Source organism: Ochlerotatus camptorhynchus, unplaced genomic scaffold, assembly GCF_037179485.1.
Source record: "Ochlerotatus camptorhynchus isolate MF236.1 unplaced genomic scaffold, CSIRO-AGI_Acam_v1.1 ptg000613l, whole genome shotgun sequence".
Lineage (NCBI taxonomy): Eukaryota > Metazoa > Arthropoda > Insecta > Diptera > Culicidae > Ochlerotatus > Ochlerotatus camptorhynchus.
Genome location: NW_027041092.1, coordinates 1 through 106073, shown reverse-complemented (window position 1 = coordinate 106073; position 106073 = coordinate 1). Strand labels below are relative to the sequence as shown.

The following is a 106073-nucleotide window of genomic DNA, read 5'->3' as shown; positions in this document are numbered from 1 at the left end:
GACATTCCAACAACCAATCGTAGAAGGTATGGAAGACAACCTGTTTCAGCGACACTCATTTTGTGTAGTTTGGTACGAGCACTGGTTAGCTGAGCAGCGTCTTGGTATCCGCTGATTACATCCTCGGCAGTGCAATCCCATCCATCACGGTTGCTCAAGGCACCATGATTATACGCTTCAACAGCGTTATTGCGATGGTATAATCGTATTGCGTTCGGAACATTCTCCATGCACCATTCGACTGTCCGGAACCTGCTTTCTACCAGCTTGGTCTCACAATCCGACAACCGCTCACCATTTCCGATCTTTGTTAGAATGGAGGAAAACTCAACATCGGTTTGTCGCATCACTTGGCGCAAAGGGAAGTAATCCAGCGTTTGCCATAGTGCTACACCACCGATGGAGTTGTTCGCGGACTTAAAAGCGGGTCTCGCATTCACCGGAGGAAGCTGTCGGAAATCGCCACACATGATTACGTCTTTTCCGCCGAACGGAAGATCGTAATCACCGGTGATGCTTTGAAGCCGCGTGTGGATTGTATTGAAAATGTTTGCTCCGATCATGCTAATTTCATCGATTATTATTAGCTTGATGTTGGCAAACGATTGTCGATACAGCTGCAGGAGTTCGAACCGGAGTTGCCCATGGTGTCTTCGATCCATGGTTATGTGGAACGCCGAATGGACAGTTGTTCCCCCGATAGCCACGGCAGCCTTTCCTGTCGATGCGCAGGCGACATAGGCGTTATTAAGTGCATTATGTTGCTGGCTAAAGCGATTATATGTCTCCATCAGGACATGGAGCGTAAACGTTTTACCGCATCCAGCCGGCCCGGTAAAGAACAACTGGAGAGGTTTTCTGCTGTCATCAAAACAATGCAGGTTGTCGATTACTTGCAGTACAAGAGCTCTCTGTTCAGCATTCGTTTTGCGAACCAGAGCACAGTAATCCTGCTTGCTCATAACGGTCGTCCGCTGTTTTATGACGGCAGATAGAGCGTTCGTGGGTAGTAAGCGGATGTCATCATCGTTGGGTTCCATCACGATGGCTCTGGTACATTCATCACCCTTTTCTGTTGCTACCGCCTCCTGTGCATCTGGAGTTTCCTCAACGCTTACCCTCAGGTACTCATCGATTATCTGCTCCAGGTTCAGATCACAGTCGTACTCTTTACGTTTCGCAAGGATTGCCTGTTCGTGCTGATCGTATAGCTGCAGGAACTTGTTTTGGTCGAGAATATCACACAGCTCATTGCGAAACGGGACGAAGAGGAGTACCATTTCACGCTTGTAGTCCGAAAGCTTCGACATGTCATAGCTACACCATTGCAACACTCGGTGAAATTTCCGAGCCCTGTAAGAGTTGCTGCTGCGTTGCTGCTGGTAGAGGGCTGCGAAATCGGCTAGACACAGATCTTCCAGGTCGTTACGAGCTTCATACTTCTGTATGATATTCAAAGTCCATACATAAGTCGAATCGTCACTGATGCTTTCGTCGTCCATTCGCTGATTTCGTTTTCTGGACTTAATTCGCTCGTGCGGCCACATCGTTGGAATGAACTGCGTCGCTCGGCTTGCTTCCGACATCGGCTGACGTAACAAATACCACGATGCTTCTTGAGCAGACATCTCCACAGAATTCAGCATCTTGATGCTGACCTTCTTCAAGAGAGCGGTGAAGTCTTGATCAGGGAACTCTTCTTGCAGCTTGATGAGATCCCGCTGGAGACAGCTCACTCCACGGTTGGTCTTATTTACGTATTCAACCACGTACGCAGCGCAGGTGTACTCGTCCAGGATGAATTGCAAGTCCATGTTCGAGCCGAGGTGGCTTGCTATCCACGGGTTGAATGGGTTTGTCCATAGTTCATTCATGGATCGCTTGAACAGGACTGTTGGACGGCGAATTGATACTCCAATGACGGCTAGATAACAATCAGGAGTGCAATTACAATCGCTAAGAAATGCTTCCAATGTATCATATGTTTTCGTTTCCAGAGCCTCTCGCATTATCTTGGCTTTCCGGGTGAGCCGATCCCTGCGGCTATCATCGGACGCAATCGGAAGCAAAACTAGTGTCCGATCCATCGGCCAGTACGGAATATTGAACCGACAGTGGTTTTCGTTCCGCTTGAAACATGTGAAAGTATGCTTATGGACCTATAATAATAAAAGGTTTAATAAATAGATAATTTTAAACTAATATTAAATACATAATAACATTGATCTTACTTGATACCCGTAAGTATTCGGCAAATCTCTGACGCTAACGGAACAGAGATCTTTAATCAGCTGTACGGTTTTTGGCATATTTTCACTGATTGCTTCCCGGGGATCCTTGTTCAGCCATAGCAAGATGTGCGCGTGAGGACTTCCACGGTGCTGAAATTCAATCCGCTTGAAATAATCGGCCACATAGTGCTTTCCGAATGGACTGTAGTGCCGCGACATCAGCAGGAGCATGATAGTGTCAACCAGCTTGTTGAAGTACACACAGCACGTGACTGGATCGTCATTGACCAGAGTTGCTCTTTGTAATGCAGTCAATTCCTGGATAGGATCTGTTAAGTCATTGCCATTGTGTCCCTCTGACAATCGATGTAGGAGCTTCAACAAATGGGGCCACTTCATCTCATTTGCACTGAGTGTGAGGAACATCGTAGGCTTTCCCAATTGTCGCATCATGGCGAACAAATCTCTCTTCCTTTGTTGCCAATACTGTACTGAATTCGGTATTGACTTGAGGAAGGATAGATTTCGATCAATGCACTGCTCCATGAATTCGCGGTCCTTAAGGTTGGCACGTGTAATATTCGCGGTCCCCATGCACTTAAAAGTGCATTGCAAGCCTTCGGAAACTCTAAGGCGAAGAACTTTCATTGCCATATACAACAAATGTTGTGGTTTGGCCCCACGCCTGTCTCGGCGACGAGTTTCACTGGATGCCATCATGAAATATGTCACCCGAACACCTGGCTTGAATTTCCGTGGATGGCCGAAATATATGGCAGGAAAAGCTAGCTCTTCACCGTGCTCGTCGTAAATCAATGACAGAGGAACCCTGTTTTGCGCGGGAGCGATCTCCAGGCATTTGTCCTCATTCCAAAGGAGCGTTTCCTGTTGCCCGAGCAGCAATTCGGTCTCGTTATCCACGGCAATGGTTTCCAGCTCAATTTGAGGATCCACTGCAGGGGTTTCAAGATCATCTATGGCGATCTGATCAATTGTGATCCCGTAGTGGCGATACAGTGGTGTCGTAATCAAATAAGAAAGCCACGCTTTAACCGTAGTTTTCTTTATAAAGCCGGACAAGTACGATGACTTATGAATTACGTGCTTTTTGATGAACACGTTGAAGGCCTGATCATCATCGAGCTGACGGGGAAGAGAGTGTACCATTTGTGCAACATCCACGGGACAATTGATCACTTGCCCGATAATAGAATAGCTGCCTGTAATTGAAAACATAGTTGATAAATTATAAGTCATCAAGCATTGCAATTTCATTTTACCTGCTGCAAATCGCAATCGGCGGATTTGCATGAATGGCAACCGAGGGGATACCAACCGTTCCGTGACGACATCAAGTGGTGGCAGTCCAGATGGCTTGTCTGGAAATGCGAAACCGTTCGATTTTGCGAAAGCCGGAACTTTTCCTCGCTTCAGATTGCTTTGGCAAGTCTGGCAAGCCAAAAATCCTTCAACGGATTGAAAAGATCCACTGTCAACCAACGCAGCCGCACCCACTTCTGTCAATGGTTTCAAATCATTGGTAAACCATAGTCTGTCGCATATGTCGCATACAGCACCGAACACGTTATCGATGAACCGCTTCGTGAACTCACGATTAGCGCGATCAAAATTTGGTGGTAAAATAGACTCTAAAAAGGAATAATAACAATAACATAATTATTTTGTATGCACGTTGACATTTTCGCCTCAATTACGTAACGAATGCACTTGAGATTACTTTTCGTCAAAAATCTATGAAGTTTAAGGTTTTACTCACCCTGACTTGAATGCTCAGGAAACGATGTATCGATTTCCATAGTCTCCAACGGCGTGGCAATATCGGCTTGTATTTCGAAACCGGAAAGCGATGGAGAGATAATGACCGTATCGGGGAAATGTTCCATGACTACAGCATCACCGGCGAAAGCAGCTTCATTGTTAAACAAAGTCGGCAGAATAAAACAATTGTCACCTGGTTCATCGACGATGCCTTGCACTCTGTTTGTTTCTTCAACAACAGAACGCGGCGGAGGAAACACTAAAACACACATTTGAAAAAGCAACATTCCTTTGTCCTAAACCCTCAAATGGTTTTAAGTACAAATAAAACCATTTGAAATTACAAATCCAACTATTTGAAGTTCAATATATTAATTTTGTCGAACCTCTTAACGGAATCCCTTTATGAAGAGCTTTTGAGTGTGTTGATTTATTTCCTTTTAATTCCGTTATTAATTGCTTATGTTTTGACAGATATTTAGTATTTCGTCTACTTCTTGCAGACTTCATCAGTGCCAAGTAGTGTTGTTAACTTTTCATCGAGTACAATCAGTAGATAAGTAAATTTGTTTCCTTTGCGTTAATTCTTGCTAAATTTTATGACCATTTCCCAAAAACCGCCATTCAAAAAGTAAAAAAAAAAATGAAAGTGGTGAGCGGGGGGTGAGCTAAAATTTTGAGAATCCGTAGAATTACTACGGCGCTATTAAAAAAATCCGTAGATATCTGGAAAATCCGTAGAATGTTATGGTCGGTCCGTAGATCCGTAGGAAACCTAAAAATCCGTAGATCTACGGATAAATCCGTAGAACTGACCACACTGGTGCCAAGTGAAGTGGTGTTGATCACTTGGCACTGATGAAGTCTGCAAGTAGTAGACGAAATACGCGTATCTGTCAAAAGATAAGCAATTAATAACGGAATTAAAAGGAAATAAATCAACACACTCAAAAGCTCTTCATATTTGAAGTTGATAAAATATTCTGTGAAAATGCATATTCTATTTCGAATATATTGCTCATAGTGTAAATATAATGTTGTACAACCAGCACATGGGCGGTCGCGAGGGGCGCGCACTTCCAGGTATGAGTGCGTGATATTTAAAATACATCGCAGTAATTTAAATACTTTGATGACAGTAATAATTTGAATTTAAATACTTTTAGCGGTATTGAAAGTAATCAACAAATAATTAATGATAATGAATGTAATTAAAAATAATTTAAATGTATTGAAAATAATTTAAATTTAAAATTCTGCTGGTATTTATGGAAATTAAGAGTGTATTTAAAGTAATGAATGCAGTAATGGCAAGATTTTAAATATTTTGTCAGCAGGCTGCGTAGTATTGATAGTCTAGTGCGTGCCCCTCGGGCGGTCGTGTATAACTACATTGCAAACCACGGAGATAGAGAATAAATCAAATGTCGCAGCCTATTTTTTCCAAACACACAGCAAAAAATAAATTTTAATATTAAATCCATTAGGATACGCTTCAATCATGTCGAAAATCTCATGTAATTTTTATGGCCACAAAAATAAACAAATGCAGTAAAAGCAGCGTAATGTCAGTTCATGTACTGTATTAATGATAATTTTGCCCTTTTTGGCAAGTATTATTACACCATATTTTTGAAACGATTGAAGTGCATCCATGTGATATCAAAATTAATTTTTTGCTGTGCAGTTTATTGTAATGACATTTTAGCTGCAAGCTTGCATGTGACAGTAAATAACCAACTCCCTTATTTACGCTAATTTTAACATCTATGCTTATGAGTGGTTAGTATTCATTCTCATCTTTTAATTCCATTCAATAAACATCAAATAAATGCAGCAAGAAATCAGCAACATTCTACTTGACATAAATTTATGTCGCGCCCGCAGCCGGTCTTGTCTGCTTCTTTGTGCAAAAATGTTCTGTCGCTGGCAGAAAACAGTTTAGAAATAAAACAGTAAGTAAAGGTTATCTTCCATTTGATTTTAAGTGGAATCGACACTGATGAAAACTGCACATTGTAGTCGAAATACGTATCTGTCATGGATACCAAAATTAATTAAGTGGAATTAAAGGGAAGATAACCTTTACTTGCTGTTTTATTTAAATCATTCCGCTAACAACCCAATTTCATTGCTTCAGTTAAGAAGCAATGACATTTTTGCCGCTTGCCAGTTCGTTTGAGTGTGTCGACACAATGGTCATTGCGAAAAGTATCAAATGTTAAGGAAAAAAAGTCAAACTCCATGACTCGTGTCACCACTGATCGAAAAATAACTATTGTCACCGGTTTTATCCAAAACGCTTTGCGCTGTTAGATAACTCGACCACGGAGCACAGCATATAGATTATGAAGTATCAAGAACATAATTAATCACACTGCACCTATTGACAGATTTGACAGATAAATACAGATAAATTTCATTTGGTGACCCATTTGTTTGTACAAAAAAACTTTTCAACATCATTAAACAAATCATTTTCGCTCATTCACTTGATGAGAATTCAGTGCTTTGGACGATGGCAGATCGATAACTAATCTATCTTCTTTTCCAATTCCCTTAGGGGCTGTTCATTAACTACGTAGACAGTTTTTGGTATTCTTGACCCCCCTCCCCATGCGTAGACAATTGTCCATACACAATTCTTAAAATTTGTATGAACCGTGAACAATTGCCAAACCCCCCCATACACTGTCTGCGTAGTTTATGAAAAGCTTCTTATAAGTGGCTGGATAAAATTTTTAAATGAACCTTTTCAATATGTATCGAATATATAAATCGATCATTTCTCAATAACTATGCATTATGAATTATTAGTAAAATGCAGCAGAATCCATGAAAAATCGAAATAAAATAATTGGATTTTCTCAGCTGAGGCAAAGTGATACTTGCGACCTATTGAAAAATCACTCCAGAATATTGAACTTCACTGTAAATAACATCCCTTCTGTTGATAATGCTTCATAACCAAGGGGGGGAGGTGGCTGTCATATACGAACAATCGTCGCCTACCTCGCATAACTGGTTCCGAACGTAAACAAGCCATATGAAACCTACAGGGCTTGTTTACGTTTGGAACCAATTTCATACAAGAATGAGCAGTAGGCTGATTGGCCATCACCTCCCCCCCCCCAGTTCATAACAAGAAATTTTATTGTCGGAGCTGTGATTTTGACATTTCCCGGAATGTCTTTTCTCGGAATAACCCGGTTTCCTGAACATTCTTTTACCAAAAACATGAAATGTAGACGGCATGAAACTGGGAAAAAGATCATTCAAAACCAATGTTGGATAAATGTTATAGTTATGCTATTGTCAGGTTTATGTCGGATTTAGTTAGGGCTGATATCAGATTACGTCAAGTTGAAGGTGGGGTAATGCTGGGTTGAAGAAAAATAAACGGTTTACAGTATATTCCATTTAGACGTTGGGCTGACATCATTTTCACATCAAAGTTTAATTAAGAACCAATGTCGACCTAATGTCAGAATAATGCTGAGAACTAAATGCGTCGTTCCGTGAAATGACAATCTTACAATAGGGTTATCATCCGAATCAACTACCCGGGAAGCGAGATATCCGTGCAATGATTTCCAGGAAATAGTATAGAATCGTATCTGATATAATCACATAATCGAATATTGTTCTCAAGTAATTTATAGGTTCGCTGATCAATTCTAGAAATTAAAATCCATACTTTCTTTTGTTTATCAATATTGAGAACAGTAAATAACTAAAGCTTGATTGCATCGAACATTTAAAACAATGTTTAAATCACACAGAAACGTTACTTTTCAAGTGCAAGAGAGGGTTCATCAAAAACAGCGATTACTAACAGCTTAAAAGTTCATTCGTGAAAGGGTTACTATAATGATCGCAATACATTCAACAAATAAAAGGTTGATATGATGCCAACGTCGATGTTTATAAATTAAATTGTAAGAAGACATTTGCCAGATTCTCCAAATCGGAATGGTATTGAACGGTAACAGAAGTAGAACTTTGCTACCATAAATACATATTTGTTACGGCGGCTAATAAATAATCAAGATTTCCTACCTCGAGTTGAAGACCCTTCGCCAGCGTCCCAAGCGATAGTTGATGACGCATTAGATACAGTTGTTTTGTTTTTGGCCCGAAAACAGCGAACTCGTTCGGCAGCAGTTTTGGGTCGCTTCGGGATGTCCTCTGCTCCTTGCCCCCTCAATCGCTTTCGAAGATTGCGCATGTACAGCGCAGAATCGTATTGCGACATGGCACAGTTTGATTTTCTCAAAAATATCCAGCTATTCCACGATCACACACAGCGAGAGCGTAATCAGAACTGATATCGATTTCCCTTTGCCTACTGAATTTATACTGTGCGTGCGCACATCTGATAGCTACAGGGAAGTAACAACATAATGAAGTAAGACGCAAAATATTCTAAGAGGGAGGGGCTTCATTGGCTATTCTGCGAGTATAAAAGAAACTGTTATCTAGCGCGCGCGTACAGTTGCAGACAAGGCTTGAAAAGGGATCGTATGTCGTCCTGTTTTGTTATGCATGTTTTTACCATCATCCACATCCAGAGGGCCAGTCACTTTCGGATGTATGGGAATGGTAGGAAACCATTTGGAAATGCATGAAAATTTTCAGTTTTTATTCATTATCGTCTTTATGAGCAGTATTAGATGCACAAAAATTGCACGAGTACATTACTATGGTGATAAGGTAAACACTCGTTGATTTATTTTCATCTGTGAAAGCATGTTTAGTCACAAATCGTGGATTTTCTGATATCCTCCATACTGCAAAAATGATTTTCCTACCAATGAAGGGGTGACATCTCTCGAATCTTCAGTATAGCTACTACTCAAATCATATGATTAATTGCGTGATCTTGTACGTTTTATGCATTAACATGTACAGCAGCAGAGATGCCAGATTTTTTTTTCAGAAGTCTGCGAAAAATGTTTTTGAATTTCAGAAATGTATAAAATTATTAAATTAGCAGAAGTTTTGCGTGTGACGGGGGGGTCATGAAATAGATGTGAAATTTGAAATGTCAGTAAAAGTCATGTTCAAGCTAAACAGACCTGCTTTTAACGAATTAAACCTAATTGGAGTTGGGAATGCATCCATTTACGCGTATACGTTCAAAGCTATTAATAAAAAGGTAACTAAATTTTAAATTTTTCCCTTCATTTCAAAAGTCTGTAAATATCTGTGAAAAAACTAAAAAGTCTGTAAATGTCTGTAACGAAAAAAAAGTCTGTGAAAAAAATAAAAGTCTGTGAATTCACAGACATGTCTGTGAATCTGGCATCTCTGACAGCAGCGACGGACGTTTCAATGTTTCATTCTAGCTTGTTTTGGTTGTTTGCGCTGTGCATGCCACAGCTGCTGCATAGAAGCCGATTTTCCCATATTCCTGCATATTGAAATTCCAGAATGAGCGATAGCGAGAATCGATGTGACTTTTGTCACTAGTGAAGTGAGAGAAGTCACGTCGTGGTGACGTGACTCTCTGTGGAAATCAAATGGAGAGTAACGTCACCACGACGTGTCTTTTCTCACTTCACTAGTGAAAAAAGTCACTTCGACTCTTGGAAAATAACCCCTACTTTATTTTTTACTACCCAAGTTAGAAGCAGCACAAAGCACCAAAGTGACTGCGATCAGTTTGCTGTTTTTGCAATCGTTCACAGCTGAAATCGGCGAAGGGAACTTGGTCGAAATCAGAATGTGAACGAAGTCAAAGCAAAAATGTGTCGTGTGTTCGATTGGCGCTCTGTCGCTGCGTCCCTGTTTGGGAATTTACGTTACATGTTCCATTTTCGGTTTTCACAAAGTGTACCCCCATATAGAAATCACAGACGTAGTCCTACGTCAAAAAAAGTAGAAGGGTCTGTGCCTAGGGGCACGAACGGAAGCTTGACGTAGGACTGCTAGTGGACGGAAACAATGTGTAGAGCATTTAGTTCTTTTAATTGATCAATTATCTATTATCTCAACTCTTTCCGTTTTTTTAATTTTGCAGGCGTACCAAATTTGTAGTAATTTTTTACAAAGAGAAAGTTGATTAAGAGAATCAATCAAAATCACTTGCACCCCTGCTTCCAAGTTTGGGTACAAGATTACAACTCTGGAGAGCATGTTTGGTCGTTGGGGGCTTGTGCTTCTGAATATGGACAAACAAGCACAGATAAATTCTATTCCAACTCTTTACTGATGTAAGCTTGATGGCCCTGAAAAGGGCCGTTTCATTGAAGAGGACATCCATGGCCACTTACGCTTGGCGTGTTTAGTGTAGGTGACAGCATCACGGACCTCATTTTCCAGGGACACCTTCAGCACACCTCGTAGATCAGACCGGAGATACGTTTGACACCACCACGGCAAGCCAGACGACGGATGGTGGTTATCTTGAAGAGCTTTGCGATGACGCTTGGCACCTCCTTTACCAGACCTTTTCCTCCTTTGCCACGACCAGTCAATTGTTGCTTGTTAGGTGTGAAGGAGTGGACTAGCCACCACCTTCCTACTGCTGCTATTGCTGTTCACCACGCCGTCCGATGCAAAAATGAGCTAATGCCATACAGCAGCACTCTTTTATATCTTTTCAGGTTAAAGCAGAATGATGTGCAACCAAGTGGTATAAAAGCTACAAAGATTCCTCCCATTATGAGTAGTTTGCTATCAAGTAACGACACTGGTTTTTTTTTCCTTTTGCGTACACGGCGAATGAGAACGACCCAAATTTGAGATTAATTCACTCATAATCATCAAAAGTGCAGGAACACAGCGATGAGTAAATTTGTCTCATGGTTTCCTGTGGAAAACCTAAAAAATCGGCCGAAAATGAGGAAATTGACGAAAACTTTATTCAGTCTCGGAGTAGTACCAATAGATTGAGGGAATCCAATCTTTACTATTCTCAAATTCGGGAATTTGTTGATGGAAAATCCTTGAAAAACCTGGGAAAACATGATGCAAATTTACTCATCGCTGAGTTCCTGCACTTTATTTCTTATTTCTGAGATAACTAAACTGAAATTTGGGTCGTTCTCATGCGCCGTGATATCACCTTGAAAGATATCGGCGCCGGTGGTTTGCGTGATTACCTCTCACCCCAGCAGGCATAACTATCTCTGATCACGCCTTCCTTCAGGAAGTAAAGCCGTTGGTCCCCGGTTGAGTTGATGGGTCGATTTGTAGGTTCCAGGAGTGGGAGCTGCCTCTCTGGCGTCGGTAGCATTGGAGTTCAGTACGGAAAACAAATCTCGTGTCACTTTTCAATAGGTCCTATCTACATTGATCAATTATCTTCATCGACACTCTCTTTCGTAAATAACTCGGCTTCACAAATGTTTCCTGCCGTCTTCGTCAAACCGGATGCTAGATTGTTGCTTCTTCCATCGAAAATATCAGGCCGTGGCGATTCAAAGTTGATCAAGGTTGATCAAAATAATTTGTACCCCTGCTTCCAGCTTGATTACATGAACATTTTGTGTGGTCGTTGGTTCTGAATATGGACAAACAGGCAGATGAATTCTATTCCAACTCTTTATTGTATTAAGCTTGGTGGCCCTGAAAAGAGCCGTTTGGTGCCAAAGATGGTGATAATTTAACCTCCAAAACCAAACAGAGTGCGTCTCTGTCACTTCAAAACGTAGATGACATCCATGGCCGCTTAATCTTGGCGTGTTTAGTGTAGGTGACAGCATCACGGATCTCATTTTTCAGGAACACCTTCAGCACACCTCGTAAACCAGACCGGAGATACGTCAGACACCGCCAAGGCGAGCCAGACGACGGATGGTGGTTATCTCGAAGAATTTGCGTTTGGTTCTGAATATGGCGATGAGTGTGCAAAATATTACGCAATTCCATCCTCCCTATTCGCACGCGCCCGTGGATCGGAGGCGAATGCCACTTCGACTTGTTTCGTCTACTTACTACTCTCTGACGACTGTGCTGGGGAAGCAGCATATGCATGTAGCTAATTGGTGGATTTGTTAGTTAATTCGACGCTTTTGGACAATGCTGGACATTTACCAGTTTTTCAATAGTTTTTATGGCAGCATTGCGATGTGTAGCCATATTTCTGATCGATTGGTGATAAAATTATTGAAATTGGACCAGGGGGTGCTGAATTATTAACGTTCAAAATCTTTCTTAATTTGTTACATGTTCCATTTTCGGTTTTCACAAAGTGTACCCCCATATAGAAATCAAAGACGTAGTCCTACGTCAAAAATCACGAGGATTTGGATTGATTTTCATGATTGGACCATTTTAACGGGTGTTCTGGATCTTCTGGAGACTAGTTCTCCCGGAGTAATCGATTTCTCGTATCGCTCATATGACATATGGCGCAGCATCATATTTGTATGTATGTATGTATATACAATCCAACTTCCACTGTCCGGCAGTGTTTTTATGGAAGAAAAATGTTTGCAACCTAATCTATTATTATCTTATACTGATCCCATTGCAAACAATTTTAGCCCGGAAGTTGAAAGGTGATAGCTCTGTTGAGATTCAGAAACCCATTGCAGAATGCCTGGTTACTCACGTCCATTCCGAGGTTACTTTCACTTACAACAAGCCCCGCATACACGTAGTACCGATATAAAATGTATATAGGTACTGCGTGTACACTTCCATCCTCAAAGCAATTTCTGCTTTGTAGATGGCACGTATTTTGTAGCATGCATTTCATATTTTTATATTAAGTTGATATGGCGCAGCATCATATTTTCACAAAAAATTCTTCGCAGAACAGTCGGTTTCCATTCTCCCGGACCCACTCCGGATTGTAGTTGATTCCGTGCGGCCATGAAGACCAAATGGAATAATGACCGCTTGAATGGCAAAAAGAGTTTTGTGCAGTTAGATGTCTCACACTTCTCCTGCTGCAGTTAGATTGAAAATCGCACTCAAATTGTGAATTTTATAGCAGAAACAATATTGGATCTTAAAAGACTCAGAAGCCGGGCGTGTGACTTTTTTTATTCTGAGACACTGTACGTACTCCAAAACTCTTGATACTTTACCAAAATTTAAGAAAACTCACCAAATTTCAAGATCATCGAGTTTTTGACTTCAGAGATACAATTCAAGCTGAACATTGCATCAGGCCCTAAGTAACATTGACAGATGCTCTTCGTCGACTTTCTCTTTGTATCCACACGGCCATGTATAGACATTCCCAAATATTTTCAGCACACAGATTAGTAAAAGAAGCTTTTATCCAGCATCTAATACGACAAACACAACAATAAACGGTTATGTGCTCAAGTTATTAACGAAAGAGAAAGTCGACGAAGAGAATCGATCAATGTTACTTTGAACCTAATGGAATGTTAAACTCGAATTACATATTTTCTGCCTGACTGATTTTTTGTTCTTTACCTTTTTGACTTTTACCCTTACCATAGGTTTTGAATGTATGCCTGAAACTGATGAACCTCTAAAATAATTAGGATTCGAACTTAGTCGTTTTCCAGGTTGCTTGGTGGTGAACCTAGGTTGGTAACTGGCGTTCAAACTATCAGTTTGACAGCTCTTAGGTTGCAACCCTGCTGAGGGTTCACTTCAAACTAAAACGGCATCAGACAATTGTAGCACAGTTTCGCTTGCTGAACTCGTTGGCGCCTTTCGTTGACAGAAGATTCCTTGAAGACGGTGCACTCATAAATCCTGTGGCTTTCCGCGCAAACCGGACACGACTGCTGTTGAACTGCATTGAAAGCCTTAATTTCCTTTTTTCGCGGTGAGTTGCTTGAGGTCATCCCTATGAGGTTCCTTTCTGCCGTACTCCGACGGTTTTCCACCGAATGCTGCACATGTCTCCAACGCTTCACACTTCCTTTTAAGAAACTTGAGAAGATCGACGAACGTTCACACTATGCTGTGCCCACTGAGACCGAATACCATCATAAAGCTTCTTCAGTACGATGCGATTCAACCAATTTCGCAAGTTGGCCCCAGGGCACAGAGTTGACGAATTATCTCGTCGGACGTTGACACTAGATTTCGTAAGCTTGCAAGATTCAAAGGCCTTATTGCCGGTTGGTCGCAGAACCCCTGAACCAGAGCGGCAACTGGTGAACTTTGGTTTGTCGAAGTGCTCAACAAGTGTATCACTTGTGCACACCTGTTTATAGTTTGCGTCGGTGATAGAGAAACTGCTAACAACAGCTGATCTGAAAATTTTCCCAGTTTGGTTAGAAGTTTCGAAACTAACGCATGTCCACAGGCCTAATAGAAAGATAGGCAGAAAAAGTGTATCATGAAGAATGGTTGCACGCAGGGTTGCTTCCACGCACTTGCTATAGATGAGTGATTTGTGTTGTTGGATGCGGGAGGAGATAGGCGGGTGTTTGACGCATAGAGTCTGTCAATTTCGCTTTCAGAGTGTTGCAGTCAGCGGTTTTATGATTGGTGAGCGCTCGCGATTCGTAGAATCGTTGATTGTGACTGCAAGTGGATCTGGCGGGTTTTGTGTGTCGAACGCTTGCTTTTTGGCCTCTTCTTGTGTCTAACATGTGCAGAGTATCATTATAACGTCTGAGATTCCTGGTTGCGTGAAATATATTTGTGAGAATATGTTTTTGAGATTTTAGTAGTCACGTTTTTTTGTAGTTTAATATTTTATTTCTTTCATGTAATTATCGTCAATAAAAGTTATTCAATAATAGATAGTTCATCCATATATTCGTACTTTGACGCAATGCGCTGTGGATTATGAGATGCTTGATGACCCTGGAGGGATCGTTTTTGCTTACTGAGCAGAAAATCATGGGTTTAGTCCCAAGCTCTCCGTCAATACTCTTAAAATTCATGATCACTAAACAAAATGAATATGTTCTTTCGATAGCCGGCTATCGAGAGATTAAATAAACAACAAATAAGCAATACATCCTTTTGGTTGCATCGCCAACTTCCAACCCTCCAACTCCGCAGCACCTATGAGGGTGTCGCTAAGTCGGTGGCCTCTCGTTAAGTAAGTACTACATCAACATTTCCTTCCCTATCCCTAGTTATGGTAAAGATGGGCGTGGCCGGGAATAGCGACAGTCATGCTTCTGTTACTCTTGTTTAGATTGGAACCAATGAAAGTAGTCTAACTGAGGATTTCAGAAGAGACGTGAGTGTCGCTAGTATCCAATCTACGAAGTATATCATAACAACGCTAATAGAGTAACTGCTAACAAGGCTTCTGGCGTCACCTTCCAGATGGGACATTAGTAATTGTAGTTTTAGAGCACTAGTTAGGTTTTTATTATCGACGCCGCTGACGAAAAGATCTTTAAAGAAGCCCTCTGCTTCCTGTCGCTTCTGAACATGGGAAAATTGTACGACGGCAACTGCATGTCGATTGGTTCAAAGTGCTGCTGACGAAGTTGGACAGCTAACCCTTCCATATTCGTTGTACTTGTCACTTGGCTGGGAAGGAGGGTTCGTTGCGTTTCGAGCAGTACACGGACTGCCTCCTTCAGCTCGTTATTAGGATCTACCACTGTAGAGTCACTGCTAGCACTTGATGGATCTTCCTTCACTTGCAGCAGTTATCAGTCCTTTCATTGTGTAGAAAAGTTGTTCGTACTCCGAACGCACACTGATCACCAAAGAAAGTTCCTCTTCCGGGACTGCTTCTTCGATTTCAGCTTGAATCCTATCGAAAGATTCCTCCATCTCGGCTAATTTCCGAAGCCGATCGTGAACTTCGAACGCCTGTGTTTCATGTTCTGCGAGCTGCCTTGCACTCGCATGTACTCTCATCAGCCTTTCGAAGGCCACGTTTCTCTTCTTGTCCATTGTCGCTGATTCACGTAGATCCGGATCACGAAGGACCAATTGTTAATCGTTCGAATGTTGCGGAAGTGGACAAGGCACGACTACCGAGAACTGACGCGAAGTTCTACCTCGCGAAACCGGGACTTTTCCGAATCTCCGAACCGAAAATGAATAAAAGTTGTGGAAAAAAAATGTCTACTCTCAAATTAACTTTGATTAGTATAATAAGTAAGACGTAGTCAATGACATTTATATAAGGTCTAAGCCAACAGGCAGCTTGCTGGTGTTAGAAGCAAAAATGTTGTAAACATTGCTAAACATCTGCGAACAGATAGATATACGTCACTGCCAACAGCTGTTTCGTGTAAAAAGATAAACATTGCAATATAATACGAACACCACTAACCATTTGCACATTTCACTAACAACAATAAGCCCTTTGGCCCAGACCTTATATAAACGTCATTGAGACTAAAGAGCCTGAATTTATAAAGAGACGACATCTTATCCATTTGACAGATCTTCTGCTCGATTGGAATAACTTTTTCTATGACTTTGACAGATAATCGATTGTTCCAATTTTGACAAGTCATCTCGTTATAAATTCAGGCTCTTTAATTGAGACGTAGTAGCAATTATAAAACAAATGATATCGGGTAGACAGGCACAGTTCCTGTTCTTGAAATCTCTCTCTCTCTCTCTCTCTCCCACAATAATTGTATTGCAGAAAAATCAGTCAGGGATGAACTCAAATCCAAAACCATAAACAACTTAATTGAAAGTGTTTACGAGGAAGTAGCCCGATTAAGCCTATGGTTTATTCTGAAGACCTGTGTGCGAAGCAGTATATAGACAACTGTTTGATCGAGAGATGAGTCGAACGAGAATAGCGTCATCAGAAATTAACGGAGAGTTCAGAACGATGACCTCACGAAGCACGTGGTTATTCTAATCGGGTCTGGGATCGGTTTAGGGTTAGGAAAGTAATTTTAATCAGTAGACCAATAAGTTAAGTAGATTTGGAATATAAGATTTAGTCATTTGCCTAATAAATGTTAAAAGTATGGTTTTGTTTGACCTAAATAAAAATGTTTATTGACTCTACGTCACGTCGTGTAGTGTTACTAGAGTTTAAAGGAAGAATTGTGAAACTTGGCAGTGCCGGGATTGTATGTCACAGTCTACAGTTCACTTGGATTTGTACTACACCTTCTAACAGTTATAGAAACGAGCGGTTGGGATTGCTGCAGCTGGCATTTAATTGTTATGAAGAAACTATTGATTACATCCTGATTTTCCTTCATTTCATTCTTCAATTTTTGACGTAGGACTACGTCTGTGATTTCTATATGGGGGTACACTTTGTGAAAACCGAAAATGGAACATGTAACGTAAATTCCCAAACAGGGACGCAGCGACAGAGCGCCAATCGAACACACGACACATTTTTGCTTTGACTTCGTTCACATTCTGATTTCGACCAAGTTCCCTTCGCCGATTTCAGCTGTGAACGATTGCAAAAACAGCAAACTGATCGCAGTCACTTTGGTGCTTTGTGCTGCTTCTAACTTGGGTAGTAAAAAATAAAGTAGGGGTTATTTTCCAAGAGTCGAAGTGACTTTTTTCACTAGTGAAGTGAGAAAAGACACGTCGTGGTGACGTTACTCTCCATTTGATTTCCACAGAGAGTCACGTCACCACGACGTGACTTCTCTCACTTCACTAGTGACAAAAGTCACATCGATTCTCGCTATCGCTCATTCTGGAATTTCAATATGCAGGAATATGGGAAAATCGGCTTCTATGCAGCAGCTGTGGCATGCACAGCGCAAACAACCAAAACAAGCTAGAATGAAACATTGAAACGTCCGTCGCTGCTGTCAGAGATGCCAGATTCACAGACATGTCTGTGAATTCACAGACTTTTATTTTTTTCACAGACTTTTTTTTCGTTACAGACATTTACAGACTTTTTAGTTTTTTCACAGATATTTACAGACTTTTGAAATGAAGGGAAAAATTTAAAATTTAGTTACCTTTTTATTAATAGCTTTGAACGTATACGCGTAAATGGATGCATTCCCAACTCCAATTAGGTTTAATTCGTTAAAAGCAGGTCTGTTTAGCTTGAACATGACTTTTACTGACATTTCAAATTTCACATCTATTTCATGACCCCCCCGTCACACGCAAAACTTCTGCTAATTTAATAATTTTATACATTTCTGAAATTCAAAAACATTTTTCGCAGACTTCTGAAAAAAAAATCTGGCATCTCTGCTGCTGTACATGTTAATGCATAAAACGTACAAGATCACGCAATTAATCATATGATTTGAGTAGTAGCTATACTGAAGATTCGAGAGATGTCACCCCTTCATTGGTAGGAAAATCATTTTTGCAGTATGGAGGATATCAGAAAATCCACGATTTGTGACTAAACATGCTTTCACAGATGAAAATAAATCAACGAGTGTTTACCTTATCACCATAGTAATGTACTCGTGCAATTTTTGTGCATCTAATACTGCTCATAAAGACGATAATGAATAAAAACTGAAAATTTTCATGCATTTCCAAATGGTTTCCTACCATTCCCATACATCCGAAAGTGACTGGCCCTCTGGATGTGGATGATGGTAAAAACATGCATAACAAAACAGGACGACATACGATCCCTTTTCAAGCCTTGTCTGCAACTGTACGCGCGCGCTAGATAACAGTTTCTTTTATACTCGCAGAATAGCCAATGAAGCCCCTCCCTCTTAGAATATTTTGCGTCTTACTTCATTATGTTGTTACTTCCCTGTAGCTATCAGATGTGCGCACGCACAGTATAAATTCAGTAGGCAAAGGGAAATCGATATCAGTTCTGATTACGCTCTCGCTGTGTGTGATCGTGGAATAGCTGGATATTTTTGAGAAAATCAAACTGTGCCATGTCGCAATACGATTCTGCGCTGTACATGCGCAATCTTCGAAAGCGATTGAGGGGGCAAGGAGCAGAGGACATCCCGAAGCGACCCAAAACTGCTGCCGAACGAGTTCGCTGTTTTCGGGCCAAAAACAAAACAACTGTATCTAATGCGTCATCAACTATCGCTTGGGACGCTGGCGAAGGGTCTTCAACTCGAGGTAGGAAATCTTGATTATTTATTAGCCGCCGTAACAAATATGTATTTATGGTAGCAAAGTTCTACTTCTGTTACCGTTCAATACCATTCCGATTTGGAGAATCTGGCAAATGTCTTCTTACAATTTAATTTATAAACATCGACGTTGGCATCATATCAACCTTTTATTTGTTGAATGTATTGCGATCATTATAGTAACCCTTTCACGAATGAACTTTTAAGCTGTTAGTAATCGCTGTTTTTGATGAACCCTCTCTTGCACTTGAAAAGTAACGTTTCTGTGTGATTTAAACATTGTTTTAAATGTTCGATGCAATCAAGCTTTAGTTATTTACTGTTCTCAATATTGATAAACAAAAGAAAGTATGGATTTTAATTTCTAGAATTGATCAGCGAACCTATAAATTACTTGAGAACAATATTCGATTATGTGATTATATCAGATACGATTCTATACTATTTCCTGGAAATCATTGCACGGATATCTCGCTTCCCGGGTAGTTGATTCGGATGATAACCCTATTGTAAGATTGTCATTTCACGGAACGACGCATTTAGTTCTCAGCATTATTCTGACATTAGGTCGACATTGGTTCTTAATTAAACTTTGATGTGAAAATGATGTCAGCCCAACGTCTAAATGGAATATACTGTAAACCGTTTATTTTTCTTCAACCCAGCATTACCCCACCTTCAACTTGACGTAATCTGATATCAGCCCTAACTAAATCCGACATAAACCTGACAATAGCATAACTATAACATTTATCCAACATTGGTTTTGAATGATCTTTTTCCCAGTTTCATGCCGTCTACATTTCATGTTTTTGGTAAAAGAATGTTCAGGAAACCGGGTTATTCCGAGAAAAGACATTCCGGGAAATGTCAAAATCACAGCTCCGACAATAAAATTTCTTGTTATGAACTGGGGGGGGGGAGGTGATGGCCAATCAGCCTACTGCTCATTCTTGTATGAAATTGGTTCCAAACGTAAACAAGCCCTGTAGGTTTCATATGGCTTGTTTACGTTCGGAACCAGTTATGCGAGGTAGGCGACGATTGTTCGTATATGACAGCCACCTCCCCCCCTTGGTTATGAAGCATTATCAACAGAAGGGATGTTATTTACAGTGAAGTTCAATATTCTGGAGTGATTTTTCAATAGGTCGCAAGTATCACTTTGCCTCAGCTGAGAAAATCCAATTATTTTATTTCGATTTTTCATGGATTCTGCTGCATTTTACTAATAATTCATAATGCATAGTTATTGAGAAATGATCGATTTATATATTCGATACATATTGAAAAGGTTCATTTAAAAATTTTATCCAGCCACTTATAAGAAGCTTTTCATAAACTACGCAGACAGTGTATGGGGGGGTTTGGCAATTGTTCACGGTTCATACAAATTTTAAGAATTGTGTATGGACAATTGTCTACGCATGGGGAGGGGGGTCAAGAATACCAAAAACTGTCTACGTAGTTAATGAACAGCCCCTAAGGGAATTGGAAAAGAAGATAGATTAGTTATCGATCTGCCATCGTCCAAAGCACTGAATTCTCATCAAGTGAATGAGCGAAAATGATTTGTTTAATGATGTTGAAAAGTTTTTTTGTACAAACAAATGGGTCACCAAATGAAATTTATCTGTATTTATCTGTCAAATCTGTCAATAGGTGCAGTGTGATTAATTATGTTCTTGATACTTCATAATCTATATGCTGTGCTCCGTGGTCGAGTTATCTAACAGCGCAAAGCGTTTTGGATAAAACCGGTGACAATAGTTATTTTTCGATCAGTGGTGACACGAGTCATGGAGTTTGACTTTTTTTCCTTAACATTTGATACTTTTCGCAATGACCATTGTGTCGACACACTCAAACGAACTGGCAAGCGGCAAAAATGTCATTGCTTCTTAACTGAAGCAATGAAATTGGGTTGTTAGCGGAATGATTTAAATAAAACAGCAAGTAAAGGTTATCTTCCCTTTAATTCCACTTAATTAATTTTGGTATCCATGACAGATACGTATTTCGACTACAATGTGCAGTTTTCATCAGTGTCGATTCCACTTAAAATCAAATGGAAGATAACCTTTACTTACTGTTTTATTTCTAAACTGTTTTCTGCCAGCGACAGAACATTTTTGCACAAAGAAGCAGACAAGACCGGCTGCGGGCGCGACATAAATTTATGTCAAGTAGAATGTTGCTGATTTCTTGCTGCATTTATTTGATGTTTATTGAATGGAATTAAAAGATGAGAATGAATACTAACCACTCATAAGCATAGATGTTAAAATTAGCGTAAATAAGGGAGTTGGTTATTTACTGTCACATGCAAGCTTGCAGCTAAAATGTCATTACAATAAACTGCACAGCAAAAAATTAATTTTGATATCACATGGATGCACTTCAATCGTTTCAAAAATATGGTGTAATAATACTTGCCAAAAAGGGCAAAATTATCATTAATACAGTACATGAACTGACATTACGCTGCTTTTACTGCATTTGTTTATTTTTGTGGCCATAAAAATTACATGAGATTTTCGACATGATTGAAGCGTATCCTAATGGATTTAATATTAAAATTTATTTTTTGCTGTGTGTTTGGAAAAAATAGGCTGCGACATTTGATTTATTCTCTATCTCCGTGGTTTGCAATGTAGTTATACACGACCGCCCGAGGGGCACGCACTAGACTATCAATACTACGCAGCCTGCTGACAAAATATTTAAAATCTTGCCATTACTGCATTCATTACTTTAAATACACTCTTAATTTCCATAAATACCAGCAGAATTTTAAATTTAAATTATTTTCAATACATTTAAATTATTTTTAATTACATTCATTATCATTAATTATTTGTTGATTACTTTCAATACCGCTAAAAGTATTTAAATTCAAATTATTACTGTCATCAAAGTATTTAAATTACTGCGATGTATTTTAAATATCACGCACTCATACCTGGAAGTGCGCGCCCCTCGCGACCGCCCATGTGCTGGTTGTACAACATTATATTTACACTATGAGCAATATATTCGAAATAGAATATGCATTTTCACAGAATATTTTATCAACTTCAAATATGAAGAGCTTTTGAGTGTGTTGATTTATTTCCTTTTAATTCCGTTATTAATTGCTTATCTTTTGACAGATACGCGTATTTCGTCTACTACTTGCAGACTTCATCAGTGCCAAGTGATCAACACCACTTCACTTGGCACCAGTGTGGTCAGTTCTACGGATTTATCCGTAGATCTACGGATTTTTAGGTTTCCTACGGATCTACGGACCGACCATAACATTCTACGGATTTTCCAGATATCTACGGATTTTTTTAATAGCGCCGTAGTAATTCTACGGATTCTCAAAATTTTAGCTCACCCCCCGCTCACCACTTTCATTTTTTTTTTTACTTTTTGAATGGCGGTTTTTGGGAAATGGTCATAAAATTTAGCAAGAATTAACGCAAAGGAAACAAATTTACTTATCTACTGATTGTACTCGATGAAAAGTTAACAACACTACTTGGCACTGATGAAGTCTGCAAGAAGTAGACGAAATACTAAATATCTGTCAAAACATAAGCAATTAATAACGGAATTAAAAGGAAATAAATCAACACACTCAAAAGCTCTTCATAAAGGGATTCCGTTAAGAGGTTCGACAAAATTAATATATTGAACTTCAAATAGTTGGATTTGTAATTTCAAATGGTTTTATTTGTACTTAAAACCATTTGAGGGTTTAGGACAAAGGAATGTTGCTTTTTCAAATGTGTGTTTTAGTGTTTCCTCCGCCGCGTTCTGTTGTTGAAGAAACAAACAGAGTGCAAGGCATCGTCGATGAACCAGGTGACAATTGTTTTATTCTGCCGACTTTGTTTAACAATGAAGCTGCTTTCGCCGGTGATGCTGTAGTCATGGAACATTTCCCCGATACGGTCATTATCTCTCCATCGCTTTCCGGTTTCGAAATACAAGCCGATATTGCCACGCCGTTGGAGACTATGGAAATCGATACATCGTTTCCTGAGCATTCAAGTCAGGGTGAGTAAAACCTTAAACTTCATAGATTTTTGACGAAAAGTAATCTCAAGTGCATTCGTTACGTAATTGAGGCGAAAATGTCAACGTGCATACAAAATAATTATGTTATTGTTATTATTCCTTTTTAGAGTCTATTTTACCACCAAATTTTGATCGCGCTAATCGTGAGTTCACGAAGCGGTTCATCGATAACGTGTTCGGTGCTGTATGCGACATATGCGACAGACTATGGTTTACCAATGATTTGAAACCATTGACAGAAGTGGGTGCGGCTGCGTTGGTTGACAGTGGATCTTTTCAATCCGTTGAAGGATTTTTGGCTTGCCAGACTTGCCAAAGCAATCTGAAGCGAGGAAAAGTTCCGGCTTTCGCAAAATCGAACGGTTTCGCATTTCCAGACAAGCCATCTGGACTGCCACCACTTGATGTCGTCACGGAACGGTTGGTATCCCCTCGGTTGCCATTCATGCAAATCCGCCGATTGCGATTTGCAGCAGGTAAAATGAAATTGCAATGCTTGATGACTTATAATTTATCAACTATGTTTTCAATTACAGGCAGCTATTCTATTATCGGGCAAGTGATCAATTGTCCCGTGGATGTTGCACAAATGGTACACTCTCTTCCCCGTCAGCTCGATGATGATCAGGCCTTCAACGTGTTCATCAAAAAGCACGTAATTCATAAGTCATCGTACTTGTCCGGCTTTATAAAGAAAACTACGGTTAAAGCGTGGCTTTCTTATTTGATTACGACACCACTGTATCGCCACTACGGGATCACAATTGATCAGATCGCCATAGATGATCTTGAAACCCCTGCAGTGGATCCTCAAATTGAGCTGGAAACCATTGCCGTGGATAACGAGACCGAATTGCTGCTCGGGCAACAGGAAACGCTCCTTTGGAATGAGGACAAATGCCTGGAGATCGCTCCCGCGCAAAACAGGGTTCCTCTGTCATTGATTTACGACGAGCACGGTGAAGAGCTAGCTTTTCCTGCCATATATTTCGGCCATCCACGGAAATTCAAGCCAGGTGTTCGGGTGACATATTTCATGATGGCATCCAGTGAAACTCGTCGCCGAGACAGGCGTGGGGCCAAACCACAACATTTGTTGTATATGGCAATGAAAGTTCTTCGCCTTAGAGTTTCCGAAGGCTTGCAATGCACTTTTAAGTGCATGGGGACCGCGAATATTACACGTGCCAACCTTAAGGACCGCGAATTCATGGAGCAGTGCATTGATCGAAATCTATCCTTCCTCAAGTCAATACCGAATTCAGTACAGTATTGGCAACAAAGGAAGAGAGATTTGTTCGCCATGATGCGACAATTGGGAAAGCCTACGATGTTCCTCACACTCAGTGCAAATGAGATGAAGTGGCCCCATTTGTTGAAGCTCCTACATCGATTGTCAGAGGGACACAATGGCAATGACTTAACAGATCCTATCCAGGAATTGACTGCATTACAAAGAGCAACTCTGGTCAATGACGATCCAGTCACGTGCTGTGTGTACTTCAACAAGCTGGTTGACACTATCATGCTCCTGCTGATGTCGCGGCACTACAGTCCATTCGGAAAGCACTATGTGGCCGATTATTTCAAGCGGATTGAATTTCAGCACCGTGGAAGTCCTCACGCGCACATCTTGCTATGGCTGAACAAGGATCCCCGGGAAGCAATCAGTGAAAATATGCCAAAAACCGTACAGCTGATTAAAGATCTCTGTTCCGTTAGCGTCAGAGATTTGCCGAATACTTACGGGTATCAAGTAAGATCAATGTTATTATGTATTTAATATTAGTTTAAAATTATCTATTTATTAAACCTTTTATTATTATAGGTCCATAAGCATACTTTCACATGTTTCAAGCGGAACGAAAACCACTGTCGGTTCAATATTCCGTACTGGCCGATGGATCGGACACTAGTTTTGCTTCCGATTGCGTCCGATGATAGCCGCAGGGATCGGCTCACCCGGAAAGCCAAGATAATGCGAGAGGCTCTGGAAACGAAAACATATGATACATTGGAAGCATTTCTTAGCGATTGTAATTGCACTCCTGATTGTTATCTAGCCGTCATTGGAGTATCAATTCGCCGTCCAACAGTCCTGTTCAAGCGATCCATGAATGAACTATGGACAAACCCATTCAACCCGTGGATAGCAAGCCACCTCGGCTCGAACATGGACTTGCAATTCATCCTGGACGAGTACACCTGCGCTGCGTACGTGGTTGAATACGTAAATAAGACCAACCGTGGAGTGAGCTGTCTCCAGCGGGATCTCATCAAGCTGCAAGAAGAGTTCCCTGATCAAGACTTCACCGCTCTCTTGAAGAAGGTCAGCATCAAGATGCTGAATTCTGTGGAGATGTCTGCTCAAGAAGCATCGTGGTATTTGTTACGTCAGCCGATGTCGGAAGCAAGCCGAGCGACGCAGTTCATTCCAACGATGTGGCCGCACGAGCGAATTAAGTCCAGAAAACGAAATCAGCGAATGGACGACGAAAGCATCAGTGACGATTCGACTTATGTATGGACTTTGAATATCATACAGAAGTATGAAGCTCGTAACGACCTGGAAGATCTGTGTCTAGCCGATTTCGCAGCCCTCTACCAGCAGCAACGCAGCAGCAACTCTTACAGGGCTCGGAAATTTCACCGAGTGTTGCAATGGTGTAGCTATGACATGTCGAAGCTTTCGGACTACAAGCGTGAAATGGTACTCCTCTTCGTCCCGTTTCGCAATGAGCTGTGTGATATTCTCGACCAAAACAAGTTCCTGCAGCTATACGATCAGCACGAACAGGCAATCCTTGCGAAACGTAAAGAGTACGACTGTGATCTGAACCTGGAGCAGATAATCGATGAGTACCTGAGGGTAAGCGTTGAGGAAACTCCAGATGCACAGGAGGCGGTAGCAACAGAAAAGGGTGATGAATGTACCAGAGCCATCGTGATGGAACCCAACGATGATGACATCCGCTTACTACCCACGAACGCTCTATCTGCCGTCATAAAACAGCGGACGACCGTTATGAGCAAGCAGGATTACTGTGCTCTGGTTCGCAAAACGAATGCTGAACAGAGAGCTCTTGTACTGCAAGTAATCGACAACCTGCATTGTTTTGATGACAGCAGAAAACCTCTCCAGTTGTTCTTTACCGGGCCGGCTGGATGCGGTAAAACGTTTACGCTCCATGTCCTGATGGAGACATATAATCGCTTTAGCCAGCAACATAATGCACTTAATAACGCCTATGTCGCCTGCGCATCGACAGGAAAGGCTGCCGTGGCTATCGGGGGAACAACTGTCCATTCGGCGTTCCACATAACCATGGATCGAAGACACCATGGGCAACTCCGGTTCGAACTCCTGCAGCTGTATCGACAATCGTTTGCCAACATCAAGCTAATAATAATCGATGAAATTAGCATGATCGGAGCAAACATTTTCAATACAATCCACACGCGGCTTCAAAGCATCACCGGTGATTACGATCTTCCGTTCGGCGGAAAAGACGTAATCATGTGTGGCGATTTCCGACAGCTTCCTCCGGTGAATGCGAGACCCGCTTTTAAGTCCGCGAACAACTCCATCGGTGGTGTAGCACTATGGCAAACGCTGGATTACTTCCCTTTGCGCCAAGTGATGCGACAAACCGATGTTGAGTTTTCCTCCATTCTAACAAAGATCGGAAATGGTGAGCGGTTGTCGGATTGTGAGACCAAGCTGGTAGAAAGCAGGTTCCGGACAGTCGAATGGTGCATGGAGAATGTTCCGAACGCAATACGATTATACCATCGCAATAACGCTGTTGAAGCGTATAATCATGGTGCCTTGAGCAACCGTGATGGATGGGATTGCACTGCCGAGGATGTAATCAGCGGATACCAAGACGCTGCTCAGCTAACCAGTGCTCGTACCAAACTACACAAAATGAGTGTCGCTGAAACAGGTTGTCTTCCATACCTTCTACGATTGGTTGTTGGAATGTCATACATGATAACGACCAACGTAGAAGTAGAGGACGGTCTCGTCAATGGAGCAATCGGCGAACTCAGGTACATTGAGCACACCGATGATGGCCCCCAGCAGTCTGCGTGTCGCTTGTGGTTCAAATTTGATAACGACGCTGTTGGTGCGAAACTTCGGGTGAAATCCAGGCCGCTTGTATTTTCAAAACCTGGCGTACTGCAACAAGACTGGACACCGATCTACAAGCGATCGGTCAACGTCAAGCTAAGCAGTGTAATCAAATGCAAGCGAATACAATTTCCCATCGTTAGTGCCTGTGCGTTGACAATTCACAAGTCACAAGGAGCTACTTTCGCGGAAATTGTTATCGATTATGACAAGAGCCAGGAGCAGCAGTTGGTATACGTCGCCATGTCACGTGTGAGTTCAGTGCAGGGGCTCTACATGACAAACTCCGCCAATTCATTCGTGTTTCATCACGGTAAGGGCAGCAACACCCCCAAGATGAAGGAACTCCGTGACGAGATGCAACGGTTAGAAAACCACAAATTGTTGACGCTCAGTGACGAGTTGATCGCGTTCTTCGATAACGCTGATCACTCTGTTATACTGATGACCCTGAACATCCAGAGCCTGAATGCGCATTCCAAGGACCTGTCGACTGACCATGTCATGACCAGAGCCGATTTCTTGGCGCTGAGTGAGACTTGGATGGACGACAATGAGTCTTCGGAAATATCAGGTAAATGAATTCTTTCAATTGTTTGACTTTATATAATTCTGCTTATTTTTTCTAGGTTACATATGCATAGCGAAATTCAAGCGAGAAAATGTGAGGGCAGGAGGCGTGGCCATTTACGAGAAGGCATCAATTTCACCAGTATCAACGTCGCACACGATTGTTCAGCTGGGTGAACGACATGATCCCATTTTCGTTGAAGCCGCAAACTATGGAGATATTTGCGCTGCGGAAATTCAAGTTGATGGGTGCAAAATGGTACTATTCAGCGTGTACGTTTCACCGAACACACCGATCAAGCTCGCCAAAGCGTTCATGGCTAGAAGCCTGACCCTCTACAAACATTTTCCAACTCCAATCATTGTAGCTGGGGACTTCAATATCGACGTCTCTAAGGCGGAGAACATCGAATTCATCGAGTTCATGGCAAACCTGTTGGATTTGAACTTGGTCTCGGATTCCCAGCAATCAACCACGTTGAAGGGCTCGTGTATAGATATGGTGTTTGCAAGGGATACTGCTCCACTTGCAACGAAAAGATACATCACGTACTTTTCGTACCATCGGCCGTTGTTCACATTGTTGTCTGCTGCAAATTAGTGAGACACGTCACACAAACGGGTTACATTTGCCAGTTGAGGGTTTCGGTCTTCCTCCGGTTAAGCTCTGTATTGTTCTGAAAATATCAATACGAGCATCACGTTGCCTTTGCCCGTTGAGTCTCTCGACGTTTCCTCCGCTTTAAACGAGCCCCTTCACAAGCAACAAAACGCCACACGTCTCTAAGGCAGAGAACATCAAATTCATCGAGTTCATTGCAAACCTGTTGAACTTGAACTTGGTCTCGGATTCCCAGCAACCAACCACGTTGAAGGGCTCGTGTATAGATATGGTGTTTGCAAAGGATACTGCTCCACTTACACAGAAAAGATATATCACGTACTTTTCGTACCATCGGTACCACTAATTTTCACACAGTCGGGTCACCTTTGCCGGTTGAGGGTTTCGGCCTTCCTCCGGTTAAGCTCTGTCTTGTTCTGAAAATATCAATACGAGCATCCTGTTGCCTTTGCCTGTTGAGTCTCTCGACGTTTCCTCCGGTACAAACGAGCCCCTTCACAAACAACAAAACGCCACATAGCTCTACTTCCTGCAGTCGCCAGCCAACCGCCTCTTCACAACCAACAAGCCGTGCTCTACTTTCTGCAATTATTTTTAATCATCAAGTAACCATAGGTAAACACTAAACCTCAATGACATTTTAGAAAATCTGATGCATTTTTATTTTCACTCATCTAGTCACAACCAACAAAGCAACGTCCCCTGTGTGGAAATAGAAACATCGCGACGATCAGCAAAATTAACAAAGCTTCTAATCCTGAAGCAACCGGGCCGAGACTTTTCCGAGTGCCCATTTGTCGTAGCGAAGTTGAGGTATCCTTCGCTGCGCCCTTGCAACCCGTCACAGCCACCGTGTCAATCCGTGTCCAGCAGCAGCCAGGCCAAGATTCTTCCAAGTGCTAATTCATCGTAGCACCTCACAACCAACAAACCGTGCCCCTACTTTCTGCAATAATTTTTATTTAATCATCAATTAACCATAGGTAAACACTAAACCTCAATGACATTTTCGAAAATCTCTGATGTATTTTTCATTTTCACTCATCTAGTCACATAACCAACAACCTTTGTGTGGAAGTAGAACCATCGTGACGATCAGCAAGAGGGACCAGCAAAACAGTAGCAACTAAGCTTCTAATCCTGAAGCAACCGGCCGAGACTCTTCTGAGTGCCCATTTCTCGTAGCGAAGTTGAGGTATCCTTCACTGCGTCCTTCCAACCCGTCGCAGCCACCTAGTCAACCCGTGTCCAGCAGCAGCCGCGCCGAGACTCTTCCGAATGTCCATTCATCGTATCGAGGTTGAGGTTTCCTTCGCTGCGGCCATCATCATCATCTTGCAAAGGCTTTAAGCCTGTACTACCATCGGCCCTTTTCAGGGCCACCAACATTTTCCAAAAGAGTTAATTTTCTGCACATGTCCCAACTAAAATTCATATCAAAAGATTTTTTTCAGGGCAATCATAGTCATACTAAAGAGTATAAACAGAAAGAACCCCGCTAAAATTCCTATTCCTACATAAAACACAAGCTCCTGCTGCAGTTAACAAAAACATATATTATATCATACCACGTAGTCCTACGTCATCATTGCGTACAACCCCATTGGGCTGTCCCTTGTAGTTTTTTCTAAACTTTAAATGGTCAAAACATAATCCCCAAAATGTTGAAAATTAGATCAAAACTGCACAAAACACAAATTACCACATAACTTCACGCCACTACGTTCAAATCACTTATGTTTACACCTGTGATCAGCTGGTCGAATGATGTGTCGAACCCATACAGTGTGCCAGGTTTTCATGTTCGAACATTTCAAAAAGGCCTATGCGTACTTTTGCCCCATGCGTTCTTTTGCCCCGAATTACTCTATATGATATGTGACGCTCCATTTATGTGCATCATACTGAACAGAAATTTACACTACTTTTTCGAACTGTGTGGTTTTATATTCTTATCACTCATGTGAATTGATATTTCGACTGAATCATGTTAGATTATATCCCCAAACGTGCCCGAAGATGGCCAATCTGGTCCTGGGTACTTTATCTAACCAGCTTGTCTTGTTTCTGCATTTTCGATTGATTTGATATACATATCGCATGATTGGTTTTAACACATCGATAGGCTTCTTGTCCCTTCGAGGCAAGTAAAGCATTTAAACACCAACAATTCACATAACCTCTCTAAAATCATGTTCCGAATTTCTCACCAACTAGAGATGTGCAATGTTGGTTTCCCTTCTCAAAAATAACCTATCATTAACACCCATTCACGAGGACCGGAAATCAGCCCACTGAACCAGAAAACGAATCTCCCCGCCTGAGGTTTGTCACCTGAAAACTCCTAGCTAATTAACACCGATTTTTTTTTTCCTATCTAAATAAACCTTCGGGCGACCTAGAAAAAAAAGCAGCTCCAAGCGCGACGCTGAAGAGTCAACCATAAGCTAATCCATTATACTGGCCCGCGAGCGAAAGATTCGACAAAAGATATCAATTTTCTCTCGTAATGGCTCATGTTGTTGGCATGGCACTTTCCTTGGGACAGGGGGAAATATTTCATTGACTGAGGGCGAGCAAAAAAAGAGACGACAAAGAAGGCCATTAGGAGCCGCACGTTGTCCAGGTGACAAATGATGACCGGTGGCTACGGCTACGGAGCCAGGACAGGGAGATGGACCTGGGTGTTCTTGCGGCAGCAGCTTAAATGACGCGGAAAGGTGCAATAGTTACGAAACAAGCCCTCTCTTTAAGCGACTAATGAGCGTGATTTTGCTGCATTGTTAATGATGAATACACGAAAAAAGAAATTCAATTAAGCACTCGGAAAAATTCCAAAATGGCTACCCGCCTCGCTGCGGAAGCAGGACAACACCATCGAGCCAAAGGGATAATTCAACGCCCTCTTGGACCGTTGCGTCGTCGTCGAACGAGGCATTGTCAGTGGCGGGTGCGTGACCGATTCTTCACTTTGTCTCGGTCGCCGCCGACTTGGATCTCAAGGGGTGAGAAAACGGACCCAGCGCAAGTACCAGACCAGTTTGGCATCGTGATTTCGTTGTCGCCGTTCACATGGCCTGCCCAGGCCAAGCCCAAAAAGTACGCAACTGTCCAATGAACGAAACTCTCATTACTCATGCGTACGAGGAAGCGAAAATGAACGAAGCAACAAAAAAAAAAAAAAAAACTGCGCACAGGTAAATATCGAACACCAAGTTGGAACTCGTTTTCGCTCGTACCTGGTTGATGTTGCAAGGTGGATTTTTAAAATTGCAACCCCAAAAAAAATGGATGCGTCGCGCAAGAGTAGTTTGTGCTCATCAAAGCGAGCAGGAATCGACACTAAATTGGCCCGAACGATTGACAGCGGGCCCGAAATTGTCACCCGAAAGCAGAAATTGTTGCGTGATTGCCAAAACCCATTCCGGTTGCCGTTGCAATTAACAGCTGGTGGGTAATCCGCTTTTTTTCGGCCAACACGACCGGTACCTTTCCATAAACTAGCCAACTTTACGAGACGCAAGTGTTAATCTTCTTTGATTAAATTATTATTTACATGAGCATAAAAGTGCATTCGCCCATTAACCTTTCGCGAGGCCTACTTGATTCCGGGACTGCGAGAGCATCTTCCTTCTTCTTGCGCCGTGATCCGTTGGTGGCTCGATCAGGTGTCACTTTTTCGCAGCTTCCATTATCAACGGCAAAGTTTTATCGAATCGCAGCAGGTCGGCCAACCGAAAAAAAAAATTATAAGGAAAAAAACCAGTGATGGAAAAATAATTCGGAGGGCACCACTTTCGCACGGCGGAATTTTAATGAGGCGTTACTTTATTGGACAACTTTGGGCTGATACCGGCGGCAAGAGTGTGCGATTTTGGTTTGCTGCGTTTGCTCACGTGTTTATCGCAGGATTATTTTTCGGATGATTTTCGATAAGTTCGCTCAGGATTCTGTTATCGCAAGAAAATAAACTGCACAAATTTAACACTGAAGTCAGTCACTTGGTACATCACGAGGCGATGAAATTTCCTCCAGCTGCCTGTTAAATGTTTCCCAACAAAATCAAATCCAGAACTCAAACGGGCGAAAGACCCTAGAAACAACATCATCGAACCAGTTCATCTGATCGACTTAGAAGTACGTGACCTCGAAGACATCACCCAAGCCTATCGTGTCGCTGATAATGGTGTCTCCTTCCACCACTCAATTACACACGTTCAAGCTTACTTTACTTTAAATGATCTTTATTTCAGTTCAACTTGGATGATTACCATATACATTTTTCTAAGTGATTTATTTGCTTTCTTCAATGCAATCAAAATTCAAAATTTGTTTTACAGAATTAGTCCTAGACTTAGTAAAGGGTGATACGGTCAAAATTTGGTCAATATCAACTTGACGTATTTCTTTCAATTTTGCATTTAAAAAATCTGAACACCCCTCATTTTGAAGGTGTGTGTGTGTAGAATGTTGCTCCTATTTTGATTTTGGAATTCACTCTTCAGTTGTCAAAATGCCGTCCAAGCAAGAAGAGCAGCGTATCAAAATTTTGCTCGCGCATCGCGAAAATCCGAGCTACTCGCACGCAAAGTTGGCAAAATCGCTAAAAGTTGCCAAATCAACCGTTACAAATGTAATTAAAGTGTTTGGGGAACGTTTGTCAACAGCCAGGAAGTCTGGATCGGGGGGAAATCGAAAACCGGAAGCCGCTGAGACGACAAAGAGAGTTGCCGGTAGTTTCAAGCGAAACCCTAACCTCTCTCTCCGAGATGCCGCAAATAAGTTGGGTGTATCCTCTACAACCGTGCATCAAGCCAAAAAACGAGCCGGACTATCGACTTACAAGAAGGTAGTGACTCCAAATCGCGATGATAAACAAAATACGACGGCCAAAGCGCGATCCCGGAGGCTGTACACGACGATGCTGACGAAGTTTGACTGGGTGGTAATGGACGACGAAACCTACGTCAAAGCCGACTACAAGCAGCTTCCGGGACAGGAGTTTTATGCGGCAAAAGGAAGGGGAAAGGTAGCAGATGTTTTCAAGCACATGAAACTGTCAAAGTTCGCAAAGAAATATCTGGTTTGGCAAGCCATCTGTACCTGTGGCTTGAAAAGCAGCATTTTCATAGCTTCCGGGACTGTCAACCAAGAAATTTACGTGAAAGAGTGTTTGAATAAACGTCTGCTGCCTTTCCTGAAGAAACACGGTTGTTCCGTACTGTTTTGGCCGGATTTGGCATCTTGCCATTACGGTAAAAAAGCCATGGAGTGGTACGCCGCCAACAACGTGCAGGTGGTTCCCAAGGACAAGAACCCTCCCAACACGCCAGAGCTCCGCCCAATTGAGAAATACTGGGCTATTGTCAAGCGGAACCTAAAGAAGACCAAAAAAAAAACTGCTAAGGGCGAGCAGCAGTTCAAGGCAAACTGGCTTTCTGCGGCGAAGAAGGTGGACAAGGTGGCTGTACAAAATCTGATGGCAGGGGTCAAGCGTAAGGCCCGGCAATTCGGATTTGGAAAAGCGGAAGCCTAACTGAATATTTTTCCTGAATTTTATACTAATTGAACTTGAAAAAGAAATTTAATTTGATTTTTTAAATAAACGATTTCACCGATTTACACGCGTTTTCTTTTGACCAAATTTTGACCGTATCACCCTTTAAACGGTCGACCACCTTGGTGGGATTGGTTCGTTTTGTTTTTAGAATTTGAAAAGAAACTACTTAATACTACTATTTACAGCTTAAAACTAACCTACTCTACTATAAACACTTAACCTACTATGTACAAATTGCTTATTAAAGCATGTTCAGAAGATTGCATTTTTGGATAAATTTGGTAGTCATATCCTCAATTTTGGAATCTACTTTGGGAATTTCTGCCTCTTGATGGAGGTCTGCTATTCTTGTGTCGAATGGACGATCTAGGATCATCCTCAACACTCTATTCTGTGCAACCTGGATTTTGTTCCTGTGGGTCTGAGCGCACGATTGTCACACCGGGGCGGCATAGAAGATCGCGGGGGCTATGATCTGTTTGTAGACAGCCAGTTTGTTTTGCCTTGAGAGGCAGGATCTGCGGCAAATGAGCGGATACAAACACCTAACCACTTAACTAGGGTTTTCTCTATGTGCGAGCGGAACAGGAGCTTCTCATCGAACAACATCCCGAGATAAGTAACATCAGCGGACCACTCGACCCTTGTACCATCGATTATTACGGTACAGGAGGGAGACGGTTTAAGTTTTGGCGATTGTCTGTGAAGGAAAATGATCGTTGTCCGACGTGTAGATGCTGTAAAGCAGTGGTCCCAGCAGACTCCCATGCAGAACTCCTGCTGGAATCGGAAATTGTCCCAAAAGGGAACTTTTCAACGACACCCTGAACGACCTTTGCTGGTGGTAGTTACGGGTGATTTTCACAAGGTATGGTGGAAAGTTGGAGTTACAAAGCGGACTTATCGTGCCAGACATTGTCAAACGCCTTTTCGACGTCTAACAAGGCCATGGCTGTGGACTTGGATACAGCTTTGTTACTTCGGATGTTATTCATCGCCCGCACTAGCTGATGATTGGTGGAATGCCCTTTGCGGAATCAGAACTGTTCCGGAAGAAGAATGTCATGTTCCTCCACAAACTTGTTCAGTCGGCAGAGGATCAATTTTTCGAACAGCTTGCTCAGCGCTGAGAGCAGGCTAATCGGTCTGTAGCTTGACGGTAGTGAAGGTTCTTTCCCAGGTTTGCGGATCGGGATGATTTATGCCACCTTCCAGATGTTTGGAAAGTAGTGCAGCTCCAAGCATCTGTTGAGGATGGCAGCCAGCAGTGAGTGCACCCTCGGGCTGAGATTTTTCAACTCTAGGTTGAATATTCCGTCAAACCCGGGAGTCTTCATGTTCTTACTGTATTTCAGCGCTGAGCAAATTTGTTCCTCTGTAATCCGTTCTTCTGGAGGGACGGCACAAGGGGAGGCATCTAACGTCTGGACGCACTGCGCAACCTGGTTCTCGATTGGACTTGGGATTGTGGAGCGAAGCAAATGCGACTGGACAATGTGCTCCCCAATCGCATTGGCCTTCTCTTCGTTGGTGATTAGCGGTTCGTCATTGACTCTAAGTGGTGGAATGGGCTTGGGGTGAGACTTCAGCACCTTGGCAACCTTCCAGAATGGTCTGCAACGGTCGTCCAGGTTTTGAACGAGCCGCCCGAAACTCTCGGGACCGGCGGCAACACTGGAATTGGCCGTGGTTGGACCGGTGATTATCGGAGGAAAGTTCTGCGCGTTGTTTTCCGGAACCTTCTTGCGACCGGGCTGGTTGTTGGACGAGGCCTTCTTCCGGATCTCGGCGTATTCGGCCTGCTTCGGACAGGCCTTACTCGTGGCCTTGTGGGCGGCACCGCAGTTGGCGCATGTGGGAGCGGCTAACTCGATGCTGTCGCAGTCGTCGATCTTGTGGTTTTTGCCGCATTTGATGCAGCGGCTGGCCATGCGGCAGTTCCTGGTACCGTGCCCGAACAATAGGCAGTTCGAGCACTGAGTGACGCCACGGTGGGTCCCCACTTCACTAGGATGTGGAACAGTGTGCGTGTCGTCTGGAGATCCTTCACGGTTGTGGAGTTCTTCTACAGATGGACCAGGTAGAGCTGGTCACGATACTTGATGGCCTTGCTGCGGGTCATCTTGTGGATTTCGACCGACTTGAGGCCGTTCGCTTTAATCTCGTCCATTAAGGTGGTGATGATGATGATGATGATGATGATGATGATGATGATGATGATGATGATGATGATGATGATGATGATGATGATGATGATGATGATGATGATGATGATGATGATGATGATGATGATGATGATGATGATGATGATGATGATGATGATGATGATGATGATGATGATGATGATGATGATGATGATGATGATGATGATGATGATGATGATGATGATGATGATGATGATGATGATGATGATGATGATGATGATGATGATGATGATGATGATGATGATGATGATGATGATGATGATGATGATGATGATGATGATGATGATGATGATGATGATGATGATGATGATGATGATGATGATGATGATGATGATGATGATGATGATGATGATGATGATGATGATGATGATGATGATGATGATGATGATGATGATGATGATGATGATGATGATGATGATGATGATGATGATGATGATGATGATGATGATGATGATGATGATGATGATGATGATGATGATGATGATGATGATGATGATGATGATGATGATGATGATGATGATGATGATGATGATGATGATGATGATGATGATGATGATGATGATGATGATGATGATGATGATGATGATGATGATGATGATGATGATGATGATGATGATGATGATGATGATGATGATGATGATGATGATGATGATGATGATGATGATGATGATGATGATGATGATGATGATGATGATGATGATGATGATGATGATGATGATGATGATGATGATGATGATGATGATGATGATGATGATGATGATGATGATGATGATGATGATGATGATGATGATGATGATGATGATGATGATGATGATGATGATGATGATGATGATGATGATGATGATGATGATGATGATGATGATGATGATGATGATGATGATGATGATGATGATGATGATGATGATGATGATGATGATGATGATGATGATGATGATGATGATGATGATGATGATGATGATGATGATGATGATGATGATGATGATGATGATGATGATGATGATGATGATGATGATGATGATGATGATGATGATGATGATGATGATGATGATGATGATGATGATGATGATGATGATGATGATGATGATGATGATGATGATGATGATGATGATGATGATGATGATGATGATGATGATGATGATGATGATGATGATGATGATGATGATGATGATGATGATGATGATGATGATGATGATGATGATGATGATGATGATGATGATGATGATGATGATGATGATGATGATGATGATGATGATGATGATGATGATGATGATGATGATGATTATGATTTATTCACTACACAGCAAAAAATAAATTTTAATATTACATCCAAGAGGATGCACTTCAATCATGTCGAAAATCTAATGTAATTTTTATGGCCACAACAATAAACAAATGCAGTAAAAGCAGCGTAATGTCAGTTCATGCACTGTATTAATGATAATTTTGTCCTTTTTGGCAAGTAATACTACACCATATTTTCGACACGATTGAAGTGCATCCACTTTGATGTGATATTAAAATTAATTTTTTTTGCTGTGTAGTACAACATTTATTGTTAAGGCCAACAGTAAACAATTAAAAACACGATAACAAGGGTTTCCCCCTTGTCACTGATTGAGACGACGGTTCTGTTTCTACTAACTATTCTCCCAGTTTTCTACACTCTCCTACCGATGACCATCAGACTGCCCGCATAGTAGTGGTAGAATTCCGGGAGTTTGTGTGAACCCGTGCACTACCACAGTAGTACACAACCGTTAAGATCGCTCGTGGAGTCCCTGAAATACGGTGAGTGTGCTTGTTGCTGGCTGCATCCGTTGCTTTGGTAAACTATATAACTCCCAGACAACTATCACGTCGCTGGTCTGGAGAGCCTGGCTGATCTCATCTCGAGGAGCGTCGATCCCTGTGAGCTCGTCAACATCCTACTATGGTGGAAGGGCCCACCGTGGTTAACGTTCGATCCAACGGAGTCACCAAGTATGTTTCCAGTCCAAGACGCTCGGGATTTTCCTCCCGAAGTCCTCGAGGTGAAGTCTCGTACGCTTTCAGCCGTCACTCGTGTGGTACTGTCGGACCAAGATCGCTGGATTTGACCTGCAAGCTATTCCGTATCTTACCTTAGCAGAACTCCTCCAAGCACAAGAAGGCCTTGTAAAAGTTGTGCAAAATGAGTGCTTCAGCCAAGAAATTGCTATTCTTCCGGCCAGATACGAAGCGGATCTCAAGAAATCCCTACTACGTACCTTGAATCCCTTCACGTGTCTTGACCCACTCTTCATACTCGTTCACTCGCAAGCTTCCAATGATTTTGCCTGCAGCACACCTGTTCCCCTAACTGCTCGTTGAATCGGTGCACAAGAAGCTTCTCCACGGTGGTCCGCGTAAGATGATCGCACACATCTGTGAACGTTTTTGGTTACTAAGGGCCTTATTACGGGTGTCACTACATGGTGGTAAGGAAGTGATACTCATCCCGAGCAAAGCTGAAGATCAAATTGAAATCAAAATTTGCTGTTATGATGTAACTTATTTTGAATACTCCAGTTGATCTCATTTTGGTTGACTTAACGGTTAACACAGCAAAAATGAGAGCAAAATTTTACACTGTTGAAGCAAACGGAAAACTAATCCTGCTTTCAATGAAATCAATTTGATTACTGATTTTGCATTCATAATGTTTAACTGAATACGGGCCTGGAGTAAATGGTTACCATTCATGTTTCTTAAGCTGAAAGACTTGGGCTCCAATCTCACCCCGGGTAAGTCACGAATGACCTAAAATGTGTTGAACAAATCAAATAAACAATAATCATTAGTTCAACGACAGATGAATTTCAATTAAATTTTAAACAAGACGTAAACAGCAGAACTTCAAGTTAAGTTGCTTTCATTTAAAAAGTCTTGACTGCATAATGAAAGCACAATATGATATCAGACTTATGTCGCAACATTTGAAATCAAAATGAGTTTTCATTATGATAGGAACTGCACACTTTAATATCGATTTGCTTTCATTTTGTTAACCGACTTTGCTCGGGATAATAAGACGTACAAATAAAATGTAAATCACTTGACCGTGGCGACAAGTGACAAGTTTTCACTGTGAAATGACATCCGTAATAAGCTCCTAAACCTCCGTAACCTGGCATGGAGATACGTCAAATTCTGCTGATGGTCGGGCGTGGACTTCTGTGGTCCCGTTTGGCTGAAGTTATCAGTACGTCTAACGACGCAAGCTCCAACGAATCGCTGCATTCATCCGTATGGCTACGGCGGCCATACACCTCGAATTGGTTGACGATCTCAGCTCTGAAACATTCATTCAGTTCAAATTCATCCCCGCGAGAGCTCTGACATTCGGTGGCCTTTGGGAGGCCACGGTAAAGGTTTTCAAGCATCGCTTTCGGTGAGTCATCGGCTTGGAATTTTCTCGTCCACTGACCGCCATATCCGAGGACCAAAGCGAAATGAAAGTCCTCACACCGGTACACTTACTGGTCGGGTCAGCACTCCAATTAATCCCGGAGCCTGACCTTACAGCGCAGAACCCAAACGTTTTGGAAACTCTGGTCGACGGACTACCTTCATCAACTGCAGCAACGTACGAAGCACTACTACCGGCAGGCGAATGGTCTGGTCGGCAAGCTGGTACTCCTGAAGGACGACAACCCAACCCCGCGCACGTGAACTTCTTCTTCTTATTCGCATTTCAAATTTATTGGCATATTAGCTTATTGCGCGCTCTCAACTTGGTGTTCTAGATGCACTTCCACAGTTATTAATTGAGCGCTTTTCATGCCTGTATAATTTTTGCATTGGCATAATTGTGTGGCAAGCTCTATCATACTTCTATGCCCAGGGAAGGCGAGAAATTTTCCTACCCGAAACATTTCTAGACTGGACCGGGAATTGAACCCAGCCACCTCCAGCATGGTCTTTGTAGCTGCGCCTTTATCGACTGAGCTAAGGGAGGCCCCGCTAACGTGAAGCATGGGTCGAATCGAAGCAGTACATCCCGGCGCGGATGATCTAGTCCGTGTGGTGATCGTCACCCAAGTAACAATTTTGCTTTTATGAGGGTTCTGTAGACCATGATTTAGACTTTTAGAATGCTTTGAACCTCTGTAAAGCTTGCAATGTTACTTGGGCAGGCTTGTATCCGGCGCAGTCTTCGACCGACCGATTGTGAAGATCTGTCTCCTACCAACCGACAGCGAAAATAGTTCCGCCTCCACTTCCGGCAAAGTGCCTGGCAGCCCAGATGGAAATACAGCAACCGCTGCCTCATGAATTAGATTAAGAAGTGATCTTGAATTGGAATATAGATGAATTTGAATGAAATAGTTACGAAAAACCCACAACAATTGTAATGCATCACACATCACACAACAGTAGTGCACACCGTTCCCTACCAAGCGATGTAGGTACCTATACAACAGCATCCCGTGTGATCACTCTCGATCGCACAAACAACAGATCCCAGCCAAGTGAACCACCAGTTTCTCCGCTTGATTGTCAAGCAGGTCAGTTCGGTTTTAGCCCGCTCTCTCGAATTTTTCGGAAAGTTCGTTGCGGTAGTGTTAGCGCTCTCTCCTTCGCGGTGTTTGGTGAAGCATCGCAAGACCTCAGCATGGGGAAACGGCCGCGTGGTGACACGAATACAACTCAGACCGGGAAACGAACCCGATCAGATGCCGCCGACGCTCATTTGACAGCGAAGAAGCTGGTGGCAAACGTCGTTACGCCATATAATGGTGATGAACCGAAGGTGGAAAGGAAGGAGAAGCTTCCGTCGTTCTTCGTAAAGGTCTTGGTCTAGGCTTCCTAGACGGCTTGCGGGAGACTATTTTTTTTTTAGTTTTATACAGGGGGGAATCTGCTACGGACACCTGAGAAGATAACTCAGGGTGTGGGGATGGGAGAAGTAGCACTCCCGACCCACTAAACCTTACCCTGTGCTCTAGCCCCTCGCCCTCCACGGAACCGCCCGAAAGCATTACGTCATGGGAGGGGGCCGGTTGCGCTATGGCGCATCACTAGTGTTGTGTCAGACGTGATACTCGCTACTACACAGTGAGCAGCTGTGCAGGGCCTTCCTCTTATCGTTCGCTGTTAATTATTCGCCTGAGTTCTAGAGCAGACGTGACAGCAAGCCAACTGTCCACGGCAGGACAGGATAGATGTGACCGCGTACCAGCTGCGTGTGCTGCGACTTGGTCAGAGTCGTCTACACTCTAAGAACCCGGTTTCACTCCTGCCTTTGTACAACGAGGGTTTGTGCAGGGCTTATCGACCTCCTGGGACGAGCTGGATGGGGCTACAGCGTCCTTACTCTGCTGTAGTTTGTTTAGCCGCAATATCTCTCCCTTGGGTTCGATAATTAACGTTTCCAGGGCACACCACGAGGAGGCGAACTACTTCATGCCCCTTGCGGGAGACTATAGGCTTTAACATTAGTAAAGGTTTCCAAATTACCATCCGCTTGTGCACGGGGGGGCTACAAGCTGATGGTCCCGGCGATGGAACACTATAAGCCATGTAATATTTCTCCCACGATCTCGAAGCCAACAAGCCGCTCAAGGTGTTGCTGCGTGGCCTCCTGGACATGGATAGTGACACACAGTCGGATGAATTGAAGGCGAGCGGCCTCAAACTGGTGCAAATTTTAAAGATGGTTCGTCATGACGCTACTCATAAGTATCGTGATCAGCTGTATCTGGGCCACCTCGAGAAGAATTCAACGTGTATGAATAATCTGCAGAATGTTCGAGCCCTATTGTACATCGTGGTAAAATGGGAATTGTACAAGCCAGTCCATCGTGACGTCCCTCAATACACGAAATGTTTACTGTTCGGGCGTGGAACCAAAAATTGCCACATGGAACAACACAACACAACTCCGGCGCTTTTGAGGCAGCACATCTGGCCACAAATAAGAGCTCCCCGAAACGAGCGCAAAAAGGATTCCACAAGCAACCAAATAGGCCACAGAAGGGTACCAGAAAACAACGGACAGAACTTACCTTCCATTTGCCAACGGCGGCCGATTCCGGTGCTTCCGCCACTCTCACTCAACAACCGACTGGCTGCTGCTAATGCATCGGTGTCCTTAACCGCAGAGGTGTCCAACCTTTCGTGAAATTCGAGTCGTCAAACGCACCACCACCGAAAGAAAACACAGATCCTATGTTCATAGCGAAGCAATTGATCCCCGTATTCACTCAGCTTGCCCAAAAGTTTGTGATTTACACTCTGGGAATTTTCATCATCGAGTATAGCCTCTGAAGTGTTGAAGCTAGTCAACTGGAACGCTTGCTCGCTTAAGAGCAAGAACATCGAGTTCGTTGAGCTTCTCAATGAACGAAACCTCGACATTGTCATGATAACTGGAACCCACCTGAAGCCCGAAATTAACGTCCCGATTTCCGGCTCGTGAGACTTGATCGAACCTGTTCTGGAGGAGGAGTGGCCAATGCGCTAAGGAGAAACATCTGCTGTCGGCTGTTGAAGATCATTGAAGCCGTAGGGTCGGCAGCAGAGCTGCGACGAGATATTGTCAAGCTAACATGACGACGAGAGAAAACATCGCTGGCCACCTGAACGCCAAACATCAAGCTTGGGGTAACAGTCGGCGCAATCACACTGAAAATGTATTTTCGTTATTTCTCTGAAAACCGTTTCGTAAAAATCAATATCGTACATACAACACATCTTTCATAAATGGTATGAAACATTCGTTTTTCCTGTCATCTGGCGCAATGTCAATATTACACCTTATTCGTGTAATATACAAATACATCTTCGTACAATCAAACCAACAACTGCGCTTATTGTCTCCTAAGTGCTGATTGTGGTTTGGAGATCGGATATTTTTTTTTTAGAAATATTGTCGGTTTGACCAATACATACAAGTTACCACAATAACTCAAATTACTCGTCGCGGTGGTTTTATGTTAGAGAAAAAAAAAATACATGCAACACACTCCACATTTTTCGGTTTCCACAACCAACACATGTGGCCCGCTGGTTGGGTGTAGCGATAGCGAGTGTGGCAGTTCTAACGAAACTAGGTTCATACAATGTACAAATCCATTTCGTTGCAGAAAACAACGAATAAATTCGTAAAACACACGAGCGATTTCGTTGTATAAACGAAATTTTATTTTCAGTTTAATGTCATCAGCGAAAAAAGATTTGTGGCAACCCTGAGGCAAATCAGGAAGGTCCAAAGTGAAAATGTTATACAATATAGGCCCAAGAATGCTACCCTGAAGAACTCCAGCTCTCACAGGTACCCAAGCAGCACACTTCGATCGAAATAAGCTGCTGCAACGTGATTGTGACTGGAATAAGTGGCACACAAGTAACCACAATTGTTCAGTGACATGTGTGCTGCTAGGGTAGTCAATCAGATTTGGAATTTTGATAATTTACCTCCAGAGTTCTGTTAGTTAAATAATTTTGAACTAATCTTATAATATAGAGAGGAAAATTAAACTTTTTTTTTAATTTAGCATTCAAACCTTCATGTACTGTCGAATGCTTTTTCTATGTGTAGAAGAGCAACTCAAGTTGAGCAGCCTTCAGATTTGTTGGAACGAATTGAATTGGTAACTCTTAAGAGTTGATGAGTAGTTGAATGCCCATGGCGACATCCAAACTGCTCATCTGCAAAAATTCAGATTTCAAACTGCGTTAAATCATTGGACGAAAATATTCCGCAAACACGGTAAGGTCTGGGAATTTCGAGCAGTACACCGACCTCGAGAAAACTTTTAAGGCCACAAAACATAGTTACTGGCGTCGGTTCGTTGATGGTTTGTCGCGAGAGACTTCCATAAGAACGCTCTGGAATGTCGGCAGGAGAATGCGAAACGCGTCATCACCGATTAACGAAGACAAGGAGTACTCGGACAGTTGGATATTCAGCATCGCGCGGAAAGTTTGCCCGGATTTGGTGCCGGTTCAAACCAACGTTCGTGATCGTCCGTCGGGTAGCAATAAAATAGATTCTCCGTTTTCGATGGTGGAATTCTCACTTGCTCTTCTCTCATGTAACAACTCAGCTCCAGGAATGGATAGAATCAAGTTCAACCTGCTCAAAAATCTCCCAGACGTCGCGGCGAAGAAGTGCTTGTTGAACTTATTCAACATTTGAAAACCCGCGTCAGATTATAACTCGTACCGCGATGCTGTCCTGTATACGGAAATTGTTGGAGAAAATGATTTTTTTTCGTCTAGACAAATGGGTCGAGTCGAATGGTTTACTTTCAGATACGCAATTTGGATTTCGGAAAGGCAAAGGAACGAGCGCCTGTCTTGCGTTGCTTTCAACTGAAATTCAACTGGCCTATGCGCAAAAACAGCAAATGGCTTCAGTTTTCTTGGATATTAAGTGGGCTTTTGATTCTGTTTGTATCGATGTCCTTTCGGATAAACTTTACGATAGTGGGCTTTCACCAATTATGAACAACTATTTGAGCAACTTGTTGTCTGAGAAATATATGAGCTTTTCTCATGGAAACTCGACAACTTCACGAATTAGTTACATGGGTCTCCCCCAGGGCTCATGTTTAAGCCCCCTTCTTTATAATTTTTATGTAAAAGACATTGATGGTTGTAAAAACGAAACTTTATTTTCAGTGCAAAACGGCACGGTCCTGGATCACACGGTCAGCTAGTATCAGTTAACACGGTGGCTGCTTCGCACTTCAGGGGAATATTCGTGGGCTCAGGGGCAACATCAGCGAACTGAAACTCCTCATAGCTGAGCTCGAACCCTGCATCATTGCACTCCAGGAGACCAAGGTGAATCAGACTGTCGCACCACCAGACTACATCGGCAAGAACTACACGCTACTGTTGGAATCCAATAACACGCACTACTGGCAAGACGGAGTTGGTATTGCTGTTCGAGAAGGCATACCCTTCGAGCGACTGCAAGTAGACACCTCCTAACACCTCGTCGCTGTGCGCATCCACACACCGATTCAGATAACTGTAGTCTCTATCTACGTCCCGCCGAGCTCAACACAGTGTCAGGATGCGTTGAGTGATCTACTCGACCGACTGGAAGGTTCTATCATGTTTCTGGGGGATTTTAACGCTCATCATCTAGCATGGGGATCACAAACAGTGAACGCGCTCGGCCGTTTCATCTCCGAAGCTACTTTGGACAAGCGGCTGGTAATTCTGAACAATGGCTCACCCACTCGCATCGACCCGGCCACAGGCAACACCTCAACAATCGATTTGACCTTCTGCTCCGAGAGTGTGGCTCGCAGATTCACATGGCGAACCCTACCGGACACGCACAATAGTGACCATTTCCCGATAACAGTTTCTATTCCTGGGTGGTCATCCTCACGAACTACGTGGCGGAAATGGTTGTACGATCGCGCTGATTGGTCGTTATAAGAACGTATCACCGCAGAAACCATCCGGCCAGATGTTGAATGGGACGTAGAAAGCTTCACGGAGAAGATAATTGCAGCAGCAACTCGTGCCATACCGCAAACCAGCGGCCCTATGGGGCCTAAAGCGGTACCATGATGGTGCCCTGAAGCGAAGGCGGCGATTCGACATCGACGAAAGTGTCTTCGATCTCTGCGGCGGCTGCAGACATCTGATCCTGATTAACCCGCTGAATTGGCGAGGTTTCAGGAAACCAGAGCTGTAGCACGGAAGGCGATAAAGGAAGCAAAAGAACGATCGTGGGAGATCTTCGTGGCCAAAATTGCACCAAGCAGCACGACAACCGAACTGTGGCGAACGATGAACACGCTACGTGGCAGCCGACAACAACGTACCATCGCACTCAAGCGATCGGATGGCTTCACCGATGACCCCGAAGAAACTGCGGAAGCGCTAACCAGTTTTTACAGCGATAGATCTGCGACCTCCAGTTAACCTACTTCTTTTCAGAAGACTAAGGCGGCAGCTGAAAGAGAGTCCATAGATGTTTCGCCAAACACGGACGACGTGTACAACAGCGACATTACCCTAAGCGAACTTCTGTGGGCTCTCGAGAAAGGGCGAGCTGCCTCGACAGGACCCGACATGATAGGGTACCCAATGCTTCGACGTCTACCTTTGTCCGTGAAGATGACAACCAGACCCGCTGCGTTCCGTTCAATCTCGCTCACCAGCTGCATGGCGAAGCTGCTTGAACGCATCATAAATCGACGACTGATCACCGAGCTAGAGTCGAGCGGGCGACTTGACAAACGACAGCACGCTTTCTGTGCCGGGCGAGGCACCGACACGTACTTTTCCGAGCTCGAGAGAACGCTTCCAAGCACAGACGAGCACTGTCTGATAGCATCCCTGGACCTGTCGAAGGCTTACGACACCACCTGGCGGCGCGGCATAATCCGCACTCTGAGGTCATGGAGAATACGTGGTTGGATGCTGAACATGATGAGAAGCTTCCTCTCGGAGCGAACGATTCAGGTATCCGTTGGGGGAGCATATGTCTCGCCAGTATCCGTTGGAAAACGGAGCTCCGCAGGGCTCTGTCCTGTCAGTGACGCTGTTCCTCATCGCGATGCAGCCCATCTTCCGAGTAGTGCCAAACGGAGTCTTCATTCTTTTGTACGCGGACGATTTCCTCTTAGCAGTGCGAGGTGCTAAAACTGAAGGCTTACACCGAAAACTACAGGCCGCCGTCAAAGCCATCAACAAATGGACGAAAAGCGTTGGTTTCACTGTGTTGGCAACAAAGTCACATGTCTTCTACTGCAGTCCGAATGCACGACGGGATCCCGTGCCGGATATCTCTATCGAGGGAACTCCCGTGCCGAAGACCAACCGGCTGAGGATTTTAGGTGTAGCCATGGACCGAACGTTAACCTTCAAACCTCACTGCAATATGGTATGAAAGCATGCGAATCTCGGATTTTACAGATGATCGGTGCAAAACTTCCACGTGGCAATCGGACTTCTCTGCTGCAAGTTGGGTCAGCCATAGTTACTGCGAAGCTGCTCTACGGGATTGGACTTGTTAGTCGAGGAGGGCCAGCAACCTTGCAGACTCTCGCTCCTGCCTACAACAAAATGGTTCGCTTCGCTTCCGGAGCATTCGTGACGAACCCGATAAACTCGGTGATGGCCGAAGCTGGGACTCTACCCTTCGAACTGCTAACAGCACCGACCACAGTACGCATTGCCATCCGAATGCTCGCAAAGAATCCAAACAGCAGCACCCTACCTCTGATTACAAGCGCTTCAAATCGCCTCCAAGAATTAACCGGTTCAACGCTTCCTGCTGTCGGTTCACTCGTGAGGCAGAGCAATCGCTTGTGGCACGCACGAAAACTGACGATAGTGTGGGATGTGAAAAGAAGCATACGCGCTGGAGACCCACCGGAGAAAGTTCGTCCAGTTGTTCGACAATTACTGGAGACCCGCTTCCGTAGTTCAACCATCGTCTACACGGACGGCTCCAAGTGTGAAGACACGGTAGGAGCTGCATTCTTCAACGAAGGGCTATCTAGGACCTACAGTCTTCCGAAGGAATGTAGTGTTTTCTCTGCGGAGGCCTACGCTATTAAAATGGCCGCCACCATCCCTAATGTTCAAAATGAGTTGGTTATTCTCACGGACTCCGCAAGCTGCCTACTGGCTTTGGAGGCTGGAACTTCCCGGCACCCTTGGGTGCAGGAAGTAGAGAGAATCGTGCAAAGCAAAATCATCCGTTTCTGCTGGATCCCTGGACACGCCGGCATCAGGGGAAAACTCTGAAGCTGACTGACTAGCCAATGAGGCTAGAAGACAACCAGCCATCGACGTACCGATTCCAAGCGAGGATGCGATAAAAGCGGTGAAACATGCGATACGTGGTCAGTGGAGTAGGCAGTGGTTTAGCACAACAGAATCGAAGCTGAGGGAGGTTAAATTCGACACGCACAGATGGACAGAACGAGGAAGTTCAGCCAACCAGCGTATGCTTACACGTCTGAGAATCGGCCATACGCGACTAACCCACACGTTTCTTCTGAAGAAGGAAGCCCCACCGGTGTGTGAATATTGTGGCACGGTGTTGGATGTAAAGCACATCATTCTCGAGTGCAGAAAATACGACGAAGAGAGAAGGGAAAATGACATCAGCACCAGTCTACGTGAAGCTCTGGACAACACGGAAGAAAGAACAACACAAATGCTTAATTTCCGGATTTGCACAAAAAGCTCTAGAATAACAAATTACAAGAACTTTAGAATAACAAATTGCACAGGTGAAAGAAAGATTAAGCAACACGAAGTAGAAGACTAGAATAACAAATTAAAAGAACTGTATAATAGCAAATTACACAGGTAAAGATGGTAGAAAGATGAAGCAATTCGTGAAGAAAAGCGAAGTAGGAGAGTAGTATGAAGTGAAGCAAAGAAGAAAAGAAGAGAGAAGCAACAGAATTATAGCACTTACACTAACAAAAACACTTGCACAATACACCAAACAACAAATCGAACGGGCATGAATGCATCGCGGAGATGTAAAATGTCCTTAATAAACAAAAAAAAAACCATCCTGGACAACGACCTGCAGGAAGCGCAGTACAATATCTTGAGTCCGAACACTCCCACCCGGTTGAGTCGGTCCGACATCTACATCAGCAACATGGCCCACATCTGACAACGGCTCGGACCACTATCCGTAAAACTTTAAATGTTACTTGGGTTGTGTATCTTCGTCGATACTTAGATATGGCGGACCAGCCTGGATTACAGCGTTGAAAACCAACCGAAAGTTGAAGAGAACGTTCAGGGTGATGGCCATGGGAGTTGTGAGTGCGTACAGAACCATCTCGCCATTGCTGGAATGATTTCCATCGGTATCACCTTGGTGGAAGGCGTTGAGTGCTGCAAGCGAAAATGAACCAAAGGAATACGTAACGTAGTGAGAACTGAGTCGATGATCAGATTGCAGCAGAAAAACAAAAGATGGCTCATAGGTTAATACCGAATCTCTGATTTTCGTAAAAATCCCTTCCGCAAATCAATCGCTACTTAGAGAAATTATTTCCAATTTCAGGCATCCTTGCAACCCATTTCGTTCTGATAGTACAACTTTCAACGGTTGAATTACCATTTCACAGCACCTGTCGCTACCTGTATTAACGCCAGTGACTGATTGTCGATTCAACTGTAATTGTTTAAGACAGCACACAGCTGTCGACCCTACTGCTCCATTCTCAAGCTGCCTTATACAGCCTTTGCAGTGATAGATCGGCTTGCTGATCTGCTGGGTGGGCGGGGGCAGGCGAGGAGAGCTCAACAATCCGATTCGATCGCAGGAACCCGGTGGCATTTCAGCGACCGTAAGTCCCAAGTTCAAGTTGAAGACTAGCAATCAATAAGCTGCTGCCAGCCTGATGATAGAAACAAGGAGAAAATTACGGTCATTTTCTGCTGCCTGCTAATCAGAACACGTGGGAGGGACGACAAGAGTTTACTCAGCAAAACAAACGGACAAACAGAAGCAGAGCCGCCCCGCCACCCCGTCACCACCGTTGACGTAGGTGCCTACCTAGCCGTCTGCGAGGAGCGAAATCAAAAGTGAATGGGAGCAGTAATAATAAAAAGAACCACGACACGACACAACCAGAGCAAGCCAGGGAACTGCGCCTCTGCGAGGGAGATTGTCTTTGGCGAACCCGAAAGGGAGAACAAATTACGTGATTTACCGGCTTGCTTTGTTTGCGGCGAGGAGAGGTCTAATTCGCGGTCGGTGGCTGCGGCAGCCAAGTTAAATCAGTAGGCGCAGGGCAATTTGTCTAATTTAGACAGGACGCGTGTTCCGCCCCCCTTTGGGAACCGTGCTCGTCTCTTTGTGTCTTTGTTGATCGGTTTGGTGATGGGACAAAGGGCTTTAAAATTGATGATCCATTTTTGTTATTGCCTCAATCACAACGGCCAATCATCCGTTTCAGTTCATTAATTTTGCTTTATAAATTCAAGGTAATTTGAAATAAGGAGGAAAAGGAGCCCGACAAGGCAATTTTTGACCGTTCGGACCTCACCGGTCGGTCGGTCGGTGGATGGAAGGATGGACGACTGCACTGATTAATTGACCGATCCTGACAATCAAAGTGACGTGAGGATGACGTAGCAAGAAATCGAAAGGCGCCTCGGATGAGTGAGTGCGAGGTCCCGATTAAACTGCTGTATAATGATTCAATCACACTTACGTGAACTTTTGCAATCGGCTTTTGCGCGCAACGAGATAAATATGAAGGAAATTTGTAAATTACGGTATCAATTTTCTCATAATTTTCGAACCCGTTAAACAATTCCCATCACAACCAAACGTCCCACGATCCAATCTTTCCTAGTTGATTCAAATAAATCCCATTATCTGTTCCATCGCCCAACGTGCCACTCATGCATTTTTACGATATTGTCCAACACCCTTCAATTAATTAGCTATTCCTTTTACTCTTCAGCACCCAACCCCTAATCCCCCCTAATGGTGGACAAAGAAAGAAGGAGTGCACTAGAGTACGATCGCTTATCGCTCCACTGCCGTCAGTGGCTTCCTTACGAAGGGCTCCCGGTCTTGTAGAGACACGATCGGGTGACAACACACACACACACGAACGACGCTGCCCTGTCAACGGTTTGATAAATCTGTCTTGCTGCTGCTGCTGCCGTTGAATCCGGGCAGGGAAATCGTGGAATGAATAATTAAATCCCACAATCCAATAGTGTTCAGGCCTACGAAGTGCCTGCATTTCGAACGATCGGTGAAGCGTGTGCCAAGTCTTGTCAGCACGTTGTTTGAGAAGGCTATTAAAATTGTAGTTTTCAACCCAAAGTGTCATTTGGAGGAGATTAGCTGGTGCGCGATTTCCCTAAAACGATCATTTGGATGTCTTGTTTCGTCGAATTCGAATGATGATGTGTGGTAGGTGGTGAACGTGTCGGTTTTATCACATCGATAGACGTTTCTTATCTTCAAATCGCGTTGTTTCACCTTCGCATGGTACAAAGCAACCGCCGGTGCGAGTGCCGAAGATGTGTTTTACAAGTGATTTCCTGGGCAGTAGCTACATTTACGTGGAAGGAGGTTTGACTTGGAGACTTTTATTTTGAAGATAATTACATTTACATCTGACGTGCTTCCTAAGTTAAAATTTTGGTTTTATGAGGGTTCTGTAGACCATGATTTAGGCTTCTAGAAGGCTTTAAAACCCTGATGAAGCTTGGAATGTTACTTAGGTTGTCAGACAGACATCGACAGTGCGGAATTGTCATCCGATTTCACCTTACCCTAATAACACGCTTGTTGCAAATCGGTTGTAGTAGCTTCTATACGACTTAGTGTAGTCGTAAACAAGATACTTCAACTTTTCGCGATGAAAATGTGCTACTCGGGTATTCAGATGTGACCGCAGTAAATTGACCACTCAGTATTCTTTCCCGCTCATCTAGCGTACGAGTTGCCAAAAAGGGTGCTGGTTTCGTTCCATTCGTCACCGTCGCAAGCTCGTACTTTCTAACCTCTTCGTTTGTCGCTAACCGCCATAAAGTGCTTTGCTGTGAAAAATCCGTTGGGTTCATATTAATCTGCTGCATTCGCTACCAGCATCACCTGACGGGTACGACTGCGGAGAACTATTGTACGAAGATTTGGCTGGATGACTGCCCCTACCAGTAGTGTATTGTTGAGGGAGATCCCACTCGACGTTTTGCTCGAGGCATCGAAGACAACCCTCACTTTGTAACGGGTCAGCCATGCAGTCTTCCCGTTTTTCTAAGTAAAGGTGGTTTAAGCGCCACTCCCAAAGGAGACCACTTACCAGGAATAGGGCTGCTCGACCATATGAGACCTATCAGAGGAAGGCTCTGATTTTCCCAAATTTTGGACGGGAAGAAAGTTGGCTGACTGAAATGGTTCGAGAGCAAAAACATGCAACGAACCCCAAAATGTAACTACCAGGAGCGTGTGATCAACTATCGGCCAGTAACAAGTTTGACTAGCACGGTGTTTCTCATCACAGGTAAACCGTCTCGTTTTCCCTCGGACCAAAATGTATGAAATTAGAGAGTTGCTCGGTTGGATTCGGAGCCAACCTTCCCAGAAAAAAAAATAGCAAGTAAATTATCAGCTAACGAAAACCCAGCAACATGAATACCTCTTAAGACAGTTTCACCAGATGCTGGTGATGGACGCCGCTCGTTCGACGAATGAACGAACGGAGTGGCGGTGAACTCTGCTACTTCTGCGTTGTTCGACGGCGGAGACCGCAGGAAGTCTAGACGCGTGCTACGTGCATCGAATGAGCCGACTTATTCACCGACTCGTGATCTTACACGACGTGGTACGAGCGTCGGCAGTGCTGTGGTTGTGGGTAGTCGCAAGTAGTCGATAACTACTTAGCTCCAAACCGAAAAAAAATAGTTTCCAAAATAGGTGAAATCATCAATCCAATAAAAAAAGTATAGACGTTTTAATGAAAGCAATATCTTACCGAAAAAGTTAGATACTTAAAATACATTGCACTTGCGCCCCCGATTCACAAATCTCTGATCAGGGGTTGAAACTGTTGACGATTTTTACGACACTCGCTGCGTTGTCATGCGCGCCAGTCTGTTTTTATTCGTACTGTCATGCTCTACCGTCGTCTCTCTCACCCAACACAAACGGTAGAATAACATTAGAGCAAAAAGAAAAGTATCAAATAACTATCATATGACATGCGTGATTTCGTTCTATTTCCTCAATTTGGTGTAAATTAAACCATTTATGATCAGAAATGTTATTACTAGGACATCATTGCTATTTCCAGAGTTCACACAAGCAAAACATCAGCAGCTTTTATTATGAGAAAAAACTAAAATACATATATTCGTGACGGTCTTCGGCGACAGTGTCGTATGACAGAGTCTATCATATGACATTTTTGTTTGGTACTGTACTATGATACTTTGGTTTGCAAGTGTCGTAGGCAAAGGCAGTCGATTATCACAGAAAATGTGTCGAGTACCGTGACCGCTTACAAGACTGTCTCTGATACACATGTTCAGGTAAAAATTGAAAAATCTCTAAATTTGAAATGGCTTGCGCCCTTGGTAAACATGTTCAGGGAAGAATTGACAAAAATTGTAACATTTGAAGTGGCTAGTGCCCTTGAAATAAACGAAAAGGAAAATATAAAAAATAAATGTTAAATTTTAAATGGCCCTGGTAGAAAAGATCAGAGAAACTTTTAAGAAATGTTAAATTTGAAATGATTTGCGCCTCTTGCGCACATTTTCAGGATGACAAAAAAATAATAAAAAACTTGAAATTTGAAATGACCTGCGCCTTTAAAAGTCATGTTCAGAAAAAAATTGAAAAATAATAAATTTGAAATTACTTGCGCCCCTGATATGCATGATCAGGGAAATAAAATCGATAAATTTTGACTCATCAAGTCATTAAGAACTGTTTTGAAGTGAGTCAGTACCTTTTAAAGTTCCAAAGACGAATAAAATCAGAATCATTCAGTTCTTTTAGAAGTGATTTTGAAGTGGTTCAGAGCTATCCGAAGTGATTTAAATATTTTCGTTGTGATTTTGTACTTTCCAAAGTGACACCGAACATTTCTACAGTGATTCAATAATTTCAGAAGGGATTCCGATTATTATTAAGTGATTCAGTACTTTTCGAAATGATTTCGATCGTTTGTGAAGAGATTTTGGACATTGAATAAAGCTGCAATTGTGGCAGTTGGAGTTGTAGAGAACGCTCTAGACAAAGCCATGATGTACATCCGTTGGAGATGGGTCAATTTTGTCTGAACTGATCTTACCCCTCCTTTCTGCCACCTCGCAAAACATCTAGGCCAATATTGGTCGCAAAACTGTTGTGTAAATCCATTTTATGTACTTAAGTTTTAGTCCCCAGGTTTTTCCAATGGTCGTTCTGCAGTGCACACTTAGAAATAACTAATTTTACACGTGATGTAATCCATCTTTGACACAAAGGATCAGACGTAAAAGTTCGTCACTCGACGAAAAGTACGTTTGATTGAGTTGAATTTCACGTCTGTTATGACTCTATTTTGTAACTGTTCGTTTTTCCCGGCAAGTTCAGTAGCAAGAGACCCCTCGAGCTGGGTCTCAGGATTGCTACTTGGTAATCACGAGGAACTTCGCGGACAAAATGTGCAGCGTACGGTCACCTGACTAGAAATACTGTGTAGTGTGAATTTATTGATTTAAAGATTTACTTTGACTTTTAGGGTTTTTATTTAACAAATTGGTGTGTTGCAACAACATGTTGGTGGGATTGGGTTACGTAGTCTATTTTTCTGTTTGTGGGTGTGGATAAAATTAACTTCGTTCTTCGGTACGTACCACTGCTTATTCTGGCGTCCTGCGAGCGCTCGTTGCTGCTGCTTCTGCTACTGCTGCTGACGACGAGCTGGCAAGCTGATTCCCAAAACAGTGGGTAATTACTGTTTAACCACACGATGGTTTGGCTGGGTTTGTCGATGGTATGTGACTGTGTAAGCCTTTCAGGCGTCCTCCCTCGTTGGCAGAGATTGACACGGCCCAGGACGATACCAGAGTAACCGTGTCAAGAGGGGGAAGGCTCCTTTACGTTTAGGGGTTTCGCCCCCGAACTTGAAAAGGCTCCTTACGTGCGGCTGACCCAGAGGATGGATTGGTCCTTTGCGGTTAGACGTAGCAAACCGAGGTCTACTACGCTGAATCGTGTGCACCTGGTCGAGCTTCTCGCCAGACAAAATGGCGACTTTCAGTCGAATTAACACAATACAAAAAGGTCCTGACGAATCCACCGTCTTCTCCCTTTTTTGCTGGATACCACTAACTTAGCAATGTGAAGGACACTTTAAAATATGGCTCTTGTGCACAGGAACGCCTGTAACTTTTCGAGCAATGTCGCTCCTCCCTATTCTCTTCAACCCCGTTGTAGCATCTTTGTTGCTATCTAAGAGGTTGGGGGGGGGGGGGGGGGGTTTGTTATCACCACCTTTGTTAATTTAGACCCACTTCGCCTGCTGGTCTACTCTTCTATCATTTAGTTGTTGTACCCACTGGCTTGCATGCGATTCACCCCACTTAATTTGTACAAAATTCAAATTCTACTAAACTATAACATTTTTAATAGACACTAGGAACATTTTTACTAACATTTACTAGCCCTACTTCTAACCCTAAATTTAATCCAACACCACTTAACTGTAGAGACGTGACTGTAAACAAAATAAAAGCACAAATAAAAAATACTAACAATTTGTAACAGTTGGTTACAATTTTCTTTCAAAATTGACGCTCGTAAATGTCAGTCTCAGAGCACCTAAATAGCATAGCATAGCATAAACCAGGTTGCACAATGTCGTAGGTGGTACGAGCTCTAAACTGTTGTTAAGATGGAGACCCACCTTCATCCGTTGCTGTTAGATAGTAATTTGTGATTAATTACTACCTCTTAGATAAAGGATGTGTCTCTCTCCAACAGACCAGAGCTGTCCTGGCCACGTCCTTGCATCTGGTGGGGAAAGGGGAGGAATGTTAGTCCGACACTTACTTAAGAGAGATGCAGAGAACTCTACGACCCCTCATAAGTGTCACGGGAAGGGTGGTTTTTTGTTAGTAGGGAGAGTAAGCCGTAGGATGCGCCCAGCCGGCGTTGCTGGCAATCGTTATATCAAGCATTTAATAAAAAGAAGCTGTAAGTAGTTTATCTGTCCGTTTTTGCTTCCCATTACCTAAACATATTATTCAATACAGTCTTCATATTTTGGAATTAAGAAACGTTATCAGCTCGATCCTGTTGCTCCTTTGCGCCTGAAAATGTTTGTTGATCCTAAACATATGCACAATCTATAGGAGGTTCTCATGTGTAAATGTTATTAATAGAATGTGGAATCGTATATTAGAATGAAGATTCGCCCTTGGCCTAACTTCCGCTGTCTGGCAGTGGAAGGCAGGCATTATGGATAAAATCTGCCTGCAATCATTTCTCATGAATGCAAGAAACTTGAACCCGGGAGTTAGAAGGTGACAGCTCTACCGCATCTAAAATAGCCCATTTTAAGACCGCAAGCATTCCGAAGCTATTTTCACACATGATAAGCTCCGCTCCAATACATTATCGATGCAAATATACACCATTAGTAAGTTTTGAAATGATCGTCTTGAATTAGATGGATATTTCCTATCGAGGACAGAGGAACGAAAAGGTACATAAACTTAGCTGAGCGTAACTACGCGTAGTCTAGAACAGTCGACACCACATGGAACGGATAAGAATTTGTACATTTTCACTTAATGCACTTTTCAACATCACTTCTGTACTTTCAAATTAACACTTTTTAAAAATGAAATTGTAAAATTATAACATTTACTCTAGAACGAAAACGACGCAGCAAAACAAAAAACAGTCTCAGAGCACCTAAATTTACATATTTTTTTCTAAGTGTGTTGCCAAAGGCCCTGCATGCTTTTTTGACTCTGAATTCAATTTAACTTGACTACTCACATCGGTCTAACAGCCAAACAAAACTCAAAAATTAAGACAGTAGATGTTCTGTTTGGATTAACTAAATGACCAACATGGTGAAACCAACGTTTAACTCCTCTAAGAGCGTTCTGAAATTAATGGATAAAGTGCTTATGTACTAACCAACTATCAGAATTATATAGTCGTCAACTAAACCATATGTAAGAAAGCCGCTGTTCTCTCAACAGCGTAGCTGCATCGAAATTCCACAATAGTGTTGTCATAACTCCTCCTTGAGGGCATCTATGGACACTCAATTTCAAAATATCTGCTTGGTGTGGAGAATAGATAGCGGTTCTTGATCATCTGGTAAATCCAATTGGTAATAGGGTTTTTTTGATTTAATTTCCGTTCTACTAAGCATAACCTGCACTTAACCTCTCTTTTTCGTACGGATATGAACCCAGTTGTTCCAAATTTATTTACCTTTCTAAACGTAGACTGTAGATGTCCAAGGAAGTGTGATTTTCGTTGTGTGGCAAGTGCCACTTTCACCACCTGTAGAGTACTGTGCATCATCGTGCAGCAGCGATAAAGTGCAAATATTTTGCAACATACCATATCAACTGGATAATACACTATTTGAAACCTCATTTTAAAGATCGTTATTTTGGGTGCGACTACTTAGTTCAAATTTTAGGAACACAGCACTGAGCGTCGGTATCCCTTTGGTCGTCACCAACGGGGGAGGAAAAACGTGTTGCTAACTGCTGAGCTGTTAAATGGCCGATCGCCTTGACTAAGGTGCGTTGTTGATGTTTGCTTAACCCTCTGCCGGCGTACTCCGGGAACTTTGAAGCTGACGGTGGGGTCAGAAATATCCACCAAAACACAACACGATAACACACTAGCAGAGACAATGGCACACAATTCTCACTTCTACGCTACGAAAAGCTAATGGAAAGGATTTTTGATTAATTACTATACTATACTATACTAATCTTAACAGGTATCATGTCACCTTAAGGACAACGCCACGGCGCGAGAACTACTTTGGGCCACTCCTGCCTCTTCCACGGATCAGTTCAAAGGGAACGAGACTAAGTTTGAAGATCCTCAGATTAACCGCGATTTTTAAATCGACGATCGAGCAACACAGCGCCTGTAAGCTGATAAGAGATGATCAAAGCGATCGCAAACGTGTGGGGAACTCATTTAATTTTACTTTGAGCATCCGTGTTACTGGTGAACTAAATGAATACCATGAACTCGAATCGGGTGAATATACACTAGCCATGTTCTTAAATGTATCTCTAGTGGTAATTAATTATTTAGGTAGTTCACAAATACTATTTGATATTGATGGATTAATACGACTAACAAAATATAATAGATAACGACACATATGCTCGTAACAACTTTTGTATATGGTATCTGGTAAATAGCACCGCTTACTCACGTTCAGAGCATCAATCAGCTCAACCTTCCGCATTTGACCTAGTTTCGAATTTTGAACTGTACGTGCATACTGCTCCTCGCAGCGTATTTCCTCTGGAAAGTGGTTGTTGGCAAGTCCCACTTCCTCGCTGGTCCAAAACTGTTCGACGAGTTTTTCCAGATTGTCTGAAAATGCCATATTACAGACCGCCCTTGTTGATCATTAAGTTTCAGTAACTTCTCCTGACACAACCCATTCAAATACCGTGTCCGTTAGAATGGAAATACCGTAACCCAATGACATTTCCTGTCCAGTCTTGAATAAGCTGAAGAAGTATAGCATTCCCAAGACCAGATCTATTGTGCTGGCCTTGAAGAAACTTGGGTCAGTCAAATCTATTCCTTTTGGAAATACCCATACTAAAGGAGTATACACCGATGTTGTAGGTAGATTAACGATTACTTTAACAATGGTAACACCAGAAAATTCAGGTATCGACCAAATAGTGAAACTCGTGACTTAATTGCCGCTTGCAGCCGCTGTGGTGCTATTGCTGTGCTGACACGTCCACTTTCTCTCTGCTATGAATTTTCAAGCGCTGACTCAATGTCTCCAATATGAAATTGCAAGTCAGTCCCATCTGTAAAAACCTGGAAATTAGAAAACAGCGTTCAAAGATTTTACAAGATTTCTGGTTTGACACTTATTTTAGAGGGACCAAATTAAAAATTAACGTACACTGTGATAGAATGTATCTATATTTTCCAAAAAATATTGGATAAAATTTCATGAAATTTTTATTTTATGGCCAACATCTGAGTGGGACTGACTTGCGATTACATTTAACGTCCAAGAGAAAAAATAACTGCAAGTAAGTCACAATTCCATGACGATGCTGCATAAGTTTAGCACAGTATTGAATAGCAGAAAGATACCCTGGTCCCATAGAACTTTATTGTATGTTTCTGGATTTGTTCCGCTGGTTCCATAGCAATGGCCGGAACATATTCCGGTGAGTATGGGTCTTCATCAGACCAGAGCCAAACGTGCCAAACCCACCATGCGATAAATCAATTCACATGAGCATTCAAAAATAAGATGAATAAGAGTCATGATGAGTGACCAGCACCATGTTAGCCACATCCGGACATGTTCCGGGCATTCCCGGAGAAGTGGTAAATCCTTTTTAAATCAAAATCTATCAAGCGATACATCAAATCACATGAGAATTCAAAGCCATATCCATTGGCGGTCAAACTGAGTATCGTAAGAACTACTATATATTGGCCACATCCGACCATGTTCTAGATACCCGACGTGGACAAAATCTGTCTTGAGACAAATCTCATGATGCGATGTGTTGTCTAACAATTTCAATTCTATAGAAGCAATCCTAAAAACATATCTGTGACGTTGTTTTATAGTTTACTAGCTGAGTATGCCCGCCCTTGCTCGGGATTCAATATTAGCTTGAGTTTATGCGCCAATTTAAAAAAAAATATATGCTGTATTGTACGTAGCCCCCACCCCCCATCTTCCCTAAGGGGCTACCCCTATGACCACCACATGCCAAATTTGGTTGCATTTGCTTGATTAGTTCTCGAGTTATGCAGAATTTTCTGTTTCATTTGTATGGGAGCCCCCCCTTAAAGAGGGGGAGGGGTTTCAAACAATCATAAGAACCATTCCCTGCCCCAAAAACCCCAGCACACAAATTTTCACACCGATCGGTTCAGTAGTTTCAGAGTCAATAAGGGTCAGACAGACAGAAATTCATTTTTATACAGGGGAATTTACGTATTCTCGTCAATCTAAGCAGTGTCCACACTTCTATTAGCATTTTCTCAGCGTCACGCACATATATGACGTGTCTGTTGGTTTACATTCATCTGCTGCTTGATTCTCTATCCATTTTAATCGACAGAATTCTTCAAAACTGTTTGAAAGCGTTTTTACAACGCTCCAAACTTCTCAGGTGAGTGTGACTATTGTCGGCAGCCTCGTTTTCTTCGGCAACCTTCCCATTAGAACTGCGTGTTAACCAGCTGTTCTATTATCGGCAACTTGAAATCAACCTCATTTTAGAGTACGTATGCTTCATTTGAAGAAAAATCTGCCATAACAGGACTGCTCAGACGTACACATACAATCAGATTGAAGCTGAAAGACTAAAGAATCGTTTGGATGCATTCAGGGAAGTGTGTTGATGGGAAAACATAGTGAAATTAACGTTTAAATTTTGGTTGCCGAAAACAGTCAATGGGTGCCGAAGCCGACATTTACCCCATATAGATTTAATAAAATCCTTTTTTTTTCTAATGGGACTGACTTGCGGTTACTTTTCGCTGTGGGGCAATTTGACTTGGTATTGTTTAACATTTTTTTTGGAACAAACCAACTTTTTTCAATAGCACATCTCAAAGAACATAGAAAGATAAACTGAATAATGATACTAACTTAAAATTGATAAAAATGCAGATGGGACTGACTAAAAGTAAATTGGTACGCCCCTCGCAAGCCGCTAGCACGCCTCTAATGTAGGGAAGCGAAAATCTTTGACAGTGGTTTGTTTACACTTCTATAGAGAACAACTGGTGCAAGTTTGATCGAAGTAGTCGATCGCCTTCATAAAAAAAAAAACGTCAAATGGAACAATTTTGTGCACAAGCACCTGGAAAATCCGAAGTGGTCCGGTTTCAAGCTGGCTACAGAGCTGAAGATGCCGAAAACAACAGAATGTCGAGTGCTCAAAACCTACAAGGAAATGAATCAAAACCCTGAGTGTGGAAAGGAATCAGCGGACTTACGAAAAAACTGGAACCAGGGATCGCCAGCTGCGCAGCAAGGTGTTGAGGTCAGGCTTCCAAATAGTACAGCCTCCTCGCGACAGTTAGTTTATACCTGAATTGACTGTTGCTTTGTGTGCTTTACTGCCGCTTGCTACCGTACGTTCAGATCTGAATTCGAAGTGTATTGGCAACAGCGCACGCACGAACGAATGAAAGTTGTATTAGAACAGTCGCATCTATACCCGCTTTGCTAAAATCATCGTGCTTGGAACGTAGTGAACCGAATGGGCTGTATTTATACAATTCTTTATGACCAGGTTCTCAATGTTTCTGTCGTCATAACAGCCTTCACAAATCGACGACATCCCTCAGCTTACCCAAGTGGCTGTCACGAAAAGGCTGTCACGAGACATTATATACAATTGATATACGGCAGTGGAGTATGGAAGAAACCCAGAAGAATGATCCCGAACAGATATGTCGGCCCGATGTCGGATCAATGTAAGGTCAATTTATGGTTGACGTCGGCCAAATGTCGGGTCGATGTCGGGTCAATTTTGCGTTTATGTCGGGTCAATGTCGGGTCAACATCGGGTTGGGGTTTGGTAGAAGTCAGGTTGGTGTCGGGTAGGCTTATATTTTTCGCCGGAGACCGCGCGTTTTAAAAAAAATATCGGATGAAAATTTTGCAATGGGCAGCACGAACGTGATAGCAACACCGAACGAGCTCCGGCGCCACACTGGTAGTGTAGTAGCAGTCTTACGACACACAAACAAAATTTCAAAGACAGCAGCAACGAATCGGCAGTTCGACGGACTGCTTGTTGTATGTACGAGGAACGTTACGAATAACCATCCGAGGCTGTCATAGCCGAACGAACAAAATACATGACTGAGAACGAGCTGTCGTGTACTGCACAAGACGGCAACGTTGCATGTCGTATAACAGCCTCACTGTGGGCTGTCGCTTATAGCTCAATCTCAAGGCTGTCGTAGGGAAAAGAAAGTGACAGCCGTTGGAATACTGTCATGAGGCGGTACACTTGAGGTGCGTTAAAGCCAACCCCGGTCTTTCGATCCTAGATGTGGCCAGAAGGTACAACGACAACTTTCAAACGGTGCGGAACATCCTTGCCAGGGAAGGATACAAGTCGTACAAAGCCAGTAAAAATCCGAACCGGCACATGAAGCAGAATTCCGTGGCCAAAAAGCGTGCAAGGTTCTTGTACGACCGTGTTTTGACGAAACACACACGCTAAGAAAAAACTACAAGGGACAGCCCAATGGGGTTGTACGCAATGATGACGTAGGACTACGTGGTATGATATAATATATGTTTTTGTTAACTGCAGCAGGAGCTTGTGTTTTATGTAGGAATAGGAATTTTAGCGGGGTTCTTTCTGTTTATACTCTTTAGTATGACTATGATTGCCCTGAAAAAAATCTTTTGATATGAATTTTAGTTGGGACATGTGCAGAAAATTAACTCTTTTGGAAAATGTTGGTGGCCCTGAAAAGGGCCGATGGTAGTACAGGCTTAAAGCCTTTGCAAGATGATGATGATGGCCGCAGCGAAGGAAACCTCAACCTCGATACGATGAATGGACATTCGGAAGAGTCTCGGCGCGGCTGCTGCTGGACACGGGTTGACTAGGTGGCTGCGACGGGTTGGAAGGACGCAGTGAAGGATACCTCAACTTCGCTACGAGAAATGGGCACTCAGAAGAGTCTCGGCCGGTTGCTTCAGGATTAGAAGCTTAGTTGCTACTGTTTTGCTGGTCCCTCTTGCTGATCGTCACGATGGTTCTACTTCCACACAAAGGTTGTTGGTTATGTGACTAGATGAGTGAAAATGAAAAATACATCAGAGATTTTCGAAAATGTCATTGAGGTTTAGTGTTTACCTATGGTTAATTGATGATTAAATAAAAATTATTGCAGAAAGTAGGGGCACGGTTTGTTGGTTGTGAGGTGCTACGATGAATTAGCACTTGGAAGAATCTTGGCCTGGCTGCTGCTGGACACGGATTGACACGGTGGCTGTGACGGGTTGCAAGGGCGCAGCGAAGGATACCTCAACTTCGCTACGACAAATGGGCACTCGGAAAAGTCTCGGCCCGGTTGCTTCAGGATTAGAAGCTTTGTTAATTTTGCTGATCGTCGCGATGTTTCTATTTCCACACAGGGGACGTTGCTTTGTTGGTTGTGACTAGATGAGTGAAAATAAAAATGCATCAGATTTTCTAAAATGTCATTGAGGTTTAGTGTTTACCTATGGTTACTTGATGATTAAAAATAATTGCAGAAAGTAGAGCACGGCTTGTTGGTTGTGAAGAGGCGGTTGGCTGGCGACTGCAGGAAGTAGAGCTATGTGGCGTTTTGTTGTTTGTGAAGGGGCTCGTTTGTACCGGAGGAAACGTCGAGAGACTCAACAGGCAAAGGCAACAGGATGCTCGTATTGATATTTTCAGAACAAGACAGAGCTTAACCGGAGGAAGGCCGAAACCCTCAACCGGCAAAGGTGACCCGACTGTGTGAAAATTAGTGGTACCGATGGTACGAAAAGTACGTGATATATCTTTTCTGTGTAAGTGGAGCAGTATCCTTTGCAAACACCATATCTATACACGAGCCCTTCAACGTGGTTGGTTGCTGGGAATCCGAGACCAAGTTCAAGTTCAACAGGTTTGCAATGAACTCGATGAATTTGATGTTCTCTGCCTTAGAGACGTGTGGCGTTTTGTTGCTTGTGAAGGGGCTCGTTTAAAGCGGAGGAAACGTCGAGAGACTCAACGGGCAAAGGCAACGTGATGCTCGTATTGATATTTTCAGAACAATACAGAGCTTAACCGGAGGAAGACCGAAACCCTCAACTGGCAAATGTAACCCGTTTGTGTGACGTGTCTCACTAATTTGCAGCAGACAACAATGTGAACAACGGCCGATGGTACGAAAAGTACGTGATGTATCTTTTCGTTGCAAGTGGAGCAGTATCCCTTGCAAACACCATATCTATACACGAGCCCTTCAACGTGGTTGATTGCTGGGAATCCGAGACCAAGTTCAAATCCAACAGGTTTGCCATGAACTCGATGAATTCGATGTTCTCCGCCTTAGAGACGTCGATATTGAAGTCCCCAGCTACAATGATTGGAGTTGGAAAATGTTTGTAGAGGGTCAGGCTTCTAGCCATGAACGCTTTGGCGAGCTTGATCGGTGTGTTCGGTGAAACGTACACGCTGAATAGTACCATTTTGCACCCATCAACTTGAATTTCCGCAGCGCAAATATCTCCATAGTTTGCGGCTTCAACGAAAATGGGATCATGTCGTTCACCCAGCTGAACAATCGTGTGCGACGTTGATACTGGTGAAATTGATGCCTTCTCGTAAATGGCCACGCCTCCTGCCCTCACATTTTCTCGCTTGAATTTCGCTATGCATATGTAACCTAGAAAAAATAAGCAGAATTATATAAAGTCAAACAATTGAAAGAATTCATTTACCTGATATTTCCGAAGACTCATTGTCGTCCATCCAAGTCTCACTCAGCGCCAAGAAATCGGCTCTGGTCATGACATGGTCAGTCGACAGGTCCTTGGAATGCGCATTCAGGCTCTGGATGTTCAGGGTCATCAGTATAACAGAGTGATCAGCGTTATCGAAGAACGCGATCAACTCGTCACTGAGCGTCAACAATTTGTGGTTTTCTAACCGTTGCATCTCGTCACGGAGTTCCTTCATCTTGGGGGTGTTGCTGCCCTTACCGTGATGAAACACGAATGAATTGGCGGAGTTTGTCATGTAGAGCCCCTGCACTGAACTCACACGTGACATGGCGACGTATACCAACTGCTGCTCCTGGCTCTTGTCATAATCGATAACAATTTCCGCGAAAGTAGCTCCTTGTGACTTGTGAATTGTCAACGCACAGGCACTAACGATGGGAAATTGTATTCGCTTGCATTTGATTACACTGCTTAGCTTGACGTTGACCGATCGCTTGTAGATCGGTGTCCAGTCTTGTTGCAGTACGCCAGGTTTTGAAAATACAAGCGGCCTGGATTTCACCCGAAGTTTCGCACCAACAGCGTCGTTATCAAATTTGAACCACAAGCGACACGCAGACTGCTGGGGGCCATCATCGGTGTGCTCAATGTACCTGAGTTCGCCGATTGCTCCATTGACGAGACCGTCCTCTACTTCTACGTTGGTCGTTATCATGTATGACATTCCAACAACCAATCGTAGAAGGTATGGAAGACAACCTGTTTCAGCGACACTCATTTTGTGTAGTTTGGTACGAGCACTGGTTAGCTGAGCAGCGTCTTGGTATCCGCTGATTACATCCTCGGCAGTGCAATCCCATCCATCACGGTTGCTCAAGGCACCATGATTATACGCTTCAACAGCGTTATTGCGATGGTATAATCGTATTGCGTTCGGAACATTCTCCATGCACCATTCGACTGTCCGGAACCTGCTTTCTACCAGCTTGGTCTCACAATCCGACAACCGCTCACCATTTCCGATCTTTGTTAGAATGGAGGAAAACTCAACATCGGTTTGTCGCATCACTTGGCGCAAAGGGAAGTAATCCAGCGTTTGCCATAGTGCTACACCACCGATGGAGTTGTTCGCGGACTTAAAAGCGGGTCTCGCATTCACCGGAGGAAGCTGTCGGAAATCGCCACACATGATTACGTCTTTTCCGCCGAACGGAAGATCGTAATCACCGGTGATGCTTTGAAGCCGCGTGTGGATTGTATTGAAAATGTTTGCTCCGATCATGCTAATTTCATCGATTATTATTAGCTTGATGTTGGCAAACGATTGTCGATACAGCTGCAGGAGTTCGAACCGGAGTTGCCCATGGTGTCTTCGATCCATGGTTATGTGGAACGCCGAATGGACAGTTGTTCCCCCGATAGCCACGGCAGCCTTTCCTGTCGATGCGCAGGCGACATAGGCGTTATTAAGTGCATTATGTTGCTGGCTAAAGCGATTATATGTCTCCATCAGGACATGGAGCGTAAACGTTTTACCGCATCCAGCCGGCCCGGTAAAGAACAACTGGAGAGGTTTTCTGCTGTCATCAAAACAATGCAGGTTGTCGATTACTTGCAGTACAAGAGCTCTCTGTTCAGCATTCGTTTTGCGAACCAGAGCACAGTAATCCTGCTTGCTCATAACGGTCGTCCGCTGTTTTATGACGGCAGATAGAGCGTTCGTGGGTAGTAAGCGGATGTCATCATCGTTGGGTTCCATCACGATGGCTCTGGTACATTCATCACCCTTTTCTGTTGCTACCGCCTCCTGTGCATCTGGAGTTTCCTCAACGCTTACCCTCAGGTACTCATCGATTATCTGCTCCAGGTTCAGATCACAGTCGTACTCTTTACGTTTCGCAAGGATTGCCTGTTCGTGCTGATCGTATAGCTGCAGGAACTTGTTTTGGTCGAGAATATCACACAGCTCATTGCGAAACGGGACGAAGAGGAGTACCATTTCACGCTTGTAGTCCGAAAGCTTCGACATGTCATAGCTACACCATTGCAACACTCGGTGAAATTTCCGAGCCCTGTAAGAGTTGCTGCTGCGTTGCTGCTGGTAGAGGGCTGCGAAATCGGCTAGACACAGATCTTCCAGGTCGTTACGAGCTTCATACTTCTGTATGATATTCAAAGTCCATACATAAGTCGAATCGTCACTGATGCTTTCGTCGTCCATTCGCTGATTTCGTTTTCTGGACTTAATTCGCTCGTGCGGCCACATCGTTGGAATGAACTGCGTCGCTCGGCTTGCTTCCGACATCGGCTGACGTAACAAATACCACGATGCTTCTTGAGCAGACATCTCCACAGAATTCAGCATCTTGATGCTGACCTTCTTCAAGAGAGCGGTGAAGTCTTGATCAGGGAACTCTTCTTGCAGCTTGATGAGATCCCGCTGGAGACAGCTCACTCCACGGTTGGTCTTATTTACGTATTCAACCACGTACGCAGCGCAGGTGTACTCGTCCAGGATGAATTGCAAGTCCATGTTCGAGCCGAGGTGGCTTGCTATCCACGGGTTGAATGGGTTTGTCCATAGTTCATTCATGGATCGCTTGAACAGGACTGTTGGACGGCGAATTGATACTCCAATGACGGCTAGATAACAATCAGGAGTGCAATTACAATCGCTAAGAAATGCTTCCAATGTATCATATGTTTTCGTTTCCAGAGCCTCTCGCATTATCTTGGCTTTCCGGGTGAGCCGATCCCTGCGGCTATCATCGGACGCAATCGGAAGCAAAACTAGTGTCCGATCCATCGGCCAGTACGGAATATTGAACCGACAGTGGTTTTCGTTCCGCTTGAAACATGTGAAAGTATGCTTATGGACCTATAATAATAAAAGGTTTAATAAATAGATAATTTTAAACTAATATTAAATACATAATAACATTGATCTTACTTGATACCCGTAAGTATTCGGCAAATCTCTGACGCTAACGGAACAGAGATCTTTAATCAGCTGTACGGTTTTTGGCATATTTTCACTGATTGCTTCCCGGGGATCCTTGTTCAGCCATAGCAAGATGTGCGCGTGAGGACTTCCACGGTGCTGAAATTCAATCCGCTTGAAATAATCGGCCACATAGTGCTTTCCGAATGGACTGTAGTGCCGCGACATCAGCAGGAGCATGATAGTGTCAACCAGCTTGTTGAAGTACACACAGCACGTGACTGGATCGTCATTGACCAGAGTTGCTCTTTGTAATGCAGTCAATTCCTGGATAGGATCTGTTAAGTCATTGCCATTGTGTCCCTCTGACAATCGATGTAGGAGCTTCAACAAATGGGGCCACTTCATCTCATTTGCACTGAGTGTGAGGAACATCGTAGGCTTTCCCAATTGTCGCATCATGGCGAACAAATCTCTCTTCCTTTGTTGCCAATACTGTACTGAATTCGGTATTGACTTGAGGAAGGATAGATTTCGATCAATGCACTGCTCCATGAATTCGCGGTCCTTAAGGTTGGCACGTGTAATATTCGCGGTCCCCATGCACTTAAAAGTGCATTGCAAGCCTTCGGAAACTCTAAGGCGAAGAACTTTCATTGCCATATACAACAAATGTTGTGGTTTGGCCCCACGCCTGTCTCGGCGACGAGTTTCACTGGATGCCATCATGAAATATGTCACCCGAACACCTGGCTTGAATTTCCGTGGATGGCCGAAATATATGGCAGGAAAAGCTAGCTCTTCACCGTGCTCGTCGTAAATCAATGACAGAGGAACCCTGTTTTGCGCGGGAGCGATCTCCAGGCATTTGTCCTCATTCCAAAGGAGCGTTTCCTGTTGCCCGAGCAGCAATTCGGTCTCGTTATCCACGGCAATGGTTTCCAGCTCAATTTGAGGATCCACTGCAGGGGTTTCAAGATCATCTATGGCGATCTGATCAATTGTGATCCCGTAGTGGCGATACAGTGGTGTCGTAATCAAATAAGAAAGCCACGCTTTAACCGTAGTTTTCTTTATAAAGCCGGACAAGTACGATGACTTATGAATTACGTGCTTTTTGATGAACACGTTGAAGGCCTGATCATCATCGAGCTGACGGGGAAGAGAGTGTACCATTTGTGCAACATCCACGGGACAATTGATCACTTGCCCGATAATAGAATAGCTGCCTGTAATTGAAAACATAGTTGATAAATTATAAGTCATCAAGCATTGCAATTTCATTTTACCTGCTGCAAATCGCAATCGGCGGATTTGCATGAATGGCAACCGAGGGGATACCAACCGTTCCGTGACGACATCAAGTGGTGGCAGTCCAGATGGCTTGTCTGGAAATGCGAAACCGTTCGATTTTGCGAAAGCCGGAACTTTTCCTCGCTTCAGATTGCTTTGGCAAGTCTGGCAAGCCAAAAATCCTTCAACGGATTGAAAAGATCCACTGTCAACCAACGCAGCCGCACCCACTTCTGTCAATGGTTTCAAATCATTGGTAAACCATAGTCTGTCGCATATGTCGCATACAGCACCGAACACGTTATCGATGAACCGCTTCGTGAACTCACGATTAGCGCGATCAAAATTTGGTGGTAAAATAGACTCTAAAAAGGAATAATAACAATAACATAATTATTTTGTATGCACGTTGACATTTTCGCCTCAATTACGTAACGAATGCACTTGAGATTACTTTTCGTCAAAAATCTATGAAGTTTAAGGTTTTACTCACCCTGACTTGAATGCTCAGGAAACGATGTATCGATTTCCATAGTCTCCAACGGCGTGGCAATATCGGCTTGTATTTCGAAACCGGAAAGCGATGGAGAGATAATGACCGTATCGGGGAAATGTTCCATGACTACAGCATCACCGGCGAAAGCAGCTTCATTGTTAAACAAAGTCGGCAGAATAAAACAATTGTCACCTGGTTCATCGACGATGCCTTGCACTCTGTTTGTTTCTTCAACAACAGAACGCGGCGGAGGAAACACTAAAACACACATTTGAAAAAGCAACATTCCTTTGTCCTAAACCCTCAAATGGTTTTAAGTACAAATAAAACCATTTGAAATTACAAATCCAACTATTTGAAGTTCAATATATTAATTTTGTCGAACCTCTTAACGGAATCCCTTTATGAAGAGCTTTTGAGTGTGTTGATTTATTTCCTTTTAATTCCGTTATTAATTGCTTATGTTTTGACAGATATTTAGTATTTCGTCTACTTCTTGCAGACTTCATCAGTGCCAAGTAGTGTTGTTAACTTTTCATCGAGTACAATCAGTAGATAAGTAAATTTGTTTCCTTTGCGTTAATTCTTGCTAAATTTTATGACCATTTCCCAAAAACCGCCATTCAAAAAGTAAAAAAAAAAATGAAAGTGGTGAGCGGGGGGTGAGCTAAAATTTTGAGAATCCGTAGAATTACTACGGCGCTATTAAAAAAATCCGTAGATATCTGGAAAATCCGTAGAATGTTATGGTCGGTCCGTAGATCCGTAGGAAACCTAAAAATCCGTAGATCTACGGATAAATCCGTAGAACTGACCACACTGGTGCCAAGTGAAGTGGTGTTGATCACTTGGCACTGATGAAGTCTGCAAGTAGTAGACGAAATACGCGTATCTGTCAAAAGATAAGCAATTAATAACGGAATTAAAAGGAAATAAATCAACACACTCAAAAGCTCTTCATATTTGAAGTTGATAAAATATTCTGTGAAAATGCATATTCTATTTCGAATATATTGCTCATAGTGTAAATATAATGTTGTACAACCAGCACATGGGCGGTCGCGAGGGGCGCGCACTTCCAGGTATGAGTGCGTGATATTTAAAATACATCGCAGTAATTTAAATACTTTGATGACAGTAATAATTTGAATTTAAATACTTTTAGCGGTATTGAAAGTAATCAACAAATAATTAATGATAATGAATGTAATTAAAAATAATTTAAATGTATTGAAAATAATTTAAATTTAAAATTCTGCTGGTATTTATGGAAATTAAGAGTGTATTTAAAGTAATGAATGCAGTAATGGCAAGATTTTAAATATTTTGTCAGCAGGCTGCGTAGTATTGATAGTCTAGTGCGTGCCCCTCGGGCGGTCGTGTATAACTACATTGCAAACCACGGAGATAGAGAATAAATCAAATGTCGCAGCCTATTTTTTCCAAACACACAGCAAAAAATAAATTTTAATATTAAATCCATTAGGATACGCTTCAATCATGTCGAAAATCTCATGTAATTTTTATGGCCACAAAAATAAACAAATGCAGTAAAAGCAGCGTAATGTCAGTTCATGTACTGTATTAATGATAATTTTGCCCTTTTTGGCAAGTATTATTACACCATATTTTTGAAACGATTGAAGTGCATCCATGTGATATCAAAATTAATTTTTTGCTGTGCAGTTTATTGTAATGACATTTTAGCTGCAAGCTTGCATGTGACAGTAAATAACCAACTCCCTTATTTACGCTAATTTTAACATCTATGCTTATGAGTGGTTAGTATTCATTCTCATCTTTTAATTCCATTCAATAAACATCAAATAAATGCAGCAAGAAATCAGCAACATTCTACTTGACATAAATTTATGTCGCGCCCGCAGCCGGTCTTGTCTGCTTCTTTGTGCAAAAATGTTCTGTCGCTGGCAGAAAACAGTTTAGAAATAAAACAGTAAGTAAAGGTTATCTTCCATTTGATTTTAAGTGGAATCGACACTGATGAAAACTGCACATTGTAGTCGAAATACGTATCTGTCATGGATACCAAAATTAATTAAGTGGAATTAAAGGGAAGATAACCTTTACTTGCTGTTTTATTTAAATCATTCCGCTAACAACCCAATTTCATTGCTTCAGTTAAGAAGCAATGACATTTTTGCCGCTTGCCAGTTCGTTTGAGTGTGTCGACACAATGGTCATTGCGAAAAGTATCAAATGTTAAGGAAAAAAAGTCAAACTCCATGACTCGTGTCACCACTGATCGAAAAATAACTATTGTCACCGGTTTTATCCAAAACGCTTTGCGCTGTTAGATAACTCGACCACGGAGCACAGCATATAGATTATGAAGTATCAAGAACATAATTAATCACACTGCACCTATTGACAGATTTGACAGATAAATACAGATAAATTTCATTTGGTGACCCATTTGTTTGTACAAAAAAACTTTTCAACATCATTAAACAAATCATTTTCGCTCATTCACTTGATGAGAATTCAGTGCTTTGGACGATGGCAGATCGATAACTAATCTATCTTCTTTTCCAATTCCCTTAGGGGCTGTTCATTAACTACGTAGACAGTTTTTGGTATTCTTGACCCCCCTCCCCATGCGTAGACAATTGTCCATACACAATTCTTAAAATTTGTATGAACCGTGAACAATTGCCAAACCCCCCCATACACTGTCTGCGTAGTTTATGAAAAGCTTCTTATAAGTGGCTGGATAAAATTTTTAAATGAACCTTTTCAATATGTATCGAATATATAAATCGATCATTTCTCAATAACTATGCATTATGAATTATTAGTAAAATGCAGCAGAATCCATGAAAAATCGAAATAAAATAATTGGATTTTCTCAGCTGAGGCAAAGTGATACTTGCGACCTATTGAAAAATCACTCCAGAATATTGAACTTCACTGTAAATAACATCCCTTCTGTTGATAATGCTTCATAACCAAGGGGGGGAGGTGGCTGTCATATACGAACAATCGTCGCCTACCTCGCATAACTGGTTCCGAACGTAAACAAGCCATATGAAACCTACAGGGCTTGTTTACGTTTGGAACCAATTTCATACAAGAATGAGCAGTAGGCTGATTGGCCATCACCTCCCCCCCCCCAGTTCATAACAAGAAATTTTATTGTCGGAGCTGTGATTTTGACATTTCCCGGAATGTCTTTTCTCGGAATAACCCGGTTTCCTGAACATTCTTTTACCAAAAACATGAAATGTAGACGGCATGAAACTGGGAAAAAGATCATTCAAAACCAATGTTGGATAAATGTTATAGTTATGCTATTGTCAGGTTTATGTCGGATTTAGTTAGGGCTGATATCAGATTACGTCAAGTTGAAGGTGGGGTAATGCTGGGTTGAAGAAAAATAAACGGTTTACAGTATATTCCATTTAGACGTTGGGCTGACATCATTTTCACATCAAAGTTTAATTAAGAACCAATGTCGACCTAATGTCAGAATAATGCTGAGAACTAAATGCGTCGTTCCGTGAAATGACAATCTTACAATAGGGTTATCATCCGAATCAACTACCCGGGAAGCGAGATATCCGTGCAATGATTTCCAGGAAATAGTATAGAATCGTATCTGATATAATCACATAATCGAATATTGTTCTCAAGTAATTTATAGGTTCGCTGATCAATTCTAGAAATTAAAATCCATACTTTCTTTTGTTTATCAATATTGAGAACAGTAAATAACTAAAGCTTGATTGCATCGAACATTTAAAACAATGTTTAAATCACACAGAAACGTTACTTTTCAAGTGCAAGAGAGGGTTCATCAAAAACAGCGATTACTAACAGCTTAAAAGTTCATTCGTGAAAGGGTTACTATAATGATCGCAATACATTCAACAAATAAAAGGTTGATATGATGCCAACGTCGATGTTTATAAATTAAATTGTAAGAAGACATTTGCCAGATTCTCCAAATCGGAATGGTATTGAACGGTAACAGAAGTAGAACTTTGCTACCATAAATACATATTTGTTACGGCGGCTAATAAATAATCAAGATTTCCTACCTCGAGTTGAAGACCCTTCGCCAGCGTCCCAAGCGATAGTTGATGACGCATTAGATACAGTTGTTTTGTTTTTGGCCCGAAAACAGCGAACTCGTTCGGCAGCAGTTTTGGGTCGCTTCGGGATGTCCTCTGCTCCTTGCCCCCTCAATCGCTTTCGAAGATTGCGCATGTACAGCGCAGAATCGTATTGCGACATGGCACAGTTTGATTTTCTCAAAAATATCCAGCTATTCCACGATCACACACAGCGAGAGCGTAATCAGAACTGATATCGATTTCCCTTTGCCTACTGAATTTATACTGTGCGTGCGCACATCTGATAGCTACAGGGAAGTAACAACATAATGAAGTAAGACGCAAAATATTCTAAGAGGGAGGGGCTTCATTGGCTATTCTGCGAGTATAAAAGAAACTGTTATCTAGCGCGCGCGTACAGTTGCAGACAAGGCTTGAAAAGGGATCGTATGTCGTCCTGTTTTGTTATGCATGTTTTTACCATCATCCACATCCAGAGGGCCAGTCACTTTCGGATGTATGGGAATGGTAGGAAACCATTTGGAAATGCATGAAAATTTTCAGTTTTTATTCATTATCGTCTTTATGAGCAGTATTAGATGCACAAAAATTGCACGAGTACATTACTATGGTGATAAGGTAAACACTCGTTGATTTATTTTCATCTGTGAAAGCATGTTTAGTCACAAATCGTGGATTTTCTGATATCCTCCATACTGCAAAAATGATTTTCCTACCAATGAAGGGGTGACATCTCTCGAATCTTCAGTATAGCTACTACTCAAATCATATGATTAATTGCGTGATCTTGTACGTTTTATGCATTAACATGTACAGCAGCAGAGATGCCAGATTTTTTTTTCAGAAGTCTGCGAAAAATGTTTTTGAATTTCAGAAATGTATAAAATTATTAAATTAGCAGAAGTTTTGCGTGTGACGGGGGGGTCATGAAATAGATGTGAAATTTGAAATGTCAGTAAAAGTCATGTTCAAGCTAAACAGACCTGCTTTTAACGAATTAAACCTAATTGGAGTTGGGAATGCATCCATTTACGCGTATACGTTCAAAGCTATTAATAAAAAGGTAACTAAATTTTAAATTTTTCCCTTCATTTCAAAAGTCTGTAAATATCTGTGAAAAAACTAAAAAGTCTGTAAATGTCTGTAACGAAAAAAAAGTCTGTGAAAAAAATAAAAGTCTGTGAATTCACAGACATGTCTGTGAATCTGGCATCTCTGACAGCAGCGACGGACGTTTCAATGTTTCATTCTAGCTTGTTTTGGTTGTTTGCGCTGTGCATGCCACAGCTGCTGCATAGAAGCCGATTTTCCCATATTCCTGCATATTGAAATTCCAGAATGAGCGATAGCGAGAATCGATGTGACTTTTGTCACTAGTGAAGTGAGAGAAGTCACGTCGTGGTGACGTGACTCTCTGTGGAAATCAAATGGAGAGTAACGTCACCACGACGTGTCTTTTCTCACTTCACTAGTGAAAAAAGTCACTTCGACTCTTGGAAAATAACCCCTACTTTATTTTTTACTACCCAAGTTAGAAGCAGCACAAAGCACCAAAGTGACTGCGATCAGTTTGCTGTTTTTGCAATCGTTCACAGCTGAAATCGGCGAAGGGAACTTGGTCGAAATCAGAATGTGAACGAAGTCAAAGCAAAAATGTGTCGTGTGTTCGATTGGCGCTCTGTCGCTGCGTCCCTGTTTGGGAATTTACGTTACATGTTCCATTTTCGGTTTTCACAAAGTGTACCCCCATATAGAAATCACAGACGTAGTCCTACGTCAAAAGTATGCATTAATGTTTAAATTTTAAACAGTTTCGAGAAAACCCGCACATATTCATAAAATGAATAAACGCTGTTTACTCATCGGATGAATAAACGCGTTTTTCTCGAAAGTGATTAAATTTTAATCATTAATGAGTAAAGGCGATTTTCTCAAAAGTGGTTAAATTTTATACACCGGAACGATTTTAAATGGTTGGTTTCGTGTATTTTCAACATATTATACAAACAATTACATTCAAATAAAAATCAACAAAAAGTAATATTTATTTCTTGTACAATAAAAACAATAAGAAGGTACATCTGGGCAGAGCAAGATCACACCATTTAACTCAAGTTTTCAAGACACTACAATGTCGGCCATTTTGTCATCGCTCGACATCCCGTCCGTCCAGGTGGAACTCGGATGTTTCTTTTCACGATTCCTTCGTCGACCTTCCCGTGTCGTGCTCGGCAACCATTCCGTTGCGTTGCCCGACGAACTCGATCCGAATCGTCGTGGTGCCGCTGGCAGCCCTGTAATGGAGATCAAAAGTTACAAAATAATGAGAGTAGATTCGGATCGTCGTGCTGCCGATTGAAGCCCTCTGTAATGGGGATCAAAAGTTACAAAATCTCATCCAAACAGCTGCACAGAGGTAATTCCGCTGGTGGTGTAATATGACGTTGTACAATGTATACCGATTTTGCGAACAAAATTACATCCATTGATGTAATATTGTATCTGATTTTTGCTATTACATCATTATTTCATACATCAGCTTGAATTACGTTGATCGATAGTAATTTTTTTTTTGCTGTGTAGATATACTTACTATTAGCACCGGCCATCTCTTTGGCCTGATCCCACACGGCGACAGAATATTCCAGTTGGCATGTCCAACCGTACCGGACAACGCTTGTAGCAGCTGAATCTGCAGCTCACTAGCTAATGATGGCCGCTGCTTTTCGGAAAATAATTGTCCCCAAGTTTTTTTTCAGCCACCAGTGAATAAAATTTAAACACTTTTGTTGAAAAATGGTTTTCTCTGAAAATGTCTAAATTCAATACACTTTTTTGCTATAAATTTCAACCACTCTATGACAGCTCGAACAAGCTCCCAAAAGTGGTTAAAAAAATAGTCATCAATGCATAAACTCGTTTTTCCGTGCAAGGACTGCACTTTGATCGACAACGAAACATACGTCAAACTCGATTTTAAGCAGCTTCCCGGTCAAAAGTTTTACATCGCGACTGAACGTGGGGATGTGCCGGGAAGATTAAAGTTCGTATTTGTGGTGTATTCACCGAAAGTTCGCGAAGAAGGCCATGATTTGCAGTTGTGGCCTGAGAACCATTCGTCACATCCTCGACGATGACATCCCAAGTTTACATCGAAGAATGCCTGAAAAAGCGTGTATTACCTTTCATCCGAAAGCATTGGGGCAAAGTCATATTTACGCCCGATTTGGCCAGCTGCCACTACTCCAAGGTCCTCCAAATTTCCGGAATTTCGACCAATCTAAAAAAAAAAAAAATGGGCAATTTCAAAGCAGCGACTTCGACGAAGCGGACATCGAGCAAATGCGGGTAAAATGGAAGAAATTCGCTGATTCCGTGTCCGTTTCCACTGTGCGGGCGCTGATGGGCTGCATCAAGAAGAAGGTTCGAGATTTCGTTAGCACTGGAGAAATGTAACCATCTAATGCTGTAACTTTGAAGTTTTAATGAAAGTACTGTAAAGCAACCATTAATGGACTTTTTAAACTTATTGAATCGTGAATTACAGATTTTTTTGTGCTTACCAATTTGCTTTTAGTCAGCCTTTAACCCTGATGAAGATCCCAACTCCGGCATCAAAACGTTGGCGATGATAAAACTGTAATAAATTTGTTTTAACATAACGACTTATTTTTCAAGATCTTTACACTTCCCTGAAAGTCCAGACTTTTCTGAAATTGTTTGTACTTCTTTGAAATAATTTGAACTACCCTTAAGATCTCAGAACTTTAACAATGTTCTCTAGACTTCCTTGGATTTATCAGAACCTTTAAAAAGTTCGCTCGATTTACCTGACGAGAATTGAGGTGCCTTGAAGTTCAGTGACCCATCCTGTAGCGCCTTATGATTTCTCCTAGGCCCAAAATCTTTTTGTTTTCTAGAAAAACAATAACAATAACAGTTGATATTTTTACCCCAATTTGTCATATAAACTCACAGGTTTTACCCAGTGACTTTTAATGCTCGGCTTTTTCCCGATTTTCCGGTTCACTGGTTTTCCTGCTTATCCCCGACATCATGCGATCGACTCTCCACAAATAAGAGAGCGAATATACTAGGTGGGGTGTAAAGTATTCTTCTTCACCACCAGAATGCGCTGCTATTGCAGAAAAGGTTATGGTGCCTTGTATTCCGTTCATATTTAGGCAGACAGGCCAAATTTTAGTGCGATACTGTCTTTAGTTTTTTTTTTGACAGTTTGAAAAAGTTATCCTGCCGCTGGGTGCCGTGCAAGCTCACTCCTGACCAAAAATACGAACACGAGGGCACTTCGAAAGAGTGTTTGGACTTGCTGATGCGGGATCGGGTGGACTTTTGGCGTCGATTGGTAACTGTTGATGAAACCTGGATCCACTATTACACTCCAGAGAACAGAATGAGTGCCCGGCAATGGACTGAAGCCGGTACGAGTGCTCCAAAGCGGCCGAGGGAGGCTCGATGGGTCGGAAAGGCTATGGTGTCGGTTTTCTGGGATTGTCATGGCATACTCTTCAGGACTATCTCGAAAAAGGAAAAAAAAAACCATCAACAGCGAGTATTACTGTGCATTACTGGAGCGATTGAAGACCGAAATCGCTGCAAATGCCTGCCTCTCCGTGTAAATTTGTTATTCTAGTGTCGAAAGGACGATCGGGGATCATCCTAAGCACTCGGTTTTGTGCCACCTGGACTTTGTTCCTGTGAGTTTGAGCACTTGAATCCTACACTGGTACAGCGTAGAAAATTGCAGGTGCTATGATTTGATTGTGACAAATCAGCGAATACAAACACCTAACTAAGCTTGAACTGTTAACTAACGTCTTTTCTATGTGCGAGCGGAACAGTACCTTCTCATCGAATACCATTCCAAGGTATGTAACTTCGGCAGACCACTCAACCCTTGTGCCATCCATGATTACAGTACAAGATGGAGCCGGTTTATGTTTGGGCGGTTGCCGATGGAGAGATGCAGATGCAATTGGAAGTTGAAGTTACAAAGCTTGTACACAAGTCCATCATGCCAAACATTGTCAAACGCCTTTTCAACGTCTAGCAAGGCCACGAATTGGACTTGGTTACAGTTTTGTTAGTGTCCCTTCCTGAACTGAAACTGTTCTGGAAGGAGAACGTTGTTTTCCTCGACAAACAATAGCAAACGATTGAGAATGAGGAACGCCACAAGGGGAGGCATCTAGGTTTTGAACGCATTGAGCAACCTGATAATCGAGCGGACTTTGGATAGTCGAGCCAAGCAAATGCGATGAAGCGACATGCTCGCCGACCGCATTTGCTTTCTCCTGTGGAGGTGATTAAAAGCCGATCGTCATAATTTTCGTCTCTGAGAAGTGGAACGGGTATGGGATGAGTTTTCAGGACTTTGGTTACCTTCCAGAATGACCAGATTCTGGATAACACACCCGAAATTTTCATTTCGGAGTGAGTCCATTCTGGAAGCAATATGCCTGTTCAGATCGGCCATTTCAGATCGGAAAAACCTCTGAAACTGGATCAGTAATTGGGTGTGGGAATCAATAGCAACAAACTTACCCCTCACAGGAACTTGTCGAACACATGCCTCGGCAGCCACGGATATGGCTTGTTGGAGTCCTTCCAACGCCCGGTCGATGTAATCTACGGTGCCAAGCGGGGGATTTTCGTCGATGCCTCTGCCAACCACACGTCCACACTGCACCCAGTTGATGTGGTGGTAGTCTTTACGCTGGCTTGCAGCTGGAGCCACGTTGATGCCGACTTCAGCCACCACCAGTTGGTGGTCGGAACTGAGATCGTTGTGCACCTCCGGCTTGGATAGTCCGATAGTTCCGCCATGCTTCATGACGGGCATTCAGGTCACCCCCAACGATGAATCGGCAACTAGAACGAATGATGGCGGTCAGGTCGTCCTTGAATTTGCTTGCTAATCCGTTGTTGGCGGCACACTGCCGAGGGCAGTAAACAGCGATAAACCGAACATTTCCAGTTGGTGATTCGACCTCTACACTAAGAGCCTCGATAATTGGATGTAAGGCAGGTTGTAGAACTTCAATCTTTTCTTGACGACGACCGCAACACCACCCCCCTGGTGCTGGTGCGATCAAGCCGGATAATGTTGTCGCCGGACTTGAGGTGGGTCTCGGTTAGAAGGCCCACGTCGATGCTGTGCTTGCGGAGAAAGTCGGCAAGCTCAATCTTTTTTGCTCTTACAGAGCAAGCATTCCAGGTGATGATAGTTGGCGGTTTAGACGCCATACTGGATGATGAATTTACCGATGACTTGCATCTGTTCGGGCTTATTGCGGCACTTATGAAGAGCACCGGTCATGTTGACGAAGATTTCCATCAGTTCATTCGTTGAGAACAGATCGGGGTTGTTGTTTTGCGCTGTTGATTGTCTCCAGAATCCAAGGGGGATGGAGAGCTTTGTCCAGCAAAAGATCCAGACGTTTTTTGAGGGGGAGTGGGATTCACCCTCGAATTCGCTTGCCTTTGCCGAGGAGCACGACGAGGCGGTAAATCCTCCGTCCCGAATGTCGGGGTTTTGTCCTTCTTGCGTCCTGGTTGATTAATGGTTGCCGCATGCTTTTGGATGCCTTTGAAGTCCTCGCGTTATGTCACGATGGCCATCACGGTATGGCTTCTATCGTACGATGATGGAGAAGATTGAGCGGATGGCTTGCAGTGCATTTAGCGTCACCGTCCCTTTCTGGAAGTTCACCAGGAAAAGGCAATCCGGGTACGTCTTCAAGTTTTCGTCTCTTCTCGTCATTCGGAAGACAGCGATTAAGGCCAGCTTGTACCAGTCCTTGATTTCCACTTCGCTCATCTTGGGGTTGAAGTTTGATAGGCGCATGATGACTACCTTGAAGGGCTTCTCACCGGGGATTTCATGTGTGAAAAATTTCGCCTTGGAATCTTTCAGGTGTTTCACAGCCACTTCCTACTCCGCTTTCGCACGGAGCATGACCTTGATACGACGCCCAGCGATGTGAAACCGCCAATGAGGGTGTTGGGTAGCACTTTCTTCACCACCAGTGGGGGAAGCTTCATTTTTGCCGCAATGGTTTGTGTTTTAGCTGCATTGATACAAATCTTCCAGCTCTTGAAATAGTCGGACAGAACATCTAAGCCTGATTGTAGTTTACACGCCAGAGCACGGATCACTCGACCCTTATAGATGATGGAGGTGTCATCTGCGAACATTGGATACCACCACCCGCCAGGGGAGGAACGTCTGCCCTGAGGGACCCCAGCATCAACGTTGAACGTATCAGAGAGGACATTGTTCAAGTAGACCTGGAATGATCTGCCCGACAAGTAGATTTTGATGATCTTGACAAGGAAGATCGGGAAATTGTATCGATGCAGCTTGTACATTGTCGAACGCCTTCTCGACGTCCAACAATGCCATGGCAGATGTGTTGGAAACGGACTTATTCCGCTTGATGATGTTAGTAACCCGTGCGAAATGGTGGATGGAAGAGTGGCCTTTCCTAAACGCGAATTGCTCTTTGAGAAAGATGTTATTATCATTTGAAAACACCAGCAGACGGCTGAGTATCAACTTTTCGAATAGCTTCGAGATGGATGACAATGAGGCTGATGGGGCGATAGCTTTTGGCACTGGTAGGATCTTTGCCAGGCTTGTGTATTGGAATCACTTTGGCTAACTTCCAGCATGTAGGGAAGTAGCCAAGCTCCAAACATTTGTTGAAGATAATGGTAAGATGGTTGAAGAAGTCAATACTCAAGTTTTTCAACTCGAGGTTGACCACTCCATCCTTAACCGCGGCCTTCATGTTTTTAGTGCTTCGAATAGCTGCTATCACCTCATCCGCCAATATTCTACTATCATCATGCACTACTACTGGGGTGTCAGTGACTCTAGACATTGCCTCGAGTATGGCAGGCCCATGGGGGCTCACCATGGTTTAACCAAGATTATGTGAAATCATAAAATGTTGGCCAAGAGCATTGGCCTTTCCAACTGGGGTTATGAGAAGAAATGGGTTCAAGTTCTGGTCAACAGAGGAAAGTGGAGGGATCGGTCTCGACATACTTTTCAAAAGTTAGGTCATCTTCCAAAATGGTTTTGCACAATCTGGGAGAGAGCGAATCTTGTTGGCAAAATCGTTATTTCTGAGTTCCACCATCCTGGTCTGGATAATTTTGGTTAGCCTATTGACATTGGTCTTCAAATGGGGCAGCCCAGAACGCTGGAACTGCCTACGAATGGTGTTACGGAGCCTGATAAGGTCTTTGGTTGGGCTGTCAAGGTTCAGAGTATGACTCACCAGTCTGGATGCTGGTACGTGTTGCTCCCTGGAACGGGATATCGCCTCTTCTATGGTTTGCAGACACCGATCGACTTATTCGAACGACTCCGGTAGGACGTCGTAGTCGATTGCTGTGTCCAGCCAGCGCTGGTACTGCTGCCAGTTGAACGGTCAAACAAAGAATCTGAGCCCTCCTGAACAACTTTGCCCAAGACAGTAAATTGCTATTTCGTGAGGATCTCGAGATATTTCATGCAGTAACCAATTAAGTAAAATCCCACGTGCGTAGTATGAACACTGTTTACGTGGTTTCCATTTACATTTTCCCTATTATCCGCATTGCTTGTGAGTTAACTGCAATCAAAATTTAGCTTAGTGGCGCCGGTGGTGTAGTAGTTAGCGTGATTGCCTCTAACCTAAAAGGTCTGGGTTAAATCCCAGTTGGCGCCGCAGGAATTTTATGAGGCATAAAATCTCCTTCGGAAGGAAAGTGAAGCCGTTGGTCCCCGGTTCATGAGTTGATGGGTCGATAGGTAGAGTTGAGGTGTGGGAGCTGCCTCCCTGGTGTCGGTATCATTGGAACTCAGTACGTAAAACAACATCGACGGAATTCAAAATCAAGGAAAAAAAATTTGCATGTTTTGTTCAATTCAGGTTTTTTTTTTAAGGAATACACGTTGGTTTCATATCGATTGGTAGCTCAACAACAAAATGGCAATGGAAAACTGATATGTGTTGTACAAAGTACAGCAGTGCGAGTAACGGAGGGTTAATGTCCATAAACCATACTTTCAAGTCCTCTGAACCTTTCTCGGTATGCCACTGATCGTGTTCTTGAAGATTCCAAACTCATCTCCACTTATCAGACTTATCTCCAAACCTAAGTATACCTTATTTTATTTGTACAGCCATTTTCCTTGTTCAAAATCTTCATCTTTGTCGGTGTTCCTTTTGTTTTTGGCACCGAGGGATATTTCCCAACTAAACCTCAAGACACTGAATTTCACAACCATAGCCTTGCGCGGAAGTTGCACGATGTTAAGGGCAATCACCGCTTCCATCGTAAACATCAATCAGGCTGCGGATATAGGGACGGATTTCTCCCAGCGATCATAAACATGTTGCTGCAGAAATGCAACAAAGTCCACCAGCGAAATGCAAACACAATGTTGCATACATGAAAAGATTGACCTCGTTTCGTTTCGTTTTTTTCTGCTGCTCCCTTTTTGAGCTTTAGCCGACCGCTCGGAAATAAATTGCCCAAATTATACTTTATGATTAGCAATTCAGTAAAAATCGCAAAAGTAATGATAATTTTATTGCTGTTCACACTCGCGTTATGACCACCCCGAAGTTTGGTAAACCAATCCGGAGCATAATGGACAAATCTGTAACTGCGCTCGCCAAATTCGCAAGGTTAATCATCATTATGGTTGCTTGGATTTCGGACGGAAACGATGGCACCAGTTCTGACGATTCTGACATGGATGTTGTTTATCACTGAACACGGAGCCCAACAATTACACAGACACAACCAATTCCAACCATTCCAAAGGTAAACAAGCCTCGGAATGAAATTGTGCAGCAACGACAATAAAATTTTATCGCAAACTGTAACCACGACGACGGAGCTGACGGCGCTCCGAATGCAAGGAATAAAGTTAATAAGCACGTCCTTGGTCGTATCGCTTGCTGCGCTGCAAGTATCGGAAAGAGAATTTCTCCGAATTGATGAACAACTGGAGTTGGACGAAACAAGCCACGTAAAAACGAGAGCAGCGAGTTGGTGGGTATACGGTCAGAATTTGCAATCGTAAAAATAAAGATTAATTAATTGAAGTTGATGGGAAACGGGTAAATTCACTTGCACAAGCACAGTCAAATATGTTTTCGGCGTCTGGGTGCTGGCAGATTGGATGGATCGTGAGTGCGAGGCACTTTCGGGAATTGAGTAATAAAAATAGCCACGGCTAATTGCAATCGATCCGTTATGAATTTCAGAAATAAGTTAAATAACTATTATACTTTTAATTTTTAATTTGATTCACATTAATGGAGCGTCATACAAAGATAGTAAAATATTGTTTTATTTCAATTGTTTAAGCTTCTTATGTGTGTTGATTCACTTTTAGTGATTTAACCTGAAATGCATAAAACTTTGCTCAGGTTGAGTTTAATTTTGCGGGTATTGCCCCTTGAATAAAATACATAATAAATGTATTTTGATATATTTAATTTATTTTGAAATATTCACACTGTGGTTATATAATGATAGCAATATCATACAAAGTTCATACTTTGACAGTTTATTGTTCCAAGTCACACTCATGAAATCAAATCGAAAGATAAGCTAAAATCGTGATATTTTCGATCAGAATTTGGTTAAGGTGAATGATTTGCTAATTAGTTTGCTTTTAAATTATTTTTTGGTTTAATATTAAACGTCGATATGCAGACGTTCTTAAGGGGGTATTCCCGATCTTTTTTTTTTTCAAAAAATCAAATTTTTTTTTCACGTTTTTTTGTACTTTAGACTATATACTTTCATCCCCCCAAGCCGTTTTCCGATCAGCGAATTCGGTGTCCAGGCATAGCTGACTAATGGTAAGAACCCCCAAATGGTTTTAACTAAAGTCAAAACTTTAAACGCGTTTTTCTCGAAACCACATTTTTTTATCGGGCGAAGATTTTTCTCAGAAACTATAAGAGATATTGACTTGAATCTTTGCGCATTTTGTTCCTTATTAAATTATTTGGAGCTTCTCCCACTTTCAGCCAAAAATATTAACATTTAACATTGTTTGAAGCACCTTAAAGCTGCAAAAAAGCGGGCTAAAAATCGCCTGTTTTTTCATATGGCCGCCATTTTGTTAATTTGCAAGATTTTTTGCTGCCAACGGGAGAAGCTCCAGAGAATCTTATGCAGATTATTAATTTCATCATGAAATCTGTTTCAGATGAAGCCGTTCCAGAGAAAAGTCTTCGCCCGTCCAGGCGTTTGCGGCGAACAGGGGTCTGTTTGCCGCCATTTTGTGACGTCAATAATGTCTTTTTTATGTCGAAAAAAATTTATTTGTTAACTTTAATATTCAATAAACAAGAATCCCAAAGAGTTAGGCGCATTACTATTCATTTTCCTTGAAAAAAAAAAATTAATTGAAAAACAGGCCGAAAAAAGGCAAAAGATTGGGAATACCCCCTTAATGTCTTAAATGTTGAAAATTGAAAATTATATATTTTTTTAAATTCGCATTAACTAGAGAACGGCTGGATTTAGAAAAAAGTTTATATGTGAAAATGTAGTTGTTGATTTCAGATCCACTGAAACCTCCATTTACGAACCAAAACGGGGGTTCTTAAATCGAATTTGTGCGTAAAAAAAACCTCGTTATTTGGGATTTACTTCGTAAAAAGAAAACTCGTTATTTGGGATTTACTTCGTAAAAAGAGGTTTTTAAAAATATTGTCAAATACCCCACAATATGGGTATTTTTGGAATCAGGGTGACGTGTAGGGACCGGAAATCGATTCGACGCCATTTTGAAATCCAAGATGGTTGCTTCTGGTTACAGGAAAACATGGAAATTCTGTCAAATACCCCACAATATGGGTATTTTTGGAATCGGAGTGACGTGTAAGAACCGGAAATCAATGTCTGACGCCATTTTGAAATCCAAGGTGGCGGCTTCCGGTTACATAAAAACAGAAAAATAGTGTTAAATAATCTGCAATATGGGTATCTTAAGAATCAGGGTTACATTTAGGGACCGGAAATCGATGTCTGACGCCATTTTGAAATCCAAGATGGCGGCTTCCGGTTCCAGGCAAACAGAAAAATACCGTTAAATACACAACAATATGGATATTTTTGGAATCGGAGTGACCTGTGAGAACCGAGAATCCATGTCTGACGCCATTTAGAAATCCAAGATGTTGTCATTCGGCTACAGAATCACTGGGAAATACAGTCAAATACCCCACATTTTGGGTTTTTTGATATCGGGGTGACTTATTAGGACTGAAAACCTATGTCTGACGCCATTGTGAAATTCAATATGGCGACTTTCGCTTACATATAGACATAAAAATAATGTTAAATAACCTACAATATGGGTATCTTAAGAATCGGGGCGACGTGGTGGTATTTGCCAATTTTTCTGTAACTGGAAGCCGCCATCTTGGATTTCGAAATGGCGTCAGACATAAATTTCCGATTCTTACACGTCACTCCAATTCCAAAAAACCTATATTGTGGGGTATATGACAGAATTTCCAAGCTTTTCTGTTACCGGAAGCTGCTATCTTGGATTTCAAAATGGCGTCAGACATTGATTTCCGGTCCCTATACGTCACTCCGATTTCAAAAATACCTATATTGTGGGGTATTTGGCAGAATTTTCAATGAGAGAGAGAAGGATTAGTATTTTCCATTTAATTCCACTACTTTATTTGCTTATCCTTGACAGATACGCGTATTTTGCCTACAATGTGCAGACTTCTTCAGTGTCTTGCACTAATACTCGAGTGAAGAAAAACATCGCATTTACCGAATATATATTAACACAGGTACATTTTCACTTAGAAACTAGGTAAACTTAAATTTAATTTTCTATAGGAACAGGTACTCCGCTGCTTACTCGTTGCTGTGTCCTAGGTAGTAACTTGAAAAGCCATGTGTGTCCGTTTCCTTTATCCCTGTTGAGTAAAGTTGAATTACGTTGTTTGTTGATCTCGAGGCTTCCTGCAACATACAATTTCCATGAGATAGTGATAGTGTAGTGTAGATACGGTTCGTAAAATCGTGATGTCCTCCGTCGATAGTTGGTGCCCAAGCAACATTGCAAGTTTTATCGCGGTTTTATAGCATTCTACAAGTCTAAATCATGGTCTACAGAACCCTCATAAAACCTAAATTGTTACTTGGGTTGTCCTCTGTGAAGATGTGTTCTGCAACCTTTGATTTGAAATCATATGTTAGGCCTTTTTCCTCTTGCTTTTTGGCCTTATTAACCTCCGCTATATGTTCTTTAAATCTAGTTGCTAAAGTTCTCTTGGTTTGTCCTACATATACTTTGTAACAATGATAACAGCTTATTTTATATACACCTGCTTTACCTAAAACATTAACTGGGTCTTTAGTGGATCCTAACGATGATTTCAACTGGTTATGTCTACTGGTGAAAACTAAATCTAATCCGAATTGTTTTAACTGTGGTCTTAGCGCACAAGTAATATCTTGATCAAATGGAACGGACACTCGTTTCAATGGTTCAGGTGCTGTGGTGAGGGTTGTAAATAATCTCCTTTGTAGAATTCTCGCTTTTTTATCGATGATTGCCTGGATTGGGGTCTCATTGTATCCGTTGAGTCTTGCTGTTTCGAAGATGTACTGTAATTCCTTAACCTTTCCTGTATCGCTGAGTGGAAGAGTCTGCATTCGGTGAATCATGTGGTGAAAGGCGGCCATTTTCTGCTGGAACGAATGGTTAGAAGCAGTGTTGGAAATGATCGCGATATTTCACGAAGTTCACCAACGGAAAAGTTCGCGAGTCGTAGTGAGTTTTGGTGAACTTTTCCAACACTTGTTGGAAGTATATAAGATAACTCTTTTGGTGCTTGTTGCCAAAAATATAAGGTTATACCTATAAGCCATAGGATTAAGGTACGGACACCCACCCCACCCAGCGTAGTAAAGAGGATGGAAGCAGAGTTCATCAAGGATAGCATCAGACGGCTATATAGCAAACTGGACATGAAGGTTTTGGAATGTTATTATCTACATCTCAAATTGGCCAAGGAGTATCCAATTAAATTCCAGGAGTTTCTGTCTAGGGCCAAGGTAGTAGAGGAGTGCGAATCGGATTGGAAGCGGAAGCTGCAGGATAGGAAGGTAAACACAGCTCTTTTTCCCAGCGTACCGGTCAAGGAAGCGATCAACCATTTGGAGGACTGGCTATTAACACAACGAGAGGATGCATCATGGAGAAACAAAGTTCGGACGTACCTTAAGCTGACCCGCCTTTGTATGGAAGAGAACTACTTCTCTTTCCGAGGTAACTTCTACAAGCAGACGAAAGGAGCCCCAATGGGAAACCCCCTATCCCCCTTCTTGTGTGAACTTTTCATGGCCAACTTGGAGACAATCCTGAAGGAGAAAGGACTATTACCAAACCGTTGGTGGAGGTTTGTTGACGATATCTTCAGCGTAGTTAAACAGGAAGCCCTTCCACAAATTTTAGATGAGATCAACAGAATTAGCCTACACTTGTTACCAAATGTTAGGGCATTACTTCAGCTTTCTTTACAAAAAAAAAATCAATAGAGGAAATGGCTGAAATGTTGGCCTATGGATCTATAATTGGGCCCATTGCTAAAAATCTAATATTGATTAATTTTATCTAGATGAACGCATCATTGGGACGGTACTAATGGATATTTATGGTCACTATTGAAAATTTATTGTTTTCTTTATTAGAGAGATTTTTAGCCTAAGGCTAGTTCATCTCTTTTATTGAAAATTTAGTCGATTGCTGAAAATATGTATGGGCCCCAATTGGGAGCATTTTGGCCGACATAACATCCATTTTCCCTGTACAATTCGAAAGTCCTTCTTCTTCTTATTGTTATTCTTCTTCTTCTTCATACTCTCAACTTAGTGTTCCACAGTTGTTCCATTTTTGCATTTCTATAATTGTGTGGCAAGCACAATCATACTTATATCCCCAGGGAAGTCGAGAATTTTCCAACCCAAAAAATTCAAAGACCGAATCAGGAATCGAACCCAGCTACCTCCAACATGGTCTTGTTTTGTAGCTGCGTCCTTACCGAGTGATCTAAGGGAGGCCCCGGAGGTGGAGTGTTAGGTTCTAACGCGGTCCTAATTTTAAAATAGCGGAGGGCCAACCCGATGGCAGTGAGAAAATTCAGAACTTCTTTCCACTAACCTTTACGTCTTGATCCACTTAACAACTTTGCCGAAGACAGTAACCTTCAATATGTCCAGGATCGCGAGATATTTCATGTTGGTCCCTATTAAGTCAAATCCCATATGCTACGTGTACTCCATTTACGCGAATTCAATTTACGCGGTACGTATTACTAGCGCTCTTCGGGGGGAGAGTGTTCAGCTTTCCCCCGAAGAGCGCGAGTAATATGTACCGCGTAATTCGAATTCACGTACACGTAAAGGGTGATACGGTCAAAATTTGGTCAAGGGAAAACGCGTGTAAATCGGTGAAATCGTTTATTTAAAAAATCAAATTAAATTTCTTTTTCAAGTTCAATTAGTATAAAATTCAGGAAAAATATTCAGTTAGGCTTCCGCTTTTCCAAATCCGAATTGCCGGGCCTTACGCTTGACCCCTGCCATCAGATTTTGTACAGCCACCTTGTCCACCTTCTTCGCCGCAGAAAGCCAGTTTGCCTTGAACTGCTGCTCGCCCTTAGCAGTTTTTTTGGTCTTCTTTAGGTTCCGCTTGACAATAGCCCAGTATTTCTCAATTGGGCGGAGCTCTGGCGTGTTGGGAGGGTTCTTGTCCTTGGGAACCACCTGCACGTTGTTGGCGGCGTACCACTCCATGGCCTTTTTACCGTAATGGCAAGATGCCAAATCCGGCCAAAACAGTACGGAACAACCGTGTTTCTTCAGGAAAGGCAGCAGACGTTTATTCAAACACTCTTTCACGTAAATTTCTTGGTTGACAGTCCCGGAAGCTATGAAAATGCTGCTTTTCAAGCCACAGGTACAGATGGCTTGCCAAACCAGATATTTCTTTGCGAACTTTGACAGTTTCATGTGCTTGAAAACATCTGCTACCTTTCCCCTTCCTTTTGCCGTATAAAACTCCTGTCCCGGAAGCTGCTTGTAGTCGGCTTTGACGTAGGTTTCGTCGTCCATTACCACGCAGTTAAACTTCGTCAGCATCGTCGTGTACAGCCTCCGGGATCGCGCTTTGGCCGTCGTATTTTGTTTATCATCGCGATTTGGAGTCACTACCTTCTTGTAAGTCGATAGTCCGGCTCGTTTTTTGGCTCGATGCACGGTTGTAGACGATACACCCAGCTTATTTGCGGCATCTCGGAGAGAGAGGTTAGGGTTTCGCTTGAAACTACCGGCAACTCTCTTTGTCGTCTCAGCGGCTTCCGGTTTTCGATTTCCCCCCGATCCAGACTTCCTGGCTGTCGACAAACGTTCCCCAAACACTTTAATTATATTTGTAACGGTTGATTTGGCAACTTTTAGCGATTTTGCCAACTTTGGGTGCGAGTAGCTCGGATTTTAGCGATGCGCGAGCAAAATTTTGATACGCTGCTCTTCTTGCTTGGACGGCATTTTGACAACTGAAGAGTGAATTCCAAAATCAAAATAGGAGCAACATTCTACACACACACACCTTCAAAATGAGGGGTGTTCAGGTTTTTTAAACGCAAAATTGAAAGAAATACGTCAAGTTGATATTGACCAAATTTTGACCGTATCACCCTTTAGTGCACGAGTACACGTAGCATATGGGATTGGACCTAATAGGGACCATGATCAGAGATGTTATTTATTTGTTTATTTGTTTATTTGTTTATTCAACTGACAATTAATGTCTTAATGAATAAAACTTAATCTAAATAGTTATGGTCAACGAAACGAAAACGGTCAAGTAACCGGTGACGAAACACATTTGCTGATACGTTAAAGTCAAATTCGCAAAAAAAGTAGTTAAATTGTCGGCTGATTGCACGAATTGGCTCATTCTGCGTATAATTTCTGCCTCGTGGCTCCAAAAACAGAAATTCGCGTTGATGAAGAGGTCTCTCAGGAGCATACATATATAGCTGGGCCAGCAACGTTGGACAGTCGATGTCACCCGTGAGAAGCTTTCCAGCAAACATAGCTTGAGCGACCGTCCGTCGCACCACTAGCGGTTCGATCCCCAGAAGACGGCAACGCTCCTCGTACGGTGGCAGGTTCGATGAGTCACACCAGTTCAAGAAACGTAGAGCATATCTCACAAACTTTCGTTGAACAGATTCGATTCTAGCGATCCAAGTGGCTTGGAAAGGGCACCATACAACTGCACTTGATTCTAATATAGACCGCACAAGTGAGCAGTAAAGTGATCTGAGGCATAACGGGTCCCGGAACTCATCGGCAATTTTGAAAAAAAAACCCAGTTGGCGATTGGCTCGGGAAATGATGTCGTTATAATGGATTTTGAAGGTGAGCCCGCAGTCCAGAGTAACACCGAGATCCTTTATTTGTTCTACACGGGCAATGCAACGTCCAAAGAGCACATAGTCAAACATAATTGGTTCGTTTTTACGGTGATAGGAGATGACGTTGCATTTTTCGATGCTCAGGCCCATCAAATTTCTCGTGCACCAGTTAGCGAAAATACATAGCATACGCTGGAGATCCCAACAGTCCGAGAGGCTTTTGATAATTTTGTAGATTTTGGCGTCATCTGCGTAGAAAAGACGACATCCAGATGGTAACAACAGAGCGATGTCGTTTAAAAAGATCGAAAACAGCAGAGGTCCCAGGTTGCTGCCTTGCGGGACTCCCGAGTTGTTTGAGAAAACATTTGAATCCGTCGCGCCAATCTTGACTCGTACAGAGCGATTCACTAAGTACGATCTGAACCATTTCACAGCCGTAGACGAGACACCTAGTATCTCCAACTTAGCAAGCAGGATTTCATGATCCACCCTGTCAAAAGCGGCTTTTAAGTCCATGTATGCAGCATCAACATGCCATCCAGCATCCAAGCTTCGCAGACAGTCAGAGGTAAACTGCACCAGGTTCATGGAAACCGATCGCTTGGGGTAAAAACCATGTTGGTCCGTATCGATATACTTTTTACAGCACATAAACAGAGCATCATTTAAAATAATCTCGAAAAGTTTAGAGCAGATAATTAGCGACATTCCGTTTGTCTCCTTTTTTGTGAATTGGAAACAGATAGGAAAGCTTCCAGCGGAAGGGGAATTCACTTTGCTGTGCCGAGAAATTAAAAAGTCGCGCAAGTGGAAGGCAGAGGTTGACTGCACATCGTTTTAAAACTGACGAGGGAATTCCGTTAGGACCAGCGGCGAATGAGTTCTTCATTTTGCGTGTTGCGGCTATCACCATGTCTTCAGTGATGTGAGGTATGTCAAAACTAAAAACATCACGTGGCATCCCGGAGGTTGCGACCAACACCTGTGTCGGTGAAGCGGAAAAATCGTGGAAGACTTGTTTGAATTGACGAGCAAACAAGCTGCATTTTTCACTTTCGCTGCAGGCCGTATCATCTCCGAGGAACATGGAACAAGGCAGCCCGGATTCTTTCCGTTTTGAATTTACAAACGACCAAAAACCTTTCGGGTTCGACCCTTCCGTGCGTCTCACGTGCCGATTATAGAAGAATTGGTTGTAGTTTCGATAGCGACGACTTGCGAAATTAAACAGTTGCTTGTAGAACGGTGAGCGAGAGCTGCAGTACCTTCGGAGTGCGGCGGAGCGCTGACGTTTTAGTTTACGTAGGCGTGGGTTCGACCATGGAGGCTTCTGCGGGGGACGTCTTGCTGGGACAGTGCGGAAAATAACTTCTTCCAGCGCAGAGCTGAAACAATCCACAGCATCATTGACACTACCGGCCGTTTCGATACAGTGCCAATCTATTTCCGCAAGCGCATTGTTCAATGCGGTGTAATCGACCCGGCGAAAGTCCAGAAAGCAGCACTCGGAAAACGGTATATATTCAATTGGAGTGGATAAACTTAGTGACACGACGAGAGCGGGATGGTCGGCATCTAGATCGATCAGTGGCTCGACCGGTAGAGAAACAGAAGTGTCTGGTAATGCTTAGTCATTTGCCAGAACAAGATCTAACAAACGTCCATGACGGTTGGGAAAAATGTTCGCCTGAGTGAACCCATGAATGTTAAATCCGTCCAGAAGTTCACAGCAAGCAACCGGCATATGCGATAGTAAAGGATCAATGAATGGTGTGCCACTGTCAGAGAAACGCCACTGTAAACCAGCTTGATTGTATTCGCCAAATAGGAGAGCGGGAGAATTGGGGCACAATTGAGACGAAATCGAGCCCAACGAATTAACGTTCTCATGGATGATCGTGCAGTCGTTTTTTTTGTTCGGGGGGTAGGTAGACTGCGCCTACACTGAGCTTGGTTCTTGGCAGATCCACAACAATCCAGATTTGCTCTAGCAGACTTGAAATGGGCGAGGTACTTACATAGCTGGTCAGTTTCGTTGTGACGGCGATCAGAACCCCACCACCACGCAATTTTTGACTGTTTAGGGGAGAGCGGTCGGTTCTGAAGACGGAATAATGCGATCCAAATAGCTGCGGTGAGTAAATCCGGTCATCCAGCCACGTTTCTGTCAGAACAATCAAATCGTACTCAGCCTCCAAGACAGCCAGGAAAAACGGGTCGATTTTAGTCCGCAGCCCACGCACATTTTGTTAGTAAATCCGGAGACCACTCAAGATGCCACTACGCGAACTGGAAGTTGAAGGGAAATCAGGTACCGAAAGTTCGAAATCGCAATTATACTCGCCTGGAGTTGCAGGCCGGAAGCCCCCGATACCACCACCGACCACAGGACCGGGACGATGACGATGGCGGATGTCAGCAGCAAGCGCGACTGGGTCGGGGGGCTCGGGAGCTTCCTTAGTGCCTGTTTTAGGGTGTCCCGGATCCGATGAAGTTGTGTCAACAGCTGGAGAAACGTAGCACGCTAGTTTTTTGCCGAATCAATAAACTCGCGAAACTGTAATCCGGCAGGCCAGGAATCCGGATCGAGTGCAGCATCTTTCAAACAAGGATCCAAACCGATCTTGAATGACACAAATGGCATACTGGATACGACTTTTCCTCTGGGAACCAAACGCACTACATCGACAGGTTCAGTTAAGCTCAAGCAGCGTGGCACAATACTCTGCACGTCGTTATCGGTGATGAGCGGGTTTAGGCGAGAAAGATATGGCCAGAATTTCTCCGGAGGTGCACTAGGAGCAATAGAGGGAACGGAAAGACCACTCAAGTCAATTGTTTTCGTTCCATTTACGGTTGGCACGTCAATATCAGGCCGGTCTTCACGACGGCGTTTTGCACCCGGTTTGGGCCAAACTGGTGTAGCACTCAGTGACGGGTTGCGTTTTGGCTTAGCAGAGAAATTGTCGACTTTTGACGTAGGACTACGTCTGTGATTTCTATATGGGGGTACACTTTGTGAAAACCGAAAATGGAACATGTAACGTAAATTCCCAAACAGGGACGCAGCGACAGAGCGCCAATCGAACACACGACACATTTTTGCTTTGACTTCGTTCACATTCTGATTTCGACCAAGTTCCCTTCGCCGATTTCAGCTGTGAACGATTGCAAAAACAGCAAACTGATCGCAGTCACTTTGGTGCTTTGTGCTGCTTCTAACTTGGGTAGTAAAAAATAAAGTAGGGGTTATTTTCCAAGAGTCGAAGTGACTTTTTTCACTAGTGAAGTGAGAAAAGACACGTCGTGGTGACGTTACTCTCCATTTGATTTCCACAGAGAGTCACGTCACCACGACGTGACTTCTCTCACTTCACTAGTGACAAAAGTCACATCGATTCTCGCTATCGCTCATTCTGGAATTTCAATATGCAGGAATATGGGAAAATCGGCTTCTATGCAGCAGCTGTGGCATGCACAGCGCAAACAACCAAAACAAGCTAGAATGAAACATTGAAACGTCCGTCGCTGCTGTCAGAGATGCCAGATTCACAGACATGTCTGTGAATTCACAGACTTTTATTTTTTTCACAGACTTTTTTTTCGTTACAGACATTTACAGACTTTTTAGTTTTTTCACAGATATTTACAGACTTTTGAAATGAAGGGAAAAATTTAAAATTTAGTTACCTTTTTATTAATAGCTTTGAACGTATACGCGTAAATGGATGCATTCCCAACTCCAATTAGGTTTAATTCGTTAAAAGCAGGTCTGTTTAGCTTGAACATGACTTTTACTGACATTTCAAATTTCACATCTATTTCATGACCCCCCCGTCACACGCAAAACTTCTGCTAATTTAATAATTTTATACATTTCTGAAATTCAAAAACATTTTTCGCAGACTTCTGAAAAAAAAATCTGGCATCTCTGCTGCTGTACATGTTAATGCATAAAACGTACAAGATCACGCAATTAATCATATGATTTGAGTAGTAGCTATACTGAAGATTCGAGAGATGTCACCCCTTCATTGGTAGGAAAATCATTTTTGCAGTATGGAGGATATCAGAAAATCCACGATTTGTGACTAAACATGCTTTCACAGATGAAAATAAATCAACGAGTGTTTACCTTATCACCATAGTAATGTACTCGTGCAATTTTTGTGCATCTAATACTGCTCATAAAGACGATAATGAATAAAAACTGAAAATTTTCATGCATTTCCAAATGGTTTCCTACCATTCCCATACATCCGAAAGTGACTGGCCCTCTGGATGTGGATGATGGTAAAAACATGCATAACAAAACAGGACGACATACGATCCCTTTTCAAGCCTTGTCTGCAACTGTACGCGCGCGCTAGATAACAGTTTCTTTTATACTCGCAGAATAGCCAATGAAGCCCCTCCCTCTTAGAATATTTTGCGTCTTACTTCATTATGTTGTTACTTCCCTGTAGCTATCAGATGTGCGCACGCACAGTATAAATTCAGTAGGCAAAGGGAAATCGATATCAGTTCTGATTACGCTCTCGCTGTGTGTGATCGTGGAATAGCTGGATATTTTTGAGAAAATCAAACTGTGCCATGTCGCAATACGATTCTGCGCTGTACATGCGCAATCTTCGAAAGCGATTGAGGGGGCAAGGAGCAGAGGACATCCCGAAGCGACCCAAAACTGCTGCCGAACGAGTTCGCTGTTTTCGGGCCAAAAACAAAACAACTGTATCTAATGCGTCATCAACTATCGCTTGGGACGCTGGCGAAGGGTCTTCAACTCGAGGTAGGAAATCTTGATTATTTATTAGCCGCCGTAACAAATATGTATTTATGGTAGCAAAGTTCTACTTCTGTTACCGTTCAATACCATTCCGATTTGGAGAATCTGGCAAATGTCTTCTTACAATTTAATTTATAAACATCGACGTTGGCATCATATCAACCTTTTATTTGTTGAATGTATTGCGATCATTATAGTAACCCTTTCACGAATGAACTTTTAAGCTGTTAGTAATCGCTGTTTTTGATGAACCCTCTCTTGCACTTGAAAAGTAACGTTTCTGTGTGATTTAAACATTGTTTTAAATGTTCGATGCAATCAAGCTTTAGTTATTTACTGTTCTCAATATTGATAAACAAAAGAAAGTATGGATTTTAATTTCTAGAATTGATCAGCGAACCTATAAATTACTTGAGAACAATATTCGATTATGTGATTATATCAGATACGATTCTATACTATTTCCTGGAAATCATTGCACGGATATCTCGCTTCCCGGGTAGTTGATTCGGATGATAACCCTATTGTAAGATTGTCATTTCACGGAACGACGCATTTAGTTCTCAGCATTATTCTGACATTAGGTCGACATTGGTTCTTAATTAAACTTTGATGTGAAAATGATGTCAGCCCAACGTCTAAATGGAATATACTGTAAACCGTTTATTTTTCTTCAACCCAGCATTACCCCACCTTCAACTTGACGTAATCTGATATCAGCCCTAACTAAATCCGACATAAACCTGACAATAGCATAACTATAACATTTATCCAACATTGGTTTTGAATGATCTTTTTCCCAGTTTCATGCCGTCTACATTTCATGTTTTTGGTAAAAGAATGTTCAGGAAACCGGGTTATTCCGAGAAAAGACATTCCGGGAAATGTCAAAATCACAGCTCCGACAATAAAATTTCTTGTTATGAACTGGGGGGGGGGAGGTGATGGCCAATCAGCCTACTGCTCATTCTTGTATGAAATTGGTTCCAAACGTAAACAAGCCCTGTAGGTTTCATATGGCTTGTTTACGTTCGGAACCAGTTATGCGAGGTAGGCGACGATTGTTCGTATATGACAGCCACCTCCCCCCCTTGGTTATGAAGCATTATCAACAGAAGGGATGTTATTTACAGTGAAGTTCAATATTCTGGAGTGATTTTTCAATAGGTCGCAAGTATCACTTTGCCTCAGCTGAGAAAATCCAATTATTTTATTTCGATTTTTCATGGATTCTGCTGCATTTTACTAATAATTCATAATGCATAGTTATTGAGAAATGATCGATTTATATATTCGATACATATTGAAAAGGTTCATTTAAAAATTTTATCCAGCCACTTATAAGAAGCTTTTCATAAACTACGCAGACAGTGTATGGGGGGGTTTGGCAATTGTTCACGGTTCATACAAATTTTAAGAATTGTGTATGGACAATTGTCTACGCATGGGGAGGGGGGTCAAGAATACCAAAAACTGTCTACGTAGTTAATGAACAGCCCCTAAGGGAATTGGAAAAGAAGATAGATTAGTTATCGATCTGCCATCGTCCAAAGCACTGAATTCTCATCAAGTGAATGAGCGAAAATGATTTGTTTAATGATGTTGAAAAGTTTTTTTGTACAAACAAATGGGTCACCAAATGAAATTTATCTGTATTTATCTGTCAAATCTGTCAATAGGTGCAGTGTGATTAATTATGTTCTTGATACTTCATAATCTATATGCTGTGCTCCGTGGTCGAGTTATCTAACAGCGCAAAGCGTTTTGGATAAAACCGGTGACAATAGTTATTTTTCGATCAGTGGTGACACGAGTCATGGAGTTTGACTTTTTTTCCTTAACATTTGATACTTTTCGCAATGACCATTGTGTCGACACACTCAAACGAACTGGCAAGCGGCAAAAATGTCATTGCTTCTTAACTGAAGCAATGAAATTGGGTTGTTAGCGGAATGATTTAAATAAAACAGCAAGTAAAGGTTATCTTCCCTTTAATTCCACTTAATTAATTTTGGTATCCATGACAGATACGTATTTCGACTACAATGTGCAGTTTTCATCAGTGTCGATTCCACTTAAAATCAAATGGAAGATAACCTTTACTTACTGTTTTATTTCTAAACTGTTTTCTGCCAGCGACAGAACATTTTTGCACAAAGAAGCAGACAAGACCGGCTGCGGGCGCGACATAAATTTATGTCAAGTAGAATGTTGCTGATTTCTTGCTGCATTTATTTGATGTTTATTGAATGGAATTAAAAGATGAGAATGAATACTAACCACTCATAAGCATAGATGTTAAAATTAGCGTAAATAAGGGAGTTGGTTATTTACTGTCACATGCAAGCTTGCAGCTAAAATGTCATTACAATAAACTGCACAGCAAAAAATTAATTTTGATATCACATGGATGCACTTCAATCGTTTCAAAAATATGGTGTAATAATACTTGCCAAAAAGGGCAAAATTATCATTAATACAGTACATGAACTGACATTACGCTGCTTTTACTGCATTTGTTTATTTTTGTGGCCATAAAAATTACATGAGATTTTCGACATGATTGAAGCGTATCCTAATGGATTTAATATTAAAATTTATTTTTTGCTGTGTGTTTGGAAAAAATAGGCTGCGACATTTGATTTATTCTCTATCTCCGTGGTTTGCAATGTAGTTATACACGACCGCCCGAGGGGCACGCACTAGACTATCAATACTACGCAGCCTGCTGACAAAATATTTAAAATCTTGCCATTACTGCATTCATTACTTTAAATACACTCTTAATTTCCATAAATACCAGCAGAATTTTAAATTTAAATTATTTTCAATACATTTAAATTATTTTTAATTACATTCATTATCATTAATTATTTGTTGATTACTTTCAATACCGCTAAAAGTATTTAAATTCAAATTATTACTGTCATCAAAGTATTTAAATTACTGCGATGTATTTTAAATATCACGCACTCATACCTGGAAGTGCGCGCCCCTCGCGACCGCCCATGTGCTGGTTGTACAACATTATATTTACACTATGAGCAATATATTCGAAATAGAATATGCATTTTCACAGAATATTTTATCAACTTCAAATATGAAGAGCTTTTGAGTGTGTTGATTTATTTCCTTTTAATTCCGTTATTAATTGCTTATCTTTTGACAGATACGCGTATTTCGTCTACTACTTGCAGACTTCATCAGTGCCAAGTGATCAACACCACTTCACTTGGCACCAGTGTGGTCAGTTCTACGGATTTATCCGTAGATCTACGGATTTTTAGGTTTCCTACGGATCTACGGACCGACCATAACATTCTACGGATTTTCCAGATATCTACGGATTTTTTTAATAGCGCCGTAGTAATTCTACGGATTCTCAAAATTTTAGCTCACCCCCCGCTCACCACTTTCATTTTTTTTTTTACTTTTTGAATGGCGGTTTTTGGGAAATGGTCATAAAATTTAGCAAGAATTAACGCAAAGGAAACAAATTTACTTATCTACTGATTGTACTCGATGAAAAGTTAACAACACTACTTGGCACTGATGAAGTCTGCAAGAAGTAGACGAAATACTAAATATCTGTCAAAACATAAGCAATTAATAACGGAATTAAAAGGAAATAAATCAACACACTCAAAAGCTCTTCATAAAGGGATTCCGTTAAGAGGTTCGACAAAATTAATATATTGAACTTCAAATAGTTGGATTTGTAATTTCAAATGGTTTTATTTGTACTTAAAACCATTTGAGGGTTTAGGACAAAGGAATGTTGCTTTTTCAAATGTGTGTTTTAGTGTTTCCTCCGCCGCGTTCTGTTGTTGAAGAAACAAACAGAGTGCAAGGCATCGTCGATGAACCAGGTGACAATTGTTTTATTCTGCCGACTTTGTTTAACAATGAAGCTGCTTTCGCCGGTGATGCTGTAGTCATGGAACATTTCCCCGATACGGTCATTATCTCTCCATCGCTTTCCGGTTTCGAAATACAAGCCGATATTGCCACGCCGTTGGAGACTATGGAAATCGATACATCGTTTCCTGAGCATTCAAGTCAGGGTGAGTAAAACCTTAAACTTCATAGATTTTTGACGAAAAGTAATCTCAAGTGCATTCGTTACGTAATTGAGGCGAAAATGTCAACGTGCATACAAAATAATTATGTTATTGTTATTATTCCTTTTTAGAGTCTATTTTACCACCAAATTTTGATCGCGCTAATCGTGAGTTCACGAAGCGGTTCATCGATAACGTGTTCGGTGCTGTATGCGACATATGCGACAGACTATGGTTTACCAATGATTTGAAACCATTGACAGAAGTGGGTGCGGCTGCGTTGGTTGACAGTGGATCTTTTCAATCCGTTGAAGGATTTTTGGCTTGCCAGACTTGCCAAAGCAATCTGAAGCGAGGAAAAGTTCCGGCTTTCGCAAAATCGAACGGTTTCGCATTTCCAGACAAGCCATCTGGACTGCCACCACTTGATGTCGTCACGGAACGGTTGGTATCCCCTCGGTTGCCATTCATGCAAATCCGCCGATTGCGATTTGCAGCAGGTAAAATGAAATTGCAATGCTTGATGACTTATAATTTATCAACTATGTTTTCAATTACAGGCAGCTATTCTATTATCGGGCAAGTGATCAATTGTCCCGTGGATGTTGCACAAATGGTACACTCTCTTCCCCGTCAGCTCGATGATGATCAGGCCTTCAACGTGTTCATCAAAAAGCACGTAATTCATAAGTCATCGTACTTGTCCGGCTTTATAAAGAAAACTACGGTTAAAGCGTGGCTTTCTTATTTGATTACGACACCACTGTATCGCCACTACGGGATCACAATTGATCAGATCGCCATAGATGATCTTGAAACCCCTGCAGTGGATCCTCAAATTGAGCTGGAAACCATTGCCGTGGATAACGAGACCGAATTGCTGCTCGGGCAACAGGAAACGCTCCTTTGGAATGAGGACAAATGCCTGGAGATCGCTCCCGCGCAAAACAGGGTTCCTCTGTCATTGATTTACGACGAGCACGGTGAAGAGCTAGCTTTTCCTGCCATATATTTCGGCCATCCACGGAAATTCAAGCCAGGTGTTCGGGTGACATATTTCATGATGGCATCCAGTGAAACTCGTCGCCGAGACAGGCGTGGGGCCAAACCACAACATTTGTTGTATATGGCAATGAAAGTTCTTCGCCTTAGAGTTTCCGAAGGCTTGCAATGCACTTTTAAGTGCATGGGGACCGCGAATATTACACGTGCCAACCTTAAGGACCGCGAATTCATGGAGCAGTGCATTGATCGAAATCTATCCTTCCTCAAGTCAATACCGAATTCAGTACAGTATTGGCAACAAAGGAAGAGAGATTTGTTCGCCATGATGCGACAATTGGGAAAGCCTACGATGTTCCTCACACTCAGTGCAAATGAGATGAAGTGGCCCCATTTGTTGAAGCTCCTACATCGATTGTCAGAGGGACACAATGGCAATGACTTAACAGATCCTATCCAGGAATTGACTGCATTACAAAGAGCAACTCTGGTCAATGACGATCCAGTCACGTGCTGTGTGTACTTCAACAAGCTGGTTGACACTATCATGCTCCTGCTGATGTCGCGGCACTACAGTCCATTCGGAAAGCACTATGTGGCCGATTATTTCAAGCGGATTGAATTTCAGCACCGTGGAAGTCCTCACGCGCACATCTTGCTATGGCTGAACAAGGATCCCCGGGAAGCAATCAGTGAAAATATGCCAAAAACCGTACAGCTGATTAAAGATCTCTGTTCCGTTAGCGTCAGAGATTTGCCGAATACTTACGGGTATCAAGTAAGATCAATGTTATTATGTATTTAATATTAGTTTAAAATTATCTATTTATTAAACCTTTTATTATTATAGGTCCATAAGCATACTTTCACATGTTTCAAGCGGAACGAAAACCACTGTCGGTTCAATATTCCGTACTGGCCGATGGATCGGACACTAGTTTTGCTTCCGATTGCGTCCGATGATAGCCGCAGGGATCGGCTCACCCGGAAAGCCAAGATAATGCGAGAGGCTCTGGAAACGAAAACATATGATACATTGGAAGCATTTCTTAGCGATTGTAATTGCACTCCTGATTGTTATCTAGCCGTCATTGGAGTATCAATTCGCCGTCCAACAGTCCTGTTCAAGCGATCCATGAATGAACTATGGACAAACCCATTCAACCCGTGGATAGCAAGCCACCTCGGCTCGAACATGGACTTGCAATTCATCCTGGACGAGTACACCTGCGCTGCGTACGTGGTTGAATACGTAAATAAGACCAACCGTGGAGTGAGCTGTCTCCAGCGGGATCTCATCAAGCTGCAAGAAGAGTTCCCTGATCAAGACTTCACCGCTCTCTTGAAGAAGGTCAGCATCAAGATGCTGAATTCTGTGGAGATGTCTGCTCAAGAAGCATCGTGGTATTTGTTACGTCAGCCGATGTCGGAAGCAAGCCGAGCGACGCAGTTCATTCCAACGATGTGGCCGCACGAGCGAATTAAGTCCAGAAAACGAAATCAGCGAATGGACGACGAAAGCATCAGTGACGATTCGACTTATGTATGGACTTTGAATATCATACAGAAGTATGAAGCTCGTAACGACCTGGAAGATCTGTGTCTAGCCGATTTCGCAGCCCTCTACCAGCAGCAACGCAGCAGCAACTCTTACAGGGCTCGGAAATTTCACCGAGTGTTGCAATGGTGTAGCTATGACATGTCGAAGCTTTCGGACTACAAGCGTGAAATGGTACTCCTCTTCGTCCCGTTTCGCAATGAGCTGTGTGATATTCTCGACCAAAACAAGTTCCTGCAGCTATACGATCAGCACGAACAGGCAATCCTTGCGAAACGTAAAGAGTACGACTGTGATCTGAACCTGGAGCAGATAATCGATGAGTACCTGAGGGTAAGCGTTGAGGAAACTCCAGATGCACAGGAGGCGGTAGCAACAGAAAAGGGTGATGAATGTACCAGAGCCATCGTGATGGAACCCAACGATGATGACATCCGCTTACTACCCACGAACGCTCTATCTGCCGTCATAAAACAGCGGACGACCGTTATGAGCAAGCAGGATTACTGTGCTCTGGTTCGCAAAACGAATGCTGAACAGAGAGCTCTTGTACTGCAAGTAATCGACAACCTGCATTGTTTTGATGACAGCAGAAAACCTCTCCAGTTGTTCTTTACCGGGCCGGCTGGATGCGGTAAAACGTTTACGCTCCATGTCCTGATGGAGACATATAATCGCTTTAGCCAGCAACATAATGCACTTAATAACGCCTATGTCGCCTGCGCATCGACAGGAAAGGCTGCCGTGGCTATCGGGGGAACAACTGTCCATTCGGCGTTCCACATAACCATGGATCGAAGACACCATGGGCAACTCCGGTTCGAACTCCTGCAGCTGTATCGACAATCGTTTGCCAACATCAAGCTAATAATAATCGATGAAATTAGCATGATCGGAGCAAACATTTTCAATACAATCCACACGCGGCTTCAAAGCATCACCGGTGATTACGATCTTCCGTTCGGCGGAAAAGACGTAATCATGTGTGGCGATTTCCGACAGCTTCCTCCGGTGAATGCGAGACCCGCTTTTAAGTCCGCGAACAACTCCATCGGTGGTGTAGCACTATGGCAAACGCTGGATTACTTCCCTTTGCGCCAAGTGATGCGACAAACCGATGTTGAGTTTTCCTCCATTCTAACAAAGATCGGAAATGGTGAGCGGTTGTCGGATTGTGAGACCAAGCTGGTAGAAAGCAGGTTCCGGACAGTCGAATGGTGCATGGAGAATGTTCCGAACGCAATACGATTATACCATCGCAATAACGCTGTTGAAGCGTATAATCATGGTGCCTTGAGCAACCGTGATGGATGGGATTGCACTGCCGAGGATGTAATCAGCGGATACCAAGACGCTGCTCAGCTAACCAGTGCTCGTACCAAACTACACAAAATGAGTGTCGCTGAAACAGGTTGTCTTCCATACCTTCTACGATTGGTTGTTGGAATGTCATACATGATAACGACCAACGTAGAAGTAGAGGACGGTCTCGTCAATGGAGCAATCGGCGAACTCAGGTACATTGAGCACACCGATGATGGCCCCCAGCAGTCTGCGTGTCGCTTGTGGTTCAAATTTGATAACGACGCTGTTGGTGCGAAACTTCGGGTGAAATCCAGGCCGCTTGTATTTTCAAAACCTGGCGTACTGCAACAAGACTGGACACCGATCTACAAGCGATCGGTCAACGTCAAGCTAAGCAGTGTAATCAAATGCAAGCGAATACAATTTCCCATCGTTAGTGCCTGTGCGTTGACAATTCACAAGTCACAAGGAGCTACTTTCGCGGAAATTGTTATCGATTATGACAAGAGCCAGGAGCAGCAGTTGGTATACGTCGCCATGTCACGTGTGAGTTCAGTGCAGGGGCTCTACATGACAAACTCCGCCAATTCATTCGTGTTTCATCACGGTAAGGGCAGCAACACCCCCAAGATGAAGGAACTCCGTGACGAGATGCAACGGTTAGAAAACCACAAATTGTTGACGCTCAGTGACGAGTTGATCGCGTTCTTCGATAACGCTGATCACTCTGTTATACTGATGACCCTGAACATCCAGAGCCTGAATGCGCATTCCAAGGACCTGTCGACTGACCATGTCATGACCAGAGCCGATTTCTTGGCGCTGAGTGAGACTTGGATGGACGACAATGAGTCTTCGGAAATATCAGGTAAATGAATTCTTTCAATTGTTTGACTTTATATAATTCTGCTTATTTTTTCTAGGTTACATATGCATAGCGAAATTCAAGCGAGAAAATGTGAGGGCAGGAGGCGTGGCCATTTACGAGAAGGCATCAATTTCACCAGTATCAACGTCGCACACGATTGTTCAGCTGGGTGAACGACATGATCCCATTTTCGTTGAAGCCGCAAACTATGGAGATATTTGCGCTGCGGAAATTCAAGTTGATGGGTGCAAAATGGTACTATTCAGCGTGTACGTTTCACCGAACACACCGATCAAGCTCGCCAAAGCGTTCATGGCTAGAAGCCTGACCCTCTACAAACATTTTCCAACTCCAATCATTGTAGCTGGGGACTTCAATATCGACGTCTCTAAGGCGGAGAACATCGAATTCATCGAGTTCATGGCAAACCTGTTGGATTTGAACTTGGTCTCGGATTCCCAGCAATCAACCACGTTGAAGGGCTCGTGTATAGATATGGTGTTTGCAAGGGATACTGCTCCACTTGCAACGAAAAGATACATCACGTACTTTTCGTACCATCGGCCGTTGTTCACATTGTTGTCTGCTGCAAATTAGTGAGACACGTCACACAAACGGGTTACATTTGCCAGTTGAGGGTTTCGGTCTTCCTCCGGTTAAGCTCTGTATTGTTCTGAAAATATCAATACGAGCATCACGTTGCCTTTGCCCGTTGAGTCTCTCGACGTTTCCTCCGCTTTAAACGAGCCCCTTCACAAGCAACAAAACGCCACACGTCTCTAAGGCAGAGAACATCAAATTCATCGAGTTCATTGCAAACCTGTTGAACTTGAACTTGGTCTCGGATTCCCAGCAACCAACCACGTTGAAGGGCTCGTGTATAGATATGGTGTTTGCAAAGGATACTGCTCCACTTACACAGAAAAGATATATCACGTACTTTTCGTACCATCGGTACCACTAATTTTCACACAGTCGGGTCACCTTTGCCGGTTGAGGGTTTCGGCCTTCCTCCGGTTAAGCTCTGTCTTGTTCTGAAAATATCAATACGAGCATCCTGTTGCCTTTGCCTGTTGAGTCTCTCGACGTTTCCTCCGGTACAAACGAGCCCCTTCACAAACAACAAAACGCCACATAGCTCTACTTCCTGCAGTCGCCAGCCAACCGCCTCTTCACAACCAACAAGCCGTGCTCTACTTTCTGCAATTATTTTTAATCATCAAGTAACCATAGGTAAACACTAAACCTCAATGACATTTTAGAAAATCTGATGCATTTTTATTTTCACTCATCTAGTCACAACCAACAAAGCAACGTCCCCTGTGTGGAAATAGAAACATCGCGACGATCAGCAAAATTAACAAAGCTTCTAATCCTGAAGCAACCGGGCCGAGACTTTTCCGAGTGCCCATTTGTCGTAGCGAAGTTGAGGTATCCTTCGCTGCGCCCTTGCAACCCGTCACAGCCACCGTGTCAATCCGTGTCCAGCAGCAGCCAGGCCAAGATTCTTCCAAGTGCTAATTCATCGTAGCACCTCACAACCAACAAACCGTGCCCCTACTTTCTGCAATAATTTTTATTTAATCATCAATTAACCATAGGTAAACACTAAACCTCAATGACATTTTCGAAAATCTCTGATGTATTTTTCATTTTCACTCATCTAGTCACATAACCAACAACCTTTGTGTGGAAGTAGAACCATCGTGACGATCAGCAAGAGGGACCAGCAAAACAGTAGCAACTAAGCTTCTAATCCTGAAGCAACCGGCCGAGACTCTTCTGAGTGCCCATTTCTCGTAGCGAAGTTGAGGTATCCTTCACTGCGTCCTTCCAACCCGTCGCAGCCACCTAGTCAACCCGTGTCCAGCAG

At 42.7% G+C, this 106073-nt stretch overlaps 3 protein-coding genes across 3 annotated transcripts; 2 read left to right on the top strand and 1 right to left on the bottom strand.

Annotated features, from left to right (window-relative positions):
* The first annotated feature begins 24317 nt into the window (after positions 1-24317).
* LOC135714113 (uncharacterized) lies at positions 24318-46017 on the top strand. Its single transcript, XM_065237386.1, has 7 exons — positions 24318-24770; positions 24843-25050; positions 25111-27723; positions 27779-28221; positions 44908-45051; positions 45103-45294; positions 45772-46017. The coding sequence occupies exons 1-7, from the start codon at positions 24318-24320 to the stop codon at positions 46015-46017; spliced, it is 4299 nt and encodes a 1432-aa protein (XP_065093458.1).
* A 2758-nt stretch (positions 46018-48775) lies between these two features.
* On the bottom strand, positions 48776-78982 carry LOC135714112 (uncharacterized). Its single transcript, XM_065237384.1, has 8 exons — positions 78685-78982; positions 75250-75413; positions 68043-68388; positions 67246-67736; positions 66966-67173; positions 64293-66905; positions 63806-64237; positions 48776-48966 (listed from the first exon to the last, which is right to left on the bottom strand). The coding sequence occupies exons 1-8, from the start codon at positions 78980-78982 to the stop codon at positions 48776-48778; spliced, it is 4743 nt and encodes a 1580-aa protein (XP_065093456.1).
* An 8126-nt stretch (positions 78983-87108) lies between these two features.
* LOC135714111 (uncharacterized) lies at positions 87109-104687 on the top strand (the record flags this gene model as incomplete). The annotated part of the gene is made up of 6 exons (XM_065237383.1): positions 87109-87300; positions 100105-100450; positions 100757-101247; positions 101320-101527; positions 101588-104200; positions 104256-104687. Coding segments are annotated over exons 1-6 (4282 nt in total), but the record flags the coding sequence as incomplete, so codon positions are not given.
* Between the last annotated feature and the right edge of the window lie 1386 nt (positions 104688-106073).

What these genes read in the sequence shown, in the direction of transcription:
- LOC135714113 (XM_065237386.1), top strand. Translation starts at nt 24,318, where the DNA reads ATGATGCGACAATTGGGAAAGCCTACGATGTTCCTCACACTCAGTGCA. An exon ending in GGAAGCATTTCTTAGCGATT is followed by an intron (nt 25,051 to 25,110) that starts GTAATTGCACTC and finishes GCCGTCCAACAG; the next exon opens with TCCTGTTCAAGCGATCCATG. An exon ending in TACCCTTCGAGCGACTGCAA is followed by an intron (nt 45,052 to 45,102) that starts GTAGACACCTCC and finishes ACACCGATTCAG; the next exon opens with ATAACTGTAGTCTCTATCTA.
- LOC135714112 (XM_065237384.1), bottom strand. Translation starts at nt 78,982, where the DNA reads ATGCCCGTCATGAAGCATGGCGGAACTATCGGACTATCCAAGCCGGAG. An exon ending in ATGACAAAATGGCCGACATT is followed by an intron (nt 68,389 to 75,249) that starts GTAGTGTCTTGA and finishes CTTCCCCGTCAG; the next exon opens with CTCGATGATGATCAGGCCTT. An exon ending in TGAGTCTTCGGAAATATCAG is followed by an intron (nt 64,238 to 64,292) that starts GTAAATGAATTC and finishes TATTTTTTCTAG; the next exon opens with GTTACATATGCATAGCGAAA.